The sequence below is a fragment of the Apodemus sylvaticus genome, chromosome X, assembly GCF_947179515.1.
Source record: "Apodemus sylvaticus chromosome X, mApoSyl1.1, whole genome shotgun sequence".
Taxonomy (NCBI): Eukaryota; Metazoa; Chordata; class Mammalia; order Rodentia; family Muridae; genus Apodemus; species Apodemus sylvaticus.
Window position 1 is genome coordinate 63,387,836 of NC_067495.1, and position 105,829 is coordinate 63,493,664.

At 40.4% G+C, this 105,829-nt stretch overlaps 2 protein-coding genes and 1 pseudogene across 3 annotated transcripts; all 3 read right to left on the reverse strand.

Annotated features, from left to right (window-relative positions):
• Positions 1-17,964: 17,964 nt before the first annotated feature.
• On the reverse strand, positions 17,965-18,316 carry LOC127675370 (gamma-aminobutyric acid receptor-associated protein-like; annotated as a pseudogene).
• Positions 18,317-46,045: 27,729 nt separating this feature from the next.
• On the reverse strand, positions 46,046-91,389 carry LOC127675582 (serine protease 29-like). 2 transcript variants are annotated; one of them, XM_052171643.1, is made up of 6 exons: positions 91,134-91,389; positions 90,429-90,597; positions 75,526-75,773; positions 74,310-74,449; positions 70,154-70,655; positions 46,046-46,071 (listed from the first exon to the last, which is right to left on the reverse strand). In XM_052171643.1, the coding sequence occupies exons 1-6, from the start codon at positions 91,189-91,191 to the stop codon at positions 46,067-46,069; spliced, it is 1,122 nt and encodes a 373-aa protein (XP_052027603.1). In that variant the 5' UTR covers positions 91,192-91,389; the 3' UTR covers positions 46,046-46,066. The 2 variants fall into 2 exon arrangements, with proteins under 2 accessions (XP_052027603.1, XP_052027602.1); XM_052171642.1 differs by lacking the exon at positions 46,046-46,071 and having other exon boundaries at positions 69,234-70,655.
• On the reverse strand, positions 46,379-48,814 carry Nap1l2 (nucleosome assembly protein 1 like 2). Its single transcript, XM_052171644.1, has one exon. It carries the CDS (start codon positions 48,489-48,491, stop codon positions 47,106-47,108), a length of 1,386 nt encoding a protein of 461 aa, XP_052027604.1. The 5' UTR covers positions 48,492-48,814; the 3' UTR covers positions 46,379-47,105.
• Positions 91,390-105,829: the final 14,440 nt, after the last annotated feature.

The following is a 105,829-nucleotide window of genomic DNA, read 5'->3' on the forward strand; positions in this document are numbered from 1 at the left end:
CAGCTAGCAGCAGCCTCAGGCTCCTCCTTGGAAAATTTCCTTTTCTTCTTAGGGGTCGCAGGGCTTGCTGCTTCTTCTGGTTCACTGGCCACTTCCTCCTTAGGTGAGGATTTCTTTCTCTTAGGACACTTATGCTGCTAGTGGCTATCTCTTCAAGATCACTGGACATAACTTTTTAAAAACTTAATGAAGATATAATAGAATCAAAACATTAGCTTCTTAAAATCTTGAGGTTCATATTTAGAACTATCTGTAATATCTGATATATAAAATTGTAGAACAGGACTTTCAAATTGGCCATTTTACTAATACAATACAATGACCAAGGCATAGAATAGAAATGTACAATGCATAGACATTCAAGTAAGAATCATTATTCTCTTTAATGTAGAATAAATAATTTATATTCTACAAGGGCAGTGGGGTTAGTAGTTCTGTAGTAGTTCTATTATGTCCTGGCATAATGTTCCAATGTGCAATAACACCAACAATTTTCTTAAGTCCATGTTTCATTTTCTGGTTAATGAACATTTCTTGTAAATAGACAAAAGATAATTTAATTTCAAGTATTTTCTTAAAAGTCTGTGTCTATAATAATTATGAAAATTTGAAAGGAGACTTAAATCACTAAAATTATATATATATATATATATATATATATATATCTTATACAATCTCCTTTGTACAAAACACACATTAAATATAAACTTAAAGCAGTCATGGTAATTTTAAGCAAATCTGTTTTGTGTGATATGTAGTTACATAAGATCAACACCAGAATAAGTTACTATCTATTAGTAAAAGCTTTCTTTAGCACTAATCATGCATGTGGTTATGTTTCCTAATTTGAAATCATCTAAACATGGGGGGAAATGTATATATAAAAAGGTTAGGCTAGAGAGATGGCTCAGCGGCTAAGAGTACTGACTGTCCTTCCAGAGGTCCTGAGTTCAAATCCCAGCAACCACATGGTGGCTCACAACCATCTATAATGTTTTAATGCCCTCTTGTGGCTTTTAGGTATACATGCAGATATAGCATTCATATACATAAAATAAATAGCTTTTTTTAAAAAGAAAGAAAAAGGGGGGCCAGTACGTCCATAAACCAACAAACTGTCAGTCATGTATCATAAAACAAGAAAACCACACATGTGTACAATGATCAGGTATTACATACACACAGGTGCACACATGCATGTGTGCACACACTCCATGCACAACAATCAGGTTAAATAAAGCCTAATGAGATGCCACATCTAGTTCATTTAAATGTGGTTCATTGAATGAGTAGCTTTTTGGGTCATCTTCCTTTTTTATGAAATTATTTTATTTATTTACATTTTGAAAGTTTCCCCCCTTTCTGGTCTTCCCTCCCCTAGTTCTTCACCCCATTCCCCCCACCTCTGACATGGTGCATCCCCACCCGCCCACCCACCACCACCTCACCCCCATCAGCATCCCTCTTCCCTGGGGCATCAAGTTTCCACAGGATTAAAGGCAACCTCTCCCTCCGAGGCTAGACAAGGCAGTCCTCTGCTACATATGCGCCTGGGGCCACGGAGCAGCCCATGTGTGCTCCTTGGTTGGTGGCTTAGTCTCTGGAAGTTCTAAGGGGTTTGGGTTAGTTGACACTGTGGGTGTTCCTATGGGGTTGCAGTCTCACTGAGCTCCTTCGGTGCTTCCCCTATCTCTTCCATAGGGGCCCCTACTGCAGTCCAATGGTTGGCTGTAAGTATCTGCATTTGTCTCAGTCAGCTGCTGATAGTGCCTCTCAGAGGACAGCCATGTCATGCTCCTGGCTGCAAGCACAACATGGCCTCAGTAATAGTGTCAGTGTTTGTTGCTTGTGCATGGGATGGATCCCAAATCGGGCCCATCATTGGGTGGCCTTTCTTTCTTTCAGCCCCTGCTTCATTTTTGTCCCTGCATTTCCTTTAGACAGGAACAATTTGGGGTCAAAATTTTTGAAGATGGGTGGGTGGTCCCCTGCTTCAACTGAGGGCCATGTCTATCTACTGGAGGTGGTCTCTCCAGGTTCTAACTCCCCACTGTTGGGCAGGCTACCAGGACTCAATGGAGATGACTTTGATCATCTTTCTATTCTTGAAAACAGTATGGAGAAAATGATAATATTCCTCAAAGTCTCCTTTTACTTCAAGTGTGATGAAATCCCTGGCTGGTGTCTTATGTAAATATAACTGGCCCCCTTTTGGCCTTTTGTTAGAATAGGCAAGGGGTTCCTTAAAGACATTACTCACTGGGGCATTGGTTACAATATACCTATAACTATTTTCTCATTAACTTCTGTAACAAAGCTTCATCAGAATGGAAGGCGACATTCTCTATATTACATTTTTTGTTTCATTCCTTCTATAATCTCCCACAAAGTACTACTATCCACTGCATCTCCTCAAATAACTCAATGCCTTTTATAGTCTCAGTAACAGAAAACTTCTTACCTAAAATATCAGAGAACTTTAATATGGTATGGAGAGAATGCCCACAGTCAGCTAATTATTAGTGGTTCCTCTGTATGTTTGATACTATTAAATGTCTGAGGCATTTGCCCCATATTTTCTCACACATTTATAAATACCATAGCTCTGCTGACTTCAGAGGTGGACTGTGCTACTATGTGTTCAAAAACATCTTTTTCAAAATCTTTCCCCAATTTGGAACAGCACAGTCTGGAACAGATCTTATTTTCCATAGTATTGTAGCAATTACTAGTGCTGCAACTGTTTCTTTGAAGTAAACCAAATGAGCAGGTGTCCCTTCCCAGCAGTCTTTTGTAAAGAGATCTCTCTGTAAAATCATGTAACTTGTATTCCCGACTATTTAAATTACTGTGATGGTTTGTAACTGCTTGACCTAGGGAGTGGTACTACTAGTAGGTGTGGCCTTGTTGGAGTAGGTGTGTCTCTGTGGGCATGGACTTTAAGACCCTAGTCCTAGCTGCCTGGAAGTCAGTATTCTGCTAGCAGTCTTCAGATGAAGATGTAGAACTCTCAGTTCCTCCTGTGCCATGCCTGCCTGGATGCTGCCATGTTCCTGCCTTGATGTTAATGGACTGATAACCTCTGAACCAGTAAAGCAGCCCCAATTATATGTTGTCCTTATAAGAGTTGCCTTAGTCATGGTGTCTGCTCACAGCGGTAAAATCCCAAGACAGTTACTAAAAGTTTACAACAAATATTTTGCCAGTATTTTCTTAAGCTGTCTAGAATTTGTGGCCACTAGAATGCAAACCAGGACTGAACAAGAATAGCTTCAAATCAGTGTATAAGCAGATAGCTCTCTGAGGCTGTGTTTTCTGCTATGAAGAGGTTTCTGTGGGAGATGTCAGACCCCTCAGGAACAGCCTTTCCTTTGATAGGACATGACCAATGTAGTTCCCATTAAGCTCCAAGCAACCAATGACTTTCCCAGACCAAAGTACAAATCCCACAGTAAATCTTCCCCCAAGCATATGGCCATGTCTGTTATAGAAAACACCTATGAACATGGGACCAATTTCTGTCCTATTGTGTTGAAGCCAAAAGGTCCTTGCATTCACAGGTAGCACTAAAGAAACCAGAAATGTTAAACAAGCAAGGTTGTCTTCCCAAAGAAAAAGATATGTAACTTGTTTTCCACCCAGGAATTTGGGAATGGAGGCAGCTAATAGCCTAAGTGATCTTTGTGTTATCCTTGTGTTAAGACCAGGCCATACCAAGCTATCACAACAGAACTGTAAGCAGATAGTAGTCTAAGCAACCTCGGTGCTATCTATATGACTGGAGATGACTAATAGCCCAGATGACCTCTACAGAGACCACACCAGATCCTCTCCTAGGCCTTTAAGGTAATACATGTAACCTATCTCTAAAACCAATCTTCATGGAAGAAGTGACATACACTTTGAAAAGAGTTTCAAAATATTCTTCCTTGTACATGGGATTGTGTTGCTCCAGGAAACTTTTTTCCAAAGTTGTATTGTACTTAAATAAGCCTAAAATAAAATGTTCAGGGTCAGACTTTAAAAATTTGAACCAACACCATTTAACTGAGCTGTGTTGAAGCAGATTTCCTTCTTGCCTCATGTGGTTCGTTATTCTGCCTGCCCTGCTGGTCAGAGACCACCTCATTATTGCTGTGATAAAACACTGTGGCCTAGAGAAACTTGAGGAGTAAAGGGTCTATTTGAAGTGTATAGTTGCACATCAATGAAGTCAGAGCAGAAACTAAGGCAAGCACATGAAGGCAAAAAATGAAACAGAAGACATGGAGAAGTGCTAATTATTAGCTTTCTCTTCGTGGCTTACTCAGCCTGGTTTCTAATGCACCCTAGGACCCCCTGCACAGGGGTTTCACTGTGCACAATGGGCTGGGCCTAGTCATATCATTAGTAATTAATTACAAATTAATAAAATGACTAATAGTCTTGCCTCTAGGTAATCTGGTGGGGACATTTTCTCAAATGAGACTCTCCCTACCCAAATGATCCTAACCTGTGTGAAGTTGACATAAAAACTAGCCAGCATACCTGGGCGGCTAAAGTCAAGCAAGTTGATTAGACTGGTCTGGAACACAGAACTTGCTGCTTGGACCATGCTTCCAGACTGAGAATAGCACAGACAGAACTATCCAGACTCTGTTGGCAACAGCACAGATGGGATTAACCAGATTCAGTATCAGTACATTTTAAAAGTGTAATTAGCAATCATCTAGCAGTCTAACATATGGAAGCACAATTTAAACATTATTTTAACAAGGTTATTACTTTTTATTTACATAAGTACATTTGTAGTGGTTTGAATAAGAGTGACTCTCATATGTTCATATGTTTGAATACTTGGTCCCAAGTTGGTGGAACTGTTTGGGAAGGATTAAGATGTGAACCTTTGTGGATAAGATGTGTCACTGGGAGTGGACATGGAGGTTTCACAAGACTCAATGCCTTTCCACTGTGTCTCTTTATCTCTGCCTCCTAATTATAAATCAAAATGTGAAATCATAAAGTCAATTAAATACTTTCATTTATAAGTTGCTTTGAGGTTATGTTTTCAGCGTGTTAGAGTCCATAGTGGTGGAGCAAAGGCATGGTGGCAGGAACAACAGAGAGCTCACAATACCATTCTCTCTATTTGATTTATGGTTGTTATCGCAACATGTTCAGCTACTTCTGTAAGCAAGCCTCCTATTTTATGCTTTCCAAAAAGAAGTTGCCTTGGTCATTGTCTTAGTTAGGGTTTGATTGCTGTGAAGACACAACATGAGCACGGCAACCCATATAAAGAAAAACATCTCACTGGGGCTGGCTTATATTTTCAGAAGCTTAATCCATTATCATCATGGTAGGATGCATGGCAGCATGCAGGCAGACATGGTTCTGGACAAGCTGAGAGTTCTACATCTTGATCCGAAGGCAGCAAGGAGGAAATTCCATACTGGGTGGAGTTTGAGCACATATAAGACTTCAAAGCCCGCCTCCACAGTGACACACTTCTTCCAGTGAGGTCACACCTATTTCAACAAGGCCACACCTCCTGATAGTGTCACTTCCTATGGGCCAAACATTCACACTCAGGAGTCTGTCAAGGCCATACCTATACAAACCACCACAGTCATGTTATCTCTTCCTAGCAATGGACAAGCAAGTAGGATACCCTCCAAGTCTTCATGTTCCAAATTATCCTTGAACTGTACATCTAAGCATCCTCACTATAGTTATAATTTAAAACTTTGTACCTCATGTTCTTTTGTGGGCTCATATAAGACACTGATGATCTAGCATCTTTTTGCCAATAAGGGCCTGTATATCATGGCAAATTTCCTTTTGATAAAATGAAATTCCCTGGGGTATTTGACCTCTAGGTCAGAGAATTTGACTTGAAGCCTTTGAGAACATACTTAACCACCAGTTGGGCCCTCATTCAGTTCTAAGTGTAAAGAATACTCCTAGCAAAGCATTCAGGAAGACTGAGGTTGCCATAGCATTCGGTAACTGCATCACTTGCCAGACTTGCTGTATCTCCCAATCCCTTGTACCTTTAGCTTTGGGGACCAGGAAGGATTCACTGACATGATAGAGTTTGGCCTAGGGAAGCTTTAGGCACAAATGGCGGGGGGGGGGGGGCTAAGAAAGGCAGAAGGGCTGAGGAAACAGATTTTGGGAAAGCTGGCCCAAGATGAAGACAGCAGCAGAAGACCTGACCTATATTTTGATGAAGAAGGCGTAAAGCTGAGTTGGAGTAGTCCACTAAAGAACATTTGCATTAGCTGTTGAGGCAAAAGGAAAAAGTGCCCCAAATTAATTGCACAGAAGATGGTCTATAACTTCCCTTTCCTTCACACATTGCTCTATTTGCTAAGTAGCTTTAATATAGAATATGGTAGAAAAGACCAGTTATTAATTCTAATTTATTGATTTATTTAGTGATTTTCTTAGAGCATTGTTTGTACTGCCTATTTACCAAGCATGACGTCATTTGCTCCCTGAAACAGAATGACTCAGAGAAACAGCTGGAGAAGTAGCTGGAAAAAAAGATGAAACAATAGGTTGTTGCCCTTAACAACCTGCTGACTGCTACGTAAGCAGCTGTAAAGTTTTTCTGGCTTGTTTGCCCCACCTTGTGGTTGTACAGTATAAGTGAAATGCAAACTGGACCTGGGATTGAAGGCTTTCAGGAGCTGTCCTGGCTTTGATTTGCAACAGTGACATTCCCATTGATGTCAGAGTGCTGACTCCAGAGTCTCACAACAGCTATAAGCAGCAGAACTTCACGCAACAAGTGACGTTACTGGCAATGGCAGCACCTCAAATTCCTTTAATCTCCATTCCTGAATTCGTGGTTATTTTATATAGTTTTACTTAGAATATAATTACATCACTTGCCTTTTTTTCTTTACTCCTTCTAGCTCCTCCATATTGCCCACTCCCAATTTTGTAGCTTCTTCTTTGATTGTTATCACTATGTATTCACAAAGACATAAATATAACCTACTGAGTCAATTTTTGTTCATATATATATATATGTTTTTGGAGTTGACCACCCTATACTGGACAACCAACTAGTAGAGGCTCTATCTATCTATCTATCTATCTATCTCTTTCTCAACAGTCATCAGTTGCCTGTAGTTCCTTATCCAGGGGTATGACACTGTGAGGGTTTTCACCTTCCTGTGTTAGTATTTCCACTGATATTGTCACTGTTCTGATCTTTTTACATAACAATTTCTATGAGAGACTGCCTCACAACATACTTTCTGGTATTCTGGCTCTTATAATCTTTCTGACTTCATTTTCCTCAATACATCCTAAACCATAAATGCAGGAAATGTGTTGTAGATGTATCCATTGGGGCTGGGCTTCCAATTACCCACTGATTTCTACATTGTATCCATGTATTAGTCAGGATTCTCTAGGGAAACAGAATGGATAGAATGAATATATATATATATATATATATATATACGAGATTGATTAGACTAGTTTATTAGAGTTATTAGACAGGCTGTGGTCTGACTATTCCAACAATGGCTGTCTCCTGAAAGAAAGTCCAAGAATCCGATAGTTGTTTTGTCTATGAGGCTGGATGCCAGAATCCCAAAGAAGTAGGCTCTTCTATGCCAGTGAAGAAATGAACTTGCCAGCTACTTGGGCTTCAGTTAATTCCACATATAGTCAAGTTGACAACCAAAAATATCCATCACAGTTCTATTATGGCTTTTTGTGATAACTTCCATTTGCTGAAAAAAGGTTTTTTTTAATGAGGGGCAATAGCAACACATATCTGCAGGTATAAAGATGAGATTTAGGAGGTAGCTAAAAATTTCACTAGTGACAGATTATCTTCTAAGATCCATGAACTCACTAGCTCCAGGAAATTGGCCAGGTTTCTAGTACCCAACTAGACAGTTGGTGGTTATCAATAAGATATGAGTACCACTTACTACACCTTAAAGGAAATCTTGTCATACTAGTCACTATCATGGTTTGTAAGTGTCACAGATGAGCAGAACTATTAATTGACATCACAAATATCATTACAAAGACAAATGGATAGTGAAATTGTAGTATATATAAACAATGGAGTTCTATTCATCTCTAAATAAAAATGCAATTCGCAGGTAAGTGGATGGACCTAGGAAAGACTATTTTGAGTAAGTAACCCAAACCCCCCCCCAAAAAGACAAATGCCTGATTTTTCTCTCATCTGTAATTCCTTGCTCTAAATCCTCAGGTATGAGTGAACAACATAGAGTAACAACAGAAAACAGGAGAGTATAATGGGGCCATAGATAGGGAATGGGGGCTTGAAAGGAATACCAGGATAGAGGTGATATGAAGTGGAAAAGAGAACGGAGAGGGGGCTCCAACTGGGGCTGAGGGAGCTCAATATCCAGTGAAAAGGAGGGACAAATAATGTCAAGGTTGTTTTAAAAAGCATTAAGGAATCTTTACAATTTACAAGTGGGCTGGAAAGATGGCTCAGCAGTTAAGAGCACTGACTGCTGCTCTTCCAGAGATCTTGAGTTCAATTCTCAGCAACCACATGGTGGGTCACAACCATCTGTAATGTAAACTGATGCCCTCTTCTGGTGTGGCTGAAGACAGCTACAGTGTACTAATGTGCATTATATATATAATGTGCATTATATATATTATATTTATATATATATAATATATTGTATATAATATAAGATTTACCTAAAAACTCATACACAATATATATAAGGAAGTAATGGCCCAGGCCTGACAATATTCCACACAAGAACCATAAGCTAAAAAATCCTCTAGTACCAGGCACTACAAACCTCCTTTCAAATGTTTGGTCAGGGTAGACAGAGTCCCAAAACAAGATAGACTATGGCTGTTACCCTTGCTTGCCTCTCAGAGATTAAAAGTCTCTATTACTGAGGACACTGAGAATTTGGAACACAGGGCTCAGATTATTGGAGCTGAATCTAGTTTGAAAGCTTCATTCCTGGAGCTTAACTTTCATGGTACCAGTTACACATGTTTCTAGACCCACAGAGTTTGTTGGGGGAAACCACATCAGGATGAACCACTTCAAAGTGTTCTAATATAAGTCTTAAGAAATCTTGAGAAAACTAAGTAGACAAAGAAGGAAGATGAGAGGAGGTTTTAGAGGCAAGGAGCCTCTAAGAGCCTTGTACAAAAATGGACAAGAAAAATAAAGGCAAGGAGAAACCCTAAATATTGACAAGCATCTTTAAGAGATAAGAATCGGCCAGGCGGTGGCAGTGCACGCCTGTAATCCCAGCAATCTGGGAAGCAGAGGCAGATGGATTTCTGAGTTCGAAGCCAGCTTAGTCTACAGAGTAAGCTCCAGGACAGCCAGGGCTATACAGAGAAACCCTGTCTCAAAAAAACCAAATCCAAAATAAACAAACAAACAACAAAAAGAGATAAGAATCGGAGCTGATCCTGAGCCACAATGCTCCATACCCAAATACCGCCAGGAGAGAGCTAACCTCCCCGGAGTTTGGACAAGCCTGTGAGCTCAGGTAAGACCATCACTTCTGCTCAGAGAGACCTGCGCAGAACACACAGGACACAGGAACCAAGGAGCAACCTGGGGAAAGAGCCTTCCAGTTTCTCTCTGCACCCAGAGCTAATCCTGTGCCACAGCGCAACATACACAAAGCAACATATGCAAATACCACTAGGAGAGCGCTGATCTCCCAGGAGCGCTGACACACCTGTGAGCACAGGTAAGACCACCACTTCTGTTCAAATTCCTGGCCCAAGAGGGACCCTCTCAGAGCCATCAGGACACAGGAACCAAGGAACAGCCAAGGACAGGACCCTTCTGGTTTCTGTCTGCACCCCAGAGCTGACCCTGTGCTACAGATCTCCATACCAAAATTCCTCCCAGAGAGAACTGGTCTTCTAAGAGTACTGACACACAGGTCTTCAGGAGGGTCAACCCACAGAAAGAGACAGCAAGACCACCTAACACCAGAGATAATCAGATAACGTGAAGCAAGGGCAAGAACTTCAGCGACAGAAACCAAGGCTACTTCAAATCATCAGAACCTGGTTCTTCCACCACAGCAAGCCCTGGATACCCCTACACACCAGAAAAGCAAGACTCTGAGTTAAAAATCACATCGCATGATGATGATAGAGGACGTTAAGAAAGACATAAGTAACTCCATTAAGGAAATACAGGAGAAATATTCCTAAACAGAATACCAATGGCTTATGCTCTAAAATCAAGAATCAACAAATGGGACCTCATAAAATTACAAAGCTTCTGTAAAGCAAAGGAAAGTGTCAATAGAACAAAACACCAGCCAATGGATTGGGAAATTATCTTTATCAACCCTACATCTGATAAAGGGCTAATATCCAATGTATACAAAGAACTCAAGAAGTTAGACTCCAGAGAGTCAAATAACCCTATTTAAAAAATGGGAAAGAGAACTAAACAGAGAATTCTCAACTGAGGAAACTCGAATCGCCAAGAAGCACCTAAAGAAGTGTTCAACATCCTTAGTCATTAGGACAATGCAAATCAAAACAACCCTGAGATTTCACTTCACACCAGTCAGAATGGCTAAGATGAAAAACAGGAGAAAACAGGTGCTGGCAAGGATGTAGAGAAAGAACAACACTCCTCCACTGCTGGTGGGATTGCAAGCTGGTACAACCACTCTGGAAATCAGTCTGGTGGTTCCTCAGAAAACTGGGCATAATACTACCAGAGGACCCAGCTATTCCACTCCTGGGCATATACCAAGAAGATGTTCTAACATGTAATAAGGGCAAAAGCTCCACTATGTCCATAACAAACATATCTATAATAGCCAGAAGTTGGAAACAACCCAGATGTCCCTTAACAGAAGGATGGATACAGAAAATGTGGTACTTTTACACTATGGAATACTACTCAGCTATTAAAAACAATGAATTCATGAAATTCTTAGGCAAATGGGTGGAATTAGAAAATATCATCCTGAGTGAGGTAACCAGTCATAAAAGAACACACATGGTTTGCAGTCACTGAAAAGTGGATATTAGCCCAAAAGCTCAGAATACCCAAGATACAATTCACAGACCACATGAAACTCAAGAAGGAAGACCAAAGTGTGAGTGCTTTGGTCCTTCTTAGAAGGGGAAACAAAATACTCACAGGAGCAAAATCAGAGACACAATATAGTGCAGAGACTGAAGGAAAGGCCATCCAGGGACTGCCCCACCTGGGGATCCACCCCATATACAGTCACCAACTCCAGAAGCTACTGTGGATGCTGGGAAGTGCTTGCTGACAGAAGCCTGATATGGCTGTCTCCTGAGAGGCTCTGACAGAGCCTGACAAATACAGAGGCAAATGTTCTCAGCCAACCATTGGACTGAGCACAGAGGCAGGGGTGGGGTGGGGTGGGGGTGTCCCTGATGGAAGAGTTGGAGTAGGGACTGAGGGAGCTGATGGGGTTTGCAGCCCCACGGAGGGAGCAACAATATCAACCAACCAGAGCTCCCAGGGACTAAACCACCAATCAAAGAGTACACACCGAGGGACCCATGGCTCCAGCCGCATACGTGGCAGAGGATGGCCTTATCAGATATCAGTGAGGAGCAGCCCTTGGTCCTGTGAAGGCTCAATGCCCCAGTGTAGGGGAATACCAGGGGAGGGAAATGGGAGTGGGTGGGTGAGTGGGAAGCACCCTCACAGAGGCAGGGGGAGGAGGGATGGGATGAGGGTGTTCCAAAGGAGAGACCTGGAAAGGGGAAAACATTTGAAATGTAAATAAAGAAAATATCCAATAAAATTAAAAAAGAGAAAGAGAGAAGACTCCCCAGGCAGTTGTTATTTTCTACTACAGGCTTTTCAACCTAATAATACTCCTAGAGAAGTAGAATGAGATGAAAGGAAGGAGGAAAAAGAAAAACCTATGGTAATTGTTGCCTGAACTCATGTGTCCTGAGTACTCATTAGTCAGTTGCATCACACTATCAGACTACTGTTACTAAGTTGCCAATTACCCCTTGTCTATTCTGGCTATTTTGAAGTCCAAAGATGAGGATATTCAACTGTGAAATTGCTAGAAAAGAAAGGCATTTACCTTAAAATTCAGAACAAGTTATAAATATTTAATGTCCCAGCACTAGGGGAGGGTTAAGACGGATAATGAATATATTTGGAAGATGGCATTCCACATTGCAATACAAAGTTTTTTTTGTTTTGTCTGTTTATTTGTGTTTTTTATTTTTTTAAGATTTTAATTAATTTATTATACATAAGTACACTGCAGTTGTCTTCAGACACACCAGAAGAGGATGTCAGATCCATTACAGATGGCTGTGAGCCACCATGTGATTGCTGGGAATTGAACTCAGGACCTCTGGAAGAGCAGTCGGTGCTGTTAACCTCTGAGCCAACTCTCCAGCCCCAAAGTTTTTAAGATAAGGAAAACAGGACAGCTTTCAGTGGTATTTCAGCATAGATTTTAAAAAAAAAAAGTAAAGGCTGTTCATTTATGTGAAGGTTTATGATATTTCAGCTCTAACAGTTTATGGTTCAGTTTTAAAATAGCAGAAACTCATAGTTAAGATGTTAATGCATTCTTTGCAGCCTTTTAGATATGTAGACATATAATTTTAGTTTAAGAAAGTGATAAATATAGATTTGGTTTGAGGATTCTCCTCACTCTGTCTCACAGCCTCCCTTTGAGATGACAGGTTTCTAAGGACTGGTGGTTTCTAAAGATCTTTGATATGGTGCCAGTGCCACTTTTTTTTTTAAAAGAAATGTAGGTTTGTTTTTTTTTTTTAGCTAATGCAGATTTCCACTAAATAAACTGTTAGGCGATGAGAAAGAAGGGAGGACAGAAGATAAGAAATGAAAGCAGAGGGAAAAAAGACAAAGTCTTCTTGCACTGGATTAAAAGACTCATATTAGGTAATCGCAAAGTGGGTAGTAGGTTCCCCAGGTCATCTTGTGATGCGTTTATAGCAAAAACATTAAATGAATGCAAAAACTATGTTTTTCCTTACTGAATATCATTTCCATGGCTAATGCTATTGTACTGTGTAGATCTGACTAACCCACATCTCATTTAAAATTGATTGGAAGCAAAAGGCTCAAATAATATGTGAATAATCAGTCAGAGTTCATGTTCAAGTATTAGTCTCATGTTTTCTCAGTTGAGCTTTACATTACTTCAGTGTGCATTTATGGTTACATGCAATGCACATGCAATTGGAGGTCAGGCATTCACAGTAGACATCTTTCTCCATCACTCTCCAAATTTTGAGTCAAGTTCTCTCGCTAAAACTTGAGCGAGAGCTCACCAATGTTGCTAGACAGGCTGGCTAGAAAGTTCCAAGGGCCTTCCTGTGTCTGTCTGACCATCACTAGTGTTACAGACATATATCAGTACTGCACCGACTGAGCAAACTCTCCGGCCCCAATCTGTTTTATTTAAAAAGAAATTTACATTATCATAAAAACTATTTTTGGTTTCTGGTAATATATGTAATATGGAAGGGGAAATCTCACTGGGTCCTAACCCTAAACAAAAAATATAGGCAACTAAGGAATGCTGAGAGCAGAAGAAAAAGTATTCCCTGGAATAATCCCCCTAATTGATTATTCAATATGAATTGGTCATCTGTGGAACAACATATATACAACTAACAAACAAACTAAAAAAACTGTAGGTATATATGCATTTATATATCTAAATTATAAATTATATATGTAACGTAACAAAGAAAAAGAGGCCATGAATTTGATAGAAAGAAGATATGAGAGGGATTGATTGTAAGGAGGAAAGGGAAGGGGAAATGATATAATTATGTTTTAATTTAAAAAATAAAAGTATATAAGTCTATTTTAGCATGCTTGGATGTGAAGGGACTTACAGTAAATAGCAGGAACCACTAGTAATCTAGCCATTCTGAGAAAATCAACAAGAATTTTGGAAGTCACACCAACCACCAGAAATCCAGGCCACACAGACCAGATTACCAAAGAGGAAAGAGAAACCAAGGAACAAAACACCCAGCCAACAAAAACAAACCCAGAAATCAGCACCTACATCTAAAAGCTAGAAAGATATCTTACGCAGGCTCTAAGAGAACATGGTTCCCATTCCCAACTACTGTACCCACAAAACATTCAATCACCATAGATGGAAAAAATATTTCATGACAAAGTTAATATCTGTCCAGAAATCCAGATGTACAGAAAGTACTAGAAGGAAAAGTCCAACCCAAGGAAGTTAACTACATTCATGAAAACGCACTAAATAACCTCACAGCAGAAAAATCCAAAGAAGAGAAACACACACACACACACATAAACACAATCACCACCAACAACAAAAAATAAAAATAACAATAACAATCATCATTGGTCATAAATCTCTCAATATCAATAGAATCAACTTCCCCAAAAAGATAAAGGCTAACAGAATGATACACAAACAGGATCCATCCTTCTACTGCATAAAGGAAACATACCTCAACCAGACATTTTCTCAGACTGAAGGATTGGAAAAAGATTTTCCAAGCAAATGGACTAAGAAGCAAGCTGTTGCAGCTATTCTAATATCTAACAAAATAGACTTCAAACCAAAGTTAATCAAAAGATAAAGCTCCACCTAGAGCCAGGCAGTGGTGGCACATGCCTTTAATCCCAGCACTTGGGAGGCATAGGCAGGTGGATTTCTGAATTCTGAATACAAAGTGAGTTCCAGGACAGCTAGGTCTACACAGAGAAACCCTGTCTCGAAAAACCAAAAGAGAAAAAAGAAAAAGGAAAAGAAAAGAAAAGAAAAACGAGAAAAAAAGAAAAGAAAAAGAAAAACTCCACCTAGATAACCTTTCAATTCTAAACGTTTATGCCCAAAACAGAAGGGCATCTACATTTGTAAAAGAAAGAGTAATGAAGCTGAAATCATACAACAAACACTACACATTAAGATTTCTGGAAAGTCGTAGAGATCACCCCTGACCTATGTCTGTTCTCTCTCCCCTGCTCTCCCTACACCTGCTTCCCTCTGCCCCCTTCCCCTCCTACCAAATTACCTCCCTCCTTCCACCTTCAATATCTATTGTATTTCCCCTTTTGAAAAAAGATTCAAGCATCCTCTCTTTGTAGGCCCTCTTTGTTATTTGGCTTCATTGGTTCTGTGGACTGTAGTGTGGTTCTCCTGTATTTTATGGCTAATATCCACTTATAAGTGAGTACATAATATGCAAGTCCTTTTGGGTCTGGGTTACTTCACGATATTTTCTAATTCCATCCATTTGCCTGCAAAATTCAGGATGCCCTAGTTTTTAATAGTAGTATTCCACTGTGTAAATAAACCACATTTTCTTTATCCATTCTTCAGTTGAGGGACATCTAGGTTGTTTCCAGTTTCTAGCTATTACAAATAAGGCTGCTATGAACATAGTTGAACAAGTGTCCCTGTGGGATGGTGGAGCATCTTTTAGGTATATGTGCAGGAGTGGTACAGCTGGGTCTTGAGGTAGCACTATTCCCATTTTTCTGAGAAACCTCCAAATTGATTTCCAGAGTGGTTGTACACGTTTGCATCCTTACCAGCAATGTAGGAATGTTCCCCCTTGCTCCACATCCTTGATAGCATGTGCTGTCCTTAGAGTTTTTTATCTTAGTTATTCTGATGGGTCTAAGGTGGAACCTGGGATGGGGGAGGCCCCAGGGAGCTATAGGGGCAACTGTAGCTGAGACTTCTGGCAGTGGAGAATATGGATCCTGAAATGGCCACTTCCTGTAGCCAGGCAGGACTCCAAGAAGAGGGCTAAAACACTAACCCAACCACAAAACCTTTGACCCAAAATATGTCCTGCCTACACGATGTGAGGGACAAAGACAGAACAGAGACAGAGGGAATGGACAACCAATAACTGGCCAAAATTGAGACCCATCCCATGGGTGGGCAAGAATCAATCCCTGACACTATTAATGATACTCTACTATGCTTGCAGACAGGAACCTAGCATTGTCCTCTGAGAGGCTCCACCCAACAGCCAATGGAAAGATGCAAAGACCCACAGTCAAATATTAGATGGGGCTCAAGGAGTCCTATGGAAGCATTGGGAGGACTGAAGGACCCAAAGAGGACAGGGACTCCACAGGAAGATTAACAGGGTCAACTTAATTTGGACCCTTGGGGAGCCCTCAGACACTGAACTACCAAAGAACAAACATGGACTGGATCTAGGCCCCCTACACATATGTAGCAGATGTGCAGTTTGGTTTTCATGCAGGTGTCCCAACAACTGGAGTGGGGGCTGTCTCTAAAGCTGTTGCCTGCCTGTAGATCCTGTTCTCCTAACTGGAATGCCTTGTCTGGCCTCAGTGGGAAAGGATGTGGGGGGCATACATCCAAGGAGGTTTGGATTCACCTTCTCAGAGGAGAAATGGAGGGGAAAGTGGGGTAGGATCTGTGTGAGGGGGTACTGGGTGGAAAGAGGGCACTGATATTAGAATATAAAGTAAATGAATGAATGAATAAATAAATAAGTAAATAAATATTGTTTATAAATAACAAATAGTGGAAGACTTCAATACCCAACTATTACCAATAGACAGGTCACCTAGTCAAAAACTAAACAAAGAAATAATGTAGCTAAGAGACATTATAAACAAAATGGACCTAACAGATGTCTACAGAATATTTCACTCAAACACACACATGGGGGAAAAAACCACAAAGAAATATAACTTTTCAGCACCTCAGAGAACACCTTAAAAATTGACCATATAATCAGTTACACAGCAACTCTCAATAATACCAGAAAACTAAAATAACTTCCTGCATCATATGAGACCACCACTAATTAAAGCTATGTTTTTTTTAACATAGAAACAGCAGAAAGCATACAAAGTCATGGATAATCAACAACTCCCTACTGAATGACCCTGCGGTCGAGGCTATAATAAAGAAAGAAATTAAAGACTTCCTATAACTCAATGAAAATTAATATACAACATATCCAAACTTATGAGACACAACGAAGAGACCCCCTTGTTGCATGAAGAGCAGATCCAGTCCCTGGCATTCTGTAATACACTCTCATCCATGGAAGAGAAAGTCACATAGCTGCTAGATGCTTCCCGCTCACATAGATGTTCATAAATCTGTTGGCTTGGGAACTTAAAAGTTCTGAACACCAGTAACAAGTGCAGGAGTTTCCAATCCTATGAAGCCTTCTATTTCCAACCCTATTACCAAGAGTGCTGGCATCTGGTATGCTCTGATTGAACAAGTTTAGTCCAAAAGTCTCTGCCTCCTTCTGAATAGCAATACACTTGAGGAATCAGATGCAGAAATCAGAAGTCTTGATAGGATTTAAGTGATCAAATAACCATCACCTTAATGGTATCCAGATAGAAATTATCATCTAGTAAAGGTATCAACAATGTAAGAGCCAACCGTAATTAGCAGAAGCAGAAGGGTGAAGGCCCTGTGTCAAGATAAGACTTTTAACTCATAAACAGTCCACAAAGTGTCTGGGGGATTTCCTGATCCTTTTAAGGTACACCATTACAGAATACAACAGATTCATATGTGAGGACAGGCCCTGTGAAGGCTCAATGTCTCAGTGTAGAGGAATGCCAAGGCAGAAAAGTAGGGGGAAGTGGGTTGGTGGGCAGGGGGAGGGGGGTTGGAGGGGTCACGAGGAAAGGGGATAACACTTGAAATATAAATAAAACAAATATCTAATAAAATAAAATAAAAAAGAAGTCTAAAGCAGAGTGGGAATGGAGGGGAAACAAGGGTAAGAGAGAAGTACAGGGCCCGTATCTTCCATTACCCTCCCGCTGAGAGGGGCTGGAGAGGCAGCCTCAAACATTAAGTGCAGGTCCTGAAGAACGGAGATGGTGTTTGAGCCTGAAGGAGGAACTGTTAAGGAAGGAGCGCCACCTCTCTTTGTAGAATGGAAGCCCCCACCTCAGGTACAACAGCTTCACTACAGACCGTAGTCGCTTTCATCACTGCAGGCAATGTATAGAAAGAAGTCCTCTCCGTGGTGTTCCTGGTACAGCTGATCCATCGTGGCACTGGTGGGTGGAATGACATTGTTGACAAAAACAAGGCATCTTCAGCACAGAGATGAATTCGCTCCCGGATCAAGAAGTAGAATTGAGCAGCTGTAAGATCCGAAGGCACCAGGTCTCCTATCCTTTTTTTCCAGGTCTCCTATCTGAGCTTTGGGAGCGTTTTCCACTATCACCGAGACCCGGTCTAGGTATTTCTTTCGGATTTTCTCGCCCTCAGTGTGGCGCTTCTTGAAGATGCTCCTCTTTGTTCATGAACTTCATTCTCCCCACTGGGGGGGGGGGGGGAGAGAGCGGGAGGGGGGACCGCAGCGGCTGAGGCGGCTTTCACCGAAACTGTTCTATTTCGTGAGGTTCCATTTATAAATTGTTGACCTTAGTGTCTAAGGCATTAGTTCAGGAAGTTGTCTCTTGTACCAATGGTTATTCCCCACTTTTTGTTCTGTTAGATTTAAAGTTCTGTACAGAGTGATAAGTATGGATCTATTTTCATTTTTCTACATGTAGACATCCAGTTAGAACATCATTTGTTGAAGATGCTTTATTTTTTCCATTGTATGGTTTTGGCTTCTTTGTCAAAAATCAAGTATCCATAGGTGTGGGGGGGGGGTTATTTCTGGATCTTTGATTCTATTCCACTGATCAACCTGCCTGTCTCTGTACCAATACCGTGCATTGTTGCTCTGTAGTACAGCTTGAGGTTAGCAATGCTGATACAGCCAGTTCTTTTATTGTTCAGAATCGTTTTTTGAGGTTTTTTGTTTTGTTTTGGGGGGGTTGCTTGTTTGTCTGTTTTTCCATCTGAAGTTGAAAATTACCCTGCCAAGATCAGTAAAGAATTGTGTTGAAATTTTGATGGGGATTATATTGAATCTGTAGATTGTTTTTGGTAAGATAGCCATTTTCACTATGTTAAACATACTGATCTGTGAGCATGGGAGATCTTTCCATCCTCTGATATCTTCTTCAATTTCTTTCTTCAAAGACTTGAAGTTCTTGTCATACAGATCTTTCACTTGCTTGATTAGAGTCACACCAAGTTATTTTAAATTTTTTGTGAGTATTGTGAAGGGTGTTGTTTTTCTGATTTCTTTCTCAGCCTCTTTATCATCATTTGTATAAAAGAGGGGTATTGATTTTTTTTACTTAATTTTGTCTCTAGACACATTGCTGAAGGTGTTTATCAGCTGTAGCTCTCTGGTAGAATTTTGGGATAACCTATGTATACTATCGTATCATTTGTGAATGGTGATACTTTGACTTCTCCTTTCTAGTTTGTATCACCTCGATCTCCTTTAGTTGTCTTATTGCTCTAGCTAGAACTTCAAATACTATATTGAAGAGACATGGAGAGAATGGACAGCCTGTCTTGTCCCTGATTTTGGTGGAATTGCTTTAAGTTTCTCTCCATTTAATTTAATGTTGTCTATTGACTTGATGTACATTGCCTTTACTGTATTTAGGTATGGACATTGTATTCCTGCTTTCTCTGAGACTTTTATCATGAAGGGATGTTGGATTTTTTTTCAAATGCTTTTTTGGCATTTAGTGAGATGATTTTTTTTTCTTTCAGTTTATTTATGTGGTGGATTATGAGGGTAGATTTTCATGTATTGAACCACCCCTGCATCCCTGGGACGAAGCATACTTAATCATGGTAGATGATGTCTTTGATGTATTTTTGGATTCAGTTTGCTAGTATTTTATTAAGTAGTTCATTAGGCAAATTGGTCTGAAATTCTCTTTCTTTGTTAAGTCTTTGTGTGATTTAGTATCAACATGCCTTAGTTAGGGTTTCCATTACTGTGAAGGTTCAGTCAATTATCATCATGGCAGGAGGCAGACATGGTGGTGGAGGAGCAGCAGAGAGTTCTGGCATTTTGATCAGAAGTCAGCCAGGAGAAGACTGACTCTTCTATACTGGGTCATACTCTTCAGTACTTCAAAGCACACCCCAACATGAATATACTTTCTCCGATAAGGCCACATCTCTTAATAGTACCACATCCTATAGATCAAGAATATTCAAACCACCACACAGGATGACTGTGCCCTCATATAGAATGAGTTTGGCAATATTCCTTCTGTTTCTATATTGTGGAATAGTTCGAAGAGTATTGTCACTAGCTTTTCTTTGAACGTCTGCTAGAATTCTTCACTAAAACCATCTGGCCCTGAGCTCTTTTTTTATTGGGAGAATTTTAATGACTGCTTCTATTTCCTTACAGGTTATAGGACTATTCAGATATTTGACCTGATCTTGACTTAGTTTTGGCAATTGATATCAGTCTAGAAAAACATCCATTTCATTTAGATTTTCCAATTTGGTGGGATGAAGTCTTTTCAAGCAAAACCTAATGTTCTTTAAATTTCCTCAGTGTTTGCTCTTATTTCTCCCTTTTAATTTCTGATTTTGTTAATTTGGGTATTGTCTCTCTGTCTTTTAGTTATTTTGTCTATCTCGTTGATTTTCTCAGAGAACTAGTTTTTGGTTTTGATTCTTTGTATTGTTCTCTTTGTTTCTAATTGATTAATTTCAGCCCTGAGTTTGATTATTTCCTGCATTCTATTCCTCCTTACTGTGTTTGCTTCGTTTTTCTATAGCTTTCATGTGTACTTTTAATTCATTGGCATGAGATCCTTCCAATTTCTTTATGGGAGCACTTAGTGCCGTGAAATTTCCTCCTAGCACTGCTCTCATATGTCATAAGTTTGAGTGTGTTGCATTCTCATTTTTATTGAATTCTAGAGTCTTTGATTTCTTTCTTTATTTTTTCCCTGACCCAGTGATCATTGAGTAGAGTATTCTTCAGGTTCCAGGACCATGTAGGCTTTGTTTCTCTGTTGTTGTTGAAGTCCTGCTTTAATCGATTGGTAGTCTGATAAGATAACAAGGAGCTATTTCAAACTTCTTGATTCTGTTGAGGCTTGCTCTGTGTGTGTGTGTGTGTGTGTGTGTGTGTGTGTGTGTGTGTGTGTGTGGACCATTGGTTTTAATGGTCCAGAATTATTTATTTCTTGTGTTCTCCTGAGTGTAGTTAGTATTCTCTTAGTGATGCCTATGTCTGTAGTTCCTGATCTCTTTCCTAGGTTTTCCAGCTTCAGGATTCCCTCAGTTTGTGTTTTCTTTATTGCTTATATTCCGGTTTCAGGTCTTGGACAGCTTTATTCATATCCTTCACCTGCTTGACTCCATTTTCCTGTGTTTATTTTTATTTGTCTCCTCTTTTAATGTCTCTACCTGTTTAGATATATTTTCCTGTATTTCCTTAAGGAATTTATTCATGTCCTCTTTAAAGACCTCTGTCTTCTTTATAAGATTGAATTTAAGACCCTCTTCTTGTGCTTCATTTTCCTTAGGATATCCAGCGCTTGCTGTAGCAGGATGACTGGGCTCTAGTTGGGCCATATTGCCCTGGGCCTTGCTGGTTGTCTTCTTATGCTGTCCTTTAGGCATCTGTTTTTTCCTGGTGTTGGCTGGATGATCCTGATGACAGCAGAACTTCTCAGGAAGGGGCTGGAGGGTGGGGCAGACAATGGAGGTCAGGGTACCCCACTCTGATGGCTGTGTTTTACAAAGGCCTCACTGGCAAGGGATTAGTGGGGTAATGTTCCAAGCTGGTAGTTCTTAGGGGTTTCTACAGAATGCTCTGGGGGTCCTGCAAAGCTCCTCAGGACTGAAGAGTGAGCCCAGAGCTAGACAATGGAGTTCAGGGCCTGTGTACAACTCACTCCTGCAGGCTGCACCCCAGAAGGACCCAGATGGAAAGGGAGGAGTGGAGCAGGGTTCCAAGCTGGTTAATCTTGGTGCCACTGAAGGCTTCCATAGGGGAGCAGGGCACTCTTGGGGTCCTTCAAGGCTCTTCAGGATGGAAGAGTGAACCCTGGGCTAGATAATAGGTTTCAGGGGACCATGCACAACTCACCTCTACAGACTGTGGGAATTTTCTTTTCTTAATAAAATCATTTGAAATGGAAAGTCCCACTTTTAATCTGGATCTTTTGAGGTGGGAAGACCCCCTTTTTATGTGGGACACACCTTCTTGTGGCAGCCAATAGAAAGGACATGGATAAAGGAGGTTTGATTTCTGCCTACTTGCTCTTGCTCTGGTTAGCAAGTGCATTCCTTCACAAACATTAAAGCCTACTTCTTCTGGATTCTGGCATGCACTGAAGTCCAGTTGAGACATCCAGCCTTGTGGACTGTACAACTACTGGATTCTTGGCTCATCTGTTAGTATTCAGCCATTATTGGACTAGATGCACCACAGCCAGTAAGCCATTCTAATAAGTCCCATATATATTCTATAAATTTTGTTTCTCTATTGGTGGGTCTCAACTGTCTTAAGTAGGATTTCTATTGCTGTGATCAAACACCATTTGTGTGTTCTGACCTTGAGCAAACACTTTCTAGAAGATTTCACCTCAATCATGCTGATCTCTTCTCGATCATCACTAATTTCTTTTTGTTTGTTTGTTTGTTTAAGATTTACTTTTATTTATATGAGTACACTGTAGGCACACCAGGCACACCAAAAGAGGGCATCAGATCCCATTGTAAGCCACCATGTGGTTGCTGGGAATTGAACTCAGGACCTCTGGAAGAACAGTCAGCACTCTTAATCACTGAGCCATCTCTCCAGCCTGCATCACTAATTTCTTAGCTCCAACTAATCAGCATCAATTGTCTTGGTAATGCAAAGGTTTCACTTCAGTGTTGCCAGTCTCATGTTAATCATGGCTGACTCTTCAGCCACAGCTGACCAAAATGATAGAATCTTAATTAAAAATAGCTTTATTTCTTAGTTCGAGGCCAGCCTAGTCTACAAAGTGAGTTCCCGGACAGCCAGGGCTACATAGAGAGACCCTGTCTCATAAAAACAAAAATAAATAAATAAATAAATAAATAAAAATAGCTTTAAACATCTCTCTGAAACTTTACAAGCTGGGCCTCCATCTTCTTCACTGCTCTCAACATTCTTACCTTCCAAGATTCCACAGAATATCCCACTGAGCTTTCAATACTCAATGGCTTCTCTACCCCAAAGTTCCAAAGTCCTTCCACAAGTCTGTCACAGAAATACTTCACAATCCTTGTACCAACTTGTTTTAGTTAGGGTTTCGATTACTGCAGTAAGATACGATGACCAAAAAGCGAGTTGGAGAGCAAAGGGCTCTCCAAAGCAAAGCTGGTTTATACTTCCATATTGCTATTTATCATTGAAGGAAGTCAGGACAAGAACTTACACAGGGCAGGTTCCTGGAGGCAGGAGCTGATGCAGAGTCCATGGAAGGGTGCTGTTTACTGGCTTGATCCCCCTAGCTTGCACTGCCTGCTTTCTTATAGAACCCAGGACCACCAGCCCAGGGATAGAACTACCCAAAATAGGCTGGGAACTCCCCCATCAATCAATAATTAAGAACATGACTTTCAGCCAAATCTTATATATATATATTTCTTTTTTCTCTCTCTTTTTTTATTTTCTATATTCTTTGTTTACATTCCAAATGATTTCCCCTTTCCCAGTTTCCCACTCCCCATATGTCCCATAAGTCTTCTTCTCTCCACCCCATTCTCCAATCACCTCTCTCCTTTTTCTCTGTCCTGATACTCCCCTCCAATGCTGGATCAGGCCTTTCCAGGATCAGGACCTTCTCCTCACTTCTTCATGGGAGTCATTTGTTATGCTAATTGTGCCTTGGGTATTCAGAGCTTCTGGGCTAATTAATATCCACTTATCAGAGATTGCATTCCATGTGTGTTCTTTTGTGATTGGGTTACCTCACTTAGGATGATATTTTCCAGTTCCAACCATTTGCCTAAAAATTTCATGAATTCATTGTTTTTAATTGCTGAGTAGTATTCCATTGTGTAAATATACCACATTTTTCTGTATCCATTCCTCCATTGAGGGACATCTGGGTTCTTTCCAGCTTCTGGCTATTATAAATAAGGCTGCTATGAACATAATGGAGCATGTGTCCTTATTGCATGCCGGGGAATCCTCTGGGTATATGCCCAGGAGAGGTATAGCAGGGTCCTCCAGAAGTGTCATGTCCAGTTTTCTGAGGAACCGCCAGACTGATTTCCAAAGTGGTTGTACCATCTTACAGCCGCACCAGCAGTGGAGGAGTATTCCTCTTTCTCCACATCCTCGCCAACACCTGCTGTCTCCTGAGTTTTTAACCTTAGCCATTCTGACTGGTGTGAGATGAAATCTCAGGGTTGTTTTGATTTGCATTTCCCTAATGACTAATGATGTTGAGCATTTCTTAAGATACTTCTCGGCCATCCGAATTTCTTCAGGTGAAAATTTCAGCCAGATCTTATGGAGGTATCTTCTCAATTGAGGTTCTCTCTGTTTAGATAACTGCAGTTTGTGTGTCAAGTTGACATAATGTCTCTTATACCCATTGGCCTTAAGAAATGAATGCCTGGTTTTTTTCTTTACACTGTCCTATTCTAAATACAAACTGGAAGACAAACGTCTCATCAACTGGGAAATAATGAACATGGAAATAAACCAAAAGGGTAGGATAGCTCCACAGCTCTGAGTAGCTCTTGGCATGAGTTGAGAGTTAGATGAACTGATTTCTTTCCTTTTTGAAAATTATCTTTAATCTTTTTTTACAGTCCAGTCATTATCCCCCCTCCCAGTCCGCCCTCTGACAGTTCCTAATCCCATTCCTCCTCCCCTGTCTCCAAGAGGAATGTCTCCAACCCACCCCGCCAGGCCTCCCCACTCCCTGGGGCCTCAAGTCTCTCTGGTGTTAGGTGCATCTTCTCTCACTGAGGCCAGACCAGGCAGTCCTCTGCTGTATATGTGTCGGGGACCTGGGACCAGCTTATGTGTGCTGCCAGTTGGTGGCTCAGTGTCTGAGAGATCTCAGGGGACTAGGTTAGTTGAGACTGCTGGTCTTCTTATGAGGTCAACCTCCTCCTCAGCTTCTTCCAGCCTTTCCCTAATTCAACCACAGGGATCTCTGGCTTCTGTACATTGGTTGGGTGTAAGTATCTGTGTCTGTCTCAGTCCTCTGCTTGTTGGGCCTCTTGGAGGACAGCCATGCTAAGCTCCTGTCTGTAAGCACACCACAGCATCAGTAATAGTGCCAGACCTTGGAGTCTACCCTTGAGATGGATCCCAGTCTGGACAGGTCAGTTTCTTCTCCATTTTTGTCCCTGAAGTTATTTTAGAAGGAACAATTCTGGGTCAGAGTTGTGACTGTGGAATGGCAACCCCATCCCTCCACTTGATGCCCTGTCTTTCTACTAGAGGTGGGTGGACTCCACAAGTTCCCTCTCCCCACTGTTGGGCATTTCAAAGGGGGGTTAAAAAGGGTAGCATGATCAGGTATTCGGGGGTGGAACAGGACTGAAGCCCTGAGGGCCATTAGAATGAATGGAAACAGACAACCTGGGAAGGTGGGAGGTGGAGGGACCCTGTAGAATGTACTAGAGACCTGGGAGGTGAGAGATGAAATGGTTTCTTACTGGGTAAAGTTTGATAGGCTGTTAAAGGTTCCTGTATTTCCTACATACTTCACAATTTCTGCTAATTGTTGTCAATAAAGGAATCGCCTTCAGGAGAAAAGCCCCCAGAGGTAACAGAAGGGGTGCATTTAGTGTATCAGAACCCCTTCACTGATATAGAGTCATGAGAACAAGAAGGGATTAAGCTCTGGAAATCTGACACCAGACTGCCATGTTCTGAATACCCTGGGTGATTCTCCTTCTAGGATCTCACTTCCAATAGTAAAGTGGCATTTGTAACATCTCGTTTCAATGCTCTTGGTGCTGCTTTTCCATAGCAGATACCATCCTTGACCTGGTTGTTATGCCCAGGGGCTCTCCAGGAGCACAAATGGTATTGTTTTGACAATGGTCAAGAATGTTCTTGCAAGTATTCACCAGTTGTGCCATGAACATTTCTACCCTGATGATCCTTGGGACTATTACTACTATTGTTCCAATTAGATATTCCCTGTACCCTACCAGGAATGAATTTAGTTCTCTCCCAATTGAGAATCCGCCTGCTTTGTGACTGCCTTTTATGTTACATGTGTTACTTGTTGCAGCCTTGAACCCTTAGCCTCATGGTTGTTAATGATACGTGACAGGGAAGGTAGTTATGCTGTTGAAAAATGAGCAAGTAGGAGAAAGCCAAGATGGTGGAATCTGCTGGCACCCACTGTGAAGCTCTGAGGAGTCTGAGAGACCCATGGAGGCTCTGAAGGGTGACAAGGAGGTGGAAAAGGAATCTGAAGAGCCCACAGTACCTTCAGAACAGCTAAAAGAAAATGAAAGGCAAGTCTTTATGGAAAGATGCTTTTAAAAATTGAACTCAGGAAATTGGAAAGATGGCATCTCAGCCAACAGTAATGCCTGCTGAACCATGGATTGACCATGCTGCTCGCCCTGCTGGGAGATGGAAATCTCAGGGCAGCGGTGCTCCCGTGCAGCCTACAAGCTCAGCAGTTAGCCTTGGGGCAGCAAGCACCAAGGACAGGGTGTGGTGTGTGTGTGTGTGTGTGTGTGTGTGTGTGTGTGTGTGTGTGTGTGAGAGAGAGAGAGAGAGAGAGAGAGAGAGAGAGAGATGGAAGCTCCTATGGAAATGTCATTAATGAATAGAGTTGGTCGTAGGCCCACTTGCTGGCCCCAGCTTGGAGCTACTGCAGCCCCAACCTGTGTTGCTTGCTTTGCTGGGAGATAGGGAGTGGAGGCAGTAGTGCTGCCAGCAGGCTACAAGCACAAAGGTCAAGCCTGGTCCTTTAGACAACTGTTAGACTGGAAGACATTGAGAGCTGGAGGTGTGTGGCAACCAGGAGCTTGCTCAGAACCTGCCCCAGATGCCCTGCCTAGCCACAACATCACCCTGACTCCAGACAATGGCAGGATATTTGAGAGGAGTCTTGGCAATGGCCAAGTATTTATGGTGTTTCAGAAATAAGAAACCTTGAACGAGATCAGTGACTCACTGCAGTGAATATTTGCATGTAAAACTGTTTGAGGAAAAAAAAATGTGTGAGACACTGCTGTTTCCAGTATCGCTATGACAAATAAATATGTGATAGAGAGGTGGGAAAGACAGAGGGACAGAGGGATGAGTGCTCAATGGGAAAGATGGAACTAGACACGCAATGGTGGTGACAGGTATGAGAGAAGGCTGTGATGAATGGGGAACATGTAATTGCTAAATGGGGCTGACAGGGTGATGTGCAGCAGATTGGAGCTTGGGCAGACTCAACCTCCAAATGCACTAACCAGCTACATGATCACCCTGGCTCTGAACAAAGGCAGGATAGTGGAGATGAAGAATGGATTGGATCCCCTGCCCCCACCCCACCCCAAAAGACCTCTATAGTCCATGCTGCCCCTGAAGGCCATGCTGTTATCCATGAGCTACTGCCCTAGGCTGTATTGAAACATGAGGTTCATGTCGATGTCCATAGTCTGTGCTACCATTGGAGGCCATATGGATGTCCAAGGTCAGTGCTACCACAGGAAGCCAGGTGGATGTCCATAGCCTGGGCTGCCACTGGGGGCCATGTTGATGTGAGTGGCCTATCCTTCCAAGGAGGGCCAAGTTGTGGTTCACAATCTTGCTGTGGCAGAAGGCCATGATGATGTCGATGGTCTGTACTGCCATCAGAGAGCATGCTGAGGTCCATGGCATTTGTTAACACGAGGACCATGTGGATGTCCATGGCCCATGCTTTTGCTAGAAACCATGTGGAAGTCCCATGATCCATGGTCCTGCTGACTATTAAAGGGAAAGAAAGCTCTTTGTACAGTGGTATCAGTGACTGCAGTCTCTCAGTTGTAAAAGAGAAGGCTTCTGTGACGACTTCTATCTACTCCCCACCCCACCCAAAAAAGAAACAGCTTAGACAGAAAATCATTGAAGAGAACTCTTAAAATGTGATTCTTGCCAGGTAGTGGCAGCGCACGCCTTTAACCCCAGTACTTGGGAAGCAAAGGCAGGCAGATTTCTGAGTTCAAGGCCAGCCTCATCTACAGAGTGAGTTCCAGGACAGCCAGGGCTACACAGGAAAAACCCTGTCTTGAAAAACAAAACAAAAAAGAAAAGCAAAAAACAAAAAATAAAAGTGATATTGATGTTAAAAAACATAGCTCTCCACAATTGATGGCTTCTAGTGGGGTATGGGTGGAGAAAGACTCAGTTTTCTTTCAGGGGCTGGCCACTGGGAATTTGACCATGTTTCAGTGTATATATGGGCAACACAAATTGGACTTGGTTTTTGTTTCATCATCATCATCATCATCATCATCATCGTCTTCCTCTTCTCTTCCTTCTCCTCCTCCTCCTTCTTGTCACAAGGGTGGTCAGTGGGAGCAGACATGGGAGGACTGGGAAGTGAGTGTGCTTAGGGTACATGATGTGAAATTCTTAAATAATCAATAAAAATATTACATTGGGAAAAAAGAAATATGATCAAATAGATGGCAAGTAGAAGTGGCCTACATGCCATGCACATGTCTGAAACCTTGCTGGCCAGTTCTAGAACAGCCCATGAGTTGCATGTAACCTGTTTTGTTTGGGTGATGTTTTATACTTCAGGGCCAAGTCACAGGTTTGAAGCTTACATAACCAGAGTTGTTTCCCCAAAAGGCCTCCAGCCTGCCCATCTGGGGACTAGACAGGAATGTGATGAATACCTGTGAACTCCCTGTCAGCCATGGCTAGTGATAGGTTAGTAGGTTTGGCTTCTGAAGGTTCCCAGAGAAGTTTGAGAGTCCCTTAAATATTATATCAGGACTGTTAATGTGATCTGTGGTTCTCATCAGTTGGGGATGAAAAACTAACTGGCTATGATTTACAAGAGTCCCCTGGAGTGAAAATTTTGCTTTGGGGACAATAGATACTGGTTATCTGGGGCTGAAGAATTAGCTGTGATTAGTAAAAGCTCAGGGTCATTGAGATGAATCATCTAGAAAGTATTTCTTCAAGATCAGTACAGAAATAGTGTAGTCAGCCAGGCAGAGTCCCAATACTCTGGGAGGCAGAGGCAGGTGGATTTCTGAGTTCGAGAATGGCCTGGTCTACAGAGTGAGTTCCGGGACAGCCAGGGCTACACAGAGAAACCCTATCTCAGAAAAAAAAAAAAAAAAAAAAAAAAAAAAAACCAAATCAAAAAAAAAAAAAAAAAAAAGTGTAGTCCAGAGGGGCCCCAAGCTCCATTTTATGCTGTCAGCCTAGGTTGGTAATATGTAAGAGTCTCCTATGTGGTACTGGTGTTCATATAAAAGTTGCAAGAAATGGCAGGATTGTGGGATGAGCACCAAGTACGGCAGCAGCTATGGAGTGCAGCTGGCCTAAGCCTATGTTCTGAGCTGTGTGTGGTATAGAGAGCAGAGCCAAAGGATTGTAATTTCCCAGGCCCCTTTAGGTTCCAGAAAATTACAGATGCATCCCAGGCATTGGACACCGAGCTATTTCTGGTGGTAATTGTTCCCTGGTTCTTCCCTCTTAGATCTATAATTTTAATTGTTGGCTGATTTCTGCCTATGGATTAGAACTTCTGACTTGGTAGGATGGGCTCCAGAATGAGAAGGCCGTGGGCTTCCCCTGTATGTATCAATGGGCTAATGCGCTGGAGCCTACATGCTTTTTTTTTTTTTCTGCATTTGGCTCTGTCTCCAGTTTTGTATCTGATCACTAGATTGTGTGAGGCTGGAGCAGGGGTGAATGGAGCTTCTGGTTTCTCTCAGAACTTGTGTAATCTACTGAAGAAAGACATTAAGAGATGGCCCAGATGGTAAGGCATAGAAATCCCACTTAGTAGGACCTTTCTTCCAGGGGTAGAATAGACCATACTTGTTGTATTCCATAGCTGCCTGCAGCTATTACGAACTGGGTTGCTGGAGCAGAAGCTGAGGGATAGATGGGGAAGGGGTGAAAAGAAGGAAGGCCAGGACAATATTTTACTGATCGAGGCCCCAACTTTAATGGCGGTCAGACCTTTTAACAGTTTGGGCAAGCCCTTCCCCCCAGACTCCAGGCTGAGTTCCGGTGGAAGTTGTCTAGCTTCTCCGGCCGGTCCTTGTCTCAACTGCTCTGGCAGCTGGGTGGGTCACCTGCTTAATTCAGGAATTCCTAGATCTGAAGGAACAATGAGCTTAACCTTCACTCTGAGCTTCTCCACCCTAGGATAAAAATTCCTGCCTTAACCTACTTCCCTATTGTCCTTCCAGGAATCTGAATCAGTCAGATTCCTGCCTGAAGCCAGGGATTGTCCATGGCTAAAGTCCTTGACTCCCAATATGGCTCTGTACACATACTAGATGTTCCCTGCTCACAGACTAGACATAGCCATCCAGGTGGACTAGGAAATGACGATAGGGAAAGGGCAACTTTGACTGAAGACTTCTCTATCTTTCCCTTTAAGTGGGTATTTTTGAGGATTTTGGAATACAAACAGAGGAATCTGGGATACAGTGGGGGACTGGAGCATGGGTAAGGTTTGGATATCCCATTACCTAGTCTGGCCTCTCTCAGGGGGAAAAAAATCAGATCACACTAGCTGCTCCCCGATGGCAGACTATGAATGGCCATTCAGGTAGGCTGGGAATCAGAGAGAGGGCAACCCTGACCCAAGGTTCCCTCTCCCCTTCTCTCTCTTGTTGCAGATGTAACAAACTGATTCCAAGAAAGTCATCACTTGACTGCTTTCTCAAATACTGGAAAGAATTAAATCCTCAGACACTCAAACAAAAACTTGATTTTCTTTTGTTAGGACTCATAGCCACAATAATCCCTGGGGTATTTCCTTGAAGGGATTCAGATCATCTACCTGTTTACAGAGTTTTCTTGTTAGCATGGCCTTAAAGAAAAAACAAAGCTATTAAGTTCTTCAAGGTGTCTGACTCCATTTCCAGGCACTCATAAGCTGGTTGTGGATTCAGGCTTCTAAGCATTTGGTCATCCCAAATCTAGCTAAAAATCTCAGGTTAAGTATTGATAAAAGATACTTCTGTCAGCTACATGCAGTGGTATACTTTTAAATTGCTAACATGAGAACTTTCTAATTTCTTTATGTGCTATAACTTTCCTCTTAGCACTGCTCTCATACTGTCCCATAAGTTTGGATATGTTGTATTCTCATTTTCATTGAATTCTAGAGTCTCTAATTTCTTTCTTTATTTCTTCCCTAAACCAGTGATCATTGAATAGAGAGTTGTTCAGTTTCCATGAGTGTGTAGGCTTTCTGTTATTTCTGCTGTTGCTGAAGTCCAGCTTCAATCCATGATGGTATGATAAGGTACAAGGAGTTATTTCAATTTTCTTGTATCTGTTAAAACCTGTTTTGTGACTGACAATGTGCTCAATTTTGGAAAAGGATTCAGGAGGTGCTGAAAAGAAGGTATATATGTTTGGGTGAAATATTCTACACATTTCTGTTAGGTCCATTTGATTCATAATGTCTATTAGTTTTATTGTTTCTCTGTTTAGTTTTTGTCTGGATACCCTGTCAGTTGGTGAGAGTGGGCTGTTGAACTCTCCCACTATTAATGTAGGGAGTTCAATGTGTGATTTAAGTTTTAGCAATGTTTCTTTTACAAATGTAGATGCCTTTGTGTTAGGAGCATAAATGCTCAGAATTAAGATATTATCTTGGTACATTTTTTCTTTGGTGAGTATGAAGTGCCCTTCCTTGTCTCTTTTGATTAATTTTGGTTGAAAGTGTATTTTATTAGATATTAGGATGGCTACTCCAGCTAGCTTCTTGGGTCCATTTGCTTAGGAAACTTTTTCCAGCCCTTTACTCTGAGCTAATGTCTATCTTTATGGCTGAAGTGTTTCTTGTATCCTGTTTCGACATCCATTTTGTTAGCCTGTATCTTTTTATTGGGGAATTGAGTCCATTGATGTTGAGAGATATTAATGTCCAGTGATTGTTATTTCCTGTTTTTTTATGTTGGTGGGGTGTGATTTTGTGTGGTGTGTGTGTGTGTGTGTGTGTGTGTGTGTGTGTGTGTGAGAGAGAGAGAGAGAGAGAGAGAGAGCTTGTGTGTGATTTTCTTGGTTTTGCTGGTATGTAATTACTTACTTCATGTGTTTTCTTGGATGTAGTTATCTTTCTTGGGTTGGACTTTTCCTTCTAGTATTTTTTGTAGGGCTGAATTTGTGGATAGATATTGTTTGAATTTGGATTTGTCTTGAAATGTCTTGTTTTCTCCATCTATGGTGATTGATAATTTTGCTAGGTGGTTTCTTTAGAGGTTGCAGGATATCTGTCCAGGTGCTTCTAGTTTTTAGTCTCTGGTGAGAAGTCAGGTGTGTTTCTGATAGGTCTCCCTTTGGATGCTACCTGGCATTTTTCCTTTACCTCTTTTAATATTCTTTCTTTGTTCTGTAGATTTTATGTTTTGATTATTATGTGCCAGGAGGAGTTACTTTTCTGGTCCAGACTAATTGGTGTTCTATAAGCTTCTTGTATGTTTATAGGCATCTCTTTAGGTTGGGAAAGTTTTCTTCTATGATTTTACTGAGAATATTTTCTGGGCCTTGGAGGTGGGACTCTTTACCTTCTTCTATTCCTATTATTCTTAGGTTAGGACTTTTCATGGTATCCTAGATGCTTTGTGTCAGGGACTTTTTAGCTTTAGCATTTTCTTTGACTGATGTATCGATTTCTTCTGCAGTATCTTCCATGCCTGAGATTCTCTTTTCCATCTCCTGTATTCTGTTGGTGATGCTTGCATCTGTTGTTCCTGTTCTCCTCCTTAGGTTTTCCATCTCCAGGATTCCCTCAGTTTGTGTTTTCTTTATTGCTTCTATTTCCACTTTCAGGTCTTGCACAGTTTTATTTATTTCCTTCACCTGTTTAATTGTATTTTCTTATATCTTTAAGGGACTTATTTGTTTCCTCTTTAAAGACCCCTGCCCGTTTGATTGTATTTTCCTGTATTTCTTTAAGGGATTTATTCCTTTCTTTAAAGGCCTCTATCATCTTTATAATATTGGACTTAAGGCTATTTTCTTGTGTTTCAGTTATGTTAGGATATCCAGGGCTTGCTATAGTAGAGTAACTGTGCTCTGGAGGTTTCATATCGTACTGGCTCTTATTGATTGTGTACTTTCGAGGGCCTTTAGCCATCTGGATGGTTTTGGTCCCTTGTCATAGTAGGTATTGGGAGGGGGGTCAACCTCAGTGGTCCTGGTTTGGCAGGCCTCTGGTGGATATCCTGGGAGTGTATGGTTCTGGACCTGCAGTTCTGTGTGTTTCTGGAGTCTCAGGTCTGATGGAGGTCAGGGGAGAGGTGGCAGGAGAGTGGATGCTGCTTGGGATACAGGCTGCTCAGTGTGGCTTATCTTGGCCCCGAGGTCTCAGAGGGCAGGGAAGATGGGTGGGGGAAGGGAAGCTTACCTGTATGGTTCAGGAGTCTGATGGAGGTGGAGGAGAGGCAGTGGGAGAATGGAGGTGAATGCTTCTTTTATCTATATGTGTGTTTTCTTAATTTGTGGAAGTTTTCTTCTATGACCTCATTGACTTGGGGGTTCTTCATCATCTTCTTTTTTTTTTAATTTTTTATTCGATATAATTTATTTACATTTCAAATGATTTCCCCTTTTCTAGCCCCCCACTCCCCGAAAGTCCCGTAAGTCCCCTTCTCTTCCCCTGTCCTCCCACCCACCCCTTCCCACTTCCCCGTTCTGGTTTTGTCGAATACTGCTTCACTGAGTCTTTCCAGAACCAGGGGCCACTCCTCCTTTCTTCTTGTATCTCATTTGATGTGTGTATTATGTTTTGGGTATTCCAGTTTTCTAGGTTAATATCCACTTATTAGTGAGTGCATACCATGATAAAAGGTTTGGTCTTTTTATGTTGTTCCACATTTTATGCCCATTCCTATTTTGTGTGTTTCTTTTCCCCTTTTCACATTCTTTGCCTACTTGCTCTAGGTCTCTTCTTCATTTTCAAGCCCTGATATTCTATCTTCTGTTTGGATTATTCTAGTTGTTAGCTTTTTGTTATGGAGTTTGTGACCCCTGGGGAGGACTTTTAAAGGCAAAACCACACAAAGACCTTAGATATTTATGTAAGCAAGTAAAACTATTCTGTTCTGCTAAACTAAGTGATTAAGGCAACTCAAAACAATCTTTGGGTATCTGTGTAAGCAAGTTACAGAAACAAAAAAATGTCACCCCAAAACAAAGGCATGAAGGCTTTCTTATAGGGAACTGAGGTAACTCTCTAGAAGGATTAGGTAATCTAAAATTTCATTGGTGGGTGCTAGGGGGGTCATAAGTGGTCAGTGGTCTGCATTCCTGTGCCCTGGACGTTTAACCGTAGGGTGAAATAGAGCTGCCAAACACAGACGGGCCATCCTGAGATAAGATATTTCCCCATTTTGTGGTTATCTCCAGGCTGTTCTTTGGGAGGGGGTTTTATGACCTTGTTTCTGGATTTTATGGTCTGTTCCTGGAACTGGTGCCTTATAGCCAAATTCCTGGGACTTATGGTCTGTTCCTGGAGCTGGTGCCTTATGGCCTTCTTTTCAAAAACCAGGCCTTGTCCTTAGATGGGGACAAATGGGGTTTATGTTGTCCTTCCATCAGGGTTACTGGTAACTTATCTTCCAGGGACCAGAGACAGAGACAAACAGCTGGTCTTTTTTAGATGTGACACTTTTCCTTGAGTTTTCTAGTTGGATTATTGGCTTGGTTTTTTTATTTGTTTGTCCTGGTTTTCTGTTTGTCTTCAAGTCCTGGACTGTCTCTGTCATGTCAGTTCCATCAGCTGTGTATTTCTTTTCTTTTTCTTTTTTTTATGAGATATATTCTTCATTTACATTTCAAATGTCCCCTTTCCTGTTTACCTTTGTATTTCTTAGGCATCACTCGGGAGTTATTTTTTTTTCTCTTTAAATTCAGTCTGTTTAAGTTCATTGATATCTTTGCATCTTCTTAATCTCCTTGACCTCTTTGATGAAATTTTTGTTGTTCTTGTAAATTCTGCATCCTGGGATTCAAGATGGCAGCAGCTGTCAGCACCCAAGGGACCTTGGAGCAGCTGTAAGGAGCCTGAAAGACCCATGGAGGCTTCAAGGGGAGACAAAGCAGAGGATGGGTCTGCAGAGTATACAGTATCTCATGAACAAGTGGAAAAGGCAAGTCTTACGGAAGATGCTTTAAAAAGTGGTCTCATGAAACTGGAAAGAAAGATGGCAGAGTGGAGCCATGTGCTTGGCAGAGTAGCAAAACCAGAGATGTTTCAGTAGCAATGGATATGGGGCTACTGCAGACAAAGGAGCTTGCCACTGCTAAGTAGGGCTGGTCCTCAGCGCACCGGGAGCTACATGGAATCACTGTTTATGTAGCTTTGCACAGCTCACTTTGCTGGGGGAGAAGAGCAGGGAGCCAATGGCACTTCCCACAAACTATAAGCATGATGGTCATGCTGAGAGAGTTGGCCAGGCAGTCAGCACTGAGGGAAGAGAGGTCTGCAGCAGCCTGGACCTCGTACAGATCTTGCCCTGGATGTACTGCCCAAACATAAGATCACCCTGACTTTGGGCAACAAGAGGTTATTCTAGATAAGTCTCAACAATAGTCTAGTGTTTATGGGGCTTCAGAAACCAGAAATCTTGAACCAGATCGATGACTCATTAAATAAATATTTGCTTATAAAATTGTTTGGGAGATATATACATATATACAACAGTTTGTAATCCCGCTTTGAAGGATGAACGTGCAGTAGAGAGGCGAGAAAGATGGCAGAATGAGGAGGACTAAGTGCGCAGGGGAAAGAGGCAGAACTAAAAGATGCCTTGGGGAAACTGACAGGTATAGGATCACAGCTACACTGGGGAAATGAGCATATTTTTTTAAGATTTATTTATTTATTATATGTGAGTACACTGTAGCTGTCTTCAGATTCACCAGAAGAGGGCATCAGATCTCATTATGGGTGGTTGTGAGCCACCATGTGGTTCTCCAGCCCGGAAAATGGGCATGTTATTACTGAGTAGGGCCTTCCGGGTAATGTGCAGAAGCCTGAAGCTCACATAGGTTTTACCCCTAAATGTACTGCCCAGCCACTTAATTGCCCTGGCTCTAAGCAACAACAAGATATCCAAGAGGAAAAAATGATTCATTTTCTGGTTTATTACTCCTCAGAAGACCTCAACTGGATAGAGCTTAGCGCAAGATGTGAAGAATCTGACTGGGCAGAGAAGTTGTATGTGACATAGAAAGACCCTGTAGGTTGTGGGCCTTGTAGTTGCCTGGAGCCTAGAAGTTGGAGGAGGGGTAGGCATACTAGAAAGATAAGTCAGCTATCTTTCTTTTTTTCTTTTTCTTTTTTTTTTATTAGATATTTTCTTTATTTACATTTCAAATGTTATTCCCTTTTCTGGTTTCCCCTCTGAGAACTCCCTAACCCATCCCCCCTCTACGTGCTCACCAACCTACCCACTGCCTCTTCCCTGTCCTGGCATTCCCCTACACTGGGGCATTGTTTCTTATACAGGTCAGGCCCACCTGTCCATGATGCCACAACTCACATATGGTGGTACATATCTGTAATCCTTGCACTCTGGAGGCTTGAGGCAGGAAAAGTATGTATTCAAAGTTAGTCTGAACTACAAAGTAAAGGACAGTATCCAAAAAGGAAGGTAAACTCATTTCTTTGTTTTATAAAGGCAATGTGAAGCTAAAACAACAAACACAAATTACAAGAAAAGAAAATGGCAGATCAGTATCCCTTAAAAGTCTTGGCATTAAAAATCTTCATCAAGACAGGCAGTGGTGGTGCACGCCTTTAATCCCAGCACTTGGGAGGCAGAGGCAGGCAGATTTCTGTGTTCGAGGCCAGCCTGGACTACAGAGTGAATTCCAGGACAGCCAGGGCTACACAGAGAAACCCTGTCTCGAAAAAAACCAAAAAAAAAAAAAAATCTTCATCAAATTAAATTCTGTGACCATTAAAATATTATTCATGGACTAGATAGATAAGTCATGTTAGGAGCCTTTACTGAGCAAACAGGAAGACTAAAGCTTGGATTTCAGCATACCTGTAACAAGACAGGCATCCAATGCATGCCTATAACCCTACCACTGAAGCAGAAAAAGTATTGAGACACTTGCCAGCTTCTAGACTAGGTGAGAAATTGTGGGCCATGAGTGTGGGAGGGACCCAGCCTCAAAAGAATAGGTGGGGAGTAATAGAAGAGGATATTCTTCAGCCCTAAATGGAATGCCTCCATCAAATCCCTTCGCTCAGGGTTAAAGGAAACCCACAGAAAAGGAGGCAGAAAGAATCTAAGGGCTGTACAGCAGGCAGAAGAGCTGGCCCGGGTGTGGGGGTTGCAGGTGAGCCAGCCTGAGGGTGTGAATACAAAGGAGCCGCGCCTCTTTGCTTGCTGGGCAATGGCACAGATGAGAGAAAGAGATCCTCCTCCCCTCCTCATTTCTCACCATCTATAGCAGGCAGGAAAGCTGGCTCTGGAGACTTGCGAGTGGGAGAAATGGCTGCAACACTTGGAAGAGAGGGCTCTGCACTTTGTCTGGGCAGCAGGGTAGAGCTGGCCCTGGTTTCAGGGGTTGCTGGTGAGTTAGCCCTGTAGTGAGAATGGGAGAGCCACTGGGCCGACCATATCCAGGGATCTGAGTTGGGACACCCCATCATCTAGCCCATCACTAAACTGCTGGAGCCCATGAAAAGGCCAGCCCTACAGGTCCAAAGCTGCAGGATCTCCATGGCACGGGGCAACAACAGGATAGCTGAGAGGAGTCCCTGAGAGGATCCGGTATTGATGGTGTAGCAGAAGCCAGAGGCCTCAAACCAGACCAGTGACTCATTGGAGTGAACATTTTGCAAGCAAATGAGTGTAGACAAAAGGACACACTATGTAGGACACACTATGACACACACATGGCAGCTTCAACAACAAGAGATTATTTTTTTCCTCTGTTGTAGGGAAGGTTGCAAAGATGGAGGGCAGGTAGAGAGAGAGATGAGTGGGATTGGGGTGCCTGGTGTGAGATTCACAAAGAACCAATAAAAAGTTAAAAAAACAAACAAACAAACAAACAAACACCAAGACTGTAAGGACCAGAGGGGATGGAGGACACCGAGAAAACAAGTTCATCTACATCAACCAAGCAAAGCTCATATAAACTCAGAAACTGAGTCAGCTTGCACAGGGCCTGCACAGGTCTGCACCAGGTCTTCTGCATATATGTTATGACTCCCAGTTTAGTATTTTTATGGGATTCCTGAGTGTATGAATAAGTGGGTCACTGATTCTTGTGTCTTCTCTTGGTCTCTTTTCCTTCTGTTGGGCTGCCTTGTCTGTCTACAATGGGCTGGGTTTTGTTTTATCTTATTATATTTTATTTTGTTTTGTTATCTCTTAGGTGCTTGTTATGTTCTAATGAGAGACACGAGGGGAGTGGATCCAGTTGGGAGGGAATGTGGGGAGGAGCTGAGAGGAGCAGAAGAAGGGAAACTAATCAGGATTTATTGTTTGAAAAAGTCTCTTTTTAATAAAAAGGTGAAGTATACTTAAGTAAAAATTTAAAAATGAGAAAAATAATCAGGAAAAAACTGAAATTCAAGGCTTCAATATTGGAAAGGAAAAAGTAAATGTATAAATGACATAACTCCTATGTTGCACAAAATACTATAGAATTCAGTCAATATACAATCAAATAGTTGCATTTTCATGCACTAACAATAAAATATGGAAAAGTAAATTTAAAAAATTCCAGTTCAATTCATAATAACATTAGACAAAATAAAACATTTGAGAATTAATTTAAGTAACAAAGCAGGAAACTTGTACACTATTAATTCCAGAACAGGACTGAAGGAAATTCAGGGGAATATAAATGAAGACATCCCATATTCATGACCTGTAATATCCTATATTGTGACGATGGCAGTGCTACCAAAAGCAATTCAGTAAATAAATTCAATTGCTATAAAATATCGTGGATGATTTTGTAGAAATAAAAAATACCCTAAAAAAAAAAAAAAGCCAGACAGTGGTGGCGCATGCCTTTAATCCCAGGACTTGGGAGACAGAGGCAGGCGGATTTCTGAGTTCGAGGCCAGCCTGGACAGCCAGGGCTACACAGAAAAACCCTGTCCTCTCCAAGAAAACAAGAAAAGTGACCTCAGTTTCTTCAAAAACACACAATTATTCTTGGACTGTGTTTTTGTGCCCTGCAGATTATGTAATAATCACACATTTCCTAGTCTTCTAAATGTATCTATAGGATTGACCTGGGCATACTCTGCAAGGGTCACGAGCCGTGACCCTTCCTGTGCCATTCCTTGTGTATATGTACATACTTGCTGTGTCACCTGAGCTCCCGTTCTAGGACACGATCATATTTCATTCACCAAAAGAATACTTATTCTGTGGGCGTTTGAGATCTCAGTTACACCAAAGCGGAACTAATCTAAAGCCCCCTCGCTGCCCATTTCTAAGACACTCCACTTAAATTTTGATTTCCCTCGAGGTTGCTACCTGAACGTATCTACTTAAACTTAGCCAGAAGCCAAGAAATGATCATCAATCTTTCTTTACACTTCCTATGATCACTTCGGTGGGCACAGGAGAAGATTTTAGACTTCAAAGTGGGGAAAAAGCATGTAAATATTCCCCAACTTCTGCAAGGCCACTTAAGGCACCTGCTTATACCACAACTATCTTTTTTTCTCACCAATCACAGACCACATGTATCCTTACACATAAAGCATGGGTTCATAAAGCACGTGGGCCTGAACAGTGATACTTCACCCATTCCTTTTGGCTAGCATGTATGTGCTCCCACCTGACTCAATGGCGTACTTGAAGACATGCTTCCACGCTGTACTGGCTGGTTTTGTGTGTCAACTTGACACAGGCTGGAGTTATCACAGAGAAAGGAGCTTCAGTTGGGGAAGTGCCTCCATGAGATCCAGCTGTGGGGCATTTTCTCAATTAGTGATCAAGTGGAGAGGGCCCCTTGTGGATGGTGCCATCCCTGGGCTGGTAGTCTTGGGTTCTATAAGAGAGCAGGCTGAGCAAGGCAGGGGAAGCAAGCCAGTAAGAAACATCCCTCCATGGCCTCTGCATCAGCTCCTGCTTCCTGACCTGCTTGAGTTCCAGTCCTGACTTCCTTTGGTGATGGACAGCTGTGTGGAGGTGTAAGCTGAATAAACCCTTTCCTCCCCAACCTGCTTCTTGGTCATGATGTTTGTGCAGGAATAAAAACCCTGACTAAGATACACGCCTTCACCATCAGAGACCAAAAGTTAGGCTAAACTAGTCATCATATTCCTAAAAGAGCAAAGCCATAGAAGGCTGGGATCCTTTATGTAGAATGGCCACGCCCTTCCTCGCACATTCCTATTGTACTTCATGTTCCATCTTAGGTGTATCTGTGCACACACAGAGAAATGGGCAGGCACACAAAAACCCACACATGAACAGTCAGTGGGGGTGTGACAATACATGAGCAAGCAGGCTAAGGAGGAAGTAGGTTGCATATAGTCTGCTTGAACTCCAGTTTTATTGTCTTTGATCACAAAGAATAGATAAACCAACAGATAATTAATAGTATTTATTTTTAAATGGCAGACAGACTGTTTCATTTTGAACATTCCTTTCTAGTTTTAAAAGGTGTCATTGGGTAAATAATCTGAAGAAAACACATCCCACAGATGTGGCAGAGGAATGCCTTATTGGGCATCAGTGGGAGGAGTGGTCCTTGGTCCAGTGAAGGCTCAATAGATTCCCCAACAAAGGGAAATCAGGGTTGGGGGAGGGGGAGGGGGTCGGGGGGTTGGGTGGAGGGGCAAATACTTGGAGGCAGGGGGTGGGAGAAGGGGTTGGGGGTTTTAGGAGAGGGGGAAACCAGGAAAGGTTTTAGCATTTGAAATGTAAATGAAGATTATATTTAATAAAAAAAAAAAGAAAACACATCCCACAGATGTGTTATTTCTTTTTAAAATGTTTTGTTTTATAAATAAATAGCATACTTCATATTGCACATATTTATATGCTAAGCAAAAAGCTAAAATGTTATATAACTGTAGATTGCATATAATTTTTACATAATTTTTCTTTTCTTTTTTTTTAAAGATTTATTTATTTATTATATGTAAGTACACTGTAGCTGTCCTCAGATACTCCAGAAGAGGGAGTCAGATCTCATTATGGATGGTAGTGAGCCACCATGTGGTTACTGGGATTTGAACTCAGGACCTTCAGAAGAGCAGTCAATGCTCTTAACCACTGAGCCATCTCTCCAGACCTCTTTTCTTTTCTTTTTTTTTTTTTAAGATTTATTTACTTATTTATTCCATGTGGGTACACTGTAGCTGACTTCAGACACCCCAGAAGAGGGTGTCAGTCTCATTATGGATGGTTGTGAGCCACCATGTGATTACAGGGATTTGAACTCAGGACCTTTGGAAGAGCAGTCAGTGCTCTTAACTACTGAGCCATCATCTCTCCAGCTCCAATTTTTATTTTCTATATATTTGTCTCTGGTTAACACATATTTAAAATGAGATTCATGATATATTTGTTGGTCAGTCTTAGTCACTCATTTACTGCTGTGAACAGACACCATGACAAGGCAACTCTTATAAAAGAAAGCATTTAATTGGGGCTGGCTTACAGTTTCAGAGGGTTAGTCCATTATCATCATGGTGGGAAGCATGGCGGCGTGTGGGCAGACCTGATGCTGAACAAATGGCTGAGAGTTCCATATCTGGATCTACAGGCAACAAGAGGACAGAGAAATTGGGCCTGGCTTGGGCCTTTGAAACCTCAAGTCTACCCTTGGTGACACAATTCCACTGACAAGACCACACCTACTCCCAGAAGGCCACACCTCCCAATTCTTCACAAGTAGTGCTACTCCCGGGTGACTAAGCATTCAAATATGTGAGCCTTTTCATGAGCCAGGTGTGATGGCTTGAATGAGAAAAGTCCTCCGTAGACTCAGGTATTTGAACACTTGGTCCCCAATGGGTGGCAGTGTTATGGGCAGTTATAGGGAAGTGCAGCCTGGCTGAAGGAAGGAAATTATTAGAAGGGGCTTTGAAAGTTTATACCATAGTTTCACTTCCATTTATCTCTCTCTGCTTCCTGCTTGCAGCTGAGTATGTAACCCCTCCACTTCCTGTTTCTGCTGTCATGTCTGCTACTTGCTTCCGTGCTTCTCCACCATGATACATTCTAGTATCCATCTGGAATGAGAAGCCAAAATAAATTCTTTCTTTCATAATTGTTTCAGATTGTGGTGTATAGTCTCAACAACATAAAAGTAACTAATAGGGGCTGGAGAGATGGCTCAGCAATTAAGAGCACTGGCTGCTCTTCCGAAGGTCCTGAGTTCAAATCCCAGCAACCACATGGTGGTTCACAGCCATCTGGAATGAGATCAGACACCCTCTTCTGGTGTGTCTGAAGGCAGCTACAGTGCACTTACATAAAATAAATAAACAAACCTTTAAAAAAAGTAACTAATATACTGGTCTCATGAATAATTTAAGTACTGCTACTCAACTTGACACTTGGTATTTGCAGATCAGATAGTTATCTTGGAGACTTCTTGAAATACTAAAGTGTGAACTTTTACTTCATTTACATTGGACAGTAATTAGGGTAGTAATTGTTATTGATTAGTAATTTAATAATGTGTAGTTTTGAATATTTCAAAAATATGGACATTAATAAAATAGCAAAGATAGATTCATTTAGTATTTGTATATAAAACTATACATTATTACAGGGGTTGGGATTGGAATTCAGATAGCCTGATCTTAAAGACTAGTCCCCCTGATACATAATACCAAAAACCTTATTTTAAAAGGGAATTTTATTATATATACATATATATGTTTTTCGGACTATTCCCTAGGAAGACAAAAATTCTCAGAAGTCCTTCCTAACAGTTACCTCAAATAAACTTCTAGAGTCCAAAATCCATGAATAATTTATTTTTAAAATGCATGTATAGGTCTCTGGCTTGTTCCAGAGATGTCCCCTCAATTTCTGTTCTCTCTCCCAGCCCTCTCACCCCCACCCTGCTCCCCTACACTTGAACCCCACCCCTGTTCCCCTCCTCACGTCTTCTCCCCCCCCCAGTTCTGTCCTTCCATCACTTCCCATGTCTATCTATTTTATTTTCCCTTCTGAATGAGATTCAAGCATCCTCCCTTGGGCCTTCTTTCTGTTTTGGTGTGCAGCTTGGCCTTCATGTAGGTCCCCTAACAATTGGATCAGGACTCTGTTGGCTGCCTTTGGAATGTCCTTCCCCTAGCTGGGCTGCCTTGACTAGCCTCAGTGGGAGAGGATGCATTTAGTCCTGCTGTGACTCTAAAGAGAAAGGGAGGATAGAATGGGGGGAGGAGGTATGAGGTGAGACTGAGAGGAGAGGGGGGCTGTGATCAGGATGTAAATAAATAGAAAAATGAAAGCATAAAAAGAATTAAGGTGAAATTATATATATATATATATATATGTATATATATATAGCTTTTTTTTAATGTTTTAAAGATTTATTTTTTATATGTGTGGGTGTTTTGCATGCATGAATGTCTGTGTACTATATATACACTTCCCAGGGAGACCAAAAGATGATGATAAATTCCCCTGGAACTGGAGTTACAGATGATTGTAAGGCACCTGCTATGGCTTCTGGGAACTGAGCCCAGGTCCTTTTCAAGAACAGGAAGTGCTCTTAACCAATCAGCTGTCTTTCCAGCCACAAGTTTAAAAAAATTGTGTGTGAGAATATATGCCTGTGTCTGTGTGTGGGTATGTACAAGTATGGGTGCAGGTACCTGTGGAAGTCAGATGAGGATGTCAGGTCCCCTGAAGCTGGAGGCAGCTGAGAATTTCCTGACATGGGGGGTCAGGAATGGAACCTGGGTCCTCTGCAAAAGTGATGAGTCACCTCCAGATCATATTTTTAACATAATTGGGACCTAAACTCTAGTGCAGGACTATGTGGTGGCCTAAGATTGATAGCCTAACCTCAAGGCCTGAAATACCCTAAAACTAAAGATAAATCAAACTAGGGGAGTAATTAGAGTCTCCAATTGTTGTTTCCCTGGGATAAAGATGAAACAAAAAGGAAAATTAAAAGCAATCCCTGGTATCAAGAATCTGGCCTGGTTCATACAGGTAGGCCTTGTTAGTCTCTTGTTGGACATAATTCATTTTGTAGAATCATAACCTTATACAAAGCTTATGGGAAGCTTAATAAAATGAGGCAAAGCTAGGCCACTTAATTTGTTTAAGAATGTCCAAATGAATGAGTACTATGTCACTCTTCTTAATATCAAATACTCCCATACAGAAGCTAAAACACGTGCATCTTTTTTTTTCTCCATTGTGTCTGCATGCACACACATGCATCTGTGGAGGTCAGAGCACAACTTGTCAGAGTGCATTATCTCCCTGCCCATGGAGGTTCTGAGGACCAAACGCAGGTCATCAGGCTCACTCTCAAGTGCCATTCCCGGCTGAGCAATCTTGCCAGCCAGTGTTCAACTGTTTTACCAAGTACAGCTTTATCATCCTTCTAGTTTTCCAAGATACACCGTGGCTAGTATATATTGAGCTAGTACCAATAAATGGTTCCTACTTTTGCCTGTATCCAATCTACAGCAGCCCCCTACTTCTTTAAATATTCCACCAAAGCACACAAAGACCAAAGTCTCCTTTGTGTTCTAACACTTAGGGATCCATTCTATTCTCTGTAGTGTGTATTATCTTTCTGTGCAGCGAGACTGAAAAAGCCTTGATAAACCCTAGGTGCATTCCTTACATCCTTTTGGCAGAGGACACTAACATGGCAGTTGTAGCAATGGGGTCCTTATCAGGGTAAATCCAGATGAAGCACATTAACCATTCTAGTGCATGGAGAACAGAAAAGGCCATGGGATGCTGCAAGGCACTAGGCTTCTCTGCAAAACAGCAGGGAGAGTCACCCATGTTCATGTTTGTTTGTTTGTTTGTTTTTACAAGTGTCCCACACAACCCAAGCTGTTATTAAATGCCTTATATAGCTGAAGCTGGCCTTGAACTCCTGGTCCTCCTGCAGATATCCACCTTCCCAGTGCTAGGATTACAGGAGAATGCCCCCACCCCAAGCTTTAAAAGTATTTTTTTATGTTCCTGGTTTTTTTAGTGCATAGTAACAGTATCTGCGGAGTGAGTTTGGAGGCAGTAGTAAATTTCAAAGGTCACTATTAATCATTGTGAAAAGTATGCAGCTGTATTTACGGCTTGCACATTGGCAGCAGAATCCCTTGGTTCTTTATAGTTGTAAGTTGTCTGTTTCCCTATATACTTCCACTTACTGCAATTCAAGAGAAAAGCACCAGATCATCTATTATTATATCTGGGAGAAGATCTTGGCTTTGAAGGTCCTGCCTAGAAAGGAATAGAAAAGGTAAAGCTTTTATTTTCTTTCCCAGTTTTACCAGGCAGAAGTAAGAAAAATAGGCAGTGCTAGAAACTTACCTCTCTGGACCACAATATAAAAAAGGAAACATGTTCAATAGTGGATAGTAGAAGAATAAGTTAAGCAATGCTTTTGTTCTATGTGGGTTATAGTTCAGTGAGATCACTTCACAAACATTTGGGATGGAAGTGTAGGTAGGCAGCAATAATAAAACAGAGTTAGCATTTCCTTGCCACTCACAGCCTCTATGTGACCAAGAAGGTCCCTTGGGTGTATAGGTGGAGGATAGGTGTAATTCTTCATAGAGTTTGTCAAAAGGAAAAGCCTTTCAGGGGAACATCTGAGTGTTCTCAAAGGACAAAAGCAAATTCATCTCTGGACAGTCTGAGCAGCTTTATTCCACTGTCCCTGGTCGGTGCTGCCCCCCAGTGTCATAAGGGGATATAGACAAATAACACTGTAAAAAGGTAAAAAATTTAAAATATAGAATAGCACATAGGAATCTGTTATTTGTAGAGTACTTACATTATAAAGTAGAAATGAATTTACTGGATTTTTGTTTCCCTGCAACTCAATCTGAAAATTAAAATTAGATGTTATAAATAATTTTGGAATATGCCTGTTAAACAGGGTTGGTAAATTTGCATACATGTATGAACACATAAGAATAACTTATAGAAAAATAATTTGTAGAAAACAAATCAAAATATTAACAGTGTTCATCTCTGGTGAATGTGTCATTGATTTTAATTAATGTATATTTTTTAATATTTTTATGTCTCTTCCAATGAACATACTGCCTTTATAGTTTAAAAGTTCATTTTTAAACCATAAAACACCATGACATTTTTATTCATTTTATTTTTCAGTGAATGAACACAATATGAAATATACTTTCAGAAATGGTGACGTGTCCATTTCAGTGAATGACTCAGTATATCATGAAAGAAAAAAGGTACACTGTAATCACAGTTTTCACAATTACACAAGACAATATTTGCAACATTTGAAAATACTGTAACTCACATATCAATTATAAACAGTAATTTCAATACAATTGAGTTTTATTAGTTAGCACAGTCACATACAAGCAGAAGCCTTGCACTAGCTGTTATCAATAATAAATGTGATTTTGCCTGAAATTCTCAACCATATGCAGGCCTCTTAGGCATTCAAGTTTTAAATTCTACTGCATATTTACTGCAAAATGAAGCAGGCACAATAAAATTAAGTCCATTGGCTAAAGCTCTAAGAAGATAAGGGGAAAAATAGCAAAGCACTCTTAGGTAGGTTTCCAATATTTTCTTTGCAAACAAATAATCTCATTTAGCACTTCTAATAATATTCACAGCCACAGATTAATAGGTACATGGCACAAGGACTTTAGAAGAATTATACTACACACTATATTAATGCCTTTAATCATTTATCACAGTCTACATGTCTTGAAAAGATCATACCACTACAATGCAAGGTCAGGTTAATTAGTATTTGAATTTTTAAACTGGCATGACAGGAAAAATTGCAGAACACAAGACAATATTAACTGCTTACGTCTCCAGTAACTGCATGTAGAGCAGTTAATTAATTTCAGAAGCATCTACTCTGCTTTAACGATCAATATCTTCAACCAATGCCTCAAGATTTTTGCAACAGGCTTTCACCTCCTCAATTGCAGCCATCCAATCATCATAAATAATTTTGTCATAAATTTCATCATTAACTTCCCTAACTACACCCTCCTGCTGAGATTCAAGTGCATCTCCTGAGAAAAATAACACCGACCTTGGAATTATGTAAGTACGCAAATTATGACCAAGTAAAAAATCATCATTCTCATCCCCTCCATTTAAGCTGATCCCATGAGGAGAGAAGAAATTGAAGAAAGAGTCCTTGGGAAAATCTTCAGTCACGGTTCGGACGGTTCCCCAGATGCGATGTCTCTGTTTCTTCTTGATGGTTCTCAGAGTGACGTTCTTCCCTTCGTTCCAATCTATGTCGCAGCCAGTGGCATACTCAATGGCAGTTCCCCTGTAAGGGTGGGGATCGTAGCACGCAAGCTTTGACTTCAGCACATAAGTCTTTGTCAGCAGCTCATTTTTGAAATATTCGTTGGGCTTGAAGTGAAATTCGAGTGTGAAGCTGAGAGGCTCGCCAGGCTCCGAAAGCTTCACTTTAATATCCGTCAGCAGCTTCAGAATAGGTTCGTCATACTTCTTGATCATAGGAGTGATGGCTTCAACATTCTTTAAAACAGTCAGCCAGAAATCTGGGATCCCCTTAGGATCCTCTTCGTTAGCCTCTTCTCCTCCGGTGGCCCCAGCACTGTCATCTTCCTCCTCCTCCTCTTCCTCCTCGTCATCATAATCATAATAACAGTCCTCATAACCATCATCTTCATCCACATATTCATGCACCATGCCCTCTTCGTTGCCGTTCGTCTCTTCCTCCTCATCCATCTCCTCCTCAAAATAGTCCTCACAGTCGGATTTATACTCGCATTCCTCTTCGGTGGGCTCATACACTGCATTGATGATCTGTCGTCTTTTTTCTAGCAAGGGTTGATACATTTCAGCAAACTTCCTTTCAATGTCATGAAATTCCTTCAGGAATTTGGATTCCAAATGGGCAGCTCTTGTTTGAAGCTTTTTAAGAGCTAACACTCGGCACTTAACTTTCACTGGGAGACTTTCAACAAAATCGGTATCTAAAAGATAACCAATAAGTCCTTTTGGACGGTCTGCTTCTGAGTCCTCATCAGCACCTCCGCTTTTCTCAGCATCTTCCCCAGAGCCTGCAGCAGCTTCTTCGCCTTTTCCCTCTTCCCCTGCCCCAGCAGCCACGGCTTCTTCACCATGTTGCCCGCCATCTCCAGGCTCAATGGAGGCACCTTCACTGTGGTCCTGACTTCCCCCGGGCCCCTCCGCCATTACCTGGCTACCAAGCTCTTCTTGGTTGGATTCACACAGTTCCTTGTGTTCGACTGCCTCGGCCATTGTTTTCAATAGATCGCCTGCACTTATGGTGGCTAAGCCCGCAGATCAGGAGACCTGATCTCCGCAGGAAGACTCACCAATACAGCAGATGCGCGATGATCTGGCAGAGATGGACCAAGAGGCAGCGGCGGCTGGACTGCTGGAGTGATGGCAGGCAGCAAGCAGTAGGGATAAAGGCGGTGCTGAAGCTGGGATAGCAGAATTGAGAGCCGGCTGTCTGGGCGGAGACCGGAGGCCGCCTCTAGGCCCTGAAGAAACAGGCTAGAGACTGCAGAGAGCCGCAGTGGGCAGACCTCCGCAAGCAGCTGCTCCAGCCACTCGGAGGCGGGGGATGGAGGAACTGGTGCCGCAGTGTGATTACGCAGTTGTCTCTCGGCTTTTTTTTTTTTTACTGTATGCAGCTTGCTGCGTCACCCCTTCCCTCCCAGGACTCTTCTCTAATCTCATTTGCCAGGCCGTAGTGATTGACAAATCCTGAGCCAGTAAATTAGTAGATGAATCAAATTTTCAACACCTCTTGCCTTCCCAGGTTCTCTAATATGGCTGATTTTTCTACCTATCTCATCTTCCACCCTATACCCTGCGGAATTTTGCAGAAATGCAGTATCATTCATTCCGTTTTCATCTGATACTATATGTTCATAATTTCAAAAGACCTATATGGAAACAATGACAAAGAATGAAAAAATGGGCAAGGCACCTAATCGTCTTTCGTCTATCCCCTTGGTTATAACCTGAGGCTCTGGGGACGAGAGGAGGGTGGGGGAGGGGCGGACTAAGAGATGCTTTGAGGTTTAAAATTACCAAAAATAAGCATAGGTGGCCTTTGGATGATGCAACTTGACACTGGCTTAAATATTCTGATCCCTAGATTCTGTATTTTTCACAACCTGTATGATTTTAAATTGGAAAGTTCTCATAATATTTCCCGATGAGGAAGAGATGACGGTGTGTGTGTGTGTGTGTGTGTGTGTGTGTGTGTGTGTGTGTGTTGAAGCCTGTTATAAAAGAGCCAGCTATGTGAATAGTGAGCATATAGGACCCCAGTCCTAAATTGTCTTTCCACTTTCCCGTTTGTGATGTTGTTTTAGCCTGTAATCAGCACTAAGACGGAAAATCAGCAGTTCATGGGTAGCTTGGAGTACATGTGATTTTTGTCTGAAAAACCCAAAACAGACCAAACGAAAGAAAAGCCATTATGAATCTTACAAAGAAAAGCCAAATGTAGAATACTATTATGTTTTTTAAAATCACAGAATTTTCTTGACGTTTTGAAGTTTATTGGAATACAAATATCAGCACTAAAGAGATGGTTAAATATATGATAGAACATTCATACAATAGAAAGCTATGCAGTAAATTAAAATTTCCTCTAGGTAGGGAGAGGTAAGATATCTCAGTGAGGGAAGGTGCTTGCTGCATACACCTGGCAAACTGATACCTAAACCCATGCAATGTTAAAGGAGAGAACTGACTCTGTACAGTTAGCTGCACCCTGGCCTCCACACGTGACCCATAGACCTCACCTTGATGACACCCATCCAATAATAAAATAAGACTTTCAAGAATTGTTTTTAAAGATGACAAATATCATTAATCATGTAAGTGTAAGTCAAAATCATATCTGGATACAATTTTATACCTATTGAGATAGCTTAAAATATAGAAAATACAGCACTCTGGGAGGCAGAGGCAGGCGGATTTCTGAGTTCGAAGCCAGCCTGGTCTACCGAGTGAGTTCCAGGACAGCCAGGGCTACACAGAGAAACCCTGTCTCGGAAAAACCAAAATCCAAAAAAAATATATAGAAAATAGCAAGCGGAGGTGAGGGAAAGGACAGTGGAAATCAGTATGCCTATAGCTCAAAACATTAAACATGATTATTATGTGATCAAGCAATTCCACTTCTGGATGTGTGTGTGTGTGTGTGTATGTTTATATATATATATATATATATATATATATATATATATATATATATATATATATATAAACAAAACATCAGATGTTTGCATACCCATGTCCATAGCACATGTACATTAGCAAAAACTTAGAAAAAATGGAGAAATGGCTTAGCAGGTAAGAGCACTCTCTGCTCTCCTAGGGGAACCAGGTTTGGCTCTCAGCATCCATGTGGTAGATCACAAGTGCCTATAACTACAGTTCTGGGTCATCGGACATTCTCTTCTGACCTCTGCATACACCAGACACAATGTGTTACATACATACAGGTAACGATATATGTAAAAACTTTTTCAAAGTTGGAAATAGCCCAAGTGTTCACTGATGGATCAGTGGACAAAAAAAAAAAGTTGATAATTTTTATTAATATGTTGCATATATTTTAGTGCCCAATAAAATGGTGTTTTTGAAATACTTGTAATTTTGGTAAGATTCATTTTTATCACTTTTGTGCATATATGTCCAAATATACATGCATGCATATATATGGAGATCAGAGATAGACATCAGATGGCTTCTTCAATTACTCTTTACTTAGTTTTTTTGAGAAAAGGTCTCTCACTGAACCCAGAGCTCAATGATTCAGCTAGACTGGCTGGCCAGCAAACTCCGGGGACCCTGCTGTTTCTTTCCCCGCAATACTGCAGCAGCTAACTTTCATGTAGATGGCTAGAGATCTGAACATAGGTCCTCCTGTTTGAGCAGCAAGCACTTTACTGCCTGCCTGCAGTATCTTCATAGACCAATTTTATTATTTTTAGTGGACCATGTTTATTGTCATAAGGAAGAAATCCATGTAATCTAAAGTATCAAAGGCTTCCTCCTGTGCTATTCTTAAATATTTATACTTTTAGGTGTTCAATGTAGGTCGATGGATCTCTCTTTGAGCTAATTTATGTATGTTGTTTTATGACCCTTAGCTTAGCTACAAAAAAATAAATAAATAAAACCTTTTCACTTCTTTTGACCTTGATTGGTCTAGAAATCTTCAAACTCACTAGACCCATAGATGTAAGGAATTCTAGACTGTCTGTTTCATCAATCTGCCCATGCCTGTCCTTATTACCATATCATCATGATGTCTTGATTACCACATCTTGAATTAACTTTTACTATAAATTACAAGTCCATCATCATTTCTTTTCCAAAATAACTTTGGCTAGTATAATACATTTGCAATTTTTTTTTTTTTGTATTTGGTTTTTTCGAGACAGGGTTTCTCTGTGTAGCCCTGGCTGTCCTGGAACTCACTCTGTAGACCAGGCTGGCCTCGAACTCAGAAATCTGCCTGCCTCTGCCTCCCAGAGTGCTGGGATTACAGGCATGCGCCACCACTGCCCGGCTCTTTTGCAATTCTATACATAGTTTATATACTTGCTTGGTTTCTGAGATCAGGTTGCACTATATAGCCCAGGCTGGTCTTAACTATATAGCGAGCCCAGGACAACATCAAATTTGTAGCACTTTTACCTCTGTTCCCTGAGGCTGAGATTACAAGCATGCATTAATATATCTAACTCACCATATATATTTATGTTCACCTTGTCAAGTTTTTCTGGGGGAGGGAGAGACTAAAAATTGTGATGAGGTTACATTGGATTAATAGAACAATTAGCATTTTAACAATATCAAGTTTTATGTGAAAAAAAGTAAATTCTCTTAGAGTCTATTTTTACTTTCTCTAAAGAACAATGTCCTAAAGGTTCATTTATGCTGTGACTATTAGCATTTTCTTCTATTTCAAAGCTTAGAAACTTTCCATTGTGTGTACATACCTAGCTTTAACGTTCATTTATTGAAAAGGACTTAAGTTTGCTCCAAGTCTCCTGTAAACAACACTGCATGTGAAGAGGAGAGCAAGCATTTTTTCAATCCTGTTTTCTTTCCCTTTGGGGAATTGATAGGGTTGGCAAATGGTTATTTTTTAATAAAGCCTTCATGCAAATTTCTAATCTCCCTGCTCTACATCTCTGTGCACTTTGGACTTATTTGAGGTTTCATTTCACAAACAAGCAGCATTGAAATACTTTACAAGAAAGAACATAGTTGACAGTGAAGAATAAAGAACTTAGAATGCCCACGGGAGGAGATACAGAGACAAAGAGTGGAGCAGAGACTGAAGGAAAGACCATCCAGAGACTGCCCCACCTGGGGATCCATCCCATATACAGACACCAAACCCAGACACTATTGTGGATGCCAACAAGTGCTTGCTGACAGGAGCCTGATATAGCTGTCTCCTGAGAGGCCCTGCCAGTGCCTGACAAATACAGAGGGGGATGCTCACAGCCAACCATTGGACTGAGCACAGGTTCCCCAATGGAGGAGCTAAAGAAAGGATTGAAGGAGCTGAAGGAGCTTGCAGCCCCATAGGAGGAACAACACTATGTACTAATCAATATCCCCAGATCTCTCAGGGACCAAACCACCAACCAAAGAGTACACAGTGAGGGACCCATGGCTCCAGCTGCATATGCAGCAGAGGATGGCCTTGCTGGACTTCAAAGGGAGGAGAGGCCCTTGGTCCTGAGAAGTCTTGATGTCCCAGTGTAGAGGAAAGCCAGGACAGGGAAGCAGGAGTGCGTAGATTGGTGAGCAGGGGGAGAAGGGATGGGTTGGGGGATTTTGAGGGGGGACCAAGAAAGGGGAAATCATCTAAAATGTAAATAAAGAATATATCTAATAAAAAATAGTAAAAAAGAAACAAACAAACAAACAAAAAGAACTTAGTCAGATAGTAAGAGTAGTTGGGGGCAACAGAAACTCGCAGGTTAGAAGTACATGAATAGCTGCCCTAAGAGCCTTGGTCTTCCAAAAAGCCAGGGAAGTAAGAATGGCAGAAGCTTCAAAATGCATATTACAAGAAATGGTATGTTTCTATGCAGTGAGCCTTGGGCAGAATAGGGATACAGGTTTGCATAGGGGGGCCTTAGCCAAGTGGCCATCTCTGTTTGTGCAGTATTTCACTCTATCTTCAAAACCAGTCCTGGAAATTGGACTTTATTCATCCACTTAAATGAGAACCAGGCAGCAAATGACTTAGTGACATCAGTTTCCCTTCCTGTGCAGGCTGCTCTGTGCCCAACCCAACGGCCCCTGTGTACCCAGCAGAGTCGTGCTTACAGAAAGCAAACCAGGAATGAAAGATCCTACCCTAGCTTTCTTGATGACAGATGATGGTCTCTTCTTAATCACCGCTAATTTCTTAGCTCCAGCTAACCAGCATCAATTATCCCAATAGTCTCCTTCTCCTTTTGACTCTAAAGCCAGAGCCAAAAGCTGTGCTGCTTGCTGGGGCTGGAACATGGCTCCCTTGTTCTATTACACCATCACCAGCTTTCTGTTTTATAACTCCTTCACTGCCTAAACGTGGGTGTCTTGGAACTTGCCCTGTAGATTGACCTTGAACTCAAGAGATCTGCATGGCTCTACCTTCTGAATGCTGGTATCAAAGGTAAGTACAACCATCCCTGGATTTAAGATTTTTCTCTACTTGGAACTTGTTCTATACCAGGCTAGCCTTGAACTCAGAGATCTGCTTGCCTCTGTCTCCTGGGATTAAAGGTGTGTACCACCTTCGTACCTAAACTTAGCTGGGTGGAATCTTGCCCCAAGACACCACTCCCTTAATCTATTTTTTTTAAAAAAAGATTTGTTTATTTGATATATGTAAGTACACATCAGTTGTCTTCCGACGCACCAGAAGAGGGTGTCAGATCTCATTACAGATAATTGTGAGCCACCATGTGGTTGCTGGGAATTGAACTCAAGACCTCTGGAAGAGAAGTTGGTGCTCTTAACCACTGAGCCATCTCTCCAGACCCTGTTTATTTCCCTGAACAATGGATTCAGATCCATTTTACTTCTTGGTGCCCCTTTATTACCTGAACCATATATTTTATAGTTTTCCATTCTAAGCTTGCTAAATTATCCAAAACACCCTTCATGAGACTTAACCAGAAAACAAAGTCTCTGTTGGGCTTTTCTGAGACTTTCTTCGTTAATGTAATTAATATAAATCTCTTAACCTTAGTCTTAGGTAGACTCTTCAGACAAGGGCAAAATCCTGCCATATTCTTTACTGAAATATTACAAGAATAGTCTCTTGGCCACATATTAAAATTCTCCTCTGAAACGTCTTGAGCTAGGTCTGCACAGTTCAAATCACCCTCAGCAACAAAGTCTTCCATATTCCTACTAGGATAGCCCATTAAGCCCCACTTAAAGCATTCCATTGTTTTACAAATTCAAGGTCCCCAAATCCACATTCTTCCAAACAAAAGCATGGTCAGGCCTATCACAGCAACACCCCAGTCCCTGGTACGAACTTCTGTCTTTGTTAGATTTTTACTGCTGTGAAGAGACACTATGACCAAGGCAACTCTTATAAGGACAAAATTTAATTGGGGCTGGCTTACAGGTTCAGAGGTTCAGTCCATTATCATGTCAGTAAGGATAGCAGCATCCAGGCAGGCATGGCACTGGAGGAGCTGAGAGGTCTACATCCTGTCGCAAAGGCAGCCAGGAGAAGGCTGTCTTCTAGACAGCAAGGAGGAGGCTCTGAAAGCCCACCCCCACAATGATACACTCCCTCCAACAATCCCACACCTACTCCAACAAGGCTACGTGTCCTAATTGTGCCAGTCCCTGGGCCAAACAAGTTCAAACAAATAAGTCTATGGGGGCCAAACCTATCCAAACCACTACAATGCCCAAGTCCAAAGTATCACTGTCTGTAGAACCATGAATTAGATCTGCAATACTTATTTGCTGTTTTTCTGTCTGCTTGTTATTGCCTGGCTGACAAAAGGCAAATGGTTCATACTTTTTGCTGAGGGGACTCCAGCTAGCTCTTCCATTTTGTTTCCTTACAGAAAAAAAAAAAAAAAAAAAAAAAAAAAAAAAAAAAAAAAAAAAAAAAACCTGCCTTGGCTAGCTCTCTTGGACCTGCGCCCATTTGTTCAGTGGCAACCTTTGCCACATTACCTACACACTTCTGGAAGCCTACACCTTTCTTCTGATGTATATTTAGAAAAACCATTACCCTTTGAGATGCCTTATTCACAATTTTGTTTCAAATGTCCATATTTCCCACAATTAAAGCATCAGGCCTTTTGATCAGAGACCTCTAGCTATAGCTTAGCCTATTATATTAGTATGGTATATGTTGGAACAAATATCAATCATAGTCTTTATCCATTCATCTATGGGCACTGCCTGCACCTTCAGTAGTCTTATGACTTTTTTATGTTCTGTATTCACATCTTTGAAGGCTAGGGTCTCTACTAACAACTGCCCTGCTTCTGGGTTAGATGCAATCTTATTTACTGCTGAGATTAATATTAGTAAAAAAAAATCAGTAAGGGCTTCCCCTGAGCCTTGTATAATTTTTGTCCCAATTTATACCCTTGTATAAATTTTGCCCGCTCAACTTTGTCCCAAGCTCTTAAAGGTGATAAATGACATTATTCTATGATTGTGTCTTCAAATTGAACCTGTTCTTGTATATCAACATAATGACCTTCACCTATCAACTATTCTTTCACTATATTGGTTCCCTTTGCTCTATTGCACTGTTCCAAATTCCTGGCTTCTTCTCTCCACCATGACAACCAATTGCAATTGAGGGGCAGCCTCTAGTACAGCTGTTACCAATCTTCTTCAGGTTTAGGGAGTGATTTAGTTTGAGTAGTCCAATTACTTAGTTTGTTTCACATAAAGAGAGTTCATCCCTCCCCCCCCACCCCACCCCCTCATTGCCTCTTTAAAAACATCTTAGGTTCATCACGTCTACAGGATGTCATCCTACTTCATCCTAACTTAGAGGATTATCTGCGTAAGCAGGCATATGCTGGATAACTACTGGGAATGCATTCATGGTTTTGTGAGCCAGGACTGCCTGTCCCCAAAAGGTGTTATGGGTTTAACCTTGTTTCCTGAAAAGGGCTGTCTGGTCTGACCATCTTCCTGCTCTTCCATTCTTTGACTTGACTGCCCTTTGACACATTTCTGTCCCTTTGTCCTTCCTGCAGAATACTCCCTCTCTCTGATTCAGTCACTGGGATTTATTTGTTTTCCCTTTTTTTATATTTGGCATTTTCCTTCATTTTTTTTATTCCCAAGATTGTCTGATTCCACCCACATTTTTCCAATTGCTAAGCCAGTCTTTTCTCTAATTCTACCTGATTTTCTTTTCTGGTTGCTTGGCTAGTCTTTTATAAAGAAAACAACCCAAAATGAGGAAAAGGAGAAAAAAACTGCTGCTAAACACCATGTGAGGATTGTCCCCAGAAGAGCCTCAGCAAATACCCTTGTGAACTTTTTGAAAGCAAGGATCCATCTCTTCTTTTCCTGCCTTTTGCTCTATGGTACCTGAAATCAAGCCTCCCATTCTGCCTAGCCAGGCAGGTGGCCACTTGTGTTTTAATGTTTCTTTTTTCTTCAAACAGCATTTCATGTTGGACACCAACTGTAACTTTTATTTTATTTTCTTCATAATTTTGCTACTTGGTTTGTAGGTTCTTCTCCTGTCTCCTAATATCTTCTCTGGCTTAGCCCAGCTTCTCCTGTCTCAACTGTCACTGTGGTGCTTTGTATATACTTGGCCCAGAGAGTGGCACTATTAGGAGGTGTGGCATTGTTGGAGAAAGTGTGTCACTGTGGGGGTGAGCAATGAGACCCTCCTCCTAACCATTTAGGAGCCAGTCTTCTCCTAGAAGTCTTCAGATGACAGCTGGGCGGTGGTGGTGCATGCCTGTAATCCCAGCACTCTGGGAGGCAGAGGCAGGAAGATTTCTGAGTTCGAGGCCAGCCTGGTCTACAGAGTGAGTTCCAGGACAGCCAGGGCTACACAGAGAAACCCTGTCTCGGAAAAAAAAAAAAAAGTCTTCAGATGAAGATGTAGAACTCTCAGCTCCTCCTGCACCATGCCTGCCTAGACACTGCCATGCTCCTGACTTAATTATAATGGACTGAACCTCTCAACCTGTAAGCCAGCCCCCAAAAAATTTTGTCCTTTATAAGACTTGCCTTAGTCATAGTGTTTCTTCATATTAGTAAAATCCTAACTAAGACAGTCACCAACTGTATTCCCTTTTCACACTGCACTCTGACCCTACTTTTCTGTCTCCTGGAACCCCTCTCTGCTGCCCCTGAATCCTACTCCCAGATCTAAGACTCTGTTGGCTTTTTAAATATCCCCTTTTCCCCATAATTCTAAGAGGCAACTGACACTGGAGGACATAGAATTCTTTAAAGAACCAGGAACATAAAATATATACTACTGCATTCAATAACTCACTCTTACCAATGGAGAAGTCATCCAGACAAAAACTAAACAGAGAAACACTGGAGCTAATGGATGTTATAAACCAAATGGACCTAACAGAGGTATTCAGAACATTTCACACACACACACACACACACACACACACACACACACACACACATACACAAAACCTTCTTCTCAAGACATCAAGGAACTTTGTCCAAAACTGACTACATACTTCATCACAAAGAGAGTCTCAGAAGATATAAGGAAATTGAAATAACTCCCTACATCCCATACCACCACAGTTTAAAGCTAAATTACAACAACACCAGAAACAACAGAAAGTCTACAAACTCATAGAACTGAACAGCTCTTTACTGAATGACTCCTGGGTCGGAACAGAAAGAAAGAAATCAAAGACGTCCTGTAATTCAATTAAAAGGAATGCATAACATATCCAAACTTATGGGATAGAATGAAAGTGGTGCTAAGAAGAAAGTTCATAACACTAAGTACCTACACAAAGAAATTAGAGAGATCTAGCAACTTAACAGCACACCTAAAAGCTCTAGAACAAAAAGAAGCAAACATATTCAAGAAAAGATGATGGCAAGAAACAACCAAACTCAGGACTGAAATCAATAAAATAGAAACAAAGAAAACAACACAAAGAATCAGTGAAACAAGGGGGTTGGTTCTTTGAGAAAATCAACAAGACAGACTAACTACAAGTCACAGAGAAAATATTCAAATTAACAAGTCAGAAATGAAAAGACAGATATAACATCAGACACTGGGGAAATCCAAAGAATCATTAGGTCATGTTTCAAAAACCTGTACTCTACAAAATTGGAAAATCTAAAAAAAATAAATTTTCTCAATGAATAACACTTGCCAAAGTTAAATCAAGATCAGATAAACAATTTAAATTGAATAAATTTAAATAGATTAAATATAATTAATCCTTAGATGCAGTCATTGAAAGTCTCCCAATCAAAAATCAAACAGAAAAACAAAACAAAATAAAACAAAACAAACAAAACCAGGGCCAAATGATTTTAGAGCACACTTCTACCAGAGTTTCAAACTACTCCTCAAACTATTTCACAAAATAGAAAAGAGGAAACATTGCCAAATTCATTTTATGAGGCCACAGTCACCCTGATTGCCAAACCATACAAAGATCAAAGAAAGGGTATTACAGACCAATTTCCCTCATGACTTAGATATAGAAATACTCAATAAAATTCTCAGAACCTGAATCCAAGAACACATCAAAAACATCATTTACCATGATCAAATAGGCTTCATCCTAGGGGTGCAGAGATGGTTTAGTATATGAAAAAAAAAAAATCCATCAATGTAATCCACTATATAGACAAACTGAAAGGAGAAAAACCACACATAATCATCTTATTAGATGCTGAAAAAGCCTTACACAAAAAATAAATGACTTGGGGCTGGAGAGGTGGCTCAGCGGTTAAGAGCACTGACTGCTCTTCTGAAGGTCCTGAGTTCAAATCCCAGCAACCACATGGTGGCTCACAACCATCCATAATGAGATCTGATGCCCTCTTCTGGAGTGTCCGAAGACAGTTACAGTGTACTTACATATAATAAATAAATAAATCTTTAAAAAAAATAAAAAAAAATAAAGGGTGAGAGATAATAAAATTTAAAATAAATAAATAAATAAATGACTTAACCTAGATTGACATAATACCGATTATAATTACTATCAGTCAAGTAATTCATATTTTATCCTTAATAGCCATAGTGGGTTTTGTGCCAAATATGAAAAGTGCATTCATAAGATACAAGCCTTAGAAAAACTTATAAATGAAAATAGGAAAAATAGTCATAGACAGAAATTTAGACAAGAACCCATCACAATACCACATGACATTTCACCCCAAAACAAAAGAACATACCTCTTCTCAGCACTTCACAGAACTTTCTCCAAAACTGACCATATAACTGGGCAAAAAAACAAGCCTCAACAGATATAAGAAAATTAAAATAACCCCTTGCATACTATCAGATCACCACAGATTAGGGCTGGGCTTCAACAACATACAGAAACCCTACATACTCATGGAAACTTAATAACTTAATTCAATGATCTCTGGGTTACGGAAAAAGTAAGGAAAGAGATTAGAGACTTTCTAGACTTCAATGAAAATGAAGCCACAACATATCCAAACTTATGGGACACAATGAAAGAAGTGCTAATAGGAAAGTTCATAGCACTAAGTGACCTCATAAAGAAATCAGAGAGACTTTATACTAGCAACTTAACAGCACGCCTGAAATCTCTAGAACAAAAAGAAGCAAACACACCCAAGAGAAGTAGACAGCAGGAAATCATCAAATTCAGGGCTGAAAAAAAAATCAATTAGAAAAAAAGGGAACAATACAAAGAATCAATAAAACCAAGATTTTTGAGAAAATTAACAACATAGACAAACCCTTAGCAAAACTAACTAAAAGGCAGAGAGACAGTATCCAAATTAACAAAATCATAAATGAAAAGGGAGACATAAAAACAGAAAAAAATCATTAGGTCTTACTTCAAAAGGCTGTACTTTGCAAAATGTAAAATCTAAATGGAATAGATGCTTTTCTAGACAGATACCACTTACCAAAGTTAAACCAAGGTCAGGTAAACTATCCAAACAGTCCCATAACCTGTAAAAAAAAATTAAAGCAGCCATTAAAAGCCTCCCAAACAAAAAAGCCCAGGGCCAGATGCTTTTAGTGCAGAATTCTACCAGACTTTCAAGGAAGAGCTAATACCAAGAATTATCAAAGTATTCCATAAAACAGAAACAGAAGGAACACTACCTAATTTATTCTATGAGGCCACAGTCACCCTGAAACCTAAAACCACACAAAGACTCAACAAAGAAAGAATTTTAGACCAATTTCACTTATGAACATCGAAGCAAAATTCTCACAAGCCAAGTCCAAGAACACTTCAAAAACATCATTCACCATGATCAAGCAGGCTTCATGACGGGGATGCAGGTATAGTCAAATATATAGACATCTATCAACGTAATCCATCATATAAACAAACTGAAAAAACACTATCATCTCACTAGATGTTGAAAAAGCGAAAAAGCATTCAACAAAATTCAACACCCATTCATGTTAAAATCTTGGAGATCTTGGAGAGATCAGGAATTCAAGGCACATACCTAAACATAATAGAAGCAGTATACAGCAAGTCAATAGCCAACATCAAAATAAATGGAGAGAAACTTGAAGCAACCCCACTAAAATCAGGGGCAGGACAAGACTCACTATCTATTCAAAATATCACTCGAAGTTCTAGCTAGATCAATAAAACAACAAAAGGAGAGCAAGGGGATACAAATTGGGGGGAAAATAAATCTAAGTATCACTATTCACAGATGATATAATAGTATAGTATACATAAGCAACCCCCAAAATTCTACCATAGAACTCCTACAGCTGATAAACAACTTCAGCAAACTGGCTGGTTATAAAATCAACTCAAGCAAATCAGTAGCCTTCCTTCATACAAATGATAAACAGGCTGAGAAAGAAATTTGGGAAACAATAACCTTCATAATAGCCACAAAGAGCATAAAATATCTTGGTGTAATTCTTAACAATAAAGTGAAAGATCTGTAAAAGAACTACAAATTCCTGAAAGAACATCTAAAAAACCTCAAAATGGAAAGATCTCCCATGCTCATGGATTGGTCGAATTAATATAGTAAAAATGGCCATCTTGCCAAAAGCAATCTACAGATTCAATCTCCATCAAAATCACAACTCAGTTCTTCATAGAGTTAGAAAGAGCAATTCTCAAATTCATCTGGAATAACAAAAAAACCAGGATAGCTAAAACTATTCTCAACAGTAAAAGAACTTCAGGGGGATTCAGTATCCCTGACCTCAAGCAGTACTATAGACCAATAGTGATAAAAACTGCATGGTATTGGTACAGTGACAGGCAGGCAGATCAATGGAACAGGATTGAAGACCCAGAAACAAACCCACACACTTATGAATACTTGATTTTTGACAAAAAAAAAATAAAGGCCTAAACTATACAATGGAAAAATGAAATCATCTTCAAATGGTGCAGGATTAACTGGATGTCTACGTGTAAAATGAAAACAGATCCATAGCAGATCAAAGACCTCAACGGAAAACCATATGCACTAAATCTAATAGATGAGATGACACAAAATAGCCTTGAACACATTGGTACAGGAGACAATTTCCTTAACAGAACATCAATGGCTCAGGCTCTTAGATCACCAACTGATAAATGGGACCTCAGGAAACTTCAAGGGAAAGGACACTATCAATAGGACAAAATGGCTGTCTACAGACTGGAAACAGATCTTCACTAAGCCCACCTTGGACAGAGGGCTAATATCCAAACTATGTAAAGAACTCAAGAAATTAGACTCAAAAAAAACCCCAAATAACCCAATTAAAAAATGGGGTACAGAGCTAAACAGAGAATTCTCAGCAGATGTCTCCAATGGCCTAGAAGCACCTGAAGAAATAGCATCCTTACTCATCAGGGAAATCCAAGTCAAAATGACCCTGAGATTTCACCTCACACCAGTCAGAATGGCTAAGATTAAAAACTCAGGAGATAGCAGGTGTTGGTGAGGATGTGGAGAAAGAGTAACACTCCTCCACTGCTGGTGGGGTTGCAAATTGGTACAACCACTCTGTAAATCAGTCTGGCGGTTCCTCAGAAAACTGGGCATAATACTACCAGAGGACCCAGCTATACCACTCCTGGGCATATACCCAGAAGATGCTCCAACATATAACAAGGACACATGTTCTACTATGTTCATAGCAGCCTTATTCATAATAGCCCAAAAGTAGAAGCAACTCAGATGTCCTGCAACCAAAGAATGGATAAAGAAAATGTAGTTCATTTACACAAAGGAATGTTATTCAGCTATTAAAAACAAGGGCATCAGCTGAGTGGTGGTGGTTCACACCTTTAATCCCAGCACTTGGGAGGCAGAGGCCAGCAGATTTCTGAGTTTGAGGCCAGCCTGGTCTACAGAGTGAGTTCCAGGACAGCCAGGGCTACACAGAGAAACCCTGTCTCAAAAAAGCAAAAACCAAACCAAAACAAAGACAAAAAAAAACAAAAAAAAAAAAAACAAGGACATCATGAATTTTGCAAGCAAATGGATGTGACCAGAAAATTTCCTAAGTGAGGTAACCTAGTCCCAAAAGGATATGCATGGTATGTACTCACTGATAAGTGGATTTTTAAAAAAGATTTATTTATTATTATATCTAAGTACACTGTAGCTGTCTTCAGATGCACCAGAAGATGGCACCAGATCTCATTATGGATGGTTGTGAGCCACCATGTGGTTTCTGGGATTTGAACTCAGGACCTTCAGAAGAGCAGTCAGTGCTATTAACCGCTGAGTCATCTCTCCAGCCCCCTGATAAGTGGATATTATCCAAAAAGTATAGAATACCCATGGTACAACCCACAGACTGTATGAAGTTTTAAACAATGTAAGACCCAAGTGAAGATGCTTGAATCTCACATAGAAGTGGGAAAAAAATAGACATGGGAGGCAGAGGGAGGGAAGGACCTGGATGGGAGAGGGGGAAAGGGGATCAGGAAACATCTGAAGAAAAAGAACATATCACCAAGAGAAAATGTCCCAAGTAAAAGAGTAAATTGGCCAAGTGGGATTGCCCACCTCCAGCTTGTTTCTGCTGCCCTCTACAGAAACAAGTAGCAAATGGTCTTTAAGTGGTCCCAATTTAATTAAAAATAAATCTGGCTTTGGGATTAGAGCATGGCTCTCTCTTTCTCTAAACCAATGCATGTGTGTCAAAGGAAAAATCCAAAACCTCATCTGTATTTGTTTTCAGGTTTTAATCTGAAGCAGGTTCCTAGAAACAAAGTTCGTGTATCTCACATGTACTTAATAGAATGTGATCCTGCTGGATGCGGCATTTTAAATGTTTACATTTTCTGCTACTTCTAACAATAACCTTTGAGGCCTCCAAGAAGAAAATGATGGGGTCCCACAGTGACGAATCTAGGTTCTGCACAAACAGTGGACACCTTTGGGTTGACTGTTGTTCTACCTGGCCAGGACTGCAAAATTAAGATGACAAACACCACCCAAAAATAAGCTTCGGACTACATACTGCTCAGGGCATTCAAATTGCTGAGTTCATATGAGACTGACATTAACTGAACATTTTACAGAACTTTGAACTCAAAAATAATTATAAAACCGCCAAAAACAACCAAGATGGACTTTGTGGAAAGCTCAACAGAAATAACTTCATCTATTGTGAATAGTTTTACTGGGTTGGGAGTTAAAATCTTTCCTTTTTATTTAGACAAAGAGAGAGGAATGTTGCAGGTTATTTGATCACAGATAAACCTGAGACCATCTTATTTACTGCAAATGTCTGTTATTAGCTGTGGTGTGCTCAGCCCTAGCACATACCTTTAATCCAAGAGCATCCTGCTTGAATATTGTAAATAGGATTAGATGAAAACAACCTCAAGTCAAGAGGTAGAGCAAGCAACCAGTTGACAGGGAGAAAAAACATAGAAAAAAAAACAGAATAAGACAGAATTGGGATAATGGATAAATCAGATGCACAGGAAGTAGAGGGGAGAGACATTGAGTTTGAAGGGGTTTAGAGATAGCATTCAGGAGAGCTTCTTTTTGGAACATTGGCTAAGGAGAAAAGTCATGTGGGTTCTTTCTCGGCCTCTCCGAGCTAGCAGGCTTTCACCACAGCATCTAGTACCTAGGTCTTCATTGGTAAAGTGGAACAACTGAGATTTTGTTAAAAATAACAAGAATCCCTTAGAAGAGGAGACAAAAGGAGACCGACCAGGAGCCTCCCTACCTGTCCCCAACCCACATAACCTTTCTATGCCATTGTGTGTGTGTGTGTGTGTGTGTGTGTGTGTGTGTGTGTGTGTGTCACTGTGGATGTGGGCTTACAGACCCTTATCCTAGCTACCTGGAAGCCAGTGTTATGCTAGCAGCCTTCAGATGAAGATGTAGAACTCTCAGCTCTGGCTGTACCATGCCTGTCTGGATGCTGCCATGCTCCCACCTTGATGATAATGGACTGAACCTCTGAACCTGTTAGCCAGCACCAATTAAATGTTGTCCTTTATAAGAGTTGCTTTGGTCATGGTGTCTGTTCACATCAGTAAAACCCTAACTAAGAGGTTGGGGGGGGGGTCTTTTCAGCTATACATCTGACAGGACATTAATATCCAGGATCTACAAAGAACTCACAAAACAGAGTCAAAAATGATCCACTTGAAAAATGGAACTGGAACCTGAATAAGAGAGTTCTCAAAAGAAAAAAAATGGCTAAGAAATATCTCAAAAAAAGTTCATCATCCCTAGCAATTAGGGAAATGCAAATCAAAACAACTTTGAGATGTCATCTTTCCCAAGTCAGAGTGTCAAAGATCAACTGAATAGCTGACAACAAATGTTGGAGGGGATTTGGGAAAAGAGAAGCCTCATTCACTGTTGGTGGGATTCCAAACTGGTGTAGCCATTATGGAAATCACTGTGGAGGACTCTCAAATAGCTAGAAAAGAAATCTACCATATGACCCAGCTATACTGTCCCTTAGCATATGCCCAAAGGACTAGACATCCTATGCCACAGACCCTAGGTCAGCCATGTTCATTACTAGTCTATTCACAATGGCTAGGAAACGAAAACAACCTAAATATCCTATGATCAACAAATAATGAAAATTTGGTGTGTGTACACTATGAAATACTAATTAGTTGTAAAGAGAAATGAAATTATAAATTTCCAAATAAGTGGATGGAATTAGAAAAGATCATATTGAGGGAGGTAACTAAGATCCAGAAAGACAAACATCACATCTTCTCTCTTATTAGCGATTCCTAGCTCCAAATCTTCAGATGGGAATACATACATAGCCTGTAGTAACTACAGAAACTAGGAAAGCTGAATAGGGCCATTGCCACGGTAGGTGGGCTGGGGAGCAAGAGAGAGATGAAGAGTAGGGTACAAATCACCAATTAGGGAAATGTCAAAAGGAGTTCTCACGAGATGGGGGTTGGGGAGTAAATTCAGAAGATAGTTAGAGGGCACATAAAGGGGGACACAAGTGAGCTGGTTTTTAAAATGGGGAGGGGCAGATGCTGATGGAGCACTGTTCAAGAGACTCCCAAAGCATACAACCTATTGTTGTTGCCCTTGGTTACCCCTCAGAGGTAGAAGACACCATGTGCTTCAGAAATAGGTCCCAGAGACCCCCTGAACAGGAATCGACCTGAATGCACCCTTCATGAAGACTGGCTTTCATGGTACCAGAAGGTGTCATGCAGCCTTCTAAAGGAGGGAAGCAGCCAACAGTTCTACTCAACTATGACACCTACGAACCACATCAATGGCCAGGATGGCACAATCACCCTAAGGGTGCAACAGTAGCACACCAACTTTAGTAGTAGCTAATAACTCTATAATTGGACTCTAGATCCACTCAACAAAAGGGGAATCATGCTTAGTACTGGAAATCTAGGAAATTAGTTAATGCTAGTGAAATCATGGATGTTGAAGAGGAACCAACATAATAAACTACCATAATTCCTACCAACAATTTAAACATTTATCCTCATACCCACAGATAAGTATAATCTTTACCCCTTCTCAAGGAAACTCCAACAGTTGGAGACCCTGACAGAAAACCACAAGCAATCAAAATTCAGAGTTGTGTAGAGCAGTCCGAAACAGTACATCTACAGTACAACTCTCACACCTGAGACTCGGAGAACATTACAGACGAGGAGGAAAAAAGATTGTAAGAGAGAGAGGATCAGGGCATTTGCTGTGAGGTTTTGTCACTTAGTAATGACAGAAGCTGCATCTGTAAAGTCTCGCCAACAGGACTTCCTGAACATGAGCAAATCAAAAATAACCCCAATATACATGCTTTTGGATGAGAAAAAGCCCACAAGATCTCAACCTTAAACAAAGAACTACAGGCAACTAAGGAATTCTGAGAAGGGAAATGCTCTTCCCCAGAGAGGAGCACACTAACTGGTCCTCCAATACCAAATGGTCCTTCGTGAAAACATACATACAAGCAGCATTATATAGACTGGGAAGGCTCTATTCAGGAATATACACATGCACATGTAATAATAGTGAAGAAAAATGAGAGGCAATGATTATCTCTCACTTCTCTCCTAGCCTATCAAAATAGCACTTTTCTCCTCAAACTGAGGTATTTTTACCTTGTAACATAAACATGCTGTATTATTTAAGGAATGGGGAGACATGCAAAGATATTGTGTGGCATACCATTTTTGATTTTCAACAGAAACTAATGCTTATCTTTTATAGAAAAGACACTGGTTGTATTTTCTTTTTTAAAAAGTATTCCCATCTTTCCTTTTTACCTAGATAATTTAACTAGTTTTAATGTAATGAATAACAAGTAAGAACTTTGGGCAATTTGCCATTCTTCTTAGTGCTTCATTTCCTAAGCTACTGCAGGCTAGATATCCTCTGGCTTGCTAATTTATTTACTGACCTTGCCATTTCTTTCAGTATATAATCTGGATTGTATTTTCCTTAGCAGTTAGGCAGTTTCTTACAATACTAAATTGCTTTATTATTGCCACATGACTCAGAAATTTTAGTCTTGGGTTTTCCCACAGGAAAAACCCAAGCGAAATTTACATATAATCCTGTGAATGAGCCTTTAAGCAGTTTAGTACATTTAAGCAAGAACTTGATGTAATATTTGTATCTCTTCAAAAACTGAATTGTTAAACACTATGATACATGTATGCCAAGAAATAAAAAGCTTAAAAAAAAAAAAACAACCCCCGTCTTAGTCACTGTTCTGTTACTGTGAAGAGACACCATGATCAAGGCGACTGGGAGTGATCAAGTACATAACTGGGAGGCATCTTACAGTTTCAGAGACTTAGACCATTATCATTATGGCAGGGAGCGTGGAGGTCACAGGCAGTCACCATGCTGTAGAAGTAACTGAACGTTCTACATTCTGATCTCCCTGCAAGCAGCAGGGACAGAGTGGCATCCTAGTTTTGAAACTCCAGTGACACACTTCCTTCAACAAGACCACACCTCCTAATCCTTTTAACCCTAGCCACGAGTTTCACTCCTTGAATACTAGGCATTAAAATATATGAGCCTATGGGTGCCATTCTTATTCAAACCACCACATCCTCTTTTAGGATATATTATCTTCACCAGGCAGTGGTGGCACACGCCTGTAATCCCAGCACTTGGGAGGCAGAGGCAGGCGGATTTCTGAGTTTGAGGCCAGCCTGGTCTACAGAGTGAGTTCCAGGACAGCTATATCATTTCTACACAGAGAAACCCTGTCTTGAGCCCTCCCCCCAAAAAAGAATATATTATCTTCACAGAATCATCACAGGTTGATGGCCATATCCTGGTTGTGATCTATTTTATAATATTACAAAGCATTACTAGTGAGAAAAATGCTTATGGTATCTCTTCTGTGATGGAGAACATATTAATGTCTATTAAGGATTAGTGACAAGATTCTTGTCAGAAGGCAGGAGATGTGACTATAAAATGGTAACATGAGGAAGCTTTATGGCAATAGAATTATTATATCTCATGACTGTGAAGATGTATACATGAGTCTTACGTATTGAAAATTGAAAAATAAGCATATGTACAAATGAGTACAAATAAAACATAAAAATTATAAATAAAATGGATGAGTTGTTTTTTTTTTGTTTTTTTTAAAGATTTATTTATTATATGTGAGTACACTGTAGCTGTCTTTAGACACCCCAGAAGAGGGCATCAGATCTCATTAAGGATGGTTGTGAGCCACCATGCGGTTGCTGGGATTTGAACTCAGGACCTTCAGAAGAACAGTCAGTGCTCTTAACCACTGAGCCATCTTTCCAGCCCCCGGATGAGTTGTTTCTATGTTAATATTCTGATTGTAATTTTGAGCTATAGTTTTTCAAAAGTTTTACAATTTAGGAAAAATGTAACACAGCTAACTTTTTTGTATTAATCTTTAAGATGTATTAATCTTTAAGATGTATGTAAAGTGATCTATCTGCATGTACCCCTGCACGCCAGAAGAGGGCATCAGATCCCATTACAGATGGTTGTGAGCCACCATGTGGTTGCTGGGAATTGAACTCAGGATCTCTGAAAGAGCAGTCAGTGCTCTTAACCCCTGAGCCATCTCTCCAGCCCCTGGTGGTGGTTTTAAACTGTGTGACTCTTCAATTATCTTGGAATAATTTTCAACATGAAAAGTTTCCAAAACACCAAACTGATCCACAAGTAAAAAGAATCCACTTAAAACTTACAAAATCCGAAACAAAACAAGATCTAATTAACAAGAAAACTATCTGCTTTTCAATTTGTTTTTATTTTAATTTTTTGAAAAGAGATACGTGTTTATATAATTTTCCATAAGGACAAGCAATATTTCAAATGAGATGAGGCCATAAGTTGTTCCAAGGGACTAAAGTGTGAGCCTCGATACAGACAAGAAATCCTACTATGTCTACTTCACCTTAGAGATACTTTAGGCTAAGATTAATCTGGGTGTCTAGCTCTCTCAGATTCAGCTTTCAGTTGGGGTTTAATTTCAACTATAGGCTATGAAATGGCCTTGAGTGAAAATTGGCCTTGTGATGGCATTGTACTGTGCTAATTTGGGTATGGAGAGGTTTTAGCCTCAAGATCAATAGGTAAAGATTCAAAGGTAAATTTAGGAGTCACGGGTATACCTATGCTGGCCATTGGTAGAATCTGGAATTTATTGGCATCAGTTACAGGATGATTCTGAGCTCTTACTGAATCAGTAACTAGTTGATGTTGAGAACTTACAACATAGTAGTCAGAAGGAGAATTCCAGAGCTTAATTATACTGCTTGGTTTGGGAATCCTTCTCTTTTCAAAAGGAGGCATATTAAACGTTTCATTTTGTAGTAGAGGTTGCATGGGCAGGTCTGTTTTGTTAACAGCTGCACTTGTAGTAGAGAGTCCCCTGAGTTCCTCTCCTTCAGATAAAGGGAAACTTGGTAGTAAGTTGGCTTTAGTTGTATATTGATTCTGAGGTCCATTTGACATGGCCTTCAAAAGATCCAGGTATTTTTCTAAATCACTAGTATTTTCCATCCAAGAACCATCAGTTGTACTATCCTCATGGAAATTTTTAGGCTCCACTTGATTATCTTCTGATGGATTTGATTGTTTAATTATATCTGCCATGATTTTATCAAAAGGCTGAGCAGTATTATATGCTGCAAAACCCCAGGGTTTAGCACCACCAGTCTTAGGAGAAGTATATGATATAGTTGTGCCAGAAATAGTTGTGTCAGAGTTACTTAAATTACCTGTATTATGTGGAGGAGTAAACTGATGATACTGAATTAAATTCTGTCCAAAATTTCCTGGAAGTCCAGCAATAGGCAATGGCTTGACAGGTTGTGGGGTCTGGGTTTTATAAAGGAATAATCTATGACTATCAGGAAAATAATTTGCATCACTAAAATTAAAGATTGTTGGTACATTGTTGGTAATTTTGGCTTGTGGAGAAATACCTATTCCTTGAAAAACCCTCAAAGAGGAATTATTGGGGGCCAGAGTTGGGATATAATTATGGCTATGTCTGATTTGGGGAACATGCTCATTTTCATACAATGTTCTACAGTGTAAGGAGGAAGTAGGATTCAGTAGCTTCTTAGATGCCTTGATGAATCGTTTTATCCAGGAAAAGTAAGGAGTTGTTCTAATGATGACTGTGGGATTTTGGCATATCCTTGAAGTCTTATGTATGAGGCCCACTAGTTCCCAGCGGTTCTTTAGGAGACATAGGACAGGACTGGCTCTCTGTATCTGAACAAGAAAACCAAGAAATATATGTCACTTATGCAATCTACTGTGTATACAATCCATATACTATGTGAGAGAGAGGGAAAAATTCAAATAATATTCATTATCAAGCAGCTCCCAAAAATTACCAACATAAGACATGGGCATATACAGTTGAAATATATGGTAAGAGAACATAGAATATGTCAGTACCAAAGTGTGGAGCAGAGACTGAAGGAAAGGCCATCCAGGGACTGCCTTACCTGGGATCCATCCCATATACAGTTACCAAACTCAGACACTATTGTGACTGCCAAGAAGTGCATATTGACAGGAGCCTGATATAGCTGTCTCCTGAGAGGCTCTGCCAAAGCTTCACAAATATAGAGGCAGATCCTCACAGCCAACCAATGGACTGAGTACAAGGTCTCCAGTGGAGGAGCTAGAGAAAGTACTGAAGGAGCTGAAGGGGTATAGGAACCCTATAGGAAGAACAACAATATCAACCAACCAGAACCCCCAGAGCTCCCAGGGACTAAACCACCAACCAAAGAGTACACATGGAGGGACCCATAGCTCCAGCTGCATATGTAGCAAGGGATGGCCATATTTCCTTGTCAGGCCATTCTCTTAAAACTTATCCTCTTAAAATCTAAGAAAGACCAATAAATACTTAAGGAGAGGCCCTTGGTCCTGTGAAAGCTTGGTGCCCCAGTGTAGGGGGATATCAGGACGGGGAAGCAGGAATGGTTAGATGGCTGGGGGGGGACACCTTCATAGAAGCAGGGAAAGGGGAATGGGATAGGGGATTTTGTGGGGGAACCAGGAAAGGGAATAATATTTGATATGTAAATAAAGAAAATATCCAATAATTTAAAAAAAAAGAATGTCAGTACTAATTATAAACTCTTACAATCAGCCTCTTTATCAGCAATGAACTTGGATTTCTAAGAGTTACATCAAACTTAATGTTAAAACCCAAAAGAACCACTGATCTTCTTCATACAAAATCTTCCTTTAGCTTTATTTTCCTAGTGAAAGTCACAACACCCCTCCAAATGTTCATGTAAAAAAAAAAATGTGAAGGGTGATACCCAAGGGAGGCTCACCTTCTCTGAGGACAAGGGAATGGACAATGGGGGAGGGAGTTATAAGGGTAGAGCTGGGACAAAAGGAGGTAGGGGTCTGTAATCTGGATGTAAAGTGAATAAAAAATGAAAATTAAAAAAAACTTGAAATCATTCTTAGTGCCTCTCTTTCCTCCACAGTTACCACTCTCTCAACGAATAATGATTATGATACTTTAAATAATTTCCCAGCCGGGCAGTGGTGGCGCACGCCTGTAATCCTAGCACTTGGGAGGCAGAGGCAGGTGGATTTCTGAGTTCAAGGCCAGCCTGGTCTACAGAGTGAGTTCCAGGACAGCCATGGCTATACAGAGAAACCCTGTCTCGAAAAAAAAAAATTCCCAGAAATTATTTTAATAATTAAATAATTTTCTTATCTAGGAAGGCTTCTATTGTGGCTAGGAAATAGTGTCTTTATGAAAAGGTATACTTCTTGGCCTTCTCACGTCTGATCTTAACTTAGCATCCAAACTTATCCTCTTAAAATCTAAGAAAGACCAATACATCTTTCTGCTTAAAAACTCTCCAATGAATGCTTTCAAGTCTTAATAATGTTAAAAGAGTAGTTGTCATAATAGCATATAAGGCCTTAGAAATCCTTAACACTACATTGATGCTACCTACTGCTGCTGTTGGCTAAGATGTTATAGCCACCTGGCTTGTCTTTTCTGTTATTTAAATATTCCAGACATATTTACACATCAAAAATCTTTGTACTGGCCTTTTCTATGCACTACACTTGAAACACTGCTCTGATAGTCAAGTTACTTGCTTCATCAGTTATCCCATAATTCCATTCAAACACTTTTAATAACTTTTTTTTAACAAATGCCATTTCTAATTTCCTAGTTGCACTGAATTGGATTGTATAGACAAAAACTCTTCTATCTTGCATTGCAAGTATTTTAGGCTAACACTGTCTTTGTAGGCCAATCTTTTCAGATTACAGATAGAATTCAAGGCCTGCTCTATGTTTATTATCCTGATGTTATTTTACTCAAAATAGTTAATTCTTCTGTTATTATTAACTTATTGATCACCTCTCAAATATATATAAACTCATGAGAACATGACCTGCCCTATCTTCACTGTCATTACCCTAGTTCAGATAAGGTTAGTTTGTAAATTGTTGTTTCAAATTTCTTCAACGAAGTCTTCCCTTTTAGAGCATTTTCACACCAACTATGAGTAAACTTCAGAATATAAATTTTGTTACACCATTTCTCTTGTCAAAATCTTTGCATGTTTCCCTGCTCTCTAAAGAATACAGCACGTTTATGTTATAAAGTAATAACACCTACAGAATCTTCCCATGATAATTGGTATCACATTCCTCTCCTAGCTCATGATCCAAATAGCACTTTCCCCCTCAAAACAGAGGTATTTTTACATTTTTCAGACTTGAGTTACTCTGCTTCCTTTGATCTGAATATCATCATATCATTTTATACTTCTTATCCTATTTGGTAAATAGCTACTTATCTTTAACAGTAGTTGAAACATTAACTTCAACACATCTTCAATTAACTTTCCTTTTACACTCAGTGCCAATTTCATACTGTGCAAATAATCTTCTGTACTTATTTGTCCTATGGGGTTACTACTTTGCCTTCTGTACAAGAAGGTGAGCTTTGGGTGCTGGTACCATGAGCGACATTTCGACTACCTCCATACTATAGTAAATCCTTTAATGTTTGTATCCACTCTGGTTTCTTGATCTCCACTCTCAGACTCTCATTCTAAGGACTGCCCACAGCCAATTCTTTTCTATCTCACCAAGTAATCAGCAGTCCCCTCAGTGCTTGCTGAAAGTCTTTTGCACCAGTGTTTCTAGATACTAGCATGAGCCCTAATAGTCAATATATTTCCAGAAATAGTACTGGGATTCAGCTCATCCCTTGCAGTGATCCTCTATGACACCTAGCTATTAACTCTGTAGCTCTGCATGTGTTATTCCCTCATCTCAATTTGAAGCAGGGTTTTGAATACTTTTCCATTCATTCTTGTTTATTTAAGTATTTCTCATCTCTAAAGACTTAGCACTCGTGGCTGTTGATATCCTACAGTAATTCAGTCAGGATTTCCATAGTTCAAAGTAATGCTTTCCTTGAGGTCTTGCAATATTATTTGTGGGTGTGATTTCAAAATGTCCAAGATATTTTAGTACATAAAAATTTTCATGCATAAGGCTTTATTTTCTATAGGCTTCCTACATGAATAGGTGGGATGAGTTGTATCTTTCTTCTAAACCTCCTCACAGCTAATTTGAGCCATACAGTGTTTAGTATAGTACCTACAGAGATATAATAAAATAAAAGACAGAAATATAAAGTGTATTTGTGTCCATTGATCCTTTTGTGTATTTCTCACTTGTTTCTAAAGCCTTCCTTGTGCAAACTCTATGCCACTCAAATACCCAATGAAACTTCCCAGGTTCACATATTTGCCTTCCTTATGTCCTGTTATCTAGCATTTCCTTGCATATTTATTTAATTGTACATTTTGCATTTCCTTCTTATTTTTAATATTATTCTGCTATATGATTGATTACCCAGCAGTCTTCCCGCGGTTGACTCTGAATACACAAGCCCACAGTCTTCTCTAGATTGGAATGTTGGTGGTGGCATGTTGAGAAATCTAGCAGCTGCACCTCTATCTTCTTGACTCTGGTGGTTCCAAGCTTCTGGCTACCTAAAGGCATATGAAAAGGACGGTGCTGAGAAGGAAAGCACTACATCTCAGACTTTGCTTTGTTACAGCTCTCAATTCAATCACATAATCTTGCCAGACAGTCATCTTTCCCTTTCTTCCCTTCCTTTCCTTTCCTCCTTCCTTTTTCTTCTCTCTTTGCAAATCCCCTTACCTTATACTTTCTGAACCATTGAAACTTTCCTTAAACTGTTGTGATACTTAATCTTTTGTTTGTTTTGTTTTTTCAAGACAGGATTTCTCTGTATATAGCCCTAGCTATCCTTGAATTTTGTCCATATATCAGGCTGGCCTCAAACTCACATAGCTCCACCGACCTCAGCCTCCTGAGTGTTGGAACTAAAGGTATGTGCCACCACTACCCAGCGTGATGGTTAGTCTTGATTATAAACTTGATCGAACTAAGAAACACCTTGGGGTACCTAAGTAAAGCCCACCTCTGTCTTAAAGCATTTCCAAACATCTAGCTCATGACTACTCTGAACAAAACAATGAATTAATCATTTGATGGATATAATATGATAGCAGTATTGAGATACAGTAAAAAGGATAAAACTGGTTGAAGAAGTAGTGAACTGGAGATACACTCTTGGGCCAATATCTTATTCTTGCTCTTTCCTGTACTCCTCCCTTCTGTCTGTGTCTTGACCACCAAAAAGTGAAGAGTAGCCTCTACTACATGATTCAATCTCAATACTCTTCTCCCTGGTACACAGGGACAAGCAGCCAAATATGGAACTTTCTGAAACCATGAGCCAAAATAAATCTATCCTGTCTCAAATCATCTATTAGATCTTTCATCACAGCAACAAGAAATAGTTAAAATACCTGGACATAGAAAGAGTTCTGTAACAAGAGTTGAGACTTAAATCCAGACATAGCCCATTCCTTTCTTATGCTTCAGTTTATCTTCCAATGGATTGATGGACATCAGTAATGACCCCCACTACTTTTTCTAGATTATCTCCCCCTCTTTAGAGACTTAATTTCTTTAGAAAATGAATCATTTTCCTAGAGCCAATATCACAAAATAGTGTAACTTGACTCCTTTTACTTACTCTGGTATTCATATACATAACAGCTTTTGTATTGGCACTTAGAACAGCTCTTCAAGGATATATTAGAGGACTGAGATAGTGGTATTTCATCCCCAGAGATAGGCTCTTCAAGAATGACCAAGCCAATATCTGCTTTCACTGGATCATTTTCATTGTTGGGATTAAACTTGGGGTGGAGGCAGATTCTTTGGCCCTGTGGAATGCTTTCTGGGTCGTTTACTCCTGAAATGTCCAGGTGTAACGGTTTCCTAGGGTAAGAAAAAGATGTGCAACAATCTAATTGATGATAATAAAGGATCATCCATATAATATCTTTTAAAAGGCATTGTTTGGCAGCATAGGTCAAATACAAAGTTATAAAACAACGCAGTTCTTCATTTATTTGACATCATAACTTTATCTTAATTCCAGACCACACAGTACCTATATAAGGCCTTCTATTGGCCTTTGGTTCCTAAATAGTTCTACTGCTCCACCACTAACTATTTGATTCTCAAAAAACTTGCTTTTTATGCTTGGACCTTAATGAATTCCATAAATTGAGAAGAGAAGGACAGCCTATCCAAACTCCATTTCAGATGTAGCATTCTCCAAACTGAAAAATAAGCCCAGAGCCAGGAGGTGGAAGGCAGAGGCAGGAGGATTTCTGAGTTCGAGGGCCAGGACTACACAGAGAAACCCTGTCTCGAAAACAAAAAAAAAAAAGAAAAAGAAAGAGAGAGAGAGAGAGGGAGAGAGAGAGAGGGAGAGAGAGAGAGAGAGAGAGAGAAAGAAAGAAAGAAAGAAAGAAAGAAAGAAAGAAAGAAAGAAAGAAAGAAAGAAAGAAAGAAAGAAAGAAAGAAAGAAAGAAAGAAAGAAAGAAAGAAAGAAAGAAAACTGGAAAAAAGAAAAGTAAGCCCAGATTCTCTATCTTGGCTCCCCAGTGGCCACAAGAGTCTGGGACTCGGGTAGGCATTCCCCACTCTCCTTTCGGTCCTCCACGACAATCTTTCCAGTCTTATCCCCAACCCTGTAACAGACTGTTTTGATATGCTTCTCCTCCCACCCTACCTTCAATTCCTGAGGACTCCACAGAACTTGCTTTGAACCTGGCCTTCTGTAGGCCAAGGATACTTAGAAGTTTTGCCAGGGTCCCACTGAGGACGCGCTGGTCCTGGATTCAGGTAGATGGTTTTCACTCTCCTTCCTGACCTCCATTCAAATCTCCCCCGTCTTGCCCCTATAGCTACATGTTTGCACGGGTCTGTCCTCCCGCCCTGTCGCTGTTCCCTGGTGGACTCCACCAAACCTTGCTGTGAACACAAATTTTCTCCTTCCGGTGGTCCCTCTCCACTGACCCCCCCTCCTTGTATCCCATCTCTATTCCTTTATGCTACCCCACTCCCCACCCCCCATCCCCCGCCCACCATACCTCAAAACAGTTTAAACAGGATCCTTCTAGCGTTTTCCTGAAGCCTCTTTAAGCACTTCCTCTTAGCCCACCTCTACTCTTTCTACCATCAACTGACAAGAAGAAGCACTCTATACTATGAAACCCACAGCCACCACGCCTTTTCTAGGATTAAGAAAGAACAAGAAGCCTTTTGTGAGTGGCAGTGCACAAGAACGAACTAGCACGAAGGCATCAGGCACACTTTGGGAGTGTGGGTGCTGCTTGCCAACCCCAAAGTGTCATACATTGCCACTGTACCGAATGTGCATCATTGCACTCAACCATGTGGTTGCCAAGTCTCGCTTCTGGTACTTCGTTTCATAGTGGAAGAGGATCGTATGGGCTGGTTTTGCGTGTCAACTTGACACAGGCTGGAGTTATCACAGAGAAAGGAGCTTCAGTTGGAAAGTGCCTCCATGAGATCCAGCTATGGGGCATTTTCTCAATTAGTGATCAAGGAGGAGGGCCCCTTGTGGGTGGTCCCATCTCTGGGCTGGTGCTCTTGGGTTCTATAAGAGAGCAGGCAGAGCAAGCCAGGGGAAGCAAGCCAGTAAGAAACATCCCTCCACGGCCTCTGCATCAGCTCCTGCTTCCTGACCTGCTTGAGTTCCAGTCCTGACTTCCTTTTGTGATGAATTGCAACGTGGAAGTATAAGTTGAATAAACCCTTTCCTCCCCAACTTGCTTCTTGGTCATGATGTTTGTGCAGGAATAGAAACCCTGACTAAGACAAGTTGGTACCAGCATAGTAGGGTACTCCTGTGACAACCTCACCATGTTTTGGGGAGGACTGTGGAAGGACTTTGGAACTTTGAGCTAGAAGAGCCATCAGGATATTGAGAGCTCTGTGGGATATTCTGTAGGAGCTTGGAAGATAATGTTGAGAACAGTGCAGAAGATGGAGGCCTGGCTTGTGAAATGTCAGAGAGAAGATTAAAGACTCTTATCAGGGCCGTTGCTGCAACATGACTGCCTGATACCATGCCTGTGCACACTCCGCCCAGATCATGGAGGTGGAAAAGATTGCAGCTGGCAGGTACCCCTGGCAGGCTGTCAAGCACTTCCGCCACTCCAAGATCAAATTCCCCTTGCCCTACCATGTGTTACAATGCCAGCACAAGCCATACTTCACCACCAAGAAGCCAAACACCTTCTTCTAGACCCAGAGACCTACAGAATAAAAATTCTAGACTGAGAGAGAGAACAACAGAAACCAAGGAATAGAACACCCCACCTAACAATATGAAGGCCAGATAGCAACACTAGAATCACCTCAATCACCACAACAGCAGAAGCACAAACATTAGCAACCAAGATAATATACTTCTCACTTGGGAAGCAGAGGCAGGAGGATTTCTAAGTTCGAAGCCAGCCTGGTCTACAGAGTGAGTTCCAGGACAGCCAGGGCTACGCAGAGAAACCCTGTCTCAAAAAACAAACACACAAACAAAAGAGAGTCCTTTGGGCTAGAGAGATGGCTCAGCGGTTAAGAGCACTGACTGCTCTTCTGAAGGTCCTGAGTTCAAATCCCAGCAACCACGTGGTGGCTCACAGCCATCCGTAATGGGATCCCCTGCCCTCTTCTGGTGTGTCTTAAGACAGCTACAGTGTACTTACATATAATAAATAAATAAATAAATAAATATTTGAAAAAAGATTAGTAGCAATAATAGAAACAACAGCAAGTATACAAACTCATCGAAACTGAAGAAATCACTGCAGAATAAAAAAAATTTTTTCAAAAAAAAAAAATTTTTTTCAAGGCAGATATCAAGAAGAAAATTGAAAACTTTTTATAGCTGAATGAGAATGGAAGTAGAACATGCCCAAACCTGGACATGATAAAGGCAGTAGTAAAAGGCACGTTCATAGCACTAAATGACTACATAAAAAACTTAGAGATCTCATATTAGCAAATTCATCAGATACCTAAAAGTGCTAAAAGAAAATATCATGGCCAAAAGGTATAGACCAAATAAATAAATAAATAACCAACCAACCAACCAAATACAGGGCTGGAATCTATCAATCAAAAAAAAAAAGAATAATGCAAAGAACCAATGAAATGTGGAGTTGTTCTTTCATAAAATCAGTAAGATTGATAAACTCTTAGAAAGATGAATAAAAAGCAGGAGAAAAAAGATATGAATTCATTAAACTAGAGACAAAAAGAAAGTGAGTAAATCCAGAAAAGTATGAGCACACACACAGTTCCACCATACTAGGAAACCTGAGAAAAACTGATAAATTTCTTTATATATACAACCTAACAACGTTAAATCAAGAATAAAAAATCAATTTAACCAGATCCAAAACCCTCAGTGAAATAGAAGCAGTTTCCCAACAACAACAAAACAAACAAACAAACCCCAAGGCCAGAGGAATTAACATCAATTCTACTTAAATTTTTCTGTAATATAGAAAAATAAAATAAAGAACATTGCCTAATTCTTTTTATGAGAGCACAACTACCCGGATACCCAAACCACATAAAGACTCAATAAAAAAAAGAGAATTTCAGACCAATTTCCCTTATGAATATATACAAAAATACTCAATAAAATACTTGCAAACAGAATTTTAAAAAGAAAATCAAAAGATCATCCACCATGACTAAGTCAGCTTTATCCAAGACATCTAGAAATGGCTTAACATACGTAAATTGATAAATGTAATCCACCACATGTAATCTACAACAAGTTGAAACACAAAAACCACGTGATCATTTCACTAAAAGCAGAAAAGGCCTTTGACAAAATTCAACACTCCTTCATGATAAAAATCCTGGGGAGACTAGGGTTACAAAGGATACATACACAAACAATTTATAGCAAGCCTATAGCCAACATCAAATTAAATGAAGAGAAACTCAAAGTATTCCCACTAAAATCAGAAACATGACCAGGCTGTCCACTCTATCTCTCTATCTATTTAATACACTACTTGAAATCTTAGCTAGAGAAAGTTTCGGAAGGAGATCAAGAGGCTACAAATTGAAAAGGATGAAATCAAAGTATCTTTATTTGCAGATGATACTATTTTACATATTAAAGACCCCCAAATTCCATGAAGAATCTTCTACAGCTCATAAACACTTTCTTTCAGCAAAGTATCACAATACAAAACTAACAATAAAAATCAGTAACCTTCCTACAAATGACAGATTGAAAAAGAAACCAGAAAAACAATGCCTTTCACATTAGTCTCAAAAGAAAAATAACTTGAGATAATTCTAACCAAGCAAGTTAAAGACTTATATAATAAAAGCTTTAAGACACTGAAGAAGGGCTAGAGAGATGGCTCAGTGGTTAAGAGTACTAGCTATTCTTCCAGAGGTCATGAATTCAAGTCCCTGCAACCACAAGGTGGCTCACAACCATCCATAAGGGGATCTGGTGCCCTCTTCTGGCCTGCAGGTATATAAGCAGCAGAGCACTTATACATTAAATAAAAAAAAAAAAAAAAAAAGACATTGAAGAAGAGAAGATCTCAGAAGACGGAAAGATTTTCCATGCTCATGGATAGGTAGGATTAATATACTGAAAATGGTCATCTTACCAAAAGCAATCTATAGAATCAATGCAATCCCCATCAAAATTCCAAATCAATTCTTCACGGATCTTGCAAGAACAATTTTCAGCTTCATTAGGGAACACACACACACACACACACACAAAGTAAAGTTAAAACAGTCCTGGATAATATAAGAAATGCTGGAAAGGTCACCATTCCTGTCCTCAAATTGTACTATAGAGCTACAGTGATAAAATAGCATGGTACTGGCATGAAAATAGACATGTTGATCAATTGAACTAAAGACACAACTATCAACACCTAATTTTTGATAAAGAAGCCATAAATAAAGAAGCCTAGATTTAAAAAAAAAAAAGAATACAGAATCTTAAACAAATTATGGTGATCAAACTGGATGGCCAGATATAGAAGAATACAAATAAGTCCATAATTATCACCCTGTGCAAAGCTCAACTCTACAGATGCTTGTTAGCCATCATGTGGTTGCTGGGATTTGAACTCAGGACCTTTGGAAGAACAGTCGGTGCTCTTAACTATTGAGCCATGTCTCCAGCCCTACAAAGCTCAACTCTAAATGGATCAATGACCTCAACTTTAGTCCAGATACCCTAAATCTGATAGAAGATAAAGTAGGGAATAGCCTTGAACTCAATAGCACATAAAAGGGCTTCCTGAACATAACACCAATAGCAAGGCAGTAAGATCAACAATTGAAAAATGGGCCCTCATAAAACTGAAAAGCTTCTGTTAGGCAAAGAGCACTGTCATTCAGAGAAAGTGGATGCCTACAGAATGGGAAACAATTCTTACCAATTATATATCTGATTGAGAGTTAAAATCTAAAATAATAAAGAACTCAGAAAACTAGATACCAAAGAGCCAAATAATCCAATTAAAATGAGTACATATCTAAATAGAATTCTCAACAGAGGAATCTCTCTAATGACTGAGAAACACTTACCCAAATATTCAACATCCTTAGCCATCAAAGAAATGCAAATCAAAACTATTTTGAGATTCCATTTTATACCTGTCAGTGTTGCTAAAATCAAAAACACAACTAACAGCTCATGCTGACCATGATGTGAAAAACTGAACACTCCTCCATTGTTGGTGGGAGTGAAAACTTGTACAGCCACTATGGAAATCAGTGTGGCAGCTCATAAGAGAACTAGGATTAGGTAAACCACTCTTGAGCATATACCCAAAGGACACTACATCCTACTATAGAGACTCTTGCTCAACCATGTTCATTGCTGCTCTATTTATAATAGCCAAAAAATGTAAACAGCCTAGATGTCTATCAAGAGATGAATGGATAATAAAAAACTGGTACATTTACACAACAAAATATTATCCCGTTGTTTAATTTAAGAAAGGTCATGAAGTTCACTAGTAAAGGGCTGAAACTAGAAAAAAAATCACTTTAGTGAGGCCACTCAGACCCAAAAAGACAAATATTGTATGTATTCACTTATATATGGATGCTAGCTTTTAGGCATGCTCTAATTCATATAACCACCATAGATAGGTATAGAGTGAGCAGCAAGAGTATAAGGGAAGTTCTCCCAAGGAAGGGAAAATAGTATGTATAGTTATGGAGAGATGGGGAAGAGTAAATGGGGAAGGGGAGGAAAGCGGTTAAGGGAGAATATAGGAAGAGAAAGGACCATTTGAGGAGTCATGGAAACCTACTACTGCAGAAGCGTCTGAAAATATAGGCAAATATGAAAGAAATGTAAATGGAGTTACCAAATAATAGGAGAGACAATGCTCCAGCTAGCCATCTTTTGCCACCAAGAGAAACTTCCAGTGCCACAAATAGGTTACATATCATTGGATTGTTGGCCAAAGGCCCTGCATGGACATCACCCAAACAAACTCAAGCTATTACTAAGGTTGCTCCCCATAAACTGATGTTGTCTCTATATTCTTATTCAACATAGAGAAGTTGAACTGTTACCTAAGAAAAGCCTTAACCCCTGCTGAGTAGTGTTCATGCTACTGGAAGGTCCTCTACATGCCACCAGAGAAAAAGGTTAAACACTAACTCTGACCCAACCCCCTTGGTTCCGCAATGGTGACCTATCTGCATAGCTTGCTGATGAAGTAGTAGTCCAAATGCTGTGGGAATAACCACCCACTATCTGGTTGAATTTAAGGTCCACTCCATGAGAGAGAATCCATGCTTAATACTGTTCAGGTAGCCAAGAACATGAGATTGGATAGGCCATGGGTTTAGGGGGAAAAACCAAATACTATTGTTCTGCTGATGAAACCTAGCAGTAAAATGACTCCTAGCAACATTCCACTACACACAGAGATCAGTGTCTTGCTCAGTCATCATTAGAGAAGCTTCCTCTTGCAATAGATGGGAACTAATATAGGAGACAATGTGCAGAGAGTGTGAGAGCTGGGGACACTTGTCAGTTTGTTCCAAAGAAACACAGAACAAAAGGCTAACTGAAATGCCAGTCAGCATACCAAAGTGCAGACTGGCCTCAGGGATCCTCAGTACCTGTTGTTCCTCTCAGATCCTCTCACTTTACCACCTACCCTAAACCTTTACAGCCCAGGGTCTTCACTTCCCTGAACCCAGTTTCTGATTCCTACGTTTAAAATAGTATACACGTATGTATGTTAGATATTTTGATATAACAACTATATGGCTTGCCTCCATCTTGTCTGATGACCTCATCAGGATGGAAGCAACCATGTGGTTGGCAGTCATCTTTATTACGATTAAAAAAAAAAAAGAGTACATGCAATGTAACTTCGCCATCTTGATTAATATATAATCACATGATATAAACCAACTAAGGCAACAATCATAAACCTTCTTAGCCCCACATAGCCCTTGTCTCCTTTTCAGGAGGCAACAGCACGTCTCCAAAATATTTTGGATTAGAATGTGCATTTGGATTTTTGCATGATCAATTCCTAAGGTTATAAAGGACTACAAAGGTTAACAAAAACTGACTTAGAGGGCTGGAGAGATGGTCCAGTGGTTAAGAGCACTGACTGCTCTTCCAGAAGTCCTGAGTTAAAATCTCAGCAACCACAAGGTGGCTCACAACCATCTGTAATGGGATCTGATACCCTCTTCTGGGGTGTCTGAAGACAGCTACAGTGTACTTACATATAATAAATAAATAAATCTTAAAAAATGAAAAATAAATTTTATAAACTCTAAGATCCACTCAGTTTAACAGGAAATGACTTGAAGATATATGTCTAGCCTCTCTGTCTTTGCTAACTTTGTTAACATTTTGCTATTTAGATAATCTGAATCATACAAAAGTGTGATAGTCCTTAAGTACCCTTATAACCCTATAACAGGTTCAGCAGCATAAGGTTTCTAGTCTTTATGTGGGCTATATTTATGTTTGATAAAGTTCTCAGTTTCTCTGTAGACTGTACTTACAGTTTAAAGTTTTACTTTGATGCTAAAGGACCTTAAATTAAATTTTCAACTCAAATTTTTAACAGGGATAAAGCTATAAAATACTAATCTTATAAAAGCTACCAACTTGTAAACTGTTAAATATCTTAAGACGTGCAAGTTAATGATCAGTCACTTCATGACCAAATTCTTCAATGTGCTCAGAACTATGCTCACAATTGTGCTAATTCGTTTTATAGGCATAAGCTTTATTTAGCCCTCTGTATATTTTATCAAGAATAACATATACAAAAATCAAGTAACTTAAAACAAGTAATACATAATAGATGGTCCTCAAACTCCTCAGAGACTTGCTGAATGTGGCATTTGAAGTGTTTATGAAAAGCTTCCCGTGATAGAAAAAAAATGCTAGCTCGTAGAAGCAACCCTGCGGTCTCCAAAGAAGACAGTGAAACACAGATGGCTCCACCTAGATTTTGGTAATGCTAACCATTTGGAAAAACTGTTCCATGATTACCCAGTGCCAGAGCCCCATCCAAACTGTGGACACTGTTAGGTTGACTGCCCTAATCTATCTGCCTCACTTGGGTAAGTTTTCCCAAGTTCCTCCTCCACAGGAAAATCTCTCAGACATTCTGAGTTCAGCAGCTGAAAGCCAATGATGTCTTGCTTGGCAGCTGAAAATGCAATGCTGTTTTTGTGTAACAGCCAAAGACCAACTATTTTTGCCCCCAACAAAGCTATCAAGACCATATCAAGACCATCATCCGGAAGCCTAGGGTAACTCTCCAGGCAGTGGAATGTCTCTGTCATTTCAATTGATACAGAAAACATTTGGATGATATTTCCTGATATAATTTATCTTTCTCAGATCTAATGATGATGGTTAACTACAGCTTTATCAGTTTTGCAGTAGTGGGCACTCAGCTCCTCCCCCACCCCAAGCAGCAGCTGCCTGGTCAATCATTTCATGTGTAAAATGAAATGTAAAATCAGGCCTCATTTTTCTAGAGCTACTAGGTTTCATGCTGAGAAAGATGACACATTTTTATCTTGCTAGGAGACTTCACACTGAAAGACATAAATTCACAAATCAAGTTACAATGTAACTTTTTTTTTTTTTACCATTTCTTTATTTTAAGGAACTCTCAGAAATCAGCAACTTGTGTCTCAGGGTAAGTAGGTGGAAAGAAAAGGTGTGAGGTTTGTGTAAGTCAGGGATTTAAAGAAAGTAATTTAATGTATGCAACTTCCAGTTGTGCTGGTCTGAGGATGTGAAACATTAAATAAGTTGTGAGGGTGTAAGAAAGTAATTTAAACTGTGTAATAGAAGGCTGTAAAGGTATAAGAAAGTGATTTAAGGTATGTGAAAAATGAGGAATATTTCAGATTGCTTTCCCTTTCGCTCTCCTACTTTTATTCTAAGACTTGAAAAATTCAAGAGTTTTAACTGAGACAAGGTAGGCTGATTCCATGGCAGGCTTCAAATTGGGAGTTCAAGAAACTAGACCTAATTTCCAAGAACTTGGCAAGTCCAGGCAAGTACCATCAGATTTCCAAGGAATTGCAGGCTGCAAACTGCTCCAAATCAAAACCAACATTCCCTGGAATCTCTGAAAGCAGATGCAAACTAGATGCTTCCTGTGTGGAGCTCAGTTCCTGCTATTTTTTTTAAGGACCCTGCATCGCAGACTGCTCCAAAGAGGCTAGCCCCAGATGGTACCACAGGACCTAGGACCTAGGGGAAAAACAAATGGCTGCCTCCCATCCTGCTCTCGCCCTCCCGGCACGACCAATTTTCACAGCCTAGACAATGACTCCTTAATTTTGGAGAAGAAGCAATTACAATGATAATTGTTGCCTTTACCATGGATGAAAAGGCCAGAATGTCAAATCCTCAGGACAAAAGGCTACCTGGGGTGCCTACCAATTCCATTCAAACCTTCTCACCTTACCACCAACCCTAAGCCTCTCCGGCCAACTGGGATCTTCACTTCACTTCCCCACCCCCCCAACCAGCTTCTAATTCCTATTAAAAAAAAACAACAACAACAACAAAAAAAAAAACTGGGAGGGGGGGTCTGCCATTTTGGCCATGTGCCCTCTTGGCTCCACTGTCAATTGTCTTTGCTTTGGCCTCCTTGGCTGCTCTTTGTTCCTCTCTGATTCTCTCCTCTCCCCTCTCTCTCCTCTCATGTCCCAGTTCAGTCTACTGGGCATGTCCAGCCTACTTCTTTCTCTGCCTGCTCTGGATTCTTCCCGATGCCTCTGGCTAGATCTCCTTCATGTGTAACCACAATAAAAAACCTCCTCAACCTTACCTTGGAGTGCTCATGTCTTCCTTTGATCCACACTCAGTCTTAAATGGTATGTATGCATCAGACCCCTCCCCCTTCGTGCACAGAAAACTATGTAGAAAAGGTGGGATGACTGGGCAATCAATCACACCCAGGAAACAGTGTCTTCCAGATACAACAGGGCTAAGACATAGAAACCCACAGAGACTGTGGCAGCGTACACAGGGCCTCCACAAGTTTAAGCCAGGTGGAGTCCAAGTGCTGAGAGGAGAAAGTAGACACAACCTCTCATTCCTGACCAAGAACTTATCCAATCGACAGTTTGCAAAGGAAAAGTCTTCAGTGGACTTTCACCAGCAGTAGACAGCCAACGAAAACCACAATGGTTTTGTAGACTTTTTAATTGGTCTCTCATGTTTTTCTTCAGCAATTTTTAACGTATTGGTCTTCTGTTTGAATATTATAGTTTCCAATTTGGTTTTTTTATAGTGTGTATGTGTGTGTGTCTGTGTGTATGTGTGTCTGTGTAGTGTCTCGTGTGCTTCATGTGCTTTTTCTATGTTCCTTTTGTTCTTTTTTTTTTTTTTTTTTTTTTTTTTTTGTCTGTTTGTATTCTAAAGAGATAGAAAAGGAAACCATGGAGTTGGATGGCTGGGGAAGTAGAGAAAATCTAGGAGGAGAAATGATGATCAGAATATATCATATAAAAAGTTACTTTCAGGGCTGGAGAAATGGTTCAGCGGTTAAGAGCACTGACTGCTCTTCCAGAGGTCCTGAGTTCAACTCCCAGCAACCACATGGTGGCTCACAACCATCTGTAATGGGATCTGATGCCCTCTTCTGAAATGTCTGAAGACAGCTACAGTGTACTTAAATATAATAAATCTTTTTTTAAAAAAAAATTCAATAAAGAGACACAATTTTTAAGGGATTGAAATCAAATTACATGGATGAAAGCACAATGAAAGAAGACTGACATGGGAATTATTACTGAAATTGAGTGCTGAGTGTGTGAGATTTAATTTTACTTTTCTCTCCACTTGTGAATGTTTGATATTTTCTTAGTAAAAGTTAAACAAAAATTTCCATGGAAAAATAACTGTTAATGCATGTATAATTCTAATGGGTAGCAACATGTGATTTCATAAGGAGAAATTAAGTTGCTACTAAAGAATATCAAGTACAGAGATAGGAACCAAAGCCAATCACCTGTCTGGCTACTAATTAGTCTCTACCACCTCCCACAACAACCCAAGTCCCACTGCAACAATCTGGAACCACATTCACCCAATCTGGAACCCTGAGGCATAAATTGCCCACCTGCTTGCCTGGCCACCTAATCCAAACACACAGCCCCAGCAACTAAACCCAGCATGACTTATTCACCATATGTATGTCCTCACAGGGCTTCTGGCTTCCTGTTTGACATCTCTGCTTCCTTTGCACTTATGAATCAAATCAGCTGACATTCCATGAGGGCAGGGAGACCCACAACAACCTACAACAATTATTCCACTAAAATAGGCATATTATTAAAACTACCCCTAATAACTTATTGCTACATTCATACATCAGCATGTCTCCCAACTCTCATCACAGAAGCTTCTTCTCGTGGAAGATGGCATTTAACAGAGAGACCCACAACTTGTCAGCAAACAAAGAATAAAGATTTCAGACAGCTCAACCCTTAGAATGACATCTAATTCACACCTCTATCCCAAGCATCTCCCAAGCATGGGGGATCGTCACGGAAGAGGAAGTAAAAAGATCATCAGAGCCAGGGGTGGTAGGAAACTGTTTTCTGGGTATGACAGCAAACTTGCACATATAAACTCAGCATTTGTGACAGCGTGCATAAGACCTGCGTAAACTCAAACCAGAAAAAAAAAAAAAGTCCAACCACAGAAAGGGGAAAGGTTGACATAAAGTCTCACCCCTAGCTGAGAAACTATTGACATTTGTTAGCTGCTGAAAGGAGACTTGTTTGTTTGTTTTTTAAAGTACTGGAATGACCACATCAAGGGGCAGGTTCCACACCCAGGAGTAGTTGAACAACACATTTTGCACTTCATGAATCTTAAGACAGAGAAAGAGCACATAAATTTGGTTGGATAGGGAGGTAGGAGTGGGCCTGGGAGGAGGTAGGGTGATATGATCAAAATATGTTGTGTGCAAATTCTCAAAAAATTAATTAAAATATTTTTATTGTTTTATTTATTTACATTCCAAGTGTTGCCCCTCTTCCCAGTACCCCCTCCAAGAGTTCTTAAAAGACAAAAAGAATATACATGATAGCCTAAGAACAATATGGTAGTATGAGAATCAACATCATGAATATCTGAATTAAAGCAATGGTCATAAGGAATGAAGACAACATTAGAGAGAGAAAAGCCTGAACAAGATTATAACTGAATTGATACAAGATTAAGTAGTTATGAATAGATTCTGGTTATTATTAGTATTACCATTCCCAAAACTAAGATTTCTGTTTTGTTACATTTGTGATAAATGCTAATCTCTTCACACTTGATCTTAGCCAAAAGGCTGAAAAGCAATGCCAATCTCTTCAAATGGCACAAAAGGTCTTCCTTTATTTTTGATAAAAGACTAACATAGCTTCAAGAATAGAGATTGTATCTTTCTTTTTAAAATAATTCATTTCGCAGGGCAATGGTGGAGCACACCTTTAATCCCAGCACTTTGGGAGGCAGAGGCAGGGCTACACAGAGAAACCCTGTCTCAAAAAAAAACAAATAAAATAAAATGAAATAAAATAATTCATTTCATATTATAAATTCTTTTTTGTTGTTGTTGTTTTTTGTTTGTTTTTCGAGACAGGGTTTCTCTGTGTAGCTCTGGCTGTCCTGGAACTCACTCTGTAGATCAGGCTGGCCTCGAACTCAGAAATCCACCTGCCTCTGCCTCCCAAGTGCTGGGATTAAAGGCATGTGCCACCACTGCCTGGCAAGGATTTGTTTGTTTTTTGGAGTGTCTGAAGACACTGTGGCTGTCTTCAGACACTCCAGAAGAGGGCATCAGATCTCATTATAGATGGTTGTGAGCCACCATGTGGGTGCTGAGATTTGAACTCAGGAACTTCGGAAGAGCAGTCAGTGTTCTTAACCCTTGAGCCATCTCTCCAGCCCCCATTTATTTATGTATATCTGCATACACTGAAAGGACAATATAAACCCCATTTGTCCCCATTTAAGGACAAGGCCTGACTTTGTAAAGAAGACCATAAGGCACCAGCTCCAGGAACAGACCATAAAATCCAGAAACAAGGTCATAAAATTCCTTCCCAAAGAACAGCCTGGAGATAACCACAAAACAGGGAAATATCTTATCTCAGGATGGCCCATCTGCACTGGGCAGCCCCATCTCATCCTATGGTTAAATGCTTCGGACATAGGAATGCAGACCATTGACAACCTGTGACCTCCCCAGAAGCCACCAATGAAATTTTAGATTACCTAATCCTTCTAGAGAGTTACCTCAGTTCCCTATAAGAAAGCCTTCATGCCTTTGTCTGGGGTTGACATTTTAGAGAATGGTTGACCACCCCCCTGTATTCTGGTTGTTTCTGCAGAATAAATGCTCTTTTTGCATAATTTCTGTCTGGGGTCTTCTTTCATACCTTTATAATATGCAAGCAAAAGCAAGTGAAGGGCACTGAGAAAATCTTGCAGGAGTTCATTCTCTTTCCAGGAATCAAACTCAGGTCATCAGGATTGATTACAGACACAATTTAAGCACCAATTCATTTATCTCCGACTTCTCAGAAATTAGTTCTAAGCATGACAATGATGGACATTCAATTGATTTTCAAAAGAATGAGTGAGGGAGAAAGAAATGGAAAAAAATAAAGTGTGAGAAGACAGAAAAGATGTTGGCTATGTAATAGTAAAAAGCCCATTACGCTGGGCAGTAGTGGCGCATGCCTTTAATCCCAGCACTTGGGAGGCAGAGGCAGGGGGATTTCTGAGTTCAAGGCCAGCCTGGTCTACAGAGTGAGTTCCAGGACAGCCAGGGCTACACAGAGAGACCCTGTCTCAAAAAACAAACAAACAAACAAACAAAAAAGTCCATTACATGATTTGAGTCCCAGAAAGTGATTCTTATGAGCATCTTCTCCAATTTCTCTGAATAATCCACTAGCAGGAGTCCTGAAAAGGAAAATTCACTTAACCATATCCAAGAAGACCCAAGAACATTCTTTCTCCTCCTCCATACTCACGATTTCTTCAGACAGTTAGCTGTTGAAAGAATCAGCCATGGAGTCAGGACAATACCCTGGCAATTTCCAGGCATGGATGCCAGCCATGGTATATCAATGTAGCTATTCACTGGTGATAGATTTCCAGTCATTGAGCTTGAACTCATACTCAGTCTTGGCATTTGGAGCACTGAAAAGGGGGTGTGATAGGAATAAGGGATGAAGAGCATAATATTAAAAATGTTTTCAATAGTGGAGATCTTTCTGAGTTTTTAGTTAATATACTCAAATTCAGCTAGAATGTTTCTATTGCATATTCAATGTGGCCTAACTTGTTTTGCATGTGTGATTGATCTTCTATGTGAGTAGATGTGAATGTGGTATTTCTATCACGACAACAACGTGATGCTACATCTCTTTTTCTCTGAGCATTTAAACAAAATGAAAATATGGTTTGTATGAAGAAAGACAGACAAAAGTATCACATCTATACAGAGAAATGAAAAAGGTGGGGCAGAAAGTCATGGGAGAGAGAGGAAAGGAAGTAAAGAGAAGGAAAATGGATGTACAAATGGAGCAGACAGAGAAGAGAATGAGAGGAGGTAGTGAAGGAGGCTGAACTAATTCAGAAAGGGGAAGTAAAATAGAGATGAGAAGAACAGAATGGTCTTTGGACATAAAAGGCAAAGAAAAAACCATAAAGATGTCCAGGTACCTATGACTTACCAGCACAGCGGTAGCAAACAAAACAGAAAACATGGTAAAGCCAAAGTAGAGTCTTCATTCTGACTCAACTGGCAAGAGGTCTGTTGTGGAAATCTCAAGGCTCTAGTCGTCTAGAAGCAGAGTTCAGAGGTTATAGAATGTCTGACATCATAACAGCTACTATGAGATTTGTTCTTCCTCTTGCACCTTCCTTAAGGCTGCTTAAGATAGGGAACTGGGGACAGCAGCATTTTAAATTCTGTATCTAGTCAGAAAAGAGCTGATACTTGTCCTAGCCTGCTGTGAGAAGCCCATTTCTCTGCTACACACAATGAGTGATTACAGTACTATTAGCATCTCTGTGTAGCTCAACTTCAGTTCCTCTTTGAATAAGCAAGTACTTTCTGAAGACAGTCTTCACTTCCTTCGTTTAGATTCTTATGTTGATTTGCTTGCTGCTGCCAGATGTTTAAGAACATAATCTGTCATATTGGTTTCACTGTATTTTTTTTAATGTGAAACAGAAATTGGTAAAGGAAAATAAATTTATTTATAGTCTAGCCAAATCAGGGGAAGTAAGAAACCTAATTTCCTTCCCAACATGCCTTTGGCTGTCTTATAATTTCTAGAAAGTCAGGGAACAAATGGTAGAAAATATGTAAACTCAAGTTTGGGACAGGTTACCCAGTCCTTTCCTCAGTAAAAGAGAATGTAAGCCTGTTTATTTCCTTTATTTTATTTTATTTTTGTTTTTTATTGTAGAGGTAGGTTTTTTTTTCCTAGCCAGGAAAATGGGGGTCTTAATGGTTCTTCATTTTGAAAAAGAAAAGGATTGGTTTATTTGTGTGATGTAAGACTCTCACCCTGTCCTGGTCTGCAGTTCTTTTTCCTTATGCCCATGCCTTTGATAGGTATATAAATGGAAGGTTTTGCTATCTTTTCTGTGGAAGACAGCTCCAGATACTCCAACTATTTCATTCCAGTTAAGAACAATTATTTTGCAGGTTTAAAAATAGTTGTGACAGTCTGATAGCCAAAGAGACAGGCATGAATATCATTCTTTAGAATCTCTCCTCTTCCTACCAGTGCTTAAACATAGGATTATTGGTTGCATTGTTAAGGCAAATTCTCCTCCCATGTGAAACCAAACAATTATATGCTTTCAAAATGCAATGGTAAAATAGATATCTGTGAGACATTCTCACTCCAAGAAGGAACAACAGAACAGGATAAGAATAACAGGTCATTGGTAAGTCTAATACCCAGCAGACTAGACAGTATTAAATCTTTAGACTTGAAAGCAATCTTCTGGGCTGGAAAGATGGCTCAGTGGTTAAAAACACTGACTGCTCTTCTGAAGGTCCTGAGTTCAAATTCTGGCAATCACATGGTAGCTCACAACTATCTGTAATGAAATCTGATGTCTTCTTCTGGTTGTGTCTGAAGACAGCTACAGTGTACTTACATATAACAATAAATAAATCTAAAAAAAAGTGTGGGATGGCTCCCGACCAGGAGTGGCCACTATGGTGGACGGGGACTTTAAAAAAGAGAAAGAAAGAAAGAAAGCAATCTTCTTTGATTCCATGCCTTCCTTTTAGACATACAGGAATGGAATTAAATTCTCAAACTTTCAGGAAGCTTTACTCCCTCAAGTTTTCTAGAAAGAACCTATGCCATGTATGTGTCTCACAGATTTGGAAATATCATGCCCATAATTGTTTCAGCACATAGTGACTCTGAAGTTGTGCTTCTTAGAGATGCACCTATTTCCATGACGCCACTAGTCTTTTATGTGGACATTGTACAGTGGCCTTAATACCAGGACCCCTCTTGGATTATTCTTTTGGAAGTTCTCATTCCCAGAGTAGTCTCACTTCTATAGTATTCTCTGTATGATTCCTGTGGGCCTCTAAGACATTCTTAGAAATCTAGATGAAAATAGCAGTAACTCCACAGCTTATGCATCCTGTGTGCCTATGTGGATGTGGGGCTGGAGAGATGGCTTAGCGGTTAAGAGCACTGACTGCTCTTCCAGAGATCCTGAGTTCAAATCCCGGCAAGCACATGGTGGCTCACAACCATCTGTAATGAGATCTGATGCTCTCTTCTGGTGTGTCTGAAGACAGCTGCAGTGTACTCACATACATGAAATAAATAAATCTTTAAAAATAAAAAACTGCCAGGCAGTGGTGGCGCACACCTTAATCCCAGCACTTGGGAGGCAGAAGCAGGCAGATTTCTGAGTTCGAGGCCAGCCTGGTCTACAGAGTGAGTTCCAGGACAGCCAGGACTACACAGAGAAACCCTGTCTTGAAAAAGCCAATCAATCAATCAATCAATCAATAAATAAATAAATAAATAAATAAAAAACTATGTGTATGCTGTCAAGGTTTATGACCTATGCCTTCTGGAGTAATAGTTTAAGCTGCCCTCTGGCCTTTTAAAACCACAGATGGAATAGCTAAAGAATACTACCCAATGTGTTTAAATAGAGACATGAAGTAGCCTTGGGCAGTAAGTCAAAAAACATCAAGGTTTCCTGCCTCCCCACAACTTTCTAGTGGTCTGGAATTTTCTTTTTAATCCATGATTTTCCTCAAGGCCCTGGGACTCTGAACCCGTGAAGTGTGTGGCATCCTCCATTGTTAGAATGAATAGCACCTAACTTCCTTTCATTCATTCTGATCTCCGTACCAAGAGATTCTTTGGCCCTGTCCCTGGTTTTGTTCTCTCAACACATGCATTATTCTTTGCATGGACGGGATGAGAAATTTCCCAATCTTTACTTTCAGTTTCCATCTTGATAATAAATTCAATCTAAATAATTTCTGTGTTTTCATATGCATACAATACATGGAGAATATTACAGCTTAGATCTTTTAAGACTTTGTTCTCCAGCCTTTGGCACTGCCTAGGAGGTATGCCCTAGAAAATGCATGCACTGGTGCAGTAGTGGCATAACTGTTTATGGGAATAGCCAACCACTCTCTTGATTTGATTGGAGGTGGGTGCCTAGTATGGTAAATATGACCAAAACCCATGGCTAGGGAAGTCATAGGCCCAAGGGGAGATTCTACTAATGTTGTTTTCTAAATTCTCATGCTATCAAACTGCCTTCTAAATACTTATACCCATAGATTGGTACAGCTGTCAACCTTAATCCAAGAAGCTTCTTATTACAGCTTATAATGACTAATACTGAGACATATAACTGTTCAAAGCATGGAAAATATGCAACTGTAAAGGCTCATCCTCAGATGGGCCAGCTCTATCAATACTCTTTACCAAGGCACTGGGAACATGGAAGATGGGGATGGGATGAAAGGAAGAGCCAAAGGATTGAGAGAAATGCTGTAAAATTTTGTCCTCCAGATATGATTGCTAAACTGTCTCTGACCCACCAGCTCCCAAATAATGACACAGATATTTATATTTATTTACGAAAGCTTAGGCCTTAGTTTCTGCTATTGGCTTCAGATCTTTGTTAAATCAACCAGAGAATCCCTAAGGCAGGTGAAGAATGAACAAAGATACATACAATGTCATCCTTACATCTTCCCTTTTAGTCCAATAAATGGCTTTTCCTCTAACATCAATAAACTACATACAACAAGAACAATTATGAGAACTCTCAGGTAAGAATTATATTCACATATCCAGTCCATTTGTATTCTGCACCTTTGGAGAAAGTATTCCACTATCCTATCTTGGTGAGTTCAAAAGTTCTATACCTACATCATTTTCTATCATAACTTTAACACATCAAACTATAAACATCGTTTTAGACCTTAAACTGTTTTCTTAAATCCTAAACAACATAACTTATATGTGAGTCTATAACTATCTAGTCTTCAAGCCCATCAGAGACCTGAGGAGGATAAATATTACCTGAGAATGTCCCCTAGGTCTGTATATTTGAATGCTCAGTCCTCAAAAAACATCAAGGATTGGGAGGTGTGTCTTTGGAGTAGGTGTGACCTTATTGAAAGAGGTATATAATTGAAGGTGGGCTTTGAGGTCTCAAAATCCCACAGTGCACCAGACTCAGTGTCTTTTACCTGCTGCCTGAAGATCAGGATATAAAGCCTTCAGCTACTGGTCCAATGGCATGCCTGTCTGCTTCCCAGGATGATTGTGAACTAGCGCTCTATAACTGTAAGTCAGTCCCAGTTAAGTGTTTTCTCTTATAGGTTGTATTGTCATGGTGTCACTGCAGAGTAATGAAACAGTAAGACAGGGGACAAAGGAACAACTAGGTCGGCTCAGAAAGGAATAAGTGAAAAGATGGTGTTTATCGTACAGGTTAAGATCAGTGTTAAGTAAGTTCATTAGGGCTTTCCATTAGTAACAGTAAGAATGCCAGGAGACTGGGTAGTCAAATAAGAGAAGATCATCAAGGAGGAAATAGTCTCTCCCATGTCAGTAAGGAATGTAATTTTGGTGAAGACAGGAGCATTTCCTATGGCGTCACTAGTCCTCAGAGAGAAAGGTGTCTTGACTCACGAAGCTCCTCATAGCCCAGGAACAAAGTTAAGGGCATTTTTTCTTTTTCAAAGAATAAAGTTCTTGAATGGAAGCTGGCCTTCCCTCGCAGATAAGAGAGGGGCTTTCTTTCTTCCAATGGTGCTTCACTTTAAATATTAGACATAGCCCTGGGAACAGCTTGTCACCTAGGAATTTAAGGCTCTCTTAGGACAGTAACAGGATAGTTTGAAGCTGTATTGGTTCCTTTATTCTGAACCAGGTGACCACTAGATGGTGGTAGAGGATTTTTCTAGGATTAAAGTATTGCGCAATTGACATAGCCTAGGGAAATGCAAATCAAAAGGACCCTGAGATTCCATTCCACCTTACATCAAGATAAAAAACTCAAGCGTTTTGTTTAAAAGTCAAGGATACTTCCCCATCACACTTCCATTTCTACTAGGATTTTCCCATTCTGATTCTATATGCTCCAGAGATCCTATGGCCCATTTTAGCTCTGTTAGAGATGTGTCCTCAAAATCCTAGGAGGCTCCAAGGGACTGAGTTTTAGGTTGTCTTCATCCATTTGTAGACACACATAAAGTGATAGAGGATGCAGGGTTTTATGCAGTTGGGCCCACCGAGATTTAGCAGTGTGGATCTCAGGTTAGACACAAATGCAGGCAGATATGCCTCTATCAGCTTGATCCTTTCAGTCATGGGTGTAGAAACCTGTGGCCTTATAACATTTAAAGAGATCATAGAATGATCTCTTTATAAAATGAAGCAGCAACCTCAAAGGAAGAAGGTGCTCTCTGTCCCCATTCCTGACACATCATCCAGCAGATAAAATTCATTTGGACAAGTCTAGGTCATAAAGAAGACAAGTCTGGACTGGAGAGATGGCTCAGAGGTTAAGAGCACTGATCTGCCCTTCTGAAGGTCCTGAATTCAAATCTCAGCAACCACATGGTGGCTCACAGAGCCATCTGTAATGAGATCCAATTCCCTCTTCTGGCCTGCAGATGTACATGCAAGCAGAAAGCTGAATACATAATAAATAGGTAAATAGATACATTTATTTAAATTATTTATTTATTTAAATTAATTAATTATATCTTTCTTTTTGAAAAAAAGAGGAAGACAAGTCCTTTAAGTCTGGTCAGTTGTCACTGGGCTGAACAGTGAGATTTCTATCCAGTATAAACCAATAAATTCAGCTGTATAGAGAAGTAAATGCCATTTGAGCATGGACAATATTGGTGTGAATTGTCACATGCTGATTAAGCTCACTGAGAAGTTAGTTCTGGAGATGAGATCTGACCCTTCTCCAAGCGTATTTATCTCATAATGTCTTCCCAGGCCTTATCCTGGGTCAGGATTGAGCCCCTGACTGTGATGAGGAAGGAGGACAACTAAACAGTCCAAGAATAAAGGATTATCCATGCAGAAAGCAGTAACCCTACTCTAATTGTCAAAACAGGGATTTTCTTTCTGGGGAAGGTCATAAATATAGAATTGGGTTTGCTATGTACCTAACTAACGGTTCTCTCTATTTGATATTTGCTACTTGTGCTTAAAACCAGGAGTACAGCTAGAGAAGACCATTCTCAGAACTGTATAAACAAACAAACAAGAACACCTAAGAACAGCAACTGTGGAGGGCTGGAGAGATGGTTCAGCGGTTAAGAACACTGACTGTTCTTCCAGAGGTCCTGAGTTCAAATCCCAGCAACCACATGGTGGCTGACAACCATCCTTAATGAGATCTGATGCCCTCTTCTGGAGTGTCTGAAGACAGCTACAGGATACTTACATATATAAATAAATAAATCTTTAAAAAAAAAAAAAAAAAAAGAACAGCAACTGTGGAATCCAATTCTGGAAAGTCACGTTATCAAGAATCAAGTCCAAGATCCCCTCTCAGTCCCTACATGGGTCTCAGAGAGGAAAGCAAACAATAGAAAGAGACATACAGATAAGAGAGCCTACATGGGATGTAAAGTCTCTTAGGAAAAGGGCCAACTATGTCAGTTTCCAGTTAAATATTTAGGAGAGAGGGAAACCTGTAGGCTGAGTTCCCGGCAAATGCAGCCTATTCTAATGTATCCTGTTCCTAAAACTGTCAAACAACTGGGGATTTACAGAGATAGGTAACCCATCTAACTGACTTCTTAGAGCAACTCAGAAATGTGCCTGGTCCCCTCTGGTATAGGAACTGGAGACTGCCTACATGTCTTCCCCATGATAGTTGGAGAATACTTAGCTCCAAGGAACAGTTATGAGCATCAGACACCTAGATGACAAGGTATCAGGCTTTATTAGAAGGGCCTAATGTGGCACTAAAGACCTGCCCCTCTCTCAAACCTTGCTACTTACTTCTCTGATGGGGCAAATCTTAAACACTCATATTGTGAGACCTTGCATAAAACCTTTAGTGTGACACCTGCTCTTAGAAACCAATCCTTGAAAAATACCAATGTTCAATTTTTTTACTGATGGAAATTCAATTGTAAGAATGGAACTAAAAAAAGAGGATGCATAGTGATAACCAAGTTTGAGATTCTTGAGCCTAACCCTGTCCAAGCTAGCATTGGTGCTTAACTGGCAGACTTTATCATCCTAAACAGGGCTTTGACCCTTAGAAAAGGAAAATGAGTAAACACATAGACAAATTCCAAATATGCATTCTGGATGCTGCATGATCATGCTACCTTCTGGAAGGAGGCAAGATTACTGACCACCTTAGAGACACAAGGAGATCTTAGACTTGCTAGATATAGTCCTGTTTCCCCAGGAGGCCACCTGATGGGAGAAGAGTCAATAGTCTTAGACTTAGCAGATACTGCTTTTGAGGCTGACACACATAGAAGGAATATCCACCCCTATTATACTCTCTCCAAGAAAGAGGAGGCCTAAGGACAAGGTTGAAACCTGGATCATCATGGATGGTATGTCACCAAAAATGATTGTCTATGGCAAATTTAGTCCCTATATGGGAAAAATGTTAAAGCCCTCCATCAAATATGTCACATAGGAAGGGAAAACTCCATTTACCAAAAGGATGCTTATAATAGAAAGAAATATCACAAGCTAAGACCCAGGTAGTTCATTGATGCTAAGTCTGTTATTAAGTCAAAAGACTTACCCTTATAGTGATCACCTTTCTCTCTTTGGCATGCACAGGCAAGGAACCCAGACAACTATTAGCAAATAGATTTTACCCACTTGCCATGGAGACCTAAAACCATCTTCAACTAATATGTGTGGTCACCTTCACTGGATGGGTTGAAGCCTTCCCTTGCCAAGCAGAAAAGGTAAAGAAGGTGACAAAGTCTGACTTAAATGAAATATTTCTCTTTTTTAAAGATTTATTTATCATTATATGTAAATACACTGCAGCTATCTTCAGACACACCAGAAAAGGGCATCAGATCCCATTAGGGATGGTTGTGAGTCACCATGTGGTTGCTGGGATTTGAACTCAGGACCTCTGGAAGAGCAGTCAGTGCTCTTGACCACTGAGCCATCTCTCTAGCCCCAAATGAAATATTTCTTAGGTTTACAATACATAGATGAATATAGTGTCAATGGACTTAAACAAAAGTCACCAGGAGTCTCTTGAACCCTAGGGATACAGCTAAACGAAACTTCCTTTGTGCCTGGTATCCCCAGTCTTTTGGGAAAATAGAGAATGGCCTACTCAAAATACAACTCACTCAATGCAAGCAGTCTAAATTGCTTGGACAAAACTGTTGCCTTCAGCTTTGGTGTGCTTAAGGAGTACTCTGAGTTCATTAGACTAAGTTCTTTTGAGATTTTGTATGCCAAAGCTTTCCTTTCAAGAAACCTACTGCACTACCCAGCTGGTATCCCACATTTAGCCAGTTCCAACACATTTTTTAGAGCTTAGACAAGGAGCCCTAGAAGGGAGAGAGATGGGTTGTCCCTCATTCTGTCCAAGAGATCTGGTCCTGGTCAAAGTTCTCAAGGAGAAACCTTCTTTGAGGCTAAGCTGGATGGATCCTAATCTTGTCTTCCTATCCACTTCTACATCCATCAAGGTAGCTGGGATAGATTTTCTGACTAAAATGAAACAGTAAGTACCCTGAACCTGTACAAAGGGGGGATATTTCTATTATGCTCTCTTATCATGGTCTGAGCCCAGAAAAAAAAGCATTCCTTTCAATAACTCCCTGATGAGCCAGGTGTGGTGGCACACGCCTATAGTCCCAGCTCTTGGGAGGCAGAGGCAGGCAGATTTCTGAGTTCGAGGCCAGCCTGGTCTACAGAGTGAGTTCCAGGATAGCCAAGGCTACACAGAGAAACCCTGTCTCGAAAAAACAAATAATAATAATAATTCTCTGACGAATTTTTGTGTCAGGAATCAAAACGGTCAGATCCCTGCATATGTTACCATCAATATAATAAGTCCCCTTGGCCAGGTATGGTTAACAGATTGTAAGATCCATTCCCAATCGGGCATACCCATGTGTAAGGTTCATGAACCTGCTTATCTAGGTAACGTCCATTGTAACATAGAGCACTGACCCAAAACAATACCTGGTACTGAGAGATAAGAATAGAGTTCTCTCGTAGATGAATCCATCTACTTGGTGTGGCCTGCTGGGTCTACCCATCTCCCTAAACCAATCTCACCGTGGCCTTTGGATTGAGCAGTGAATACAAAGGGATTGTAGGGTTAATCTTACTGTGAGGGCTAGAAACCTCTATGGCACACCCAGAGCTTTGCTTACCATGCTTACCCTCCAATGAGATATTTCCAGGTTCTGGATCCATCACTCAGGTCACAGATTTTCAGCAGACCTAGTTTCTCTGGTAGGTATCCCAGGTGTGGCTCAGGGAAATGGTGGATTAAAGTTCTCCCACAGTTGTAGCCTCTCATTATACTAAGGACCTACTAGAGAAAATCAGTAAAAGCCTAGAGATTTCAGAGCAACTACTTTGGGTCACTTCAGAACAGAAATGTTTCCTTAGAAAAGGCCTTTCTGGGGCTGAAGAGATGGCTCAGTAGTTAAGAGCACTGACTGCTCTTCTGAAGGTCCAGAGTTCAAATCCCAGCAACCACATGGTGGCTCACAACCATCCATAATGAGATCTGAAGCCCTCTTGTGGTGTGTCTGAAGACAGCTATGATGTACTTACATATAATAAATAAATAAGTCTTTAAAAAATAATAATTAAAAAAAGGAAAGGCCTATCTAACTGGGATAAAACATAAAGTCAGCATTATATTTCAGGAAGAAGGGAAAGGTCTAGAATGCCTTAAGAAAATGGGTAAGAAAGAGCACTGACTGCTCTTTCAGAGGTCCTGAGTTCAATTCCCAGCAACCTCATGGTGGCTCACAACCATCTGTAATGGGGTTGATGGCCTCTTCTGGTGTGTCTGAAGACAGCTACAGTGTACTCACATATAATAAATAAATAAACCTTTAACAAAAAAGAAAGAAAAAACAGTAATAGATAAAAATAACACAGTTAAAATTACAAATGAAAGTGATTTTAAAAAAGTGGAACGAGAGCTGGAAGTAGAAGAAAAATTAGAACCTAAAGATATATTGTCTAGTGTCTCTCTATGATGAAGATGTCTGTCCTCCTCCTCTTTGTGCTAATTTGCCTACCTCCCCAGTCCCCAGCTCCAATTTCTTCCTCTCCTAACCCCTATCCATCATGTACAGTCCCTGATAGCATGAAGACTTTTTTTACTGCTTTATTTCATCTCTTACTGAAGTTTTTAAAGATGTTTCTCATCTCCCGGTAAGAGAATTAATTCCTTCTAAGTCAGGGTACAGGTCTCCAGTGCAAGAAGCTCTGCATTATGCCCAAAGTGTATGCCTGATGGAGAAGAGATGAAGGAATTTTCTCTTGTTCTAGTGAGTGAAACACCTAATCCTAATAACCCAGGGCAAAGAGTTAGAAATTGTATACCCAGTTCATTTAAGACTCTTAAGGATTTAAGCAGTGCAGGCCAACCGTTCCTTCTATGCTGTCTCTCCTTGATTCTATCTCTGCGGCTGCTTTCAGTCTGACTGACTGAAAGTTCTTGGCAAAATCTTGTCTTACTGGGGATGAATATTTACTATCAATGTAAGATTTTTTCAGGAAAATGTCAGAACCTAGCTATAAAACCAACAAAACAATGTGTCCATAACTTGAAATGTTCACAAGAGATGACATGTAAAGTGATACTCACTGGCATATTACATATCCTCCTGAGGGTTGTGGACAAAGAAATGCTTTGGCACTGCAAGCATGCAGTTAGACACCAGATTCTGAAAGAAAAATTAAGAAACTTTCTACAACTGCACAGGAGCCCGAGGAGCCATGTCAATATCTTTTACAGGCAATCAGAAGATCCAGAAATGAACCCACACACCTATGGCCACTTGATCCTCGACAAAGAGGCTGAAAGCATCCAGTGGAAAAAAGATAGCCTTTTCAACAAATGGTGCTGGTTCAACTGGAGGTCAGCATGCAGAAGAATGCGAATTGATCCATCCTTGTCTCCTTGTACTAAGCTCAAATCCAAATGGATCAAGGACCTCCACATAAAGCCAGGCACTCTGAAGCTAATAGAAAAGAAACTGGGGAAGACCCTTGAGGACATCGGTACAGGGAGAAAGTTTCTGAACAGAACACCAATAGTGTATGCTCTAAGAGCAAGAATTGACAAATGGGACCTCATAAAATTACAAAGTTTCTGTACAGCAAAGGACACCATCAAAAGGACAAATCAGCAACCAACAAATTGGGAAAAGATCTTCACCAATCCTACATCAGATAGAGGGCTAATATCCAATATATATAAAGAACTCAAGAAGTTAGACTCCAGAAAACCGAACAACCCTATTAAAAAATGGGGTACAGAGTTAAACAAAGAATTCTCACCTGAAGAACTTCGGATGGCGGAGAAGCATCTTAAAAAATGCTCCACTTCATTAGTCATTAGGGAAATGCAAATCAAAACAACCCTAAGATTTCATCTTACACCAGTCAGAATGGCTAAGATTAAAAATTCAGGAGACAGCAGGTGTTGGAGAGGGTGTGGAGAAAGAGGAACACTCCTCCACTGCTGGTGGGGTTGCAAATTGGTACAACCACTCTGGAAATCAGTCTGGCGGTTCCTCAGAAAACTGGGCACCTCACTTCCAGAAGATCCTGCTATACCACTCCTGGGCATATACCCAGAGGATTCCCCACCATGTAATAAGGATACATGTTCTACTATGTTCATAGCAGCCCTATTTATAATTGCCAGATGCTGGAAAGAACCCAGGTGTCCCTCAACAGAAGAGTGGATGCAAAAAATGTGGTATATCTACACAATGGAGTACTATTCAGCCATTAGAAAGAATGAATTCATGAAATTCTTAGGCAAATGGATGGAGCTAGAGAACATCATACTAAGTGAGGTAACCCAGACTCAAAAGGTGAATCATGGTATGCACTCACTAATAAGTGGATATTAACCTAGAAAACTGGAATAGCCAAAACATAATCCACACATCAAATGAGGTACAAGAAGAAAGGAGGAGTGGCCCCTTGTTCTGGAAAGACTCAGTGAAGCAGTATAGGGCAAAACCAGAACAGGGAAGTGGGAAGGCGTGGGTGGGAGGACAGGGGAAGAGAAGGGGGCTTACGGGACTTTCAGGGAGTGGGGGGCTAGAAAAGGGGAAATCATTTGAAATGTAAATAAATTATATCGAATAAAAAAATTAAAAAAAAAAAAAGAATATAGTTGGAAAAAAAAAAGAGAGAGATGTTTCAGAGGTCCTGAGTTCAATTCCATGAGCAACCACATGGTGGCTCACAACCATCTGTAATGGGATCGATCATGCGGCTGAAGGTAGTGGCAGTGTATTTATGTAAAATAAATTTAAAAAAAAATCTTTTCTCTGAAAAAGAAAAGAAAAACAAAAAGAAACTACTGACTGAGGGAAAAATGTTTAATCTCAAGGAAAGAATGTGAAGCTGTCTTCAGTAGAATTTCTACTCCGTGCTATGGGCTTATGTTCCTGATGCCCCTGTGCTTTGCTTTGTTAATTGGAAAGAGAATAACATTCTTTTTTATGTCAATGACTCTGAGATCTTGGGTGCCCCACTGCTAATCATATTGTTCTTTAGGCAAAGATGGTCACCACATGACAACTTAAGTATTGGTGTTCAGGCCTTGCATATTGATATACTGAATATTCAGCATTCAAAATTGGATAAATCACTCTCCTTCATTGCTGCACAAAACCTGCCAACAATTTTTGGTCATTATTTTTTTGTCTGTAATTGGATTCTAAACTGTGGTCCATAGGAATATCTCTGTGAAAATTTTTGTTGGCTGTATTAATCTGGGTTTCCACTGCTATGAAGAGACACCATGAGCAAGAAGGCAACTCTTATTAGGACCACATTTAATTGGGGCTGGCTTACAGTTTCAGAGGTTCAGTCCATTATCATCATGGAAGAAAGCACGGCAGCATCCAGGCAGAGATGGTGATGGAGAAGGATTTGTGATTTCTGAGTTTTGATCCAAAGGCAGATAGGAGAAGATTAGCTCCCATCTGGTTAGAAGAAGGGTCTCAAAGCCCCACCCCATACACACACAATGGCACACTTACTCCAACAAGGCCATATCTCCCAATAGTACAAGCTTATTCATAGTACCACATTGGTTATACTGGGAAACATTATAGCCAAAGATTAATTCGCTACTCCATTTCTATTTTAAAAATGATTTGCTTACTCTGAAATTAAAAAACAAAAAGGGAGAAACTGCAGGGAATCATTGAGTTTGCCTGGTCTAGCTGTCTTCAGAGGCATGCATCATGGATTTTTCAGGTTAGAGTCTGTGGTATTCCTTCACACAGTGAGGCATTCAGGCTGCCTATGTTTCTCTATGTTCCCTAGAAGTCAACAAACCATATACTAGTTTGACAGAATAATTGGTTTTTAGATACTGATCTTGTATACTCTGTAAAGCTATTGTATCCTGACAACTACAAGTATATTGATTGTGGCAACCCCCATCGTATTCTGTTTCTGATAAAGTATAAAAAAGTGTGATTGCTTGGAATAAACTTGCCACAACCTCATTCTAGTGTGACCCCTCCAACCCATGTCTGATAAATAACATTCCCACCAATTCACAATCAGGAGACCCTAGTTTGCTAAGTAAGCACTGACCCATTCCTCCATATCTAATGCCTCAGTCTCACCCCCAGCTCTGAGGCAGACTACCTGTTACGATCTGTCCTCTTTCTCTGCACCTATTTTGCAAGAGACTAAGCAGATCTTGGTGGAATACCCTGCTTTCCTCTCTCCCATTGACCCCCCCCTCAATTGCCCCTCCTAGGTCATCCTCATCTCTAAGTGTCTGCTCCTTGTACCTAGAAACACATTTTACAATCAGTGGCCAAACATAGCAGAAACCCAGAAGAATTTTCTACCAGGGAAACCTACAGCCACTATACTCTCCTAAGTATCAAAGAGGGCAACAACAAAAAAAAAAAAAAAAAAAAGGAAGAAAATGCTCACCCAACAAAAAGAAGACCAGATACCAGCACCTAGAATTGCAGTCTTCCCAAACCCAGATGCCTAGATGCCAGCATAAAAGCACAACCAACAGTTGTATCAGGACAGTGTGCCTACACTAGAGCCCAGCAACCTACTGCAGTAGGCTCTGATAATGCGACATAGCTAAAACACAAGAAATATAAAGGGCTTATAAATGTGTTATAAATGTGATAGAGGTTCTTTTTTAAAGATTTATTTATTTATTTATTTATTTATTTATTTATTTATTTATTTATATGAATATACCAGCCCCGCTCGCTGTAGCTGTCAGAAGAGGGCATCAAACCCCATTACAGATGTTTGTGAGCCACCGTGTGATTGCTGGAAATTGAACTCAGGACCTTCAGAAGAGCAGTCAGTGCTTTTAATCGCTGAGCCATCTCTCCAGCCCCATGATAAAGGTTCTTAAAGAAGAGATAAATGAATCCCTAAAGAAAAAATTTGAAAACACAAATAAACAGTGGAAATCAATGAATAAAATGGCTCAAGATCTGGAAGTGGAGATAGAAGCAATAAAACCCAAACAGAGAAATCTAGTAATTAAAATTTTAGGAAATGGGGCTAGAGAGATGGCTATGTGAGATCTATGCCCTCTTCTGGTCTGCAGGCATGCACATAGGCAGGATGCTGTATACACAGTAAATAAATTTTTTAAAAAATTA

What these genes read in the sequence shown, in the direction of transcription:
- LOC127675582 (XM_052171642.1), bottom strand. Translation starts at nt 91,191, where the DNA reads ATGAAGACTCTACTTTGGCTTTACCATGTTTTCTGTTTTGTTTGCTAC. An exon ending in GCTAACTGTCTGAAGAAATC is followed by an intron (nt 75,774 to 90,428) that starts GTGAGTATGGAG and finishes TTCTTACCCTAG; the next exon opens with GAAACCGTTACACCTGGACA. An exon ending in AACCGCGGGAAGACTGCTGG is followed by an intron (nt 70,656 to 74,309) that starts GTAATCAATCAT and finishes TTTCTTGTTCAG; the next exon opens with ATACAGAGAGCCAGTCCTGT.
- Nap1l2 (XM_052171644.1), bottom strand. Translation starts at nt 48,491, where the DNA reads ATGGCCGAGGCAGTCGAACACAAGGAACTGTGTGAATCCAACCAAGAA.